Raw genomic sequence first — 135,152 nt, 5'->3', positions numbered from 1 at the left:
AAAAACCAAGAGGCTAGTGGCCTGAGGCTGTGTCCTTACCTTGAGTTCCTATGAGAGGAAGTGCAACCTAACAATACACACAGAAGCCCAATTTAACTCAGGAGTATAAGATTCTAACAGATACCTAAGTCTCAGCCATCTATAAGCCAAGGAGCGTCAGCCAATCACAGTGTACTTTGGGACTGGGCAATGCCCAAATGAGGCAAATGCCTACCTGTGACTAATCCAGATTGTCTATGCTCTACCTCGAGGCTCACTTTGCAGAATGGAGCCTCTGAACCTCTTCTGGTTCAGAATGCTGCCTGCTTCATAAATCATTCTTTGCCCAAGTAAATGCTGTTAAACTTAATTTGTTTAAAGGTTGGACAAATTTCCTATGGGATAGGAAAGAGATGAGCAGTAAGAAGAAACAGCCATCTGTGATCCACGTATTTACAAGCAGAGACTCTTTGGGGAAAGGCATGTGCTATCAGTGGTGGGGTACAGGGTGGCTGCAGGCCTCCATGGGAAGCACTGCCCTCCATGGGCCAGGTCCTACAGGGAAGGATACGGCCTGTGATTGGGAAACTGCTGTACTCCCAGCACTGAGAGAGGCTGAGGCAGGGAGATCACAAGTTTGAATCCTGTCTTGGCCAGTTAGTGAGACCCTGTCTCAAAACTAAAAAATAGGCTGGGATGTAGCTCAGTGCTAGAGTACTAGCAAACAGGAAAGAAAAGATGAAATTGCTGTATATGTACATTTTCAGTATGTTCCCAAGTTTGTTACCTGGATAGAAGTTTCAAAAGTTGATCTATAAAGTTTAAAATCCCACATCAGTTCAACATCACACTCCTGAATACCTGTATCCATCCAAAAACATAGGAAGGGGAGTGAAGTCAGTGGTCCAAGCTGCAGGAGATGGACTTTCACTGAGCTCATAAAAAAGACCTTCTCTACTCCACTGCAAATGACATAAGATGTGGAGCAGAGGCTTGGGGAAGTTGATTTAGGTCCTAGGGGAATCTGAAGGCAGCTAACGAGGTAGAAGGGACAAGGAAGACTTCTGCTGCCACCAACGCTGCGGAGGTGTCCAGACCAGACAGCACCTGTTGCTGAGAGATGGGAGAGAGGCTTGGACATTCCAGAGAGGGTGGCTGACAAAGGGTCCCATAGAAGCCCAAGGCAGACAGAAAAAGGAGGCGACTCCAGGGTCTGAGGTGGTAAGGGGGACTGGGGAAGACAAAATCCCAGAGAACCAAGGAGGCTATGAAGTCACATAGTCAAAATCAGACTCAGAATTTCCTGAAAAATATCATATATTCTAGCAGCCCTGAGTGTGGCAGCACTATTGCAAGCCGAAATGTCTGTGCCATGGCCTGTGTCTAGATGTCCCCTCCCAAAGCCTCATACAGTCATAGGCAGGGTTTTTCGGAGGTGGCTTGATCTAGGGTGTGTGATGGTAGGATTAAGTGTGTAATGCTGAGATTAAGAGTGTGTGATTACTAAGTTAGTCCACTGATTGGTTTGGCATAGTTCTGGGTGTGGATAATGACAAGGCCCACCTTGTGTATAGATGGCACCATGCACAGGGAAGGTAGCCTGGAAGGGATAAAAGGGAGAGCCAAACTGCTGCGGCTACTGCTGCTTTGCTACTTCAAAGCTCGCTGCCTTCTGCCTGCCATGGACTATTTCTCCTCTGTGATGCCCTCTGCCATACCATCCTGTCTTGGAGCCACCCAACTATGAACTGAAACCTCTACAAACTGTGAGCTAAATAAAGCTTTCTCCTTTAACTTTGGGCCTCAGGTTTTTTGTCTCAACAATGAGAAAAGTAACCAAAGCAGTCTGTAAAGTTTTATTCAAGATCCATGCTAAACCCTGTTATTGTGTAGTTTTTCCTGGATCTGTCTAATTTTGTCACATTTTATCATTTTTAAAGTGACTTGAGTTTCTAGGTAATTCTTTAAAAAATAAAATAAAAGCCCTTGCTGGCTTGTCTGTGACAAGGGAAGTGATCGTAACAGTGGGAGGTCTGTGGTGGGGGAGGTCCTCTGCCCTCTTTAGCCAAGCACCATGGTGGGTACTAGACTTTTCTGGACATCATGAAGGGCTTAACGAGAGGGGTGTAGTAGAGAGCACCACAGAGGCTGGGCGTAGGGACCCTGAATGAAGCGGCATCAAATCCCAGTTCATCACCACCTCCACGGCCCCACCCGACAGCCTTCCTTTCAGACATCTCTCTCTGTCCCGGGCTTCACTCTTGAGGCTCCAGCCACGTCCAGTCTTAGGACCTTTCCTTGCTTGTTCTTCTGCCTGAGAGACTCTCCCTACATATATCCCTGTGACCATCTCTTCTCAAGAGGGAGGAAACTCAAAGCCCAGCAGCTTCTGTGCTCCCAGATCCACCATCATCACGCAGACACTCCCAGACGAACGGCAGGAACGTGTCCTAGTAAACGCATCATATATTGAAAATAGCATAAGTGGAAATAATATTGCCGAAATGACAGAATATCGTAGTTCAGTCTTGCCTACCTTAAACCTTCTGAGAGCATTTTCATTGAGAAAAACCACTGAACACAAAGCCTATTGCATAATACAGTGGTTTATTGAACGCTGTTCTGGACATGAAAACAGAATGGCTGTATGGGAACACTCTGCACCATCATCAGTGGGACCCCTGAGAGGCAGCCGCGGGAGACTGGAAACTGACTGTACACACATTGTTACCCACTTCCCTGTGCCCACGTAGCCTCAGTCTCCTTCATGGCACTCATGGCCACCAGGAATTGTCCACTTTGTCTGTATGTGTCAAGATACATTATGTGATAATGTCTGTCTCACCTAAGCAGAGCCCTTGGTGACAAAGCCCCATTGGACTCATCACTGCAGCCCCAGCATACAATGGCATCAGGGATGTCAGCCCTCAGGAAAACACTGCTGACTGATGACTGGCATCTTCCCTGAACAGAGAGGTCGCATGCAGTCAGACAGTATGTGAAAGCATCTGTGAGTCTTCTGGACTCGTGGAGTGGGGGTCAGGCCTGTGTGGAAAGGAGCCCCAGGGCCCTGCACTGAGTGAGGGCAGAGAGGGAGGGAGGTCATGGGGAGATGGTTATCAAAGGCCTGTGATGTGCAGTGTTGCAATTCTTGAAAGCGCACAGCAAACCACTCTTTCAAGTGGCATCTGGCTCGCCTCGCAGCCTGTCACTGGGTGGTTAGTGGGAATGTGTGGGCAGAGGGAATGCTGCTGTTGGGGTCGAGTGTCAGATTTCCTGACCTCTGAGCACTTCTTTAACTCTTCACATGTCAGCTGCTGCAGTGAGAGAGGAATCCTTCTGAGCTGTCTCCATCTGGCCTCAGGACACCCAGCGTTATGCCTGGGAATTGTCTGCCTGATAATCAGTCACCCCAAGACCTCCTGATGTCCTTGGGTCCTTTCCTCAGACCTCGGCCTTTTAAGGGGCCTCAAGAATTCCCAAGTGGCCCTGGATAAAGCAGTGTATAATTGTTGTGAGGCCTGTGTGGAGAGTGATATAGGAGAAGCCCAAGGGGAATCACATTAGACTCACAAGAGGCCACGTTGGCCTCCAGGGGACTGATCCAGCTTTCTGCTGAATAACCACCTATGACTCTGAGCCTGGGCCCACAGGGGCCTGTGGAAGGAGAGGCTGTCTTTCCCCAGGCCTTGATTCTATCTGTGTGTCATTTTTTTCCCCATTCAAAATACTTTATCACCTTCCTCAGAACCGCTGCTCTACAAATGATAGCGGTTTGGCTTTCATTTCACAGATTGCCCAGCGGAACTCATCATCAGAGAGCAGGGCAGTTTTCTGGGTGGTTTGGGAACTATTTGGTTTACTGAGCCAGGCCCAAATGAGAGGTGAAAGAGGTCTGCGAGTGACGGGCACTGGGCTGTGGTGGGGTCCAGTTCTCCGGACATCTTTATGTCTTTCTGATGTTCCCATAATGGGCCCTCAGGTGATGGAAGGGCCACCATCCAGGAGTGCAGGGATCGGGAATGATCAGGGACCTAGGTCTTGGACTTTGGTACCTTTGTGACACAAGGGGCTACCACGGCCCCAGACACCAGAAAACAGGGACTCCAGGAAGGCGGCCTCCCTCTGCCCAAAATGCCATGGCTGCATAAACCAAAGTAGTGTGTTCTCATTTGCTGGGCTACAGAGTTTCCTGTAAAACTAGCAGAGGCATGCCACTGAGTCCTGAGGCCTGGAAGGTCCCCCTCTTTCCAAGCCCTACCCCAAGCCTTCTACCAGCAGGACGAACAGAAGGGAGGGGGCCCACCTGGCCCACATGACTGAAGAGAGAGCTGGCCAGGCCCAACCGAGGGTCACCCAAGGGTTACCTGGGGCAGCATACAATTAGAGGAAGTGAAGATCAGAGACCCACTGAATATGGAGACCCCAGTCCACCAGGACCCCCGATTGAATCCCAGCTGGTGTCTTATTTCTTCCAGGAGGACCCAGGAAGGATGGTGGGGTCTCTGCCCACAAGGCTCATCACACAGGCTGCACCTTCCAACCTTGCTTATAAGGAGCGTAGCTTTTATGTAATTCCAGCTATTCAGGGGGCTGAGGCAGGAGGATTGAAAGTTTGAGCCCAGCAACTTAGGGCGACTTGGTAAGACCCTTTCTCAAAAATGAAAAATCCAAATAAAAAAGGACTAAGGATGTAGCTCAGGTTCAACCCCTAGTCTCCCCTTCTCAAAAAAAATATAGCTTTTAGGAAGGAGGCATAGATATATTTGTTTGTTTTGTTTTTGTTTTTGTACTGGGGATCGAACTTGGGACCTTGCACTTGCTAGGCAGGCAACAGAACCACTGAGCTAAATCCCCGGCCCAGGGAGTATATATTTTTAATAAGGATGGGTAATTGTATTATAAATTAATTTAAAATTTTTTAATGAGTGCAGTGTTTCAGTTTTATGAAATGAAAATAGATCTGGAAATGAATGGTGGAATGGCTGTATAACATGAAGGTCTTTAAAAATACTGAGTGGTACACTAAATAATAGTTAAGATGATAAATTCTGTGTTACGTATATCTTACTGGAACAGAAAAAAATGGGAAAAAAATCAGTGGCTTCTTTTTTATGGAAGAGATCTGTCCAGTCTCTGCCACCACACTTTCTTATCATCTGCCTGTCCCTCACTCCTGTGGTGCCCTCTTTCCTGCTACATCCGGGCTGAGAACCTGAAGCAGGCTGCACATCGAAGCATTTCACTGGGTGAAAGATTTCCTGAGCTTTCCAACCCTAACTCAAGGGGCCCACTGTAGCTCGGGGGTAGGGCACTTAGCTGGATGCACGAGGCCCTGGATTCTCTCCTCAGCACTGCAAACAACAATAAAATGCCAACTCTTTTTGCTTTGATTACTGATTTTACCATTTTGGGTGACCAGTTTTTGTAGAACTCATTTTTTTTTGTTCTCAAGCCACCCTAGCATTTTGCATTTTGTGAGTCAAATAATTAAATGTTAGCATTTGTTTGTTCTTTGGCCACAAGTAAATACATGGTTAAGCAATAGCTTCCTTGAATTATGCAATCTAAAAATACCAAAGTATTTTAATTTTAGTTTTGTAGGCTGCACAATGGAAAAAAATTCAAATATAATAAAAACGTAATGCATTTTTAGTTGGCAAAATAAGATACAGAAAGCTATTTCTCATTTCATCCTCTGGAGGGCCCAGGGCCTTGGTGCCTTCTTATGCCCCTGGCTGACTCTTGCCTTTCTACAGCCAAACTTCTGAGTGCTGGTCCCACTCAGTTAGGTTGAACTTTTTCAGGTGTTCTGAGCACACGACAACAATAGACAATCACTTTTTCTTTTTTTTTTTTTTGGTACCGGGGATCAAACTCGGGACCTTGCACTTTCGAGGCAGGCACCAGAACCACTGAGCTAAATCCCCAGCCCTAAATGATCACTCATATTTAATGAGCACAGTCGACCCTGGGTATGGAGAGCAATTAGTCCTGGGACCCCCAAGCAAAGCAAGATCCACCGATACTCTTATGAAATGGTGTAGTGTTTGCAAAGAACCCGTGCAATCTACTCGTAGACTTTAACTCAGCTAGAGATGACTTATAATACCTAGTATAATGCTACACAAATAGTTGCTATATTGTATTGTTTAAGGAATAATGACCAGAAAAAAGTCTGTACGTGTTCTGTAAAGACTTTATTTTTCATCTGCACTTGGTAGAATCCGAGATTGGGAATCCATGGCTAGGGAAGGATTGTTATTCTTTGTGCCAGACAGGGCTCTAAGATTCACATATGTCAACATGTATAATTCTTCCAACCACCTTAGGAAATAGGTACTGTGTTTAACCTTTATGTTATAGATGAGGGAAGTAGGCACAGAGTAGTTAAGCACCTTTCCGGGGCCACACGACTTCACATTCATTTCATCCTCGCACCTCATCTTGACATAGTCACACCTTTGGAGAGTGGGCCCCTCACCTGAGTGACCACCACCCCTTCTTCTGCCCAGAAGGCCCTGTTCTTTCTGCAAGATCCTCTCCATCACTTGTATCGTCAAGCCTTCCCTGGGGGCTCCTTGGGCAGCCACCTATGTTGGCCTCCGAGTGTCTTCATTTCTCACTTCCTGTGGGGTCATCTACTTCCACTTCTGTCTCCCTGTTGCTGCAGCCCACTGAGGTCACGTTTGCATGTTCTGCAGTGGAAATGTCTAGCATGTATGTGCGAGATCGGAGAGAACAGGCATGGGTGAGGAGGGTGGTTAAAGGGGAGAAGTGGCCTTTATCATGAAGCCCTTTGCAGCAGTTGGGGTCCTGGTGGGTGAAGGTGGGAAGGGGCAGCTTGGTCCTTGAGAATCGGAGCCTTTGTATTCCCAGATGGTGTCACAACAGTGATGGGCAGCAGGCTCGTCCCTCTCCCGGTGAGCTGCCCGAAGTCCCCAGGGGCTGTGACTGCCTCGCTGTGCAGACCCCACCATGGTCTGCAGTGCTCCTTGGCTTTCCAGGGGCCTGCTGTCCTATAGCCTGCCATCCCATTGGTTGGCCGTGTTCCAGCACCGCACAGCCACGCTGCTTAGAGCCCCGCTCCCTTCCAGCTTTGCAAGGCTGTTTGTCACCCTGCTCAGGGCCTTCACTTGCTCAGGCTCTGCCTTGTCCTCAACTTGTAGGCTGTAGTCTGAAGCCAGTTCTCCCACCCCTCACCCTCTGTGGCCACTCTCTTTCCTGCTCCCTCCGTCTCCACTCCTCTCTCCTTCCAGGGCTCTGGCTGTGGTCCCGGGGCCTTGTGGGGAGCTCTCTCACTTCCTGAGTCCATGACTGGATACCGCAGCTATGCGATTCAGAATTATTTGTTTCGTGTGGTTGCTCCGGCCATATCACATTGCAAGCTCCCATATAATTTGCTGGCCTTTTCTCATTCCCCTGAGGTCTCTTTCAGTGTTTGTGTTTTCCAGTACTTTATCTCCTCGCCATTAATAACCGTGTTTGGGATTCTCGTCCTCCTTAGGGTAATAGCTTGCATTTTTTCCACATCGAACCTCCTTCTATTTACTGCCCTTAATTATTGCCTCTTGCTGCTTGCATCCAGGTCTCCTCTTTGCGTGGGAGGCTGATTCTGTTTCAGTTTATGGGCAGCTGCCCACCCCACCCTCTCTTCAGGGAGGAGGCTGCAAAGGGAATGAACTTTCCCATGGCCCCATTGCTGTCCACCTTCTTCTGCCTCAAATGATGAGTGCTGGTTCAGGTAGTCCAGGTTCTGCCCACCAAGGTCCATCACTAAGGCTCAGAGAAGGACTCTGAAACACGGTCTGTGATGAGAATGTAGAGCAATAGGGGCTGATGCACTGGGAAATAGACCATGGCCTCCTTGTGTGGGTGAGGCAGCAGTACATCATGGAGCAAGACTAGCTCTACTTCCCATCTCTTTTGTAGGATATAAGTAGATTAATACTAGAGTAAGAGACTGTTGCTACAGCAAAACAGCCAAGGCTGGGTGCTTTATAGCATAAAGAGGTTTGTTAAGCTCAGAGTTCTACAGCATAAGTGCATGGTGTGGGGTCCTGGTGAGGATCCCCTGCCCTGGACTGTGTCATGACACAGTAGAGAAATGGAAAGGCAAGTAGCTGCATGTAGAAGGGCTCACATGGAGAGATAGAAAGCTTCAGGGGCCAGGCTTGCTCTTTGTATAACCACTCACTCCTGGAAATGAACCAGACTCCCATGAGGGCTATTTTAATCCTTCAGAAGGTAGTGCCCCCTTGAGCCACTTTTGTCCCTCTAAGTTCCACCCTTCGATGTCCCGTCACCTCCTAGCATGGTCACACAGGGGACCATACGTCCAGTAAGTGAACTGTGAGGGAACATGTATAAAACAGTCTGGGGTGTATTCACATTTGGAAAAAAGCATCGTAACAGTTCTCTTGGGGCATGGAATGGGGGGTAAAAGAAGTTTTCCTAGGATGGAGAATTAGGGTTGTGGTGGTTTTCAGCCTGCAAGAGCTTTAGAAGGGCTTAAGTCTATGCCTGTAAAGGAGATTCTTAATACATTTCAACTCCACATCTTCTGGCCTTCACTCCAGCCCTTTGGACATTGTTCTCAGTACTTTTCTTCCCTTCTGTTGTGTGTTAGGAGTTTATCTCGGCATCTTTATTTTGGTTCAGGAGCAAATGAGCCTCCACAGGTTTCCGACAGGTGTTCCTGATCCAGGAACTGTTTGGATTCCACACATCTCATCTTCGCCTTTGAAGATGGTTTACATGCAGCTCCATCTCAGGATCTCATCCCCCCATGAAATTCACAGCTTCACAACCAGCCGTCCTGGCACTCAGGATCTGTGGGGGAAGGATCACAGCTGGAGGACAGTGGGATTCGAACCCCTACTCTGGTAGAAATCCCTGACTCCTGCACCCCAGATCCCTGACATGATGATGCCCACTGTAGGGGAGTGGGGATGCAATGCCTGAAACAGAGTCTGTGGCTGAAGAATAGGTTGATGCTTTACGGTGATGATGGAGGTAAGTTCTTTTCCCTACCTGAGTCTCAGTTTTCCCATATTGACAAATGTATATTAGGAACTTAATGATTTATAAGATCCTTTCCAATGGAGATTTACTCTGCCAGTCTAAGTTGGCGAGGTGGAATACCTAACCAACCCTCATCATGAAAAAAGCACAGAAGACTGGGTGGATTTTCAAAGAATGCAGTGGCTTTTTCAAAATCCTGTACAGGTTGATCGTCCTGCATCTACAAATCTGGAATCTAAAATGCTCCAAAATTGGAAACTTTGTGGGCACTATGTGACACCTCAAGTGGAGAATTCTACATCTCACCTCAACTGCAGTCATGACACAGGTACACTAAAACTACTGCACAAAAATACCTTCGAGGTATATGTATAAGGTGTATATGAAACATAAATGAGGGCTGGAGATGTAGTGCAGTGGTCCTGTCACCTGCCTCACAAGTGCAAGATCTGGAGTTTGATCCCTGGTACCAAAAACAAACAACAAGAAAACAAAAAACATAAATGAATCCCCAAGATATTTCAGCATATGTATGCAAATATTCCAAAATCTGAAAAAATCCAAAGTTCAAAACATTTCTAGTCTCAACCTTTCAGCTAAAGGATACTCTAATTGTACTTTCCCTATAGTACTACTTTTCCAGCCTTCTTATTTTTGCGTTTTTTTTTTTTTTTTTTTTTTTGATACTGGGGATCGAACTCGGGTCTTTGAGCTTGCGGAGCCCGCTGTGAGTTTCCACATCTTTCTTCCAATTTCTTCTACCCCAGCTGCTTCTCCAACTCCTGCCTCCCTACATGACTTCTTAGGGTTCCTTTTCTGTAAAGCACAGGAAGTAATGGCTGAACCCACTGGTCTCCAGAACTGCAGTAATCAGAAGCCTACTCACATCGAGGTAGGCTCCCCTGAGATACCTTGGACCTCAGAACTAGCCACTGCCAGTGTCTTTAGGATCTACCATCTTGAGGATCTTTCAGCCTGCAGAAAGCCATTGCCTGCTGTTTGTACCATACTCAGGAAATCATGTAGTTTCCTCCAATTAAGTAATGGCAGGAATTTTAAGGAGAGTGTTGTTCTCAGTTTCACATCACAGTGATTTGAAATTCTTTAAAATGAGTGAAAGCAGAGGGCATGGAGCCTGTAGCTGTCCTGTATCCTTCTCAGCCCGGGGTCCTAGGCTCAGGCTGGGTTTATGCTGAGGAAACTCGTGGTGAGAGAGGCAGGGAGGTTTCTGCACCTGAGCACAGGACATCCTGTATATGTCACTAGAAGAAGTCATATGTCAGGGCTGCCTCCTTGGAGATACACACTCCCCCTCTTGAGTGTACCTTTGGTGTCCCTTATCTGGACATCCCACAATCTAGGCACTCAAATGAAAGTGCAGTTTCTGCTGACCATGCTTCCACCCCACTGGGCAGGCCCAGGATCCCAGGATCCCAGGCCAGCAAGCATCTAGTTGGAGCCCAATTAGAAATGAAAATCTAGGGTCCATGTTTAAAAAAAAAAAATTACAAGTCTCAGGAGGGAGAACAGGTACCCAAAACTGAGCACAAGGCCGTAGGCAACTGCACAAGCCATGTGCCCCAAGGTCGGCTCTGACCCAAGGACATCATCAGAGGAGCTTATGTGTCCCTGGAAAGGCCAAGGCCTGTTTGTCAACACTCAGGCCTAGAGGAAACCTGGATTAAATTGCCCCCTGCCTGACAGAGTGCCACTGAGAAGTGTCCTGGCTGCCCCTCCTCTCCCCTCTGCAGGCCTGGCCTCCAGCCTCCTCTGAGGGCCTTTATTTGGATGAGGAGTCCTCAGTGCCCAGGCTGGAATGTGCTGCTGCAGGTAGTAATCTAAACTCCTGGCAGAGTGAGGGAGGAGAGGGAGCATGGGCCGCTGCTTGGAGAGACTTCACAGGAATGTGAGCCGAAACCCTCAAAGAAGCCACAACAAGGAAGAAATTCTTCCTCTTCCCCTCGTGCCTCATGCTAAGAGGACCAGGATCAGATTAATCACCCCCTTGACCTGTTGAAAAGAAAAGTACAATGCTGTGTTTAATAGCTTGCACAGGGCCAGATGGCTTTCAGGCTTCCTGAACCCAAGCAGCCTCACCTTGGGGAGTGATGAGTCCTGGCATAGGGAAAGACCCCCTGGGGCCATCGTGGCTGGGTCTCTGCTATCTCTGAGCTGGCTGCCTTGCAGTCTAGTCCCCTCCAGTAGGAGAAAGCTGTGGAAAACTGCCTCAGGAGCCCAGCTCACTAGGGTTAGTAGGCCTCTCCGCAGTCAAAATCAATGCACAGACCATGCACACAGCTTCCCTTCCCTGTAAGCATCAGGGCAGGCCTTTCTCAGGCAGCCTGACCTCTATGTAGGAACAGACCTCCAATGGGAAGTCCTCAGCCACAGGGGTGGTGTCCATTGGCCTCTGCCCTTGCCACCCCTCAGGCCAGTGTCTTCTGAGCCCTGCTTCCAAGGAGGCCACCATATTGCCCAAAACTCCTTGTCCTTTTTTGTCATGATCTTCCCTAATTTGCATTCCCAAGTCCTCTCTTACTAGAACTATGAAAAATAGATTACATGAACATTTTTCCATAGTTGCTTCAGAAGTCTCTGTGTTTGTCAACTTTTTGTGGTTATGATGAAATATCTGGAAAAAACCAACTTAAAGGAGGAGCGGTTTATTTTGGCTCATGGTTTCAGAGGATGCAGTTCATGTTCAACTGGCTCCATTTTTTCTGGACCTGTACCGAGACAGAGTGTTACGGTAGAAGGATGTGACAGTGCAGGCTTGCTCACTTCATGGTGCCTATGAAGTGGAAAGGACAAGGAAGACCAGAGAGAAGGGAAGGGACTGGGGGACACCCCTTCCCCCTAGCGACCTACTTCCTCCACCTGAATCCCACCTCCTAACAGCCCATTCAGCTATGAACTCATCAATGGCTTAATCCACAGAATCAGCACAATGGGTTAATCCACTCATGAGGCAGCACCCTCATGATGTAGTCACCTCTCTAAGCCCCACCTCTGAACATTGCTGCAATGGAGAGCAATCCCCCAGTACGTGAGTCTCTGAGGAACTCTTCATACTTACACCAGAACAGTCCTCCAACAAAATTATAGTTTCAGTTACTGCCTTCCCCAACGCCCAACTTTTTATTATACATTTTTCTTGAGAAATAAATATATCTATTACCTAGACAAAGCCACTGTTGGGTCATGTTTTCATTTACCCATGGGCTGGTTCCTGGGCTCCTCTTATTTTCTATCCGTGCTAATAGTGTGTAGTCACAATTATTTTCTCCTCATAGTGTCCTGACAGCCGATTAGTGCACCACTGGGTTTCCAAGAATGTCTTGGCTGCTCTTTGCTCTTCCAGAAAAAGCTGAAGAAGCAGCAGAGGTTCTATTGAAAAATGGTCAGGATTTTGAATGGAGTTTTATTGAACTTATTGTGAGAAGTGTGCTAAAACTTCCCACTGTGAAGACCAACTAATCAGTTTCATTGTACCATTCTGTCCATACTATATATTTTATCCATATTTTATTTTTCCACTTATTTGAGCTTGTGCCAATAGGGTTGCACATTCCTCTGTGTGTGTGCGTGGTATACAATGGCTGTCTTTACTGACTCTTATTAAGATTTTTTTTTGCCTTATAGTTCACTTGATCTGATGTTGATATAGTAATTCCAGCTTTCTTTACATTCATTTTTACCTGGATATTTTCCCTTTTTAAACATACAAAATGCCTTTTTAAACATACAAAATCTATTTTATATTTAATCTGATAGCCTTTAAATGTTTAGTTTGAGTAATTAATAAATTGTGGTGATTGAGATATTAATAATACTATTTTATGTTTTTTATTTACCATGTCTTTTCTTCCTTTGCTCTCTTATTTTTGGATTTTTCAAGTTTTCTTTATTTCAGCTATTGCTTTCTGGTGGTTTGGAAGTTTTGTGAATTATCTCTTTTCTTTTAGTATATTACATCTAAATTTTTAGATCATCTTCTTGACCTCACAGAATCTAATGTTAGTATTGTCAACTTTCTCCTTCATATTAGAAAAAATTTGGAAACAAACTTGGACCCCATTTCCCATCTTTCATGACATTATTGTTGAGAATTTTATTTCTGTTTTTCTTTTTTTAAGCAACTTTATTGATGTAATTATCAACAGTAATATTGACCTACTTACAGTGTAAAATTTCATATATTTTAAGATGTGTACACAGCTTGTCACAAGTAAAATAAATCCTTCTATCAAACAGATCTGCTGTTGTTAGCATCCAACAAGTTCATATTGATTTGTCTGGCATTTCTTTATTTCTTTATCATTGGTTCTCCTACCTTATTCTTCTATCCAAGTTACTTGCTTTTTCTTAAATAAATATCTGGTTCTTCAGGGAAGCTCTGTGAGTGGTAATTTCTTCCTGTTTTGTCAAATTGCCTGTATTTTACTCTCATTTTTAAATGAGATTTTATTTGCACGCAGAATTTTAGGCTGCCAGTTTCCTCCAGCATTTTGAAGACAGCATTCCAAAGCTGTGTGAGCTCTACTGCTGTGGAAGCCTCTGGTGCCAAGACATCTGTCATCATGTCTAGGTCACCTGCCTGATTGCTTTGAGGATAGTCTCTCTTTTGGTGTCAGTCTATAGGTTTTACTAGTGGATATTTAATACTAGTGGCCAAGGACAGGCTGTGTTGCCTTAAACAAATCCATGTGTGGGGTCCTTGGCTATAGAAACCATTTGAGTCACTAAAGTAATCACTTTCACTCTGACAGCTAATCACACATGATTCCAAGAAAGAAATTCTGCTGGATGGAAGAGGGCTGGTCCTGGTAGCCCGGGACCATTTATGGTGCAAGACCTGGTCTTCCAGAGTGTCTGTTACCCTCGTGAGCTGGACAGAGATTCTGAGTCTCATGAGGGAGACATAGTACTGTTCCCCACATGGGTTCATTCCAAGTTCTTGGGACCTGGTCATCCTTACCTGTGGACAGAGATATAGAGGTCCTCAAGAAAGGTACTCCAAAGTGTAGAGTCCTTAGGGTGCAAGGCCCAGAGCAGGGTCTTGCTTGCCTGGGTCTAAGAGTGGTAGTGTAGGTATGCACATCTAGTCTTGGAAAATGTGCTCTGCTTTCTTTTCCTCATCTCCTTTACTCGTTCCTCCTGCAATTTCCTGGTAGATGTGTATTAAACTTCCTCATCTTCTTTATTCACGCATCCCATCATGCATTTCTCCAGATTCAATTTCCATTCCATTTTTTTCAACTGTATCTCTCTTCTTTGTCATCATTTATCGAGTTTTAAATTGCAATTACAGCAGACCCTCTATATTTGATTAGACCAATAGCAGGTTGAAAATATTTGAAAAAGAAAATGCATCTGTAGTGAATATGTACAGGTATTTTCTTGTCATTATTTTCTAAATAAACCATTAATAAGGCTACTAATTACATAACATTTATATTGTATTGGGTATTAAAAGTAATCTAGAAATGATTTAAAGTCTATGGGTGACTACGCCTAAGTCAGATCCAATTCTTATCCATTTATTTATTTATTTATTTATTTATTTTTGGAAGCAGATACTTTTTATTAATTGGCCAAATCATGAAAACATCATGGTAGATACCTTAGTCCATCCTTCTAATAAGCCTGTTGATCTGGTCTTCCCTATTTCCAGCATTTCCACCTTCCACAAAGTGGGTGGTATTTTTCTTCATTCCACCTCGTGAAGATCATTTGAAGGGCCACAAGAAGTTATTTGCCTCTTTGAAGCGTTTTCCAACAGTATAGATCTCATGAATCAGATCTTCCATGCAAATGATGCCATGTTTACCAAGAGATCGAGCAATCAGTCCATTATCGGTCAAGGCAATTTGCTTCTTACTGATTTTGCCTTACCCACGCTTGTATATTAGTTCATTTACTGACTTCAGGTTGGGGTACCCCCATGCAATATATGGTTCCAAAATTCTCAGCATGTTAATTGAAGCCTTGTTAAGCTTAACAAAGGTACCATTGAAGATTCGGCGAAGGTGAAGAAGCGACAACACCCTGTGGACCTTTGGGCTCACCCACGGACCCCCCAGACCCGAATGACAAGTGCCAGTGTGGATTTTGCGGGTACATAGAAGCTGCCAGCTTTTCTTGCCCTCCTAGCCATTCGACTCTCAGTTCTGTCCATCTGTCTATACTCCTTATGATAGCGCTTGGCTTTTTCATAGATGAGCTTCCTTCTTGCCTTTTGAAATATTTTTTGAGCAAACTTCTTTCTCAGGTGCTTTATCTTCAGCTCTGGAAAATGTTTTTGCTTTTTCTTAAGGGTTTCTGGCACAACAGGAACCTTCTTTTCCTTCTCCTCGTCACCCTCCATGGTTCCAGCTGGCAAAGAGCTCCTACCCATTTTACATAAGGGACTTGAGCACCCTCCATCCCAAGGTATGACTGTACTATAATTTTCATTTTTTAGATGTTCTATTTGTTAAAGATTTTCCAGAATCTTATTCTTCTTTCCCATAGTTTTAAAACATTTTCTTCTTTTGTATGTAATCATTACTGAGCTTTTAGTCCCTCATCTCTTCCAGACCGTGGCTCTGGTATACCAAGCTCTTGGGGCTCTTGTGCTGCCTCTGCCATGTCTGCTGATCTTACTCCTGGGCTCCTTTCCTCCTGTGAGATATCATCACAGATGACAGAAGAGAAGGCTTTATGTGTATCTTCTTAGATGGCCCTGGCTGGTGCCTTTTTCCCTTGATTTCTTCCTTAATGGCTCCTCTTTTCCTGCCAGTGGTCCAGCAGGCCTGTGTGGACAGAGCCTCAGCTAGGAGAGTCTGCTACCATTGCTATCTCTGACTCTCCCGGGCATTTCCCAAGACAGGATGCATCCCAGGCATGGTACAGAGAACACACAGGTCAGGACAAACACTCAGGTACAGGTTATGCTGTCTTATTTGCAGACATCTGCCTCCCAGCTGCGGCCAGATCTATGCCTCTTCCTATAACTCTTGCTGCTTCCTCCAACCACACTGGCCTGGTATCCACAGCCTCCAAAGGCAGAGGCTTCACTGAGGCTACTTCCTTCTTATAGAGATCTGGGGAGAGCCCCCAGAAACCTCCCTCACCTCTGCCATTCTTCCTGATGGTGAAAAGCCAGGACTGCACCAACCACTGGTGGCCCTCTTACCTGCTGAGGGCCTAGAGTGGTTCCTTGCAGCAGTGTTTGGCTCATTGACTCCAATCTAGAAACCCAGTGAATTAAACACTGCCTGTGTCCCTACCCCCCTCAACCCATCCTTCCTTCCATGTTAAGGCTGAATACTATTTCATTGTATGTATGGTTCACATTTATCTTATCCTTCAACCACTGATGGGCAGAGGACATTTTGAGAGAGACAGCCTTTCAGGGACATTTTCAGCTCTCATGTTGTGAATTCTGCAAACTCTTGATAGGACCCTGGAGTTCCTGCTCTAACAGCTCCTAGAAATGGTGGCAGGGACATCACAGAAAGATCCTGTACTTTCCTGTGATAGCAGGAGGAGGAGACCCTGGGCCTCAAATAGAACATCTCCCTCAAGAAGGCACATAGTGCTGAGGAAAGTGATCACAGTAGGAACAGTGAGGAGACGCCCTGAAAGCCATGGTAGTGTCTGTAACTTGAGAGTTCACATGACACAACACAAGGGCCACAGAGATCTTGTGAAAGCTGATTTCTTATTTTATGGAGCAAGGAAAATGGGGTCTGGAGAAGTGGCAGGCGGTGGCCAGGCTCACTTAGGGAGGTGGCAGCAGAACTCAGTCTAGGATCTGAACTCTTTGCATTTTATCTTAGTGTTCATTTTCAGTAGGTCATTGCCACCTCTCTTTGACAATAGTCATTGGGGGCCTGGAAATTTAGGTGAGATAATATCAAGAAATCATTGAACATAAACTCCGGACTTTTATGCATTAAGTTCTCATTTAATTCTCAAAGCTATTGTGTGAAGTAGAGACAAGTTTTTTGTTTTGTTTTGTTTCCATTTGATAATGGAGACACCAAAGATAGCAATGCTGACAGGGTCTTGCAGAAGTTACATAGTCTGGTCAGGATTCATGTTTGGTCCACTGACTTCACAACCTAAGCTTTCAACCACTGCATTGAGTTGCCTCTGTTTAAATCCATCCCCTCTGTTGAGGAAAACTCCCCATGAGTCTGACAGGTTGCTACATCATCTTCAAATACAAACAGACATGTTGTCTAGTATGATGCCAAAGCAACTTCCAAAAATGTAGATGAAGGTCAAAAACAAATGTATCAGGAGTAGGGGGGTGTCACAGCAAGTCAATGACTCAGCCTACGAATGCCTCATCTTATTTAATCATTGGTTCAATAAATACTTGTCAAGCTTCTACTTTGTCCACGTAATACTCCTGTCTTTGGATTTGATAAGGACCAAAGTAGATAATATCTCTCCCTGTTTGGAATGTGATAATTATTTCAGGAGACATATTGTGAATAACAAACATTGTATGTTAATAAATGCTGAGCACTGTGAAGAAAGTAAATACAAGCTGATGGGTGTGTGAATGGGATGAAGTAGGCAGGGAAAGTCCCCAGAGATGGTGCAGGAATCAGCTATTACAGTCAAGAGAAGAGCAAGTGCAAGTGCCCAAGGGGAGAAGAGAAGGGAGCCAGCATGCCAGAGAGCAGCATAAGAGGATTGAGAGGTGGGCAGAGTCTGTCAGGAGTGATGCCTAGGCCAGAATAGCAGATTTTTAATTTATTCTAAGAACCATGGGATTTAAGGAATTTGAGAGCCACTCAATCATTCATTCATTAAAATAATTCATAATACCTACCTTTGCCAACCACTATTCTAGATTAGAAAATGTGTCTTAGTCCATTTTGCATTGCTATAGAAAAATGCCCAAGACTGGGTACTCTAAAGAGAAGAGGGTTATTGCTCACCATTCTGAAAGTTCAAGAGCACAATGCCAGCATCGTGGCAGACAGCACCACGTAGCAGAAGTGTGGAGGGAAAAGGATCACATGTTGAGAGAGGAAATGAGACAGCAACCTGAGAAAGCCAAAATCACTTTATCACAACATGTTGCCATGGCAACTGATCCAGTTCCCTGAGACCTAATTAGTCTGGAAAGAACTAACCAATTTCTCAAGACAAACATGACTCCATCCACTGCGGGGTAGGGGGGGATTCTTCATGACCCCAAATGCCTGTTAAAAGCCCCACTACCTCAAAGTCATTCTGTTGCGAGAATTAAACCTAAGTGTGAGTTTGGGTGGGGCTGGGATAGTAGGGTGGGCCATACTGAAACCATAGCAAAATGTAAAAATGGAAAGGCAAAATTCCTCACCCACAGCTCCGTGGGAAGAATAGACATACTGTATACCTAAACTACGATGGGATTGCTAAAATGGAAGCACTGTAGTGGAAGCTTTGGGGCACAGACTATTCTAAGCTGTGAAGAGCGTTTTGGGGAACTTCACGTAGGCATTGGCTAAGGATCCGAGACTCACAGCCTGAATTCCCCAGGGGCACAGGAGGTGGGGACAGAAGAACATGCTGTGGGTACAGCAAGGGTTACATGTAGAGATGTAAGTGAAGAGCCATAGGACCTGGGAGTGGACTGAGGGAGGCAGAGCAGGAGACAGAGAGGGATGAAGTTGGGCTGGAGAACTGGAGCCTCAGTGCGAAGGGCCTGGATTGCTATGCTGGGAGTTTAGAGGACCTTACAACTCACAGAGCCACTTCTGGGTTAGTGTGGGAGGTACATGATCACAGTCAGATGCCAGAAAGGGCCACGAGCAGTGGTGGCGTGGAATGTGGAACAGGTTGGGGCAGTGTCCGTGAGTCTCTGACCTGTCTGACTGAGGTCACGGACACAAATTGTGATTGTTATGAAGAGTGAGTCCTTTGAAGCCATTGATCTTGCAGCATAGATGGCAGTGCTTCCTCATGATCTACAGAGACAGTGACTTCCTGTCCCTCATAATTCTCTCAGACTGCACACACCTGGGCTGAGTCACAGGAGCACCCAACACATGACCTCTAGTCTGTCTGAAAACTAGGACTGCAGGATGAAATGCGGCCTCACCGGATTTGGACTCGAAAGCCCAAGGATACAGTGGAGATTCTGTAGGTCTGTGTATCTCCATTGGCAAAATGAAGAGGCTGATGATCCTTTACAGAGCAGGGACAGGATTCCTGAGTTCCCCACCCCCAGCAGTTCTCCAGTTCACTGAGGCAATCTCCTCAATATGAGAGCATAGCAGATCACCAAACCAAAACGACTAGGCCAGGTAGTCGTTAAGATTCCTTCTAGCTCTTTCCTAGAGCTGACAGGCAAAGCAAGGGATCTTTTGCTTGTTGTAGCAACCTTCTGAATTCATTCTGCACAGACACGACACCTAGGGCCTCTGGTCATGTCACTGCAACATGGAAAGTCACTTCTAACTGTGCTGAAGGCAGAAAGATTAGGCTTAGGCAGGCAGAAACTCCAGGTTCAAATCTCAGCTCTTCCAGTTACTGGTTGGAAACTTCTGAAAATATTTTTACCACATTGTCTCCCCCCTTTTCTACCATTTACTGAGTTTAGGCCTGGGGATTTCATCTCCTAGAGTTCCCATTTCCTCATCTGTAAGATGGAATTATTAACACTACTTAAAGGACAGGTGGGAAGATCAAATAAAATAATGGATATAAAAGTACTCAGTAAGACCTAAGTTGTTTTCAAATGTTACTCACTGCCATCATGGCTGAGTGTGCTGTTAGGAGGTAGATTCAGTTTTAGGAGATGAGTCCCTGGCGGCGTGCCTTTTGAAGCTATCCCCCGCCCCACACACTCTTCCTGCTTGCTCTGCTTTCTGCCATGGGTTGGGCAGATTTCTTCCACTTGGCCCTTCCGCCATGCCATTCATTGGCTGACCCCTCTGAAACCATGAGCCAAATAAACCTGTCCTTAAACTTGTTAGTGTCAGGTATTTTGCCACAGCAACAGGAAGGCTAATACATGTAGATTCATCTTTGTGGAGGAAATGTCCAGTGCACAAAATCTAGCTGTTAAGTATTGAAAGAGTTTTTGTGTTAAGAAACAAGCCTTGAATAGCCAAATAAATGTTGTGAACTTCAAAGATGCCTGTTGGCTGGGTGACTGCTTATGTTGCCGTTACTTAAAATTTATTTGAAATATATCTTTCTTTTTTTGGAGATATCTCCAAACCTGGGATATCTGTTCATTGGTTTGGATTCATTTTCGATGAAAAATGGATAATGGCTAACAATTGTGCCCATTGAGCTATGGGTTATAGCTGCAGGACAGATCAAGCTTGACAACTCAAATGTATTTAAAATAATGAAGGATACCTTCTAGGACATGAGCTTGTTTTCTTGTGTTGTAGAATTTTTCTGAATTGCTAGCTCCCAGTCTACATTATTCATTGGAAGAAATGTGAAAGTCAACAACTGGGCTGGTTTGCTTAGGAAAAAGTATGTTGACCAAGGAGTTAAATGTCCTGAGACATGCTATGATCAGGATCCCAAATCCCAAAGCTGGAAAGCTATAGGGTGCTCTTGTTTAGAATGAAAATAGGTTTTTCTCCTAAAGTGCCTTATAAGATCAAGTGAGTTGGGTTGGCTTTTCAGGAAAGGAGAAGTTATGCTTGCAGGACTTTGCTTTGAGACTTGGGGAACAAGTTCCTACTGGACTCAGGAGAAGGAGGCTTGAGAACTGCAGGAGAGAGAGGCTCTTCTTGGATTCTGCCTGAGTCACTTGGAGGCCTCAGGCTCCGTCTGGGCATCCTTCTCTTCACCACAAAGGCAGCCCATTTCCTGGACTCATGAAGAGATGGACTAACTACAAGGACTGCAGCTTTCAGCCACTGAGACCACGCACACAGGGTGTTCTGCACGGTTGACGACAGATGACAATACTACATTCTAATGCAAGGGCTCATCACAAAAGAAGCCATTTTGGCTATTCTTCCAGAATAGAAGCACCGCTTTCTTCCCCTTGTTCTCCCTGAACTAAGATCTAGTCATCATCTAGATTAGAACCAACTAGAGCAAAGCCTTTCCTCTTCATCTTCAGTGAGAGGTGAGTCCACACTGTGAACGGGAGTGGAGAAGGCTTCAAGGCAAAGAATTAGAGGGGGTGGGGATAGGACACAGGGGAAAGGGCAAAAAGCAATCTTTGTCTGAAGGCAAATGCGAGAAGTTGTAAAAGTTTCAGACCGAAGCCTGGCCTGATGGTGCAACCCTGTAATCCCAGAACTCTGAGAGGCAAAGGCCGGAGGACAAGTTTGAGTCCAGCCTGAGCAACTTAATGACTTAATAAGACCTTTCCTGGAAAATAAAAAGTAAGAAAAGGCCTGGAGATGGAGCTCAGTGTGAAGGTCCTAGGTTTAATGTCCGGTATCAAACAAAACAAAATCAGACACCAAAAAACAAAACAAAACACCAATTCAGGCTAACAGATTGCTGGGCTACTTCTAGGCTTTATGACTTGGGCTTTTAAGAAACACTTGAACTCTTGAGATTCTCCTAGTTTACCCTACAGAAAAAGCCTCCCTCATGCTGCTACACTGCACCTTTGGCCACTGGTGTCTAGCCTGGGGAATTATTGGTTGATTGATTAGTCCCTATGCTAGGTAGAGCTTTCCAGAGAAAGAGAAATGTGTGTGTATGTATGTCTATATCTCTTAATCTTCTGTCGATCTTAGCTTTCAACCTATCTATGTATCTATCCATCATCTATCTCCTCTATGTATCTATCATCTGTCTATCTATCCATCTATCTATACCATTTCCCAGAAAACAAGACCTAATCAGAAAATAATCAGTCTTGAAAAATAGAGATAAAAAATGCCAGCTCTGATCAGCGTCTTCTTGCCTTCCCTGCCTTACAGAGTTGCCACCAAGGGAGTAGTGACGGCAGATGAGGTTTCCTGGGGATGCTACTCTGCAGATGAAGAACAAACAGCACAGACAGTGGTGTTTCTGAGACAAGTTAAGGGTGAGAAAAAAAAGGTCAGGCGAGATGTTAGCCCTCAGTCAGGTAAGGATGGGTGGTTAAGACTTAGAGATGGGGCTACTCAGGAGGCTGAGGCAGAAGGATTACAAATTTGAGCCCCACCTGAGCAACTTAAGATGCTGTCTCAAAATTAAAACTAAAAAAAAAAAAAGATCTGGAGGTATAGCTCAGTGTGACAGCCCTGCTGTGTTCCACTGACAGTAACACACACACACACACACATACACACACTCATTCACACGCACAGATTTAGAGATAGGTGGACAAACACATTTGGCCCCCAAAGCTGATGCAGACCTGTAGGCAGGGCTGCCTAGCAGGTTGAGCAGGACCCTGAATCTGAGGCCCAGGGTCAGGGACCAAAGGCCAGGATGGATGCTCAGTGCTGCCATAGGCTCAGGAAGGGCCAGGCCACAAGAGTGGATGTCAGCCTGCACCTTCTCAAGGATGTGGGTGGAACGTCACTTGGTGTTGGCAGGTGCTTCAGCCAAGTCCTAACCCTGCGTTTGATGCTCAGCACTGTCCACTGGACGTTGGGCCTGGCCCAAGTGACACACATGATAGAGGGTGAGCTCAGGCTCCCATGTTCAGTAACTACCAAGCTTCTGGAAGGCTAGAGATTTCAGTTTTTATGTCACATCCTTTGCTTAACCTACAGCTACTACTGATTCATTTTAGTTTCTTATGTACTACTCCTGGGTCCTTAGGACCCATAAATTTTATTAATTTACGCTAAATTTTTATTTGTAAACACATTACACAAGTATTTGTAACATAAAAAATTAATTCTCAAAACACTTGGAACAAAGTTTCTTACAGCACTGATTACAAATTGGTATTTTACAAGTGTCACATTGGGTAGCAGTTTTTCTGTCCTTGCTGCTAGGGCATACGGTGCATCTTTTGCTTTTGTCAGTAGGTCATCTGGGTTTTTCTGTAACAGTAATCTAGTCCCAGGATTTCTACTATGAGTTTTTGTACTTTTGTGGGCACTTTTTTAGTAGTTATTCTAGAATGCAGATTTTCCTCAATTAGCTGCATCCCAAGGGTTTTAATAAAATCAAAACATTTTACAATTTCACTGCACTGTGCCAAGTGGTACAATACACAGAAGCTAATGCCTGCAACAGTTAAAATGCATAAAAAATTGCTGTGGTCAATGGTTGGTTCTTCTTGACATTGAATACAATGTACATTTTCCATTAAAAGGGTCAATTCCAGATTTTGTGTCATTATAAAAGTGAGTAATTTCAAGTTTTTTGTTTCTTTGTCAACAAAATCGCTGTGGTGCAAACTTGATATTAACATGCCACTTTTATCTTTATTTGATACATATGAAACTAATGTGCTGATAGCAGAAAATGCAAAAACTAATGACTGAACAGTTCTTTTTTTTCTACTAGGTAAAAATTCAGGTGGTATAGCCCTCTTATTTTTTTCAGAGTGCTACATCAGTCAAGTTTTTCTTTTTAAATTCATCAAGAAGTTCCACTGAGCCATACCAACTGTTGCCTGTAGTATTTCTTCGAATACCGCCAACACACTCCCCAAGCCTGAGAAGCACTGCTGGAGGATTTGGTGAGGTGAGTTTGGTTGTTTTAGCTGTCTACCTCAGCACCAGCACATATTTCTGCATTTAGCAAATAATGAGTCTTAGCCACAGGCGGAATCTGTATTTTCCTGCCATCTTTAGCTGGATTGTTAGGCATAAATGTTCTAAAACCGCATTTTCCTCGAAATGGCACTAGCATCTCATCTACGGTCATGTGAAATCCAGGAGAATGGCATGACTTTGACCTGCTGACGAATTCATCACATAAGTCGGAGACAGCAGCTGACTTATTCATCTTGACTCTCTCTCTCTCTTCTAGTTTTGACATTATCAAATCGAAGGTAACATACTAAAAATGAAAACTGAGCCAGACTCGGAGCAGTGTGCCAAAATGGGTCTTCCTGTTCCATCTGCTGCCCGCTCGAATGGCTGTCTTCAGGGCCAGACTTAAAAACCCTAAAAACCCTATAGAAACTTAGTGCTTTGACACCAGGAAAAAAAGTGATTCTGTAGTTACTACCAGGGGTCCTCAGCACCCAAAATATCCTTCCTTGTAGAATCATAGACACTGAGCATGAATCTCCTGTGTGGTGGATCAAGCACTCCCCATCCTGGGAGACTAGAAAGGCTGAGTTTGCAATGTTGACAAATTAAGGAACACAGCCCTTGTAAAGACACGTTGGGTCCTTAGGACCTGTTGCAGTAGCTGTGGGTTAAAGTTGGATCCATCCTCTGGAGGTGCTGGGCAAAGCCCTGACCAGGCTGAGGACCCTTGTCAGGCTTTAGCTGCCTCCCCTGGACCTCCTGCTCTGGCCACACACACTTCACTGCTCCTCCCTCAATCTGGGCATTGCTGCGCAGTTCCAGCTCTTTGGAGGTCTCAGCTGCCTTCAAGGCCTGGGCAGATAGCATTTCCTCTCTGCTCTGGGCTCTTTCCAACTGCCCCAGAATGCCTCACCCCTGCCACCCAAGAATTCGCACTTGCATACTTACAATTCAGACCTACTTAATAAACAGTTAAAAGGCATGTGATTCTCCCACTTCTTAGTCTCTGCTTCACCTCTGGCATTGCATTTGGAATGGCAAATGCACTGCACCATGATATAAACCTGCTGAATGACCAAATTAAGGATGGCCTAGGAAATGGTCTCTTATCTGAGTGAGCCTTTGGAGAGGAATTATGCTCGGATTCAGAACTTCCAGGGAAGCAGCTGTGTCTGATGTGCTAGGTGGGGCTGTGATGCCTGGCTGGGCGGGGGGGGGGGGGGGCAGCCTGTCTCTCCTAACCTGCCCTTAAAGGAAAGTAGGCAGGGCAGTGTTCACAGATCTTCTGTTGACTATAAATAACCAACCCAAATGGAGGGAAATCCCTGGCACAGGTAAATGCCACCCTAAATAAAACTGAGAGATACAGCTCTTTAGGTCTCACGTAGGAGTAGCTAATGCCATTAGAAATCAAGGAGAAAGAAGAAAGGAAGACAAAGACAGATGAAAAGAAATGATCCTGTCCTTATTGAGGAATAATTGAAACCTACTTCAGAAGAACACCGTGGTTCTAGAGAAAGTGGCTTTACTGGAAAGAATTTAAAAATTCAAGTCTTCTGGCAAGGTTAGTTTGAAAGCAGCCCTAAATCACACTGATTGAAATACCACTGGTGGTTTAGGAAATGACCTGGGCTTGGCCTGCTCGTCTGTGGAGTAGAAGGCTGTGACCTTCCTCTGACTCAACTATGACATAACTAATATTACTGTGAGCTGTTGATTTAATTCAACATAATTATATCCATACAATCACCTACCAGGTCTCTTTGAAATTTGTTAGATAGGGTAGAAGGTTTTGGAAATTCTCAGACCACTATTTAGTTTCAAGATGATTGATGTGATAAATTTAAGCTCTACTTACATACCTCATTGGTGCCAAATCGGTTTTTAAAAAATTAGGCAATACCTTCTCAAGTTAAAAGGAGACAAATTCATAGTACCAGGTAGCCAGCTGCAGAGATCTCAGTAATGGTAGGAATGATGAAAAATGCTGTTGACAGTACCACAGAATGCTTCAGACCTCCTGTGAGAAGCTCATGAGCTTTGAGTTAGTTTTCTCAGAGAGCTGCTGGAGTTACGGTTTATCCACAGCTCAAGCAGTCTCTGGAGGTCCCAGGAAAGTGCACAGGAACTGAGGGGGGCGGTGGGGCTGGGTGGATGTGTGGAAGGGGAAGCAACCAGCATACTTTCGAGACAGAATCCAGTGCCATGAACGGCAGAGACGGCGTGGTGTTACTGTACTTTAAAATTTAAAAAATAATTCTTTTTCCTTCCAGGGAGTTTAAATGCCTCTTTGGAAATCTAGTAATGGCCTTAAAAATTTTACTGAGGGAAAAGAAGGAAGAGGTTGAAAAAGAAGGAAGGTAGCACAAGGAAGGAAATGCTGTGTGTATGTCCTTTCCTGTCTTCCTCCCACCTTCCTTTCTCCCCTTCTTCCTCTCTTCTCTCCCCTCCCTTCCCCTCCCTCTGTTTACTCTTCAGCAGGTGGGCACTCAACTGACCTCTGAGAAGAAGGGACACAAAACTTATTGGATTTTTTTAGTTCTTTCTCTCTTTGTGTCATAAAATGAAGAAAAAACCCACTGAGATCCTGAGGTCATAATGAAATCTTGATACCAATGGGTTGTTTATTTTTGTGTGTATTAACTTGTTTTTCTTTGATACCAATGTTTCTCAAGGTAACTCAGGGCATCTTCCTGTATTTTGACATATCTAAGCAACATAATCAGATTAGTAATGATTTTATATAAGAACTGGGCTTTGTGTGACCCTCACATGGCCTCTGGCAAGAAAAAGAATACCTGCATCCACAAAATCATTTTCTTACAACATGTAAGAATAACTAGTATCAATTTTATTCACAAATAAGAAAGTGTAACAAACTACTTGTGTAGGAAAATGACAATTTACAAATTCCAGTATGCAAAAAGTTATAATGAATTCTAAATTGATACAAACTACCTCAAAGCAATGTCTTTGTTCCTTTCATTTTCCTTTCTTTTTCTTTGCCAGCACAGATGGCAGGGCTTCATCTAAGTGACAGCAACATTCACACTTTATCTAAAGTAGAAAAGTCCATATTTTAGAAATATGCTCCATATACATAAAATTTAAAAACCATGAGTTGCTGTGGTTATTCTTGAAATCCTTGTAGCTTCTGCACCGTGTGAACCAGCAAAGATGCCTGGACTGTAGATCTCTCCAAGTGGGTGTCTCCACATGAGCGCAGTAGCAGCAAAGCTTATGGTGCAGGGCAGAGGGTTCCAATAATGGGAAATGCAAATTGGATTATTTTCTCAAGTGTTCATAAAGAATGTAAAATACAATACTATTATATGTTTCTAGAGTAGGTAGTGGTAAGGTGTCTCTCCATTTGATTAAAAAAAAAAAAAGCACAAGAGTTTTCAAATGCAGTATTCAAATGAAATCACTTTTCAACCCTAAGCCCTTCTCTACTGATTAAAAGTGATGTTTCATGATTTGGGGCCAAAGTCTCAATCCCATCAGTCTGGCTTTCTTAGGAAGTATCTGTGTTTGAAGTGAATCAGGGCTGTGCATATGGAAAATATATTCAGATTACACAAGGAAATACCACCCTACCGACTTTGATCACCCCTCTTGTCATAATAGAGATGATCAGATTGCAAACAGTGACACACACATGTAAACTGTAGGGAAGCCACTCAAGGAAACTTGACTTGCATTTTCATAAATGCCTTGTAGTCAAATCCTAAATATTTTATAAGAGTTTCCTAAAGAGAGTTCTCATAAGAGTTGGTGACTACCGAAGTTTAAGAACCACTGCCTCATGCAAAAAAGAAAACGAAGAGAAAAAAAAAAGAAAACGTCAGTCAATTATGACTGGGCAGTAGGATGGTATCAAAGATTCTGGGCTTCTCATTTCCTACTTCTGGTAAAGGAATTGAAATCATCGAGACGTAATCAGACACAGGCAAACCACTATACCCACATTAGCACCTAAAATTATGTGGACAGAAATGGCCACAGGGAAGAAAGAAGGCTCACCAAGTTTTACTAATCTCTTACAAAGAGAGAAAATGTTGAGGTTGTAAGTGAGAAGATAAAAATGATGTAAGAAAAACAGATTAATTTTAATTTTCAGTTTAAATGTTCGTTAAAAGATACCTACCGATTTGGGCAGGGAAATTTGCAAACAGATACCTTAGCGGCCCTTTAACACACGGACATGTACATGTGCAGGTCTGTTTATTTTTGTAAGTGTACATGTGGCAGAGCTAAAAGCAAGCAGTTAAAAGACAAAGGCAAAATCTAATCACGTAGGTTGTAACAGGAAAATAACTGTCCTGCTCAATTAAGTCTTCTCTAGGGCATAAAGATGAAGAGCAAATGAGGCATCCCCTGCTTCATGACTGGACTGAGTTCATTTTTTTTTTTTCGCCTGAGGACAAACTGGTGCAACATGCAGAGATGGAATACTTTAACAGAAGCCTCAGACACTTATATCCAACATCATCTGACCACAATAGGAGATTATGTGTTGAAAAATTCTCCAAGATCTGAGGGAACACAGTAATGTCCTGGTCAAAATGTATTTTGCTAGTTCTCCTAAATAGCATCTACAAATTGCGCTTTTCCTTCTGGTTCTAATATCAAGTGTATTCTTGCCAAAGACTACTTCAGTAGTAGAGGAACCTGATATGCTGAAATTTCTAAAGCCTGTAGTATAAGATACAATGCAAACAAGGTCACTATGTGTATAAATGCCTCTTTTCTATAAAAGAAATCCTGGACCTTCTACACTCAGACCCAGGGGCAGATGTAACAAATGCTTTTGTGTCAACTCATTTTAACACGTCTACACTAACCTGTGCATCCACATTCTAGAATACGTGTGTGGTGTTTTTTTTTTTTTTTGGTACCGGGGATCGAACTCAGGACCTTGCACTTGCCAGGCAGGCTCGATGCCACTGAGCTAAATCCCTGGCCCTGTTAGTGGTTTTGAAATCAGGGTGAAGGGCTGCCCTTTCCAGACCACACTGCGTAACCCAGGGCCCTTTTCCTACCAGCACTAGTGGGCATCCATGAGCTAGAGTCCAAGGTCAGAAGTGTAGGTTCTGGAAAAGCGCTGTTCTCCTCCAAAACAGCTAATTCCTGGTTAGGACTCTTGATTTCATCTAATAAACCTAAGATTGAGGCAGGTGGTTCTAACCAGTTCTAACCACCTAAGCCAATTAGCCTCAGATGATGAAAACATGATCTTCCCCAAGAGTAATACTCATTTTTGAGCCCACCCTATACAAAAAACATCCTGAATCTGACATGGACTTTTAGCAGGATAACAAGCTGTATACGATTAGTTTTGGAAAGAAAATGTCAGTGACAATTTATACTCCTGGTCACCAGTCTTGTAAAATCATACCATGAAAATAGGCACAGATGTCCTGCTGTGTCTTGTTATACGTCCACAACTGCAAACTCAACTCATCAGTCTTTGAAGTCACCCTTGTATCCAAGAAGCTTTTTATTCAGGGAAGATGCCCAGGATTACCAGTCTGCCTGGGGACTTTTCTTGCTTTTCAGTGAGGTTTCAGCTTACAGCTGGTCTGGCTCAGAAACAACTGGTTGAAAGGCTGAAGGCTAAAGGCTTAAACTGCCGTCAGTTTGGTTCAGATTTATTTTTCCCCCAGAAGCCTTTGCAGGGTCCAGACTGCTCAATCCATAAGTGTAACGGGGGGTGCCCTTTATGATCCACACACATTTCTATTGCTGGAAGATGATGGCCTTTAGGCTTCCTAAAACGGCAACAGAAGGAAAGCTTCAAAAACAGTACTTTACAAGTTAAAGCTGCTACATTATAACTTGAAAAAATTATTATGCATAAGTATTATTAGTACTATCCACAAATTTAATAACAATGGGCAAAGAGCTCATTTAATGGCATCCCCATGTACTCTGAGAATAAAATGAAAGTTTCTCTAATAAATCATAATTGATCAATATTTGCCAATGTTACTTAAAAGATGATAATGTAAACTATAGCAATCACAAGGAATTAATGAACAATTCTTCTGCTGATTTTCAATCTCATTTAAAGCTTGTTTCTTCTCTACTGGGCTCCTTTAAGGCATTTGTAGGTAATGACTATAGGATTCTGTATGCCTTTCTTTCAAAGAACAAAGATGATAATAAATAGTATCTTCATCTGCCAATTTAGTCTTTACATTTAAAATTTCTACCAAATTACTGAAGGGCATTTGGAAATAGTTTGGGGATGAAATTTCTCTTATAATGATCTTCCTGGAATATTCAGAATCTTCATAGTGCAAATATCCTTAGGAAAGTAGAACTGTTTGACCTGCCCTTATTACAAAAGGTACTGACCTTACTTCAGGAAGGGACAAGCTAGAACCAACTGAACACCACTGGAAGGGAGTGTGCTATGGTTTAAATAGGCAGTGTCCCCAGTGCAGCAATATTCACAGGTGGGGCCCAAAGACATGGCAGTGCTAACCTTATCAAATGGTTAATCCAGGGATGAATTCATCAGCTGAATGGGCTGGCAGGAGGCGGGGCCTTGCTGGAGGAAATACGTCACAGAAGGCATGACTGTGAAGGGTGTATCTTTTTTCTGGTTCTTCCCTTGACCTTGCTTTCTGGCTGCCATGAGAAGACCAGGCCTTTCCAACATGATGTTTCTGTTTGGAGCCAGCCAAACATGGACTGAAACCTCTAAAACTGTGAGCCAAGTAAACCTTTCTTCTTTTAAGTTGTGTATGCCAGGTATTTTGTACCAGCAAAGAAAGGTGATTAATACAGAGTAAAAGCTTAATTTCATGCATTAACCATCCACTAATTTATTCACTGCTAACTGGCACCAATGGCATAGATATATTTATGGAAAAAAATCTTTCTAGGTCTAAAGGTCTTCTCTAGGAATAAAAGCTTCTGAAGTCCTTTCAGAATGATAGGAGGTGGTTTTTATCAAATATGTTGATCAACTGATGTAATAATAACCACATTAACCCCTATAATGAAAGGCAAATTAACCTCACTTTGCCAACATGAAAAAAATAGAGGTTTTAACAGATTGGAAAACTAGAACCCAGTTCTCTATCTTTGTTAAAATTCTTTCTATTTCTTTATGTTAATATTTAAAATAATGGTTAGAAAAATAATGTCAAGAAACACTTTTTCTCTGAACAGGCTGCCTTCATTCTCCCAAATATCACCACAAATAGTGCCGCAGAGACCTCAGCTCTGCCCCTACTGGTAAGATATGTAGAGGTAAAATTTGATTATATTCAGTTATGCAGACTAAAGAAGGGTCTCACAGCTATTTGCTTCATCCTGGACTGTAACTATCACAATCGGATTCTGGGTGGTCTTGAGCCAACCACAGGAAAGTTTGGTGTAAAAGTAGTTTTTGGAAACAAACACATCACGCATTCAAAATCATGGCCTTACACCAAGTAAAGACAAGTGCCATTTTGGGTATAGCTGTCCCTTATAATTCCCAAACAGAAATACAACATCCTGAATTCTGAATGAGCCCTTGTCACAGTTAAACCTGGATTCAAGGAATGGATAGAATTAATGAGAAGCCCTTGTTGCTGAGGTCTAATTCTTTATAAGAAGTAAATGTGCTCTCTACCTTGAAAATGAGTCTGTTAGGGGGAAATATAAATTGCTTTTTAGAGTTTAGTAGTCTGAAATACCAAAAACTAGTTAAGTTAAGCACTTGGCTGACCCTTGAAATAAAGAAAAGGCCCAAGCTCCCAGAGGTTTGGAGCTGTTACTGCCTCCTACTTTCCTTTGAAGATTAAGGTTCATTTATTACATTTTACAGGTTCAGTAGATCCAATGAAGAGAGAGTGCTTTTCAGAATCTGGGAAAGATTATCTCTGAAAATGGGCTCAGGGTTGGGGATGTAGCTCAGTGGTAGAGCACTCATGAGGTCCTGGGTTCCAACCCCAGGAACACACACATACACACACACACACACACACACACACACACACGACTCAAAAAAGTACTTAGTGTTTTTCACTGTAAGGGAAAAATTGAAATGGTTTACAGTTTAACAATTCCCTTTCCAGATTCAGAATTTGAACCTTAAATTTACTTGAATCACCTAATAATTATATGATAACACATCTTGAAAAGTTAATTAAACTGTCAATAAATTATATTGTGCAAACTGAATTCAACATTTTCTCATTAGATGCATTTTAAATGTAATTACAACTTTTTTTCATAATGATTTGTGTTGAAAATATCTTTACATAGATCATGACAATTATTATAGGTTGTCTTTGAAGAGGAATTAATATGTCATATAATGCCAATCTTAGGTACTAAATCCCTATAATAATACAAACAGATAAAGGTGGACAAAGAGCTAGTGCTGATATGTTTTGCTGTTCGGATATTTCACCCCTTCATCTCAGCAATTTATATCACACACTTAGGGACAAGCTGCAAATCTGAGGTGAACAGTAATTCTCTTTCCTGACAAAATTCTGAAAAGCTGTCGCTCGTCATCTGGTAACACAATCACCTTTGTTACTCAGACTTTCCCTGACAATGGATGTACCGAGGATGCAGCAGGTCCGGATGAAGCTGACTCACTTCGGGGAGCTGGAAAGGCATTCGGTTCCTTGGCTGCTGAAGGGGTGGACTCCTGTGCCCTCTTTCCAGCACGCTCTTGGCTGGTACACAGGAACCGTCACCTGCTTGTGGGTGCCGGGCCTTCCTGGCCCCTAAGTTTTGTGAGGCACAGTCCGTTCTTGAGACTTACACCTAGCTGGGAAAATTCCTAAGTTTTTTCTTACTTGTGATCATGAAAATTATACATTATTATACAAAATTAGAATGCCTCAAAAGGATAAAATCAGTAAACAATCTTTCTTAGCCACAAGCAGAACTCAGATGTATGTAGTTTAAGTTTTTTACCCTGCCCAATTAGTTTTACTTCCCTTCATTTACCTCTTTGTATTTCCCCCATTTTGAGACCAAAACCAGTTTTTCTTTTCCTCCAAAGCCAACAAAGGTTTTTTTTTTCTGTAGAGTTTTCTATGAATCCTATAGAAAATTTCTTTGTAGTTAAAGAAAGGATGGCAGATTTGGATCAACATGTAACCCAGGTACTGACTATAAAAAGTCGACCTCTGCATCACCCCAAAGTGTGACTTTGGCCTGTTTGTGATATACTACAGTGGACCCTTGACTTATGAACTCAATTCGTTCGTGAGGACTGGTTGTAATTCAAGTCGGTCAATTGAAGGCTCAGACTCCTCTACACAGCCTTCAAAGTCTCTCTCCTGTATAATTTTAGGCCACACTTTCCTCCAGGCAGCTCTCAGTGTCCTTGGAGAAACACTGGCCCAGGGTTTCTCAGTTAACCCCACACAGGAAAGGACGTGGTAATGCTCCTTCCAGAGCTCATTAAGGATTAAATCTGTATGAGATCATCTGGAAGCACAAGTGGCTGGCATTCAGGTCGTAACTTTGGTCATAAATTAAAACTAAAATTCTGGTCGTAACCCACGTTGTTTGTATGTCCGGCTGGTCGTAACTCAGGGGTCCACTGTAATTGGGTGAGGCCACAGTCTGAGCATGCACAGGGTGTTTTCAGAGCTTGCTCATCATCTGGGGTCCGGACACAGGGCAGGAAGGCCCGAGCAGTCACAGCCATGCTGTCTGTGCAGGGCAAGGTCTTGCGGGCCCTGGGTGCTGATCCTACACATGCGACTCTGCCCTTTTCTTCTCAAGGCTGACCTCACTGCAGAACTTACACTAACAGCATATACACTTTGATTTACGGAACTGCTCCCAAGCACTTACACTGAATTCAGCAAAGGCCACATCCTCACTGGAGAGAAAACAGAGGCAATACCGGGTCCTGCCTGTCTCCAGCTTTGACAGGAAGCCCCCCTCTCTCTGCACCCCCCACCTTCCCGATCTTACCCTACTCCACCCAATTTTCAACTCTCCTTTCTGGGAGGATCTTGGGATGGATTTGGTCCCAGATCACAACTACCAATTTCCAACCAAATTGATCAATCAGTCAAAGCAGATCATTCCAGAAAAGAACAGTACAAGAGGAAAGAGGGAAAGGAGAGGCTTTAGGAGACCTAAATTCTGATTAACTTGACAGTGGATGAAGTTTTGGGCATAAGAATATTACACACAAAAAAAGATCAGGATTATTTTTAAGATGCTCCTATATCTAACTCATGTCTCTCAATCAGGGAAGGGGACTACACCAAGTAGTCACACTTACAGAGAAGAACGGAAGAATGCAGCCAACTTTTAGGGCCTTTTAGATTAGCTCTGTTAGTTTAAAAAAATCTTAAAATTTATATTACAACATATTTTTCTAACGAGTGCAAGTGAAAAAGCCTCCCCCCCACCCCCCCGCCCCTCACCCTGCTTTGTGGTGGTGGGGACAGAAGCCCGGGCTTTGCATGCTAGTCAAGCACTCTACCACGGAGCTTCACCCCAGCCACATTCCCTAAATTCACAGTGGGATCAGAGCTCCAGTCCCCTGAGTACCAGAAGTCAGTGCATTGCTTGTGCTGAAGTGAGGCTTGGCCTTACCTGGAGGGATATGGCTAGGCCCACAGGCTCACTGCCCTCTGGATCCAGCTGGCTTCTAGTAGGCAGTGCATCCTGAACCAGTGTAGGCTCTGTCACTGTGCTGCTGTGTCTAAGTAAGTCAGCAGTGTCTGTGAAGTCTGCAGAGAGAGCTTGAACTGAAACAGCTCCACAGACCAAATCCTGACTACTGTTTGAATCCAAAGATGTTGAGCTTTCGTTTTCTGGATCGAGAGAATGAACCTCTTCTCCAGTGAGTTCAGGATAAGAGTCACAAAAAGAGATGTCATCACCACCCGTGGGATTTTGCATCAGAGGACAGGCGTCGGAAAACTTGCCACAGACGGAGCGTGACAGGGATGCAAAGAACATCGGCATCGTCTCCCCGACTGGAGCTGCGTTTCTGAGCACACGTTCAAAGAGTGTTTTATTCTACAGTGAGAAATAACCCTACTCCCAAGCAGCACTTCAGCTACAATTTTAAGTCTTCTACAGGAAATAGCAATTTGTGAAGTCAGAATTCTAGTGGTTCCTGCAGTTATAAACTTGCCTCAATATGGTGAGTCCAATTACTACATTTGCTGTAAGACTGACTTCTATACTTATTTCTCATTAATATTCTTCATCCAATGTCTGACCCATGGACACCTCCAGTTTCTTAGGCCTTAGCTGAGCTTTTTTCATTGTTGTTCTAAAATGTGAGAATAGTATGTCACCAGTACATGTATGTTAAACACTATTTACAGATGACAGAGGTGTCATGGATGTAAGACAAAATCAGTGGAAAGAAAAGTATAAAGAATGTCGCACTGGATGTCCATGTCCTTGAGAGACCCATCTAATTCTTGCTCCCAGAACTGCCCCCATCCAACATATAGAATATCATGAATGATACTTAAAAAGAGGTGTCCCCGTAGTTTCACATGAAAATTGGTATCTGAGTACAAGGAGATGCAGAAGGGAGGAGATGAAATTGTGAGTAGAAGTGCCCAGTTACCTCTCCTGAAGGGTGGCCACAGAATGCACCCCACAGCCCAGCACCGTCCGGTCAGTGCCACAGGTCCCCTCACAGCACAAGGACGGGATCAGATGGACGGGCCCTGTGGAGCCAGCAGAGTGTGAGGCCCAGTGCTCTTCTTCGGGAACTTTCTCCTTAATGCCAGTTTGAAACTGCTCTTCTGGGAAGGGTGGCTACTTACCGTAGGCCTGGGCCAAGTCCTGGTAGCACTGGCAACATGCCCTGTGAGCATATTCGCTGAGGTGGGGTCTGTCAAAGCACGACAGCTCAGAGCCATTGTACTGGATGTCCTGTGATCTCAGAGACCCTGGAGGAGAGGTAAGAGTCCTGTCAGGGCACCCGATTTCCTGTCTAAGGCGCCCACATTGACACCATAAGGCAGCCTGGGCCTAGTCTAGCTTTTCCTTTTTTAAACAAAAAGTCAGCCATCATTATAAGTTTTGGTTATAGATGTTCCTTGAGTTACAGGAGAATTGCGTCCCACTAAACGTGTAGTAGGTCACAGGTATCGCTTTTAATCTGCCTAACCCAGGGAACAGCCCTGCTTCCCTTCAACGTGCTCACAACTTCCTATGAGGCGGCAGCTGGGCAAAATTGCCCAACACAAAGCCTATTTTATAACACCCTGTTGGAAATCTCACGTAATTTTTGGAAAACTGTGCTGCAAATGAGAACCAGAGTGGCTGTATGAAGTTTTATTCAAATAAGCATGAAGTGAAAGATTGTTCAGCTGAACCTCGGTAAGTTGGGCACTGGCTGAAATTCTCCTTGTTGGAGGCCCAAATGGGAAATAATGGTTAAGAAAGCCCTGAATGCAGGGTATTTTATTACCAGAGCTTAGAATGATTTTTATTTTTGCCTTGTGGCAAGGGGAGGTTACAGCCTCGTCCATGTCCCCATGCAGCCTGCCTTCTCTAGTGAGGTGTTTCCGTGGCCTCTACTCTTGCACAGCTGCTGATACCTGTCCAAGTCTCCCATCAAACACTTGAATGATGATAATAATAAGTGCACTTCACCCAAACCAGGAGAAACTAAGTGGAACTGGAAACTCACAGCTGGGTTTTTTCTCCATGAACTGTCTCTTACAGTAGATGACGCAGAGGATGAGGAGGGCCAGCAGCACGGTAGCCAGAGCACTGCAGATGACTGCAGCCAGGGCTGTGTCCCGAGGGCTGGAGGCTGTGGATGCGATCTTCACAAGGTTGACCTTGCTGGTACCTAGAAACCACAGGAATGGGATCAGCATGGGCCGAATGACCCGGGATATGCAGTGCGAACACCAGCATCCACAGGCCTCTAGCAACAGCCTTCATGGGATGGAGATAAAACCAAGGTGGGAGATTAGAACATGCCCAAACATGCCTTCCTCTTAGAAGATTTTTTTAACATCACATCTCTGTCCTGCACCCCAAAATATGTTGGCAGTATCTCCCCTAAACTTCCACAGTGACACAGATACACAGCGCTCAAGTCATTTTGCTGCAGAAATCTGCCTTTAGTCCTCTAGATGAGAAAGCAGGGCTCTGTGATCTTGACCTTTGTGTCCCCACACCTTGGCAGTGTTGGGCGCAAAGTAGTTTTGGGGTGAAGGAAATTATCCCCCCATCCTCTGAAGACTCACATGACAATAGACTAAGAGGAGGAAACAGGCACATTCATTCATTTATTCATTTTCTATATCCTTTTATTGGTACATTTTAGGTACACAATATAATGACATTCATCATTGGAAATTTGCACCTTTACATAGTCTCTCTTGGTTCTTATTTTTCCCCCTCCCCCTGCCCTCCCTTCAACCCCTCCATCCCTCCCTATTTACGGAGACTTTGTTTCCATTTTTCCATTTTCTCATATTAATTCCATTCCCTTCTTTCTTTTCCCCTACCCCTCCCACTTCCCCTTCCCCTTTGACCCTTTTCTTCCTATTTCACATTATCTATTGCACCTTTTAGTCCTTATTTACACTTTCAGTTTCTCACAGTGGAGAAACTATTTGGTATTTACACATGTGTGTCCTATTTATTTCACTTAAGAGTATCACCTCACTGTGCATCCATTTAGCAATAAATGTCTCTAATTTCTCATTTTTGATGGCTGAGTAATAATCCATTTTATTAAAAAACCACATTTTCTTTATCCAGTCTCCAGTTGATGGGTATTTGGGTTGTTTCCAAGTTTTAGCTATTACAAATTGTGCTGCTGTGAACATGGGTGCACATATATCACTGCGGTATGATTCTTTTAATTCTTCGGGGCAGATCCCCAGCAGGGGTCAAATGGGACTTCCAGTCCTAGTTCTTTGAGGTATCTCCACACTGATTTCCACAGTGGTTGCACCAGTCTACACTCCCACCAGCAGTGGAGCAGGGTTCCTCTTTCCCCAGGCACATTTATTTTTGCACATGGGGGCAAGTGCCCAATAACCCTACTGGTTCAGACGCTTATGTGCCTTTCTCCATCGGGAAGAGGGAGATGGGGATATCGGACACTGTGTGGGGGGGCACTGTGGTAAATGATTATTAGGGGTAGGCCAGGAACTGAATGGGATCAAAAAGCAGAACAATTCTCTTGACAAAGACTATCCAGGCATAGGGACGTTTCTCAGTCTCCATTTCTGCAACAGGAGTTTAATCTTTTCTGCTTAATAAAATCTCGGGCAGGGGATCTAAGTTCATTGTGCTCCCAAGGTGGATGGGTCTGTAAGTGGATAAGGGAACTTCAGAGAAGAGCTGTCCTATCCTAACACAGGATGACTCCTAGGTGCCTGAAAGTTAAAATAATCAGCATGCCAGGGTGCTGCATTTTGGGGGCCATTTTCTGGGCTCCCTCAGTAGGCATTTAATATTTCTTATTTCCTTGGAATTGGGCTCTTTTTAGGAAGATGTAACAAATATACTCACCTGTAACAGTAAATTGTCCAGAAACATTTTTAAAAGGCAAAATTAATTTTATATTTTACTTGACCAATATCTCTTAGCATTTCAACATGTATTCAACAAAAATTGTTACTGACATCTTTTGAATTCTTTATTTTCTACAAAAATCTCAAAATCTGGTGATTTTACGAGGCAGCCCGTCTCACTGCAAGGGCTCGGTAGGCATGTGTGGCTGATGGCCACCACCCGAGCCACACCTGTGCAGCATGGCACCTAAGGGCATGCAGCTTGTCATCCAGTGCCTTTCCTCATCCCAGCCACACATCCCCCAATCAACAAGGCTGGTCTCCACTGGATGGCACGAGTTAGAACTGCAGAGAAACATGAGGGTTGACATTATTGAATTATGAAAGCAGGACAGCTGGAACTATCATTTTGGGGTATGAGTCCTGGTATTTTCAGTCTCAACAATTCTGGGCCACACAGATAAAAGTTTCCTCACATGAGCTGCATGCCTTAGGCTTGGATGAATGGGTGTCATAATTCAATCATACATTTTAAAGGACATTTATTTGTAACCATGTTTAATATTCATTTTTGTGGGGCTGGAAAATTGAACCCAGGGCCTTTGCACAAGCTCTATCCCTAGGAAACCCACCAGACTGATCTTGAACCTGTGATCCCCCTGCCTCAGCCTCCTGGAGTGCTGGGATTATAGGTATGTGCCACCAACCTGGATCATAAAATATTCTTAATCACTTATAACAGTATAGAAATACTATAATAATCAAATAAAACATACTAAATGCTCATCATACAGCAAGTTAAATAAATCACACCCCTGACCTGATAGAGATTAAATCTAAATTTCAAACGGCTTTTATCAGTGGACAGAGTCACAAAAGGATGTGTGGACACAGGGCCAGTTGTACAAACACTGACAAATAAATAACTGAGTAGAAACTTACGTCCCGTGCAAGTTAAAATACCAAGTCACATTGAAGGGAAAGTGACTCAGAAATGGAAGCGCTGTGTCTTCAGGCAAAAAGATGAAGTTGTGGAAAGCCATCATCCCATCATAGTTGTGCACTTCAGAGTGAGGACAGGTCCCTTAGCTTAAACTGCTGGTCAGATAACTCAATCCTGCACAGCAACAGCTGCCGTCAAAATGAGGCACAAGGCATGATGTGAGCAGATCGCAAAGTTCTTACACTCTAACTGTTAAGGTCATCCACTGGTCAGCATTGGCTATTCAGAAAAATCCTTGCAAGAATAGAGATTTCAGGTAAAGCAGTACCCTTTGAAAGTTCTTTAAGTCTTCACTCTTCAAAATCCTTCCAGAATATATTAGTCAACTCGTCTTAACACAAAAGGCATTGCTTCTAACTTACAAATGGGTTAAAATGTCCTCAAAGTGGGGATTTCATTTTTAATTTGGTAGTTTACAACTCAGTATTTATTTTCTCAAAATAGAAAAGTCTTAATAGCACACATCTTTCCAACATAGGCCACTAATACTGTAGTTTCAATAAAATCAAGTTGCCATAATCTCAGTTAAAAAAACCCCAAAACACACCAATATCTCCTTTCTCTATTGATTGTTCCAGGCAGTGGCATCTAAAGAAGAACAAGAAAAACACATGGGTTTTATATCTCAGTTCTTGACCTCTAGATAAGAAAATCCCCTTGGTTAATTCCAGTACTCTCCAAGAGTCCTCCTATGAGGCTGATGGTCTTGAAAGCCACATTGTTTATGTGTAAGAGCAAACCATTTTTTTCACTGGAAATGGGCTGGTTCACCCTTTCCAGTTTTGTAGCTTTAACTGCCGTATGTAATGATACAGATGAAAATATGGAGGCTGTGTGGACAAGGCTGAGAGCATACGAGTTTTAGGATAGCTCTAAAAACTCATTCATATAAGTTCCTGGTTTAAAAAGCCCATTTTCTTATAATTCTATCTGATTTGAGCAATGAAAAAAAGGGTAAGAGGGGAGGTTTGTATTAGACAGGTGAAGTGGCTTCCGTGCTGTTGCATTTTGGCTAAGCGAGATACTCCTGAGAGCTCTTCAGGAAAGGGCTTTTCTACTACAAACTAGAAAGTATTATCTCGCTGACCTGGGGTTATGGCAATGTATTGACATTGAAGACTCATTCCATCCCTATGCACTGCCTAAATTCCCTACGTATAGCTTACAAAGCATATGGAATTTTCACAATAAATCTTGCACACAACTCCCTAGCATTCTGAAGAAGCAGAGATAAGGACATTCACATTCTTTGGAAACTTCTCACTTTTCCTGAATACAAAGGCATCGCTTAGTCAAGTTATCAGATTCCACCGTACCCTTAGCACTGCCCTTCCAAGTGACACTGTTTTCTTAGCTTAAATTTTATAGACATCATATGACATATATACATGGGAATGATTTTATACTATACATGTCCATAGGAGTTCCACATTGCTGAGCAATCATGCACTGAGTGTTTGAGATGAAAATGACACCCTACAAGGCATTAGATAAGCTGAAGGAACCAGGAGAGACAACAGAAGTCACCAGCAAAATTTAACAGGTGTTTTTCCAAAATCCAAGCTGACCCTCTGTGGAGTATAAGCAAGGTACAAACCTGGATCTCACTCCTAAAGGAGCTCCTGAATGTAGCTAAAGCAACATGGGAAACATATATGTTACAGAGAGTTGTCTCACTGGGTAAAGACAAGAGGAACATCCGAGGTGCTGCTAATCAGGAACCCATCTGCATGCCAGGGTGGCGACAGGAGAGGAATACTCACGTCCATGGCTGTGTGCACTTTCACACGCCTGTACTTTGGTAACACACTTCAGTGATTTCATCCTCCTAACTAGATAAGGTTGTAACTGTTCACTGATGATCTCCATTTGACTCATAAGTAGACATGAGCTGGAATCACCTGCTCAAGGTTACACAGCAGAGTGAGATCACTTCAGAGCTGGAATCAGGCCTCTAACCTGATCCAGTAGATTGTATTGCTCCATGGATGTGTGTAGCTTCTGAGAGAGTAAAACACTATGCCAAGTACTTATGAGCAAAAGGTAGCTCATGTCTGTTTACATAAAGACCATGATTGCCTCTATAGAGAGAAACAGCCAGGCCACAGAGCCATCCTAGGACTGTGCCGGGGCAAACTGTTCAGGTAGGCAGGGCAGCTGGTCCCTCATGAGCCCACAGGAGGGCTCAGTGCCTCAGACTCACAGGGAACCTTGACTGGCTGTGGCAGCTGGACACACTGAGCAATGCCTGGGTGTCACTGGTGCCAGAAGAGAGAGTATTCTTGGGCAGACAGGAGGGGGCGTGAGTCTGGAAGGGATCAGTCAGAAAGAGAAATGGAAAAGGATGTGCAAAGATGGTTTCTGGAAGGGCATGGCCACCTCCCACCCTTGCCAAGCTTTCCAAGCTCTATATTCTGTTTTCCATTGATTGCACCACGTGTTTAACCTCTCCAACTTCCTAGGACCTGATGTTTAAAAACTTGCCAAACAAAAGATCCTTCTTCACAGAGAATATTCTTACAAAGGGCTCCATTCAGACAGGCCAGGCTAAGAAAGGAAAAAAATATTCCCCAAAGTCTGGCTTTTGCCACTTTCTACCCTGGCTGTGAACCAGACTTTCACTTCTCTGAGTCTCAGTTTTTCTCCCAAAGAAGATGAAACAGTGGCTCAAAGACACAAAGGTCCCTGATGGGGTGAAGGCCAAGCTTTCCCCTCAGGGTGAGTTCACTGGGAACCAGCGGCCACTTGGTTGACCCGCTGTCAGCTCTGGAAACGTCGTGACTGACTGTTCTCTCCCAGCCGGTGGTATCTCCCGACAGAAAGGAGCATGGCCTCATGCTAATGACTAAGATTGAGCAGGATGCCGTATTTTTCCTTCTCTGTGATTCCTGCTTCCAATGTGCACTGCTTTCCTGAGTCGGGAATCATCCATCTGACAGCCTACTGGCCACCTCCACTTGAGTGAGCCATGTCCTAAATTTGACAGGTCCAAAAAACGAGCTGTTCATCACCACCATGGCCACCTCCCCTCACAAAACTGCTGCTCCTCTGCTGAATTGTAGCTACCTCTCATTGCCACTAATCTCCAACCCTCTTCCTGCAGGACTGCGGCAGGGATCACCCCCTCAGCTGTGCTAGGCCCTTTCTCAGATGTCACCTTCTGGATGAGGCTTCTCTACTAAACTAAAGTTACAACCTCTCGCACTTCCTCCCCTTTTCTCTGCTTCCCTCTCCTCCATGGCACACGCTGCCACCTGACATTTCTATATACTACTTATTGGTTTGTGTTGTCATTCTCACCCCAGGTGGGAGGCACAGAACCCATTCTCCTACTGCAAGCTCACCCAGCTGGCTGTGGTTTGGCTGGCCCAGCAAGAGCCATGCTTTCCAGTCTGTGGGGAGAAGGGTACGACATGGGGGCACGTGGCTTGCCCGGACTTCCTTTTTGCTGTAAGTTGGATTCTGGGTGCAGCAGCCCATGGAGATCTGAGAGGTGAGGCAACAAGGCAGGACACCAGCCCCTGAGTACATCCAGGAGAGCTGCTCGCCATGCTGAGACTGCTCCACTGTCGCAACAGAGAAAGACTTCTGTTTTACTTAGGCCACAGTATTCTGGGGTCTCTTAATTACAGTAGCTCGTCCTTTACTCTAACCCACTTTATGTCCTAGCAAAACTGAGGTGCCACAGGGCAGGAACTTTTGTTGCTTTTGTTCACTACTGTGTTTATAATGCCTCTACAGGATCCTGGCACATATATGGTTGCCAATAAATAAATAATAGAATGAGTGAATGTTTATGAAAGAAACTGAAGCACCCTATATGGTCCAAAAAGTTTACTTAATAGGAACTGGTCCAAGTGATCAGAAAAGACTATGCCAATGCTGTGTGGCCCCACCCCGGCAATGAAGCTATTGATAGTGTATCTGGGAACAGCCTGGAGCAAAGGACAGTTCTGTTTTCATGCATAGCTCATGTCATATTAGCTGACTATGGACAAAGAGCAACGGCTGCTTGGATCGATCAGTTCATGAGCCATGAAGATTAGGGACTGCCTCCTTAGAATGACTATCAAACAAAAACTTAGGCTTCTCTAGGCAAGTTTAATTAGAGCTCCATAGATTCATCACAAAGTGATCTTACTTCAGTCATTAGCTGCCAAAGGTAATCTTAATGAGCAACACTTATAAAATGATGGCTAACTTACCACGAGGGCCCAAAGAAGCTAAAAAAGGGAGGACATTTGGGAGGTCAGCCGCTTACATTTATAGATATTTTCTTATGTCAAATGATGATTAGGTGATTAGGTCTAGATTTGAGCCCAGGTTTTAGAGTCTGACTCTAACACTTATACTCTTTTTTCTTTTTAAATTATACTATATTCTTTACAACCGTTTGTATTATTGGCTCAAATTTGTATAGGCAAGTAAATTCTCGTTAATCTGCTAGCATACACAACATGGTTCGACCTGATTTAAAACACAACAGTGGCTTCACAAATTTAACTGGTTTTATCTCTAAGATTAAAGAGGCTACTGAATTTTATTACAGTGAAATACAACATATGACTTTTAAACTTTATTTCTAAAATGTTATTTTTAAAGTCTATATGGTATAATTACATGAGCGTTCAATAAATATAGTAGGAAAGAACAAATCATAGACTAAACTTTCTTTTGGGGTTTCCACTTCTGAGGTTTAACTAATGCCTGCTTTTTCACCAGAGCATTTAGCACAGGAAAACAATACATCTGGTTCCCTGCTGCGTAACATGTCACTTTGGAAACTCCAACCTAATCAGAAATGCAGGCATTTTTTATTTGTTGATGACTACGTTTTGGCACATGCAATTCAATTAACAGTTCTGGAATATAAGCATATAATTTAGACATTTAAAAATATTTCTCGGTAAAATATTTTATCTTTGACTTTAAACTATAATTCAATAAGCCATTGCTTTTTGTACTCTTCCACAACCACCAACAAAAGCCCAAATTGAATAAGAATTTAACAAAATCAAAGCCCGATGACATATCTATTTCTAGCCATACGCTTTAATAAAAAGAATTATTAACAAAGAGCTCTTTGCCATCTTAACTGAGGCAAGGACATAGTTCTGGTGTAGGCTTTATCTTGTTAATCTAAACTGGTTAAATGAAAATATCTATGGTAACATTCAACATATGAATTCCAGATGCACCACAAAAGAGTCTGCCAATAACAAAACAGTTGGATTTTGTATTCAGTTTATACCAAGCACTCTAACACTGGATAAATGTAAAAGAGTAAGTCTTCAGCACTTAGGTTTTCTTCATTTCAGACTTGGATCTTAATGTTTTCTTTCTCAATAACTGATAGAAATATTATTTCAAAATGAGATTTTTCTGGGTTTTCTTCCATCTATATCTATATATCTCTTTTTAAAAACTTGACTAATTTTCTTATTGTGATAAAATATGCATAAGATTTACCATTAGAGACATTGAGTGGATTCACAGTATTGTACAACCATCAAACTTGATCCCAGAACATTTTCACCAGGCCCCAGAAAAGACCACAAAGTTCTATGCAGCCTGTCCGCTGCTCCATCTTCTTTCCCCCGGAAAGCATTAATTTGTCTCTGTGGATTTGCCTATTCTGCAGATTTCATATAAGTGGAATCATATAATACTATGTGGCTTTTTTCGTCTGGCTTCTACCACTTAGCACAGTGTTTTCAACGTTCATCCATTGCGTAGAATGCATCAGAACTTCATTTCTTCTGAATACTATTCTATTATAAAGATATGTTACATTTTGTTTATCCATTTTCAGATGATAGATATTTGATTTCCCCCCACATTTTGGTTATTGTGAAGAATGTTACCATGGACATTCATGTACAACCTTTTTTCTATATATTTAAAAACTTTCCACAAAGATACCTTCTAATTGTTCTACTTCTATCAAAAGATTTGTCATTGCGATTACATTAAAGCATAAGGTAATTAATAAGCCAGTCAAAAATAGTTCCAAGCAAGAGCCAGGAGAAGAGGTGAAGGAGATGATGCCAGAGGATCTAGGCAGGGTCAGTTCATGTAGGGATTTACAAACCGCAGTGGAGATTGATTCCATCCTGAGAATTACAGGAAGTATGAGACATCAGAGCAGACGTTCTTCTCAAGTGCACATGGAAGGAACATTCTCCAGGACAGACCATATGAAAAGTCACAAAATAAGTTTCAATAAGTCTGACAAGATTGAAACATACAAAGTACCTTTTCCAATCACAGTGGAATAAAACCAGAAATCAGGAAGAGAAAGAAAATTGGAAAATTTACAAATATTTGGAAATCAAACGACACCCTCCTAAATAACCAATGGGTCAAATAAAAACATCAGAAAAGAAATTGGAAAATACTTTGAGATGAATGAAAATTAGAACACAATATGCTAAAACTTCGGAGATATAGCAAAAGCAATCATTTCTTAGCAAGAAATTTACAGCAGCAAATGCTTACACTGAAAAGGAAGATCTAAAGTTAATAACCTAGTTTTCTACTTTAAAACACTAGGCAAAATGAGAAAACTAAACCAAAAAAATAGCAGATGGTAGGAAATAAACATTAGAGGAGAGATTAATGAAATAGAAAAATAGAAAAAATAATAGAATCAATCAAACCAAAAGTTGGTTCTTTGAAAAAATTAACAAAAACAAGAAAACCTTGACTAGGAAAACAGAGAAGGCTCAAATGACTAAAATCAGAAATGCAAGAGAGAATATAACTACTCATGATTTATGAGAACACTATGAGCGACTCTATGTCAACAAATTATATGAAATGGACAAATTCCTAGAAACGTATGAACTAACAAAAATGACATAAGAAGTAGTAGAAAAGCTAAGGAATAGAGAGGTTCACTGGTGAATTCTACCAAATGTTTGAAGAACAGTTAAAACCAATCCTTCTGAAATTTTTCTCAAAAAAGTGCAGAAAGAACATCTCTTAAATCATTCTACAAGGTCAGCATTACCTTATACCAATGTCAGGCAAAAACATGACAAGGGAAAAGATATCTAAAGATCAAAATCCCTTATAAAAATAGAGGCAAAAATCCTTCACAAACCAAGTGTAGCAGCATATTAAAGGATTATACCCATGACCGAGAGGGACTTAATAGTGGTTAACCCTATAAAAATCAATCAATAGGGCCGGAGATTTAGCTCAGTGGTTCCGCTGCCTGGCTCACAAGCACAAGGTCCTGAGTTTCATCACCAGTACCAAAAAAAAAAAAAAAAAAAAAAAAAACAATCAATAAACTATATAATAATAAAATGAAAGAGAAACACTACATGATCATCTCAAATATGCTTAAAAACTCATTTGACAAAATCTAGCACTTTTTATGATAAAAATACTCAAACTAGAAAGAAAAGTGAGTTTCTCAGCATGACAGAAGCTGCATATGTAAAACTCAAAGGTAATATCATATTCATGGGTGAAAGCCTGAACATTTTCCCCTAAAGCCAAAAGGACAAGAGCGCCTTTTTTTTTTAACCATTTCTATCCACCACAGTACTAGAAATCCTATAGTCAAGCAAAAGAAATGAAAGTTTCCAAATTGGAAATGAAGAGTAAAACTATTTCTGTTTGCAGTTTATAGATCTGCAGATTATAGGTAGAAGACCTTAAGGATGTCACCAAAACCAAAATAAAACAAAACAATAAAACCTATTAGAAATAATAAGTTAATTCAACAAAGTTTCAGGATACAAAAAAACAAACAAGATCAGTGACATATTTATATACTAGCAATGAATCCAAAAAGAAAATAATTCTAACCTACAAAATCACCAAAAGACTAAAATACCTAGGAATCAATTTAAACTAAGAAGGTACAATACTTATATACTGGCAGCTATAAAACATTGTTAAAAGAAAATTTTAAAAGACCAAAATAAATGCAAAGACTTCCAGTGTTCATAGATTGGAAGACTTAATATTGTTCAGATACCAGCACTGCTCAGATTTAATGCAATCCCTATTAAATTCAATAGTGTTCTTTGCAGAGATGAAAGAACCCTTCCTAAAATTCTTATGGCATTTCCAGTAATCCTGAGGTAGCCAAAGCAATCTTTGAGAAACACTTCTGGAGGACAGGCCCTTCCTTGTGTTTACTACAAAAGGTACAGCAATTAAAAAAGTATTGACGAGAATAGAAAAGCTACATGGACTGTGAAACAGAAGAGACAGGACAGGAATAAACCCATACATTTATGGTCAAATGCATTTTGACAAAAGAGTTGTCAAAATGGTGTCAGGAAAACTGGATATGCATCTGCAAAAGGATGAAAGTGGGTACTACCTCATACCACATTTAAAAATTAACAAAAATGGATCAGACACCTAAATTTAGGAGCTAGAAATAAAATCTTTAGATATAAGGGAAAACTCTTCATAAGCTTGGTTTGGAATGATTCCTAAATATATACCAAAAGGACAGGCAACAAAAGAAAAAATAGATACATTAGCTTTTAATAAAACTAAAATTTTTGTGCTTGAAAGAACACCATTAAAGATGTAGAGTAACAACCCACAGAATAGGAATGGAAGAAGTCATTTGTGTGTCACATACTGGTAAGGGTTTAATGCTCAGAATATTTATAAAGAATTCCTACAACTAAACAAGAAAACTACAGAAACAACCCAGTTAAAAATTGGCAAAATACTCAGGCATTTCTCCAAAGAAGTTATACAAATGGTGAATAAACATAGGAAAAAATGTTCAGCCATTATTCATTAGAGAAATTCAAAACCACAATAAATAGCACTATGAGATGACAATGATTAAAACAAAAGTGTTGATGGAGATGTAGAGAAACTGGCATTCTCATATACTGCTGGTGGAAATCCAAAATGGTGCTGTGTTGTCAGATAAGAGTTTAGGAGTTCCTAAAAAAATTAAACATAGTCATCATACGAGCCAACAATTTCATGCATAGGTATATCCTCCAAAGAATGGAAAATGGACTTAGAGAAATACCAGTAAAAATACTCATAGCACACAATAGCCAAAGGTAGAAGAAATCTAATTACTGCCAATCAACAGATGACCAGATAACCAAAATGTGGGATATACCTACAATGGAACACTATTCAGGCTTAAAAATGAAGGAAAACTTAATACATGCTACAACATGGGTACCCTTTCTGGACACTATGCTAAGAGAAATGACAGTCAAAAAAGCCTAAATATTTCATGATTCCACTTATATGAAACAGATAGAATAGGCAAATTCACACAGACAGGAAGTGGATTAGAAGATACCGAAGGTGGGCATGGGAGGACACTGAGTCACTCTGGGTACATTTTCTGTTTTGAGTGATAAACGTGTCATAAACCTAGGCTAGTAGTGAGGGGTGCACACCATTGTGAATGCATTTAATGCCATGGATTCCAAGGTGAAAAAAGGTTACTAGGAAGTGCCCAGAGGGTTCCAAGGGTGGAGAACAATGTGCTTTAGAAACCTGTACTTTAGAAAGATGCTGCCAGCAGAATGGAGCATAAGACAGGTACAGCAGGTGGGAGGGAGCTGCGCTGCTCCAGGTGGCCATGACAATGTTGAGGGTCAAGACCACAACCACGGAGAGGCTGTCCAGGGGCTCAACTGGAGCAATGTTGGCAGAGCCACTGGTACACCAATGGGCTGACGTGAGGCAGGTGCAGAGAATGGATAAAGAAAATGCGGTGTTTCTGCACAATGGAGTGCCACTCTGTCATAAAGAAGGACAGACTTGAGTCCTTTGTGGGACAATAGAAGCACCTTGTGACCATAATGTTAGGTGAAATAAATCAGACACACAAACTTAAATATCACTTGGTTTCTCTTCTATGAGAAACCGAAAGTATAAACAAATTCAAGAGCAAAATAAAAGACAGATAATAGGAAACAGGGAGATAGATCTTTTGTAAAAGGGAAGGAGACCAAGAGATGAAGGAAGGAAAGGGAATGAAGAAATAATTAAGATGTTTTATGTACATATGCCAACTCCCAGTGAGGAATGTTATCACTCCGCACCATAAACATGAATGAATACCAAGAAAAATGAACTTTAGAAAAGAACAATAGAATCAAGAGTAGCATGTTGGTTTGGGAGCCACCAAGTAAACTATGGTGCTGTTTATTAATTTGCAGATATGGTGACAATTTGAGTGACACTGGATTGGGTGGGGGTAGAGAAAGAGATAAGAAGTTTTGTTTGGAAATCCTGAGTTTGAGATACCTCTACTCATCTGTGCAGATGCATGAACCAGGCCTGGGAAGGTCCTGTAACTGAAGACACACATTTGAAAAGCAGGAATGCATAAATAACATCCAAAGCCAGAGGGCTGATAAAACCACCTACAGGTATAGCATAGATAAAATAACCCAGGACAGAACCCAGGTGTGCTTTGAAATTGGAAAATCAGATAGAAGAGAAGCCAGTGTTTAAGATAAGCAGAAAATAAACAGGTATCAAAGAAGTTTGAAAACACATTTCTAAAAAGAAGTAACTCAAAGCTTAATTGAATGAATTCTTCTGATTCTTAAATAACTGGAATGAATCAGGGTGTTTTATTTTAGAGATTTGTTACAGAAAGCAAATTGCAACTTTGTGGAAAACAGATTTACGATTTTATAAAAATCAGTGACCTTGCACACTGGGCTGCTTACAAATTAAATATTAATCTAATAAAATGAAACCAGAAGGTGCTTGGAAACATGGTGTCACAGAGTGAAACAAGAAGGGAAAAGCTCAGGAGAAATTTATAACAAACAGTAATCACAGTCCATCTGTACACAAGATTATTTAAAGTAAGAAAACATTACTTTTCAAATGAATGATAATGAAGAATTATCCAGAACTTTACATCTTTTTTCAAAGGAATTATTCTTCGTTTCTTTTGAAGTTCCCCCCAAATATGTGTATGCATGCTTCTGGCTTGTTTCTGCTCGTCTGCACCTGACGCCATTGAGCCCGTCTTCTGACATCTATTCCTAGACAAGCAGCCATGTGCATAAAGTAGAAGCAAGGTCATCCTGTGAGACCATGCTTGGAGGGCTGAGTTTCCAAATTAGCACCTGCTCCTGTTTCTACTGATTTTCCTTTCTGAACTGAACACACATCACAAACAGCACAGCCATGCGAGTGTTGTCCACCCTGTACTGAGCAAGCTTATAACATCTGTTCATAAACACAAAATCTGAGTTTGATTCTCTTTTTCAGTCCCTTGGTAGGCACTGCTGTAATCACTAGCCCTTTCATGCTTTCAGTGCAAGCGAACCAAGGCAAACCCCAGGGTGGCCCCACACTGTCTTTGTTCTACTGCTAACACCAATGACTCATCAATACACTTTTTTTTTTTGGTACTGGGGATTGAACTGCAGTCCTTGCGCTTTTGGGGCAGGTGGCAGAACCACTGAGCTCAATCCCCAGCCCTATCAATACACTTTTTTTTTGGTAGGGTGGGGGGGGGGGATCGAACTCGGGTCTTTGAGCTTGTTCACCAGGAGGCAAAACCACTGAGCTAAATCCCCGGCCCCTCAATACACTTTTAATATGAGCAGAGCCCATCCCTAAGAAGTGAAGTTTTGTATCCTTGTTTCTATTTGATTACATGCTAAGCTGTGTCTAAGGGCACAGCGCCAGTGTAAGTAATGTGAAAGGTAAAAGCTGACAGGATAGTCTGGCACAAAAGGAATCCACTGGATAGTGCAATGGCGCAATTAGCTCTTGACTGTGGCATGATGAAATGGGGTTATTTTTTTATTAAAGTTTTATTTCTGACTCACAAAAAGTAATTACACATATTATGGGATACAAGGGGATGTTCAAATACATTTTTTTAGTCAGCTTTTCATAGCTGTGACAAAATAAGTGAAAAAAACAACTTACAGGAAGAATCTTGTATTTTGGCTCATGGTTACAGAAGTTTCAGTCCATAGTCTGGTGGCTCCATTCTTTTGAGCTCTGGTGAGACAGAAACACCATGGCAAAAGAAGCAAAGCCGTTCACTTCATGGTATCCAGGAACCAGAGAGGAAGGGTCCAGAGACCAGACATAGCCCACAAAGGCATGTCCCCAGTGACCTCCTTCCTCTAGCTAGGACCTACCTTTTAGTACCATTCACCTAGGAGTGAATCCAGCTGTCTTCCTGAGTGTCTCTTAATCCAGTCAAGTTGACAGTCAATATTAACCATCACATACATTTGCACTGTATAATTACCAAGTCCGTTAACATATCCTTCCCCTCAAACACCTGTCCTTTCTTTGCAGTATTCTTTTGTCTAAGTATTTTATAAACTAAAAATAGAACTACCATATGATTCAGCAATCCCTTTACTGGGTAATGTATCTGAAGGAAAGGAAATAAGTGTGTTGAAGAGACATCTACACTCTATGTTCATTTAAGCACAACAGAAAGACATGGAATCATTCTAAGTGTTCAAGAGATGAATGGATAAAGAAACTGTGGTATTTATACATGAGGAAATATTATTCAGCCCAAATAAAGACAGAAATCCTGTCATTTGTGACAATGTGGATGAAGTTAGAAGACATTATGTTAAGTGAAATAAGTGAGGCACAAAAATTCAAGAACTGCATGATCTAACTCATGTAGAATCCAAAAAAGTTGCTGTCAAAGAAGTAGAGAATAGAAAGGTGGTCAGCAGAGGCTGGGCACGGGATAGAAGAAGAAAAGGGAGATGGTCCAAGGGAAGTGTTACACTTGGATCAGAGGAATAGTTCCAGGGTTCTGTTGCACACTGGGGTGACTACAGTAAGTAATAATAATAATAATAACAATAATAATAATAATAATAATATATTTTAGGTAGTTACTTCAAATGTTACAGAAGGGGAAGACATGACCCTAAAGGCCCCACAGAACTCACCATCAATCTTAATTTATTCATTTCCATTTTCCTCTGAGGCTCCAGCCCATCACTTGACAATCTGTATCACACATGCTGAAAGGAAACCACGATAAAACTACAAACCTTCCTTCTTCAGACTGGGAAATTATGTATATATCTGTTCTTAAGTCTAAAGCACATAATAGTGCTCTTCATTTATGTTTATTCTCAAGTTCTTCGAGTCATTTAAAAAGTTTCCTTTAGATTATTAATAACATTTACTCTCTGCCGCAAGAAATTTGTTTTTATTCTTTTATTGGTACATTTTAGGTATACAATATGTTTACATTGATCATTGGGTGCCTGTACCTGTACATGATGCATCTTAGTTCTTATTTTTTTCCCCATTGCCTGTGCGCCCTTCACCCCCTCCACCCTTCCCTATTTACATAAATTTTGTTTCCATTTTTATTTTCTTTTCTCATAACTTTTCCTTTCCCTTCTCCCCTTTCCCCTTGGCCTCCCACCACCCCTACGCCTTTGGACATTTTCCTATTTCAAATTATCAATTATTCATTTTAATCCTTATTTATACTTTCAGTTTCTCACACTAGAGAAACTATTCGGTATTTACATATGTGTGTGCTATTTATTTCACTTAAGAGTATGGCCTCAATATGCATCCATTTAGCTCTAAATGTCTCTAGTTTCTCGTTCTTTATGGCTGAGTAGTGCTCCATTTTATAAAAAAGCAACCCCACATCTTTTTTATCCAGTTTTCAGTTTGCCACAAGAAATATTAAAAAATATCTTTATAGCCAGTGTTCTAAGACAGTTTCTATTATCACATTTTTATCTTTTGAATTACAAGAGGAAAGGTCCAAATCTTATAATTACATGAATCAAAGCCATCGAATGCATCTTGGAAAGCTTTCATCAAAATATGTTGCTGATTTTACTATAATAGAAAAGGTATGTTATTAGAAAATAGATTTTTAAAAAAATAATAGCTGCTCACGCTATCAGTTCTTAGCCATGACTTTGTCTCTCCTCTTGAAAAATCTTAACTAAAGCCAGTGGCTTAAGATCACCTCTGAGTGGGGGAATAAGGTACACAACTGATCGCTCATAATTTAGTAATGACAACACTACTCTTAACCAAAGGGTTATAAAATGCACTATCAATGTTTTAATTCTAAAGAACAGTTGCTTTTAATTAGATCTACTGATGAAGTAGAAATGACAGTAATGACTTTCTAGATAAATTAATAAACATAACAAACTGAATTAGTAGATTCAGTGTAGTAAACATTTCACATGTGTGCGAACTCACATAAAAGCTGTGTTTATGACAACCTGATTTTACTATGTGAGAAGAAAACTAGCAGACACACATACTCTGAAGCCCCGAAACCGTGCTTTTGCTGCCACGCTGGTGGAAGCAGATGCTGCCAATGCTGGAAGTGTGGCTTGTAGATCAACTTGGGCACTTTGCTTCTGAGGGATCACAGATGAAATTTCCACAGGATTCGGAAGCCCAAATTACACGTGAATGAACACATCCCACTGCATCTCATAATTATGTACTACGATGTACCAATCAAAAATAAACAGGATTTACATGGAAATCCACTGGCCTGCATATGACACATGCACATGAGCAGGCCATCAGTCCTTTCCCCTTTTCCCTTCCCTCTTTACCTGGCTCCAGAACTTACCAAAATATGCTACACACTCTGATGGTGAAGAGTTTTGGAGTCAATAGTCTGGATTCAGATCTTGGCTTTGCCACTGACCAGCTGGGTTACCACTAGCATATGACAACCTCTTGCTTTTGTTTCCTTAGCAGTAAAACCAAGAATTATCACTACCTATCGTAGGATTTTGGTGAGAACCTAATCAATATTGCACACAGAAGGTTAGCAAGTAAAAGTTCCTTAAGGGCTGGCCACACATTCTATTATTACTCAGAGTCAGCCATTGTAATTATGACGTCAGGATCTAGGGTGTCACTTAGTTGAAACCACCTACATATTGGTAGACTGTCAAATAAACTGAGGGAATGAGCCACTTGCAAATGAGAGTTCACACATGTGTCCTCACAGCCCTAAAATGCTGAAAAGTGAAGGAGCAAAACTAATGACAGAACAAACCAAAATAGTTTTCTCTGGAAATTTAGGCTTGTTTTCTATGAAGGACATAAATGCTACACTTTTATCTAAGACTCGAAAAGGACTTTACAAAAACGATCTCTTCATTAGTAATATCAAGCAATACTATGTAACAATAGCAGTGAGCAAAATAATTAATCTTCAAGGAATAATGAGAATGAAAATGGTAAGCTATTCCTAAGAAAAGCTTTTAGAGCTTTTGCACAGCAAAAGAAATCACCAACAGAGTGAAAAGACAACCCATAGAATGGAAAAAAATTTTAGCCAGTGGTTCCTCAGACAAAGGACTAATATCTAGAACACATAAAGAATTGAAAAAAATCACCCACCCCAAATTTAAAGATCCAATCCAAAAATGGGCATCAGAGATGAATATATACTTCTTAGATGAAGAAGTAGTAATGGCAAATAAATATATCAAAAAGTGTTCAACATCATTGGTCATTCATGAGATGAAAATGAAAACAATGCTGACATTCTGTCTCACTCCAGAAAGAATGGCTAGAATCAAGAAATCAACCAACAACAAATGCTGGCGGGGCTGTGGGGAAAGAGGAACCCTGCTCCACTGCTGGTGGGAGTGTAGACTGGTGCAACTGCTGTGGAAATCAATGTGGAGATTCCTCAAAGAACTAGGATTAGAAGTCCCATTTGACCCCGCTATTCCCCTTCTTGGTATCTTCCCAAAGAATTAAAAGCATCATACCACAGTGATATATGTGCACCCATGTTTATACTGGCACAGTTTGTAACAGCTAAATCTTAGAAACAACCCAAATGCCCATCAATTGATGAATGGATAAAAAAAGATGTTTTTCTTTTACATAATGGAGGACTATTCAGCCATAAAGATGGAAAACTGGAGACATTTCTAGGTAAAAGGATGCATCTTGAGAGCTGGGGATTTAGCTCAGTGGTTTTGCCACCTGCTGTGCAAGCACAAGGACCCCAGTTTGATCCCCAGTACCAAAAAAAAAAAAAAAAGGATGAGGATGCATCTTGAAACCTTACTCTTAAGTGAAATAAATCAGACACACATGTGTAAATATTGCATTGTCTCTCTGGTGTGAGAAACTGCAAGTGTAAATAAGGACCAAAATGTATAAGAGACACTGTGAAATAGGAAGAAATTGTTCAAAATTATACTGAGTTTGAGATACTTTGTTAATAATTAAAATATTTTATGCAAAAAAGGTATATTATTAGGAAATGAGCTGAGACATAGATTAGCAAATGAAAATACATTCTAAGATCATGATACACAGGGTATTTACTATTATTATTCTCTAATTATTTTGTTATGAAAAATTATGTTTTCATAGAACTGTTTTTATATTTTCTTAATTAATGTCTACTTGTATTATATGAAAATAAAAAAAAATTAAAGAAGAAAAGCTTTTAGAAAAAATCTTTGATAGGCAAGACAAATTTTAATTTCTTTTCAGTTGCAGAGAGAGCTCTTGGAATGCTTAGCTGAGGCACACCCTGACAAATTCTGAAAAGAATCCCTACGATTCACATTCTCAAAGGATATGGAAGACAGGCAATGGGATCTGTACTTACATTTCCTGAAGTACAGTGTTACCAAACTCTGCATGATTTAAGATGCAAGCTGATAGTACCATAACTGAGTATATATTTTTTGTACAATATTTCTAAATCTTTCCCAAAGGCTTTTATTAAGTATTGTAGATATGTGTATTTAGACAGATTAAACTAAAACAATATGACTTTTTCTTCCCTAGTTGCTTGAGCACTTTGGTTGAAGCCTCGCCTCACCCCTAACATATTTTAAATTTGGCCTAAAGATTCCTCCATTCATAGTGAACTGCAACCTAATTTGATATGTAAATAGACCATAATTTACTCTTATAACAAGCAGCAGTCTTAGCCAATCACAATGGTCAACTGCCCTTTAAAGAAGACAGACATGCTCTATAGCCAATCAAGATGTCTCAAGCTTTCTTTCTACCTTTCTTTTTTGTATGCCACGTTCTTTTCTCTGGCTGTAAATATAAGCTGCCCATGTGGTGGAGTAGATTATTATTTTTTTGGCCCTGATTCCAATTACAGAGTCACAAATAAAGCCAATTATGAGCTGCAAAGCTAGATTTGTTATAATTTTGTCTTTTAACAATTTGGACTCTTTAACTACAAATAAATAAACACTAAGCAAAAATTACATACTTAAGTATGCATACAAAAAAGGGAATGGAAGGAAAAGATAGGATAGAAATGAGTCCGAAAGGTAGAAAAAAAAAAATCTGTATTTTCTTGTACATGTACATACCCAGTTCAACCATCAACAGTCAAATGATCTCCCCCCTTACTAAGAAATCATGGCAGTAAAAAGGAGGAGTTTCAAAGGCCTATGATAATTCTCTTTGTGGACAAGTCAGTTTGACAAGCGGGAGTGGTGACACTCAGGAAGAGGAAGAGGAGAAACACAGGAGAAAGATCAAAGCCCAGCACAGCATTTCTAACCCCAAGGATGAAGTGGTCCATAAAAATTACAAAATGATATTTTACCAATGCCTCTCTTCTCTCCTTGACTTTACCCTTCCAACCCCACCCCCTAGGGACTCAAACACTCAATCAAAACTGGGTACATTTTAGTAGTCAAAAAAGTTTACGGTAGTTTAATTGTCAGTAAGCTGGTAGTAAAAAGTCAAGTAGAAAGGTTGCAGTTCTAGTTACGTATTCTCTATGTTGTCTGTACTAGCTATGTTGTCTGACTTGTACTAGTAACTTGTTTGGTCGCTAAAACTGATTTAAAAAAATAAAGCAGAAGTCGCCAGGTCTCTACTTGGTGTGCACAGACGTGGGCTTGGTTCCCTGTGCAATTGAGACCATTATTTTTCCGTGCAAACCTCTTCCAACTAAACTGCTTCCCACAACATGTTTTAACAGTCTCTCAGACAGCCAAACTCCTTTCTTTTTCTATACAGCACCACCCAGAATTCTCCTCATTGCTCTGTTCATCAGCACCTAAGTGTATTAACTGAGTGTAAACACTAAGACTATAAAGTAAGTTGATGGTACTTAACAACCCAACTACAAAGCACTGTGCTCGTGCCAATATAGTTTTGTTTTATTCCTAAGCTATAAAACCACAGTATCATCATTCATTCTGACGGCAATAATAAGTACTTTGTATTTTAATTGCTAGAAAAATAAAGATTTTAGCATATCCTTTCCAATCCAGCAGTGCAGACTGCTTTAGAAATCACCTTTCCAAACCTGGAGCTCTTGCCTGCCCTGCTTTCCTCCCCCACTGCTTTGTTCTGGCTGGACCCCTCCTCTCTAAAGGCATGGCTGTGACCTCCTAACTGACCTGTGTCCTAGCAGCCCAGGGCACACACACCACTGTCCTGCAGTCCAGATTGGCCTAGGCACCTGCTTAGTTTATACCATACTTGATTGTCTGAGAAGCTACCTAGGGAATAAGCAGAAAGCATGGATTTTTAGAGCCAAAATCTTTCATGGTTTGTTCTGGACACCGGCGGATAGACACCAGGGGGCAGGGGGTGGGTCCTGGGAGGAGAGGAACAGAGGGAGCAGTGAGGCAAACCAGCATCCTGGTGATACCTGTTGTCACCCATAGAGCACCCAGTGCGTGGTGGTGACGGAGTTACTGTTGGCTGTTAGCAACAGTAGTGGTAAAAATCTGGAGAAATGTCTTTGCATTTGACTTTGGGCTTTATTTATTCATATAAAATTTTTAAACCCAGAAAATGAAAATTAATCATACTTAGAAAGAGCAGAGCCTAACAACTCTTAATCTCAACAGGACAAAATAAAATTATATAAGAACAAGAGGACAGAAAGAGTTTTCTACTAAGATGCGTACATTATCCAATGGACTGGCAGAAATGCTAGTGGGATCCTGAGAAAAACTACAGGGTGGATGGGCCCTCAGCAGCCCATGGGCAGGGCAGGGCAGGGCAAGAGTGAAAGCTGGTGTGGGTAGAAGTCAGAAGCGTTGTTCAGAGTGCTGGGGGCCAGGGCTGGCCACCTCCAGGAAGGCCTGAGCGGCAGTGGAGGAGTCCTGGGATCCCGAGTGTGACCCGAGACAGAGGCATCGCTGCATGGGAGGTCACTGCGGTAGGCGCCCCCTTTCTGGAAAACTGACGGTCACGGGAGTTGACACTTAATGTAAATCACAAATGTAAATCACTTAATGCAACCTGGGTTTTGCTGTTCTCGATCTTGCTTCCAGATCATTTGGCCTAGGGTTCTGTTTCCCACCAGGACTTTCTAGACCAAATATTATCTTGTATGTCTTTAAGGGGAGAAGAAGAAAGAACAGACAGAAAAGTAATTACTATATCATAGGAGAGCAGCCGGCAAGGCAGGAGGCGAATGAGGCCTCAATTGCCTATAGCTCTGACCACAAGACTGACGAAGACTCTACCACCCCATGTGCTGCTCAAAGAGAGCTTGTTACGACAGGAGGAAGCACATTGCTCTACATTCCTCTTTGGTGCTTGGTGGATTATAATTGTTTTGTACTTTAATTTTCATAAATACCATAATTAACACTGAAAAAATTATAAGCCACAAAATGGCAGCAGATTCTCTACAGAATTTCTCTGCAAATACAACAGAGTTAGAAGAATTCTGCCCGCTTTCAAGGATGTTTTTCTTCTTTTCATCATCCCACCAAGATCTAAGGTCTTGCAGTGTTTATTTGGTGAAACAATGAAGCTTTCAAAGTTTTACAGGAAAAAACAGAAAAGATGACATAAAAGAAACACATTATTATAGCTTTGAACATCTGGGCTGAGGGAGCTCAAGCTCAAAAATAGATGTGCTTCGGTTGGGAGTGAGGCAGGATGGCCATCTGGAAACTACAACAAAGACCTGCAACTGGGGCCCTTCCCCTCTGTTCTGAGCACGGACTCTCCTCAACTCTTGAGTGCCAGCTCCGTTTAGAGCCTTGGGCTCTGTGCCCTAGGTGTCCACTTCACCCTGGCTTTGCGACGGCCGTGCTGCAGCAGGTGTGCTTTACACTCCAGACCTGGCATCCTGTCATACCCAGGTTCCCTGTCAGTAAAGTGGATCATTCTTACTCACCTCACAGCAGTATTTAAAAAGAAATCATTTGTGAAATTATCCTCAGATGTTGAAACTCAGATTATTCCTACTCATTAACATTGAACTAAAAAAAAAGTGTATGTGTGCACCATTTAATCCGACCAATTTGGTCTCGCTAAAAAGAAAAATGTAAGGTAGACAGTATTTCTTGCCCCTCCTATTTTAGTAGAATTGTTGCTATTAATTATTCATAATTCTGAAACTGGCACTACAAATGGAACTTTAAAAGTTAAGATTCCTCTCACCTCTTTGGAGATATGTGGCATTTCCAAACTTTCTCAGGCCTAATGCATAAACAGTGACCTCAACTTCTCCTCAGAAATATGCAGGTGCATCAAGAGGTCCAGCCCAATTTCATTTCCTTAGGTGGGGAAGGGAAAGGTCTGGGCCCAGGAAAGGTGGGCACAAGCCTGAACACATATTCCGTCCAGCTGCATTCGTTGCTAGAAAAGACTACCACACCTGGACACCAGGAGATGGTGATTTGAGGCAAACGAGCCCCTCCACCTCCTTAGAGGTAGCTCTGAAAAAATCCCTTTTCTTTTTTACCAGAATAAATGGCTTCCTTTGATTTGGTGAGTTGTGAGCAAAAGAAGCTGAGTGTGGGCCAGGGATTTGGCTCAGTGGTTCTGGCGCCTGCCGTGCAAGTGCAAGGTCCCGAATTCAATCCCTGGTACCAAAAAAAAAGAAGCTGAGTGTGTGAACCTAAGTAGCTGGTAACAATTTTACAATTACTAGGACTTAGAGGAAAGAGCAAAAAACTCTGGCTTAGGTTGGAAAGGGTACACTTTTGTTGAAGTTGGAACATGAAGCAGGTTCAGGAATCAATCCAATCGCTGTTCCCTCTTGTATAATTATTGGAATCTTCATTTGGTACATAAAGAAATGGAGACAAAAAATTAAGTTATCTGTCTGAAAGTTATATGTTAGGACCAAGACTCAAAATGAAGCCTTTTTCACAGTGAAGACTAAATGAGCCAATTCATGAAGACATTAGATAGATATTGGTTTGCATTAGTCTTGGGATGATCAAATGAGGCTGTGGTGGGAAACCATCAATTTAGCACCAAGTAGTAGTAGAGATTAAAGAGAATTTCCCCTGGTGTTTGTTTGCAGGACCAGAATTGAACTCAGGGCCTCTGAGCTATTATCTTTAGCTGTTTTTAAAATTTTCCTTGAGAGGAAGACGAAAAAAGACTTAAGATGTCAACTCCCGCTGATGAATTAATCATTATGTACTGCAAACATGTACTAATAAAAACAAAACTTTAAAAAAAATTTCTTTGAGACAGTTGGTCACTAAGTCACTAAGTTGCCCAGGCTGGGGTGGAATTTGCAATCCTCTTGGCTCAGCCTCCCAGAGTTCTGGGATTATAGTGTGTGACACCATACCCAGCTCTCTGATTTTAATTGCAGAACTCTGTGTCCCCAGGAACTAAAGTAGTAGAAAACATTTATCATGTAAAATCTTGTTAACCTCTTCAAAATATGTGTTTTGCCTGAGTTTAGAAAAAATCAACCAAATGCTACTCTGTAATTTTCATTGATATCACAGGGAGAAAAACAAAATATACTCATCACTCAGTCAGTACACTTGGGGGATCAGTTCCAAGTTACCACCCTCCATCCTATCCTTCAGATTCCAGAATTTAAGAATGTTCAAGTCCCTTCCATAAAATGGTACAGACTTTTCATAGACCCTATGAACATTTTCCTGGTATACATGAGTCATCTTTAGATGACCTTATACAATAGAAATGCCATGTAAATAGTTCTGCTGTAATGTGTAAGGAATAATGATCATAAAAAAGAAAAAAAAAGTTCTGTTCATGTTCAGTGGAAACACATTTCTTTTAAATATTTTGCATCCATGCTTGGTTGAGTCAGCAGATATGGAACCCACAGATACAGAGGACCAACAGTATGATCAACATCACTGTTAATAAGATAATAATCTAATAATCTAATGAAAGTTATTTAAGTTAAATTAAGTTGCATTAATTAAATTAAACAAATAATGAAGTCTTGAGACAGAGAGGAGAGCCTGTTCTTCAAAGTATATTCATTGATTGTGTCAGCTGAAAACATTCTGCATAACAGAAACATTAAGTTTCTGCTTCCTCCTTCTCACCTCACGAGTCCATTCTGAGCAGCAGCTTCCCTGTGGCTAAAATTTCTGAGCTCACAGGAGACTCTTCGATGGCCTTTGCTAAGGGGTGATGCTTCCTGTCTTCCTTCAGGGCCCTGTCCCAGGTTCACCTTATTTATGTCTTTTCTCAACAACTTACTCTAACAAACACCCTGCCATAGAGCATTAGGATGTCAACTGCCTGAGGATGGGAACTCAGGATGTGGTTTTCACCTGGTGTCCCTCCTGCCCGCATCTGATCTGGGGATATTATCACTATGCATGAGGGCAAGCCCATCCGCCCAATCCAGGAGAGATGTCTCTGTGAAACACTCTGCATTCTGGCCGTCAAAAGGTACTCCTGGACATGTTTCTTGAGTTAAGCAGCCAAATAACTAAGAATTCCAATTTCTCATTTTAAAAAAATCAGGCCTCCTATGGTCACTGGCAAGCTTTGCAGGAATTAATAATTTTTCATGTTTAATACTGGGAAGTTTGCAGAAAATCTTGTAGAGGGAAAATTTCAGACCATAACTGCTTGGTCTTTTGATGGAAAATAACACATGGATTGTACATGATAATAAATTTGCATGTGAATTTTGAAATAGGAAGGCAGTAAAAGGATGCATGGACCGCATGCTCAAGTCAGTTCAAAAAGTGGACATTTCCGAGACCTATCCAGTGAAACCACTGCTTTCAAGGAATCTTCCCCTTCTGGAGAAGACAGAAGTGCTCTGTACCTTCACCAGCAACATGATTACTGAACTATATACACATCTACCCAAACTCACCAAGGTATATACTTCAAATATTTGGTGCATTCTCTAGTATATAAGTTAAGTTTCAATAACATTGAAAATTTGTGTTCAGACAGTTAAAAAATCATTTCCTTCCTTTTAAAATTACCACTGTGTATTAAGAAAAAAATGCTTCTTGAATATTTAAGAAAATGGTTACATGAATCATAATATAGATAAACTCTCATGAATACTTAAAATGTCTTTTCTGAGATGGTCAAAATAAAAAAAAACACCTAAAATAATGTTTTAAAGACCCAAAGTAGTGTGATATTATTTTTAAAAACTAATTGTTGTTTGAAATTAAACTTTCTAATGCCTTTTCAAACTCTTGAGTTATTTTAGCTTATTTTTTCAAGTAGGATGACTCTTACACTTCATTTATAGTTTCAAACTTTTTAATTTTAAAATTACAGCATTTGAAAAAATGCATCTATGTTGAACATGTGTAGACTTTCCCCCTTGCTATTATTCTCTAAATAGTAATTTCCATAACATTTACATTATATTAAGTATTATAAGTAACCTAGAGATGATTTAAAGTGTATAGGCAGTATAACAGGTTCTATACAAAAGCTACGTATTTTTAGACGAGACTGTGCATCCTTATATTTTGGACCTCTTGGGATGGATGGATGGCCCTGGGACTAATCCTCTGCAGTACTGAGAGATGACTACATTTTTATTGTTATTTTCATGATTCAAGGAATTGAACTCAGGGCCTGGTATATTCTAGGCAAGTGCTCTACCACTGAACCACACCGAGCCTGACTATATTTTTAAACTCGGTTAATTCTGGTCCCTGCTACTTCACCTGAAGAGGCAGTTTTGAACTTAGTCTGTCCAGGCTGCCAGGAGGACGTCTCCTCTTTCACATCCTCAGCTGTGAAGTGAAGGGTCAAATGAAAGGGACAGAATGGAGAATTCCTTCAAGGCGGGCTGAGAGGTGCAGCCGAGGTGTCCTGCAGCTTTCTGAATTCCAAGTAGCTGCAGTCTCCTGGAGCTTTCTCTTTTCCATTCTCAAATGATGCTTTCAAGTTAAACCTTTTGGGAGTTGACACAGAAGTAGCCAGACACTTACCCAGGCTTAAGGACTGGCTGGGGCCCCACAACCTAGCACTCTCTGGAATATGAGCACAAGGGCGACAAAGACTGTCCCCTGCACACACCAGCTCATGAGAATGAATGCTCGCTTGTGAGAAGGACTAATCTCTGAGTCTAAGTACTGTGTCCCCAGTGCAGGGCTGGCATCAGCTGTTAGACTATTTTTCCCCATGAGCTCACATTTACTGAGTACACACACAAATCACTGATCCATTTGTAAAAGTCCAGAACTTAGTGAAATAGACCTGTTCGACTTCTTTTTTTTTTTTTTGGTACTGGGGATCGAACTCGGGTCCTTGCGCTTGCGCAGCAGGCGGCGAAACCACTGAGCTAAATTAAATCCCCAGCCAAGTTCGACTTTTTTTTTTTTGATAAACTGTACTTGATCTAAAATTCATTTAATTTAGTGATGCCCTTTAACAACCATAACCTGTTCCTTTGTGAGTAAATATTTAAACCAGCTCACTGGCTTTAAATCTCTAAACGCTACTGAAGATAAAAGCCAGAGAACTTAGATTTATTCCTGACTGGGTAATAATCAACTGCTCTTGTTCTCCAAGGGCCTGATCCAAGTCCCTGGTCTCCTGAGCCTCCAGCCACCCAGACAGTCTGTGGCACACAGGGACACTCAAAAGCACCAGATTCAAGAGTTGCTGTGAATTTAGTCCAGGCATTTAATTTTTCTTCTTTTTTTCTCCACTAGTAACAGATAAAATGAATGGCTTGCAAATATTTAGTAATATTTAGCAATATTTGCTATGAGAAAAGAATGAATGTAGAGTACGAGAAGCTTTTCAAAGAATTGTCTGATTCCTGTAACCTTAGGGCTAAGATGAAACACAGGAGGATACGGGTTGGAAACAGCTAAACAATCACTGATGATGCAATTCTTCTCTCAAGAGCCCAGGACATTTAAACTGTCTAGCCCTTGTTTTCAGTATTCTCAGAATATAAGAAGTTTTCCCTAATAAATTTTCAGAAAACAATTGTTGACCATGATAGTCAAATAAGCTTTAAAAAGAGATGGATCGTTTTTGTTGAAATCATTCTGAAATGAATTGCAATGGTTTCTGGCTTTCTTAATAAGATAACTCAGTGGTATAGCACCTTGCGTAGAATCCCCAGTAGCACCAAACAAAAAAACCACAACAGACGTCCACAAACCTAACTTGATCATTCTCCCCACCCTTTGCAGGGTCCAGGATAATAATGAGAACTATCATTATCATATTGAGTAGCATTAGAAAGAAAACCTCAGCAATCAGTTATTAGGATGAGCAGGTCTGTTTGTTCTACACTAAATGTCACAGAATTACAGTGTGCTCCGAGTTCCTGTGGCTGCTTTTGGGGGATTTCTGTCCCTCCCTATGCAACTACCCTTTCGCTTCCTGCACCCTGGCTTAGGCTCTTCCCTCTCTTCCAATTCCCTCTGCCCTGGCTGGTTTGGTTTGGGACAGCAAGGTTTACACCCCCCACCTCCCCCAAAAAAGTGGATTCCAAAGGAAGGCTTAAAAGGCATCATGGATGGTCATAGTACTGGGATTTTCTGGACGGACCTGGTTGACTTTTGGGCTGTCAGCTCTGATTACTGTTTCCATGTCAGCAACCATTGGCTCTCACTGTTTCAGATTATTTTTCAATACAATGATAAAATCTGTAATACTGACAAAAAGAAAGAGACATACCAGAGACAAGCCAGGAGTCACAGACAGTGGGGGAGAGGGGGAAGGAGCCGCCATCCCTTCCCGTGAATGAGCAAGTGTTGGAGAGCATCTCTGCTTTCGTGTCAGAGGGGAGAACTGGCTTTGAAATTGGTCTTGCATGAGCTAGTGGCTGCTTCGCCTGTCCTGAATTTCTTTTGACCTCACTGTCTTTATCTTCGCTACCCTAAAATTTTTGTTAGCAGGAATGAGGTGAGTTTTTCAGACTTTCCTAAAAGGAGCTCCCCTTCTCTATTGCAGTAGGTCTTTACTGAAAATGGAGGGTACTCATCATCTGCTTCCCCAGCAACACCCACAGCCAGGCTCCACGGCAGCACCCCTGCCAGGAGTCTTGGTCTCAGGGCTCTGACTACTTTGAAACCCTCAGTAACCGGATCCCTCCATTAGGACATACTGGCTTTAGAGACCCATAATGCAGAGGCCCTTGGAAGCATTCCGGAAAATCAGGCCATAAAGTATAAGCAACCTCATCAGAAAAATTGCTGCAGAAACAAAAAAATCATAAACACAACATAATAAAATCACATGTTCCCAGAAAGTGTGAAATGCTTTGGGATTATAAGTTTCTCCTCTGCATCCCAATATATAGTCATTTTCTTGAATCAGGTTCAGCAGGCACTGAGTTCCTGAGGATGGTGAGCATTAGGTGCAGGGACACCAAAAACTGGATTTGAACCTCAGGGACAGCTGGGTACGGTGTTCAGGAAAAAGCTGAGGACAACTCAGGACTCTCTCCCGGGGACTTGCTTCTCCTTCTCCTCCCGTGCCCCTCCTTCACTTCCCTTCTACTTAAAAGAAAATCTGAAGTCCATATTGGTATTGACTTCAAATAACTCCCAGTTTATTTCATTTTAAATTTTTTTTTTCTTTAAAAGAGGTATTTGCCAGCCACTCTTACTATAAAGTAACTGAGCACTGCATGTCAAGAGAGAAAAACGGAATCTTTGGACACACACACCATGGATGTGGGAATGGAGATACCTCAGAGGTCCCACCGAGTCCAGGAACCTGCGACTCATTGCCCAAGAAAGCCTTTACAGCCAGGCTTATAAGTCACATAGGGAATAAATCATATCTAAAGTGGGAAAAGGATACAAATAGTATGCACGGTACATCATTTTTTTCAATGCTGGAGATTTGACCCAGGTCCACATGCTATACACAGGCTCTACCACTGAACTATATACCCTGATTCCCTGTATCTGCTTTTTTTAAACAGAAAAAAGATAAAATAGAAAAAAGAGTAGAAAGAGAAACCTCAAAATGCTGCATTTTATTTGCTGTACTTTATAATTCTAATGCTCAAAATGTTGTGGTTAGGGGACTACTGACATCCTTCATGCCTTTTTTTTCTATTAAACTTTTACAGTTATCTTTGATGAACAAATATCTCTTTTAATAACTCATTTTGAAATTACTTGTATCTGTTATATGAGACATTTTAAATTTCCTTTGTAAATAAGGAACTGCTGGCTGTCTTCTGAGTAGGACTGAGCCATGTACAATTCCTAAATGGCTGCAGGTCAACATAGCCGCTGCTTTTTCTTCTCCCACGCAGTGATTTATCTGATTTCTATCTCCTTAGCATCACATGGCTTGTTTTTCAAAGCCCCCATGAACAAAGCAAACATCTAGGTTAAACACACTTAAATAAAGTTGCATTATGGTGAAAACTGCTTTGAATTTTTTCAAAACCATTTGTTCCAACCACAGCATTTGTTCCAAAATAAGTAAACACTGCTCAAAGAAATTGCATAAAATCTGCATTTCTTATCAGACTCAAAGCAGGATATAGTTCTAAAATTTCTTGTGTGTTTTTCTCTCTTTCTTCTGAATGCTCTAAATGGCCGTACATTATTAGGTACAGAAGTTACAATAAGAGCAAAGGCTGCATCTGAGATTTCCATTTTTAAAGAAAATTTATCTACAATTTATGGTAATATCATCAATCAGCCCCATGCTCCATGCCCAACCAGTCATTATTACCCATGAATGTTATTAGTGATCTGACACAGAGGTTATGGGTGGACTATCATCACAAATGCATCATTATTTTCGGAGCAGGGGCTTAGCACTCATGTAGTCAAGCAGAGGCCTGGGAACAGGATAGAGAGTGAAGAACCAGCACAGTTGGGTTTCCTCAGCCAGGCAGCCTGGCCATGGCAGCTCATCAAACCCAAAACCCAACAACACCCTTTCCAGTGTCCTTCACTGCTCACTTGTCAGTAAAGGGAAAGTCGTGGCCAGCCAACCAGCAAAGCCAAGAGATCCTCCAGGAAGAGAAAGTCCCCTCCATCCTCAGAAAGCCACCTAGGATGGGGCACAGGGGCAGGGTGGAGGGCAAGGGAGGCACCGTCCTGATCCTAACAAGCCAGGCCAACATCTAGATGGTGTTCCTAAAATGACACCCTGGCAGGTATTATGCTACTAGATATTAGTGTACTGAGTTCTCATTATCCTCATTTTCCAGGGAGTAAACAGGTTCAAAGAAGGGAAATGATTTGTTCGAGGGTTCACCACCAATATAGGGCCCGGCCAGAGTAGGGATCCTGCAGTTTTGGCAAGGGGTCCAAGCTGTGTCCACTCTACTCTATCAGCTCTTGTACAGGCCACATTTTCTAGGACTTCATAAGGCTCCACCAATATGAACAGTCATGAGGGATAAAGACTATTTTCTTGTTTTTGAAATCACTGGCTAGGGAACACAGACATACCCTACAAAGAGGGAGAACATTGATACATAGACAGTCTTCTGTTCTTTGTGATGCTGGAGCTGGAACCAAGCCCTTGTCTTGCTAAACAAGTGCTCTCTTCCTGAGTCACATTGCAGACCTTTTAGAGATGAGGTCCATGTTGCCCAGGCTGGTGTGGAAGTCCTAGGCTCAAGCAATCCTCCATCCCTGTGGCTGTGTTCCCAAGTATCTGCGTCTACAGGCAGGTGCCCCAGTGCCTGGCTTTAGACATTCCTGATCATACATTTAGGCACTGTGTCCTATGCAGAGAATGTGTGTCTGATGGCTGAATGTTCCTCAATCTCTGTTTGTCATTTCCTACTGAGTGGAGCAGCACACACAATGCTCAGGGCGTTGCCTTCCTTTGAAAAATTGGCCCTGCTAAGTACTGAGCCCCCTGCTTCCTCCTCAAGACAGCAGTTTCCCAAAAACACTAGCAGAGGAGAGCTAAGCATCTGAGGAGAGTTACAGGCCAGAAGGAGCAAAGAGGGAAGTCAACAGATTTGAAAGCCTGCTGCTGCCAGGCTCTGCACCAGGCAGCTCACCTATGTGACCTCAGTCATTTGGGACAAGAACCTAACTGGTCAGGTTATTCCATCCTGCAGGGGAAGAAATCTCACCCGAGGGGGTTGCATCACTTGTCACAAACAAATACGGAATGAGTGTGGCCCCTTGGGCAGTTGACAGAAACAGGAAGTTTTCAACCTCATATTTTCTATCAGATTGGTAGTTGTTATGCTTCAAGTATACCATAAATAAAAGAAAATGTACTTTCATTAAAGTAATACTAGTGTTATTAACACTTAGAGGAGCACCTTCTTTAAAGATTTGCTTGTAGATTCTACACACTTAGGGAGTAACCTGCGTATGTCCTGTGGCGGCCTCAGAGGTGGCCCGAGCCCTCTCTGCAGCAGAGGCCCGTAGAGACGTCATATGAGAAGCAAATCAATGTCATTCTTTTACCACCAACTTTAGCTCGGCTCTTGGTATCTCAGGAAACCCACTCTTTTCTCAAACCATCCTCCCGCCTCTGGAATGTGAACATCAAACCCTTGTGCTCATCAAGCCTCTGAGCTCCTCAGCATCTGTCTCCCTCTGGGTGCCTCTGACCTCACAGATACAGAACCTCATGCTCCTGTCCCAGAACGAAGAAGCCCTGGTCCCTCCTCTGCCCCATGTTTCTGGCCTCTGACTGCAGCTAAGAGAGCTCCCTCACTCCAGATCAGGCCAACGCCTACCAGTGCTTGGAGCCTCCCCAACCGTCTGAACACTTTTGTCTGCTCATTAAAATGGTCAATCTCTCTCAACTGGATCCTCCTCTCCGATGTGCAAAGATGTATCTTTCACATAAAAAAAGGAAAGACAGTCACACACTGCATAACCATGTTTTGCCCAGTGACGGGCAGCTTATACAATGGTGGTCCACCAGATTATGTTGCTTAGTGACAAGGTAGCATTTTGGTTCCTCTAAGTCCATCAATGATGTTGGCACCTCAGTCACCTGATGGCACATTTCTCAAAATGGGTCCCTGTTGCGCAGTGACATATGACTATAAAACAAAGCAGTCCTCTGGTGCCCACACAGCACCCTCCAGCCATCATCCTGGTGCTTTTTCACATGCAAATATTCAGAGTGACTTGTCTCTGGCCACTGTCTCCATTCCTCCCTTTACCATAGCTCCTCATTTTATCATGATCTGGCTTCCATTCCCACCAAAGTGTAGTATCGCCACAGAGCTCCAGGGTGCCAAGGTCAAAGGATGTTTCCATTGTGGAATGATTTGGCCTGTGCACAGAATCCAGAGCTGCAGGACCTGCTTTGCTCCTCCTCCTGGGCCTGTTTACTCTCCTGCTCAGGTGTACCCTCCTCCAGCTGATGGTGCAGGTCATACATAGCTCACCAGCTGCCATCCAGGAAGGCCACCCCTGGCTCAGCATGTCACCTCTCACTGCACATTCCTACAGCACTGTGGCACCTGCCAGGCACAGAACTAATCACCGGCACATTTTGGGTCAGTGTATGCTGTTTAATTTGTGCAAGCTGTTTAATTCAGAATTGGTATGTGACAACTCCCTCACTAGAGTGTGAGCCCTAGAAGTCTCTCTGTACATTATGTATGCCCAGCACTTCCTGGGCACCCTGGAGCTGTCACTGCACTGCTTAACATCAGAGACATATTCTGAGAAGTGCATTGTTAGGTGACTTTGTCACAGTGCAAACATCATAGTATCCTACACCCAGGAGGGTCACCGAGCAGGGCTTCCAGCACCCCAGCTGCAAACAGTGCAGCATGAGACTAAGCTGGATACTGTGGGCAGCTGTAAGACAATGATAACTATCTGTGTGTCTAAATATTGAAAAGGTGCAGTAAAAAACAACCAGGCCACAGGAATTTTTCAGGTCCATTATAATCCTATGGAACCACTGCTATACATGGGCTCTGTCATTGACTGAAATGTCCTTATGTGGTACATGACCATACTTTTCAGGAGGCCAGTGAGAAAGGTCCTGCCTCAGAGGATGATGGTATTTAACTGGACCGAGTCCAGATAAATAGAGTCCAGATTTGCCCTGGAAGGAGGTGAACAGGCAAGTTCAGAGTGGAGTGGCCTGTGGGGAAGATGAGGGGCAGATAAATGATGGTGCTGAGTGCAGAGCCCAGGTTCGAAGGGCCCCTGCTGCAGAGCTGCCCTGGCCCTCAGGAGGAATCCAGGAGGCTACTGCTGCATTCTGGGAAGTCCTACCCGCTCCCACTACCCGGAAAATCCTTCAAACACAAGCCTCAAACACATGAGAGGCACCTCTTTCAAATAGCCAAGATTCTCAGTGGTACAGGAACTCCTCAGGGGGAAATCACGAAGAAGCAGCTCTTTGTGGATGAATGGAAAAGCCCAAAGTAGGAGAAATGAAAACAGAAGGAGTCTTGCATAATTTCCCCCAAAGACTTCAAGATCTCCTTTGAGGAGATTCGTTGGGTTCTGGAATTCTTCCCAAGAATGGAGCCAAAGGCAGCAAACTTTCTTTAACAGAGATAAGGAATAACATTCACTGGAGACCACCAGACTTCTTGTTTTATGATTTTGAATGCTATTAGCTATGCAGGCTGCAATTTTTTTACTTGACAATTCATTTTCCTTTGCTTCTTAAAAAGTTTCACACATGTGTGTATGTGTATGTGCATATACATATATGTATATTAAATAAATTAATTTTCATTTCAAAATTTTAACTAAGGACTTTCACAAAACATGGAAGGTTGCATGGGAGACCTATATTCAAAGGCAAATTTGTGATGTCTAGGCTTAACCAGACCCTGAAGGCAAAACCTTCCAAAGCCTCAAACTTTTGACTAGAGTATATTAAATTGAAACTCAATAAATTAAAGGGGGGAAAACCCCTTCATACTTTACTACTGTAAACTGGGCAATATTGATTTCTTTACTAAGTCTTTGTATGGTGGTTTGGAATGAATTGCAATAATTTTAACTTTCTTTCCAAACAATGACTGAGCTGACCCCCAGGCAAGACAAGGTCACTGCATTTTAATTGGCAAGAGACATCCTTTAATGGGGTGTGCAGCTGCATAAAGAGGATCTTTCTTTTCTGGTAGATTTTCGGAGTTTAGGTAAACTATGAACAATAAAGCAAGCAAGCAAAGAGAAAATCAACCTGCAGCCCAGATCAGATAGTTTGGTTATTTGTAGCGAGATGGGAGAATGTGGTAGAAGAACACAACATTGGGCGTTAGGCAGGCTTATATTTGAGTACTGTCTTTGCTATTTTCCAGCCAGCAATGGAGTGTTATTAAATTCTCTGGACGGGTGTTCTCATTGACAAATCTGGGCTGATGATAGAATCATTGAGAAAAGCAAGTCAAACTAATAAGTAAAGCAGGTATTTTGAGACATACATAACAGGCATTCAATACTTCATTTGTCAACTGCAATAAATCATTTGGTGCATGCTTACATAGTATGAAAATAAGGATAAACATATATTTTCCATAAAAGTTAGAAAAAGCCTTCCAATTCTTTTTGCTTTTCTATCATTTCAAATGAAGAATAGAAAATAATGCATTTTGGTAAAGGACATAATAATATGGACTGTAAAATTCCATGGCATCCTTAGAAAGAGAAGTAGTACTACGTGACCTTATGAAATGATGCAATAACTGTTAATTTGTTTGGAGGGAACCTTTGTTAAAGAATAAAGCAAGAGGACAGAGCCCATGTATTGGGAGTTATGTCAAAACAATGCTCATAGGAAAGGCTGGATCATCCTATGCATGGGATAGAACACGGTCCCCCACTGCCATCTGGACCCACCCATCTCCCTGTGGTGTGAAGCTCAGCTTCCCAAAGCCCTGGGCCCTCGGGGGAGCCCACTTGCTGACTGCTTCCCCTCCCACCTTCTATGGGTTTTTATTGGCCATGTTTCTACTTAGGCTTAAGAAGAGTGAGCAACCACTCTTCTTCCTGTTCAAAATCCATGCAGGTAGATAATCTGTAACAAATACCTTTTATATCTAAGGAAAATACATGATCAAGAGGATTAACTAGTGTTAACACATCTACCATTGTATGCACAGCCCACAATGAGTCCTCTCTTCCCTTTTATTTGTTCAAGGAGAAAAGTGAAGGCACAAATGATGGGAACTAGGATTCCATCTATGATACGTTAATGAAGGTAGGAGATTCATGCAGAGAAACTTCTTTGGGAAGGTAGACTCCACCCTACGATCCAGTCTGAGGACTGTGGAAGGAAGCTGAGAATACATGTACATGCACAGAGCCATATACATCAGGATCTGGACCACCTAGTTGACTGGAGTTCCCACATAATGTACCTTGAATGGACGGTAAGGACTGAATGGCCGACAGCAGCAGCAAAGGGTTTGTGTTTCACTGGGAGTCTCAAACCAGTGGGTAGTTGGCTGACTGAAGTACATGACAAAGGGCTTTCCATCCCGTGAGGGCTTGATAAAGAGTGTACACCATGAGCTCCACAGCAGAGGCTGATTTTGCTCCACTTGCCAACAGAAGAAAGGTTTCAAAGAAAAACGTAAAGGCCTGTTGCCCCCTTCTGCTCTGCAGTGCATTTACTCACAGTGGGGTTCATAGGGAGGAGGAGGGTCTCCACAGGGCACACACTCCATGTCTTGAAAACCGACAAGTTTAGTCTTCCTGTAAAACCTAGAAGAGGAAAGAAAATGAGCCTGGTTAGCTCTGCTATCCAAGCTTAACAGTTATAGCAAATAAGATCTTCATCATAAATTACCAGCAGTCTCAATTATAATTCTACATTTAAATAAAAGTACCCAAAGGTTTAAGTACAACAGTGTCTTAGATAGGCACTGCCTAGGAGAGCCTTTCTGGAAGGCAGAGAACACTTCAGAAATATCAATTTCACCACACGTAACAACAGAGCCTTCTCAGTCCACTCTTTCTCTATACTGGGGTGGGATGCTTGAGACAGAATATGAAATCCTATGTCTTGGGTGATTCTGTTGTAATTTAAACTACAAAGCACCTTATAGATAAACTGCAAGGTTTTTATGTTTGAAATTTGGGACCAAAAAGCCAAGCAAACCATAAAAGCAGTGGAAAAGTGTAGAGACTCACACAATCTTGACATTAGATTTTCTTTCTAGGCATAACAAGAAACGCAGGAGCCAGAGTAGAAGAGACTGACAGCTTTGACAAAAATTTTTTTTCATAAAGATATCTCAAGAGCAAAAATAAAGCATTATTAACATAGTTAATGGACTACCAAAATTTGAGAAAAAATTATTCTGGTTATAGTATTGTGTATAACTTAAGTTTGTAAGGAAAAACAAAAATCATTACAGCAAAAGTGAATGCTACAATTGAAAACAGGCAAAGAACATTCAATCCCCCAAAAAGAACATTTTGTAACTATAAAATTTCATAATTAAACTAAAATAGATGACAGAATTAAAAATCTTAAAAACAATATCAAAATGCTTAGCTTCATTGCTAATCAAATAAATGCAAGTTGAAGAGAAAATATATCATTTTACTTAGAGAACTGGAAAAGGGTTGCTATAAGCATAGGCAAAAATATAAAAGGCCAACTTTAAGAAGGCAATTTCACAATATGTCATCAGAGTGCAATAAAATACTTTATACTCTTTATCTACTACTTTCATTTTTAGAAATTTATCCTAAAGAAATAATCACCTGGGTAAAATTGTATGTGTATGAATACAATCACAGCATTGTTTACAACAGAAAATACAGCCAATTAGACACAATCCCAATGTCTAATACTAGAAATTTAATACGAGATTATATTAGATTCTAAAACGTTTGTGCATCAGAGGACAATTCGACAAAGTGAAAAGACAAACTATGAAATGGGAAAAAATATTTGCAAATCATGTATCTGATAAAGGGCTAAAACCCCAAATCTATGAAGAGCTATAACTCAAGAAAAATCAAATAGCTTGGTTAAAAATGGGCAAAGGACTTAAATGGACATTTCAGCAAAGATGATATCCACATGGCCAATAAGTGTATGAAAAGATGCAACATAACTAATCATCAGGGAACTGCAAATTAAAACTACACTGAGATACATCACTTCACATGGATTAGGGTAGCTACTATCAGAAAGCAAAACAAAATAACAGTAAGAATTAGGGAAACAAATGTTGGAGAGGGTGCAGGGACTGGAATTCTGTACACTGTTGCTGGAACTGTAAAATGGTGGAGCTACTATGGAAAACATGGCATTTCCTCCAAATATGAAAAGTAAACTATCACATAATTCAGCAATCCCACTTCTGGGTATACATCGAAAAAATCCAAAGCAGAATCTTGGAGAGATATTTGTAGACCCCTGTTCATTACAGCACTATTCACAACAGCCAAGAGAGGAAAGAAATCTAAATGTCCATTGATAAATAAGTGGTTAAACAAAATTCAGTAGGTAGATACCAAGGAATATTATTAAACTTTAAAAAGGAAGTTAATCCTATCACATGCTACAACATAGATGAACCTTGAGGTGACTGGAATAAGCCAGTCACAAATGGACAGATACTGTATAGTTTCATTTGTCTGAGGTATTTAGAGTGTCCAATTCACAGAAAGAGCCAGGGGCTGGCCAGAAGGAAAAAGGGAGGAAGTGGTTCAAGCTGCAGTTTGGGAAGTTGAAAAAGTTTGGAGGTCTGTTGCACGATAATGTAAATGTATTTAACACTACTGAAGTACATGCTTAAAAATGGTTAAGCGGCTCGATTTTATGTATTTTTTAACCACAATAGAAAAATGCATATGAAACTTTAAAGTAAAAATAACAGAACAATATGTCTCGGTAAGCCTTGTAACATTAGCAGATGATTATTTTTTATCCTTTCAGCCAGAAAACTTACCAGATTATAATTGATAAAATATTGGTAAAGTCCAGAGTTATTTTTTATACATAAAAACTCATTTTATGTCAAATAGTGAAAAATATAATGACCTTTTACAAAAGCAAATATTGAAGATATAGAAATACATCCTATAAAGTTGTTTTAAATGTTAGGTAAATGAGAGGTGTTGGAAATCAAATATAGGTTTCATTTAACATTTTAAAATAGTGAATTTTCCTTGATGTGAAATAAGGGCTGCACTTTCCATCATAAACAATCAATTTGCCAAAAACTGTTTATTAAAATATAAGGTGAGTTTGAGGACCCTCACACAAACGAGTCTAGAAGACATGCAAGTCAGGTCATAGTTTGAACGGCCATTAGATACTTAGTAGAAAGGAGGCTGAGTGAGCACAACAATTCCCAGGGTTCCACACAGCTCCTGGGCACAAGGACAGGGTTGCCCAGGGTGACACTCAGAGAGCATCAGAGGCCCTACAGCGGTTACACACACAGTCCGTGACACGGTGAGGATGGGCTGCCTTCCAGTGGCTTACGGGTAGAATCTAAGACTTTTTAAAATTGCTATAGAATCTTCAAAACTGTCAATTGACTTACTTTTTAAATCAGTACAAAGTGAAATTAAGAGTCAGAATTATAAAGCACAGGATAATTGCTAAAATACTAAGTGCTTATGATACAAAATATTTTTAATTTTTGAAAGCCCACATATAATTAGACTCTAACGTGAAGATGAGTATTCAGACATTCGAACTTTAAAATACGACTTAGAATCAGTCTGTAGATTTTGAACAATTATTCTATTTCCCTCCCTTCCTTTATCTTCTCCCTCTCCTTCCTCCCTCCCTCCCTCTCTCCCTTCCCCTTGCTTTTCCTTCCCATCCCTTCTCTCTTCTTTTTCCTCCTTCTTCTCCTTTCTTCCACTTCTCTTGTTTTTTGATGCTGGGGATTAAACCCAGGGCCCCTTGAAAGCTAAACACATACAGTCTTACCACTGAGCTCCAGCCCTGACTCCTTACTTTCTCTTTGCTTTGTTTAGAGTGCCATGGTTTGGGGACATAGAAACATTTGCAACTCCATTTCCTGTCGAACTGTGATAAGTCACAAATTTTAAAAAAGAAATAAAATAAAAGGGGACAGGGAAATTATACAAAATGTCTGGCTAAACTGGTTTCTAAAGTTTAATGTCAAATTTTACTCCTGGCTTTCAGACAGTGCAAAAAGACAAAAGAAAACCACAGTTGATGTTTCTTAATCATTATTTGATGAAAGACAGCACAAAAATACATATAGACACAAAATTTTCCAGGACAACGTATATAAAGAGAATTTTTGAACTGAACTGAATCCAAGTAACACTGCTTAGCCTACTGAATACTGTTTGAACACTGCTATTTCAAGAAACCCTACTGTGGACCATTAATTCCTCAATGAAAGCATTTCTACCAGGAGATGCCATACCACAGTCCAGCTCTGGTTTATAATGACCTCACTTAACACAGTGTTGGATGCAGATACTCTGTCCTGGGTCTTACGGTCAAGGCATGGTGGATGTGCTGCAGTGGATATGTTAGATAAAGGATGACTGGGTTTTGTTCTCTGATACTCTTGGCTTCATAGTGGCTCTCGTTCATCCTCCTCAGCAACCCCCAGCAATGGCACTTTATTGGGAATTGAACAAATGCAAACCAGATGAATCCTTAGGGTATGAGCCCAGACCTTTCCCTGATAGGGGTGACAGCAGGAGGGTGGAGTGAGCGAGGAGCACAGAACCCTGGTGAAATCTCCAGGTGGAATCAGAAGTGTGTGGAAGCTCCCTGTTTCAGGGACTTCAAGCTGGGGGAACCTGCACAAGGCATTAATCTATTCTAAGGATCAATTTTCTCCATTGTAAGGAGGGATGACAGTCACTCATACTTTACACAGTGGTTCTGATAATTGGGTAAACTCATCTGCAGGAAATGCTTAGCATATAGCAAGTGTTCAAGTGCTACCTCAGCTGCTGGAAGCAGTGAAGAGCTGGCAGGGTCAGGCTATGCTCTGTTCCCTTAGCAGAGAAGGCATGGGGATGGGGTCCACCTGCCACACTATGAGGTCACACAGAGCTTTGAATGGCCCCACCGCCATGAGTGGGCAGTCATGTACAATATCAACTCAGTGCTTACTCTGGACCAGGTACTCTGCTAGGTACCTCAGATGCTTTATACTGTGAATCCTAACAAGTCTGCAGCTTGTTGTGATTATCAGAAGACCGTTTTATTGGTGAGCAGAAGGGGTGTCAGAGAAGGTAAGTTCCTGGCCTGAAGTCCTTGAATGTTTCTGGGAACCAGAGGACTGACCTTCTCTCAACCCTCAGACCATGGGCCTTGCGGACAATTTCCACACCTGCTGCCTACAGGGGAAGCAGCTGGTGTCCTGCAGGGCTGGGCCCCCGGGCAGGAGCAGGACAAAGGCTGAGGCTGCGGGAGCAGGGATGGTTCTGGGGACAACACTGCCTCCCATCCCCATGTCTGACCTTGACATCATTTTCCTGGAAGCAACAGGCATTTTGCTTACTTTCTGCTTCAGTTTTCCTGTCTGCAAAATGGGTTTTGATGTTTTGCTTTCTTTACAGAAATGGTCAAACTGGAAGAGTATTTTTTAAATGCTCTGAAAAGACCTAGGTACATTTTACTATGTAATTATAACCTGTCTCATATGTTAAAGCAGCTTACAAAGGATGTAATTTCAAACTAATCATATAAACTGTGAAACATCATTCAAACGTCTTTTTATTTACAGCTTTCCTGCATCTCAGTATTTACTTTAAGAATGAACTAGCTCTGTAGAAACTAAAGCTTGGCTCAGCAGACAAGGACTGGGGCAAACCAGCAGTCACCTGTGGGCTCTCTTGTCAAACCCATGAGGTTGCTCTGATAAACCAAGTTCTTGGGTCTTGGCACGGCCTACCTCTCAGCTGGTGTGTGCCCTGGGGACAATCTCTCTTCCCATTCCCCAGACGAAGAGCAGACAGGCACAGACATGCTTTTATCAGAGAACTGTAGAACCTGAACAACGGAGACGCATCAGATGTTCTGGTCACGTTTCTTGATTAGATTTCACAAGATCAGAACTTTGGGCAATGCTATCTGTAGACAGCTTATTGGTATGAGAGTATGGGCCATTACTTTTTTTCATGACAGACTCAATTGAGATTTCATTCATACTCCATACAATTCACTCACTAACAGTATACACATCAATAGTTCTTCCTGTATTCACAAACTTGAATACATATAACCACAACCAGTTTTAGAACATTTTTCAGCACCTCAAAAAGAAACCTTGGAACTTTTCCTAGTCGCACTGTTTTTCCCATCCCTACCCAACCCCAAGCCCCAGGCAACCCTAACTTGCTTTCTTTCTCCAAAGATTTGCTCAATCTGGACACTGCACACAGATGGAATGATATACCATGCAGTCTTTGTGACCGGCTTCCTGCATTTAGCATGATGCTGTTTAGGTTCACCCATGTGGTAACATGTGTCTGGCTTTTCTTCCTTTTTATTGCTGAATGATGTTCCATCTCTTGAATATACTCCACTTGGTTCATTCATCAGCTGATGGACATTTGGGTTTGTCTTAGTCTGTTTTGTGCTACTGTAAGAGAATGCTATGGACTGGGGCATCTATAGAAGAGAAACCGCTCACAGCTCTGGAGTCAGAAAGTCCCAAGTGACAGTGCCAGCCTTTGGGATCTGGTGAGGCCTTCTCGCTGCATCTTCAAGAGGGGAGAAGTAGCAGATGACACAAGCCAGAAGCCAAAAAGGGAAACACCCTCTGTCAATCCCTCATAAATCCCACTCATGAGGGGATGCATACTTGTTTACCTCATTACTTTTTTTTTTTCGGTAGTACTAGGGATTGAACCCTAGGGCTGCACACTGAGCAACATCCCTAGCCCTTTATTTTATTTTTTTATGTTGTCACAGGATCTCACTAAGTTACCCAGGATGGGCTTGATCTTTCAGTCCTCCTTCCTCAGCCTCCTTGAGTGCTTGGATTACAGGCATGAGCCACTTCGCCCAGCTCTAAAGACTTCTTGAATCATTACCTTTAACCATCATGTTGGTAATGGCTGAATTTTGGAGTGGACACATTCCAACCAAGGCAGAGTTATTTCAGCTTTTTGGCTGTGTGTATGATGTTGCTATGAATATTAGTCGTACACAAACTCTGGTATGGAGATAGATTTTCAGTTCTATTGATAATATATCTAGGAGTAGAACTGCTGGGCCACATGGTAATTATACATTTAGCTTTTTGAGAAGATGTCAGAGTGTTTTCCAATGTGGCCATGACATTTTATATGGTTTTCTCACCCATAGTGTATGAAGGTTCCCATTTTCCACATTCTCACCAACACATTACTGTCTGTCTTTCTGGCTACAGAGCTAAAGGGTGTGAGGTGGTATCTCACTTTGGTTTTGATTTGCATTTCTTCGATGGGTAATGGTGTTGAACATTTTTTAATGTGTTTTGGCCAGTTGTTCATATTTTTTGGAGGGATGTCTATTTAAACCCTTACTTTTTATCTTAATTGGATTATTTATCTTTTTTATTATTGAGTTGTAAGGGTTTTTCTTATATTCTAGGCAAGATAGTCCTTATCAGATATATGATTTACCAATATTTTCTTCCTTTCTCTGTTGCCATTTCACTTCCTTGATGATGTCCTCTGAAGTGCAAATTTGAATTTTGATAGTGTTTTACATAGCTATTTTTCCCTCTTGTTGCATTTTTTAAATGTTAGATGCCTTCTTTTTGCAGCTACTTAGGTGTTGTGTCCCTGCAGGAGGCCATACGCAATCTATTAGGCTATCACTGTACCCAGCTCTCCCTGCCGGTTCCTAACATACCAGGTTCATGGCCACCTTGGGGGCTCTCCTTAGGTGCTCGCCATCTGCACTGTTTTCCTCCCAAATACCTGGTTGGCTAATTGCCTCAACTACTTGGTATCTTTGATTAGCTCTCACATTTGCAGTCCAGCCTGCCCTGAACTCCAGTTTAACATTATAACTGTGGGCATGCCTAATCACCAGTATCTGCTTTCGGGTGTGTTTTTCCATAGAAATCTTCATCTATCTTTCTGCACACTTTACTTCTTCATTATTTTCTAGCAGGTTCTTTTTTTTAAAAGCCTGTTAGGATATGAGCTCCACATGGGATCTCTGCCACTTTATCCTGTGAGCTTTCCCAAGAATCTAGAGCAGTGCTTTATAGCTGCTTGGCAAGTATCTGCTGAAATGGGTGAGTGGTGGTGACTGCTAATGAGGACAGACATCTTCATGGGACCACTGGTCAGTCTGTCTCCTCTTTCAACAGTTGCATGTCTGTTCCTTTCTCCCTCTACCCGAGGTTTTTGCTCCACTGGTTTGCAGAGACTCTTGATTCTCCTGGAGCTGCTCCTTTGTTAGAATTTTCATAGCGTGATTTTGGGAAATGTATAACCAGCCCCCATTACGATGCATGGCATAGGGTGTGCACAGAGAATCCAGGGTTGCCTGCTGAGATGAGAAGTCACAAGTGCTCCGCAAGTCTCTGGGTTAGTATCAGTGCACATTCAAGTTTGGAAGGGGACAAGAGAAATGTCGCTGAAAATGGGAGAGGAAGGAATCACTGACTCACCCCGGCAAGCAGTCCCCACAGACGGCATCGCTGGTGACCGAGCAGTTGGCCTTCTGGAAGCGGTTCAGCAGAGCACAGTCCAGGCATGCCTTGCACTTCTGGAAGCCCCAGTCCTCCTTGAACCGGTGCGGCCGGCATGTCACACACTGTGCATCCTCCCCATAGCCGAAGCCACATTCCTGCAGGGATTAATGGGTGACAGAAAGCTATTCAGACTTCACAAGCGTGAAAAAGCAAAGACTGCTAGGATAAGACGAAGACCTGGCCTAATAATGACCGAGTGTCAGCCTTCTTCCACACAAAGGCAGCCTTTTCAGCAAGTTCAAATGTGTCTTCTACTGCTAATAATCTCTCTTACTGCAGTAAGTAGACTTAGTCATCTACTTTATTCAAGAAGCCATGAGCATGTGAATAAGAAAAGGCTTCCTGGACTCCCACTGCAGCATTATTGTTAGCTTACGGCAGAATTATGGCACTTTCTTCTTTTCTAATTAAAGCAGTCATGTGAATGTTCAGAAGCTGAAGCCAGCACACATTCAGGCACTCATTCACTGATCAAGGCAGAAAATAAGCACAGGGGTAGCAAGGGGAGTATTGTGGAAAAGAAGGATAGCTGTATTAGAGACTTTCTAAACTTACTGAGAGCAGAGAGGGCTCCTTGAAATGTTGAGGAACTCAGTATCTTCTGAAAGTAGACAGATTTCTATGTATTTGTTGAAGGAATGCTAAATTCTTGTTTAGACAAAACTCTCTGGGGCTAATGGTCTCAAGCATCTCCAGATGTGAACATGGAAACATAGCACACTTTTCGAGGACAGGCAAAAGAAATGGTCTTTGACCCGAAGATGATCATCTCCTTGGGTTCAAGATAGAAAAACTTACAGCACATCATATAACATGATTATGATGTAGTCCTAAAAGTGATGTCACATGTTTACGATGGCTTAAAAAATAAGTTATAACAGAAGTATGATCCCACTGATTACAAACAGATTAATAATCCTATTCCCATGTTCTTTTTAGGGGAATTGTTTCCTTAAGAAAGCCACGTCGTGGGCCGGGGATTTAGCTCAGTGGTTCTGCTGCCTGCCTCTCAAGAGAAAGGACCCAAGTTCGATCCCCGATACCAAAAAAAAAAAAAAAAGAAAGAAAGCCACTTTGTTGTAGGTGCCCGGTTCAGATTGTGTACACTCTAACATCCTTAGTATGGTAATCCAATTTTCCTAATACTTGTGCCAGTGGGCTGTGAAAGACTGAAAACCAGAGGATGTACTATATATGGTATTAAATTGTGAATTGGTGGGATTCATGTCAATGCTTCTCAACTATTTGAAGATATTGGTCCTTGATAATTTCTTAAGGAAAATTTGCCTCCCAATTTGAAAGCTGGAAAATCAGTGGAATAACAGTTTAAAAAAGAATCTAAAAAAATAACTTTTAGGTTCTCAGTATGTACTTTAAAAACTGTGTACAAATTGAAATAGCTGTGTATGGATTCTCATTACAACAAATGAAATCTCAGTTATGGAGACTAGGGATGTAGCTCAGTGATAGAGAACTTGCCTAGCACATGAGGTCCTGGTTGTCAATCCTTCAAACCCTAGAACTCAAACAAACTCTCAATTATGAAGAAAATGTTCTAACATTAGTGGGTGTTAACTACTTGTTCAGATTTTTTATACACATGATCTCAATCAGTTACACTCCTTCTTAACAAGGGAAACATTCACTGTTCCCACTGCATTGATGGGTGATGGAGCTTGGAGAGGTGATTTACCTTAAGCAAGGTGACACAGGTAATGTTTGAACCAGGACTCAAACCTATACTGTTCAATTCTAGAGTCAGAGTTTATAACCAGGCTTTATAACCACTGTGCTAGAATGCCTGCCAAGTACTTGTGCACACACAATTACATATACCTAAGATGATGTCTACAGATTGCACACTGCTAACACTGGTTATCTGTGCTTTATCATGCCCACAACATAAACAGAAACGGACATAAGTCTAAGAGCTGCAAGAAGAGCACCAGCAAACCCACAAATACAGGCTCGGTGTGGCACAGAAAGCAGGACTTGCATGCAGTCTCTTAAAGCCTCCACATTTTCACCCTAGATGCCAGGATGCAAGTTCCAGACAGCTCAAAATTTCCATTTTTCTAAATTGATGTATTTTAATTTCCCCATTCATATTTACATTCAAAATCAACAAAGCAGTCCTTATTAGGGAAAAATTAAATTAAAACCAACACAAAGGATAGTACTGCCTGTACTCGTGAACTACTCAATAAAGGATACGGAGTAATCCTTTCAGCCTAGATATCTCACTAATTAACTCATTCACATTGTGGATGAGGGGTGCCTTCTCCCTCCTCCCAGTTACTATGCCTGTCTTTCAAAGGCACATCTTGAACAAGCCTCACAAAGATTCAAGGAGAAAAAACATATAAGGTCACCACCCTTTCAATCCGAAGTGCTCCAGCTACACAATGTTCCACGCCAAAGGCACAGACGAGAGAGAGAGAGAGAGAGAGAGAGAGAACTGAAAAATTAATTCACAAATTAGTATTTCTTTAAAATTGTTAACAGAGATGACTTCTTGATCGTTAGTGGAATTATGAATTATTTTTAATTTTTTTATAATTCTGTAACAATTTAATTTTTGCAAAAAGCATCCATTACTCTTATAATTAAGAAAACAATATAGACTCCTATTCTAGAAGAACTTCTTTGGACCTGTGTGCAGTCTCTGCGGGGAGGTCAGAGTCACTGCTTTCATGCTCTGTGCACGGTCATTGTGGCTGCATAGGGACAGATGTGTGCTTTTGCTGAGCACTTTTGTTGCTGAGTGAGCTGTGAGCATGCAAAAAGCCTTTCTGGGAGCACAGAAGAGCGCCTCCCACACACAGTCTCCTGGGATCAAAGTGCAGGCGCAGGACGTTCAGGGGTGGGCGCAGCGTTGTTCCCTTGCTAAGCATCCCCAGCAAAGGCTCCGGCAGGAGCAGTGTTTCAAAACCTTGCTTTGATCCAGGCAGCCTGGATTGTAAGAGACTCATGTACAAGTTGAAACACAACAAAGAAGGAAAGGAGAAAAGGAAGAGAAGCAGAAGACAGGAAAACAAAGGGACGGGAAAAGAGGGACACACAAAAAGAGGTGCATTAACTGGAAATAAACGTGGTTTGAATTCTTTTCAAGCTAGGTTAATATTGCTGCGGGAGTTGGATTTTCCTATATGGGATCCAAAGGTGTGTGAGCCTGCATGCCAGCTATCCCACGTGTTCACTGATTTGTTTTGGGAACTCTAACCCTCAGTCTCTTCGTCAGTGAGGTGGGTATAAAATAATGCCTGCCCTATAGGGTTGTTTTGAAGAAAAAAAATGGGTAAACATATAAACTCTAACTCAAGCACAGAGTGGGCATTCATTAACTAAATTATACCTGAAACTGTTATTATTTTGGACTTTCTACAAACTAATAAATCAACTTTCCTGATTCAAGCGTAAGAAGGCTTCGTTAGGGAACCTGGGGATCCTCTGGCTCCAGTCTTTTCTAAGGTAGGTTACTTAAAACACACCAGTGTCCAGATAAAATGTTTTTATTGAATTAAAAGCACTCTACAATGAACTGCAATGCTTTAATTTAAAAGATTTTTAAATCGCACCCGGAGTGTAATTGAACACGACCTCTTTGAACCACCTGCTACACTGTGCTGTCACACACACACCCTGGGACCCCGCATCTACACAGGAAGCTCTGCTGGTTTGCGGCCCCAGTCAGGAAGTCTACACTCACTCCTGGTGCCCGGCTGAGTCCTTCCGTCCCCAACTTCCGCTTTCTCCCTCCATGGAGATACTAGGTAAGTGATTTAACCAGACACAAACTTTCAATAAATATCAACAGGACTGTGATGGCTTCCTTTCTTTGCTACAACTAGACATGAACTTATAATAAGTATCAACAGTTTGATGGTCTTACTTTTAAAAAAACACATACAGTTTAGGGGAGGGGAGGTTTTGTGCTTGTTTTCTGATTTCTGCCTGCATTCTAGAGTTTGTATTGTGTGTCAACCATGTGGACCAATGTGCTTTTACCATCTCATATTCTGCACATCATCTTATTTTGTAGAATGAGCATCTCATAAAACTTGATTTGTTCATCTTACACTGGACTAAATCACATATAGAAAGCAAATAAAGCCAGGCTGTAAATGCCTCATTTTTGCTGTTATCTGGATATCAATTTCCTATGTCTGCTTAGTTTATATGTTTTTGCGGAAGCAATAGTAATTTTTGCTGAGGAGGGTTTAGGAGAGATAAAGTTTGCAATTAACACTATTTACAAAATAATAAAATTTACTGAGCATGTATTATACACTCTCCTGGGAGCCTTTTTTTTTTTGGTACAGAGAATCAAACTCAGGGCCTTGAGCTTGCCAGGAAGGTGCTGCGCTGCTGAGCTACATCCCTGGCCCTCTCCTGGGAACTTTTCTAGAGACTGCTTATTTGGGAGAACTTTTTTAAAATATATTTTTCCTAAAGTATTTGTCATTTTCAAAAAGATAGTACTAGAAAACCACCCTAATATTATTTTTAAGCTTATAAAAATAGCTTGCAGTTCATGATAGTCTATGAAATTATTGAAGTGACCGTTCTACATGTTGAATTAACTAGCAACCTTGAATTAACTAGAAATTCAGAGAAGTCAATTCCAAGGACTTAAATTACAGGACAGCGTCTATGGCAACAACCACTTTTTGAGTTGATTGTCTCCCATCCAAGTACTAACCAGGCCCAACCCTGCTTAGCTTCCGAGATCAGAAGAGATCGGGCACGTTCAGGGTGGTATGGCCGTAGAGTTGAGTTGACTGTCTTACTTCCAAAGCATCATAAACATAGAGGATCTGTAATTATTTGTAAGCCGGGCTATAAACTAAACAGCATAAATATTAAATTACTCCCAATATAAATGTCTGCTTTGATGTTTTCACTTCATTCAGTAAAACCAGGTGGCTTAAATGCCTTGACATCTTCCCCATTATGTTCAGTAAGGAAGTACCAAGAGAAAGGAGACATTTTGCCTGAAAAGGGACAGCTATGGCCATGGCCATACTGGCTGGGGTTAGCAGAGACTGACAGGGGGACTTTGCAAATTCACCCTACCTCTCTGGCTACAGGTCATTTCTTTTTTCTTTTTAGCACTTTGTATTTTGAAAACTATTATACACATAAGATTTTTTTAAAATTATAAAATGTACCAATAAAATTAATTAAAATTAAAAAAAAAAAATTAAACAGTACATCTTTTCTTGCCCTTCTCGGTTCCTTTCGTATTCCTTCCACACAAGTAAATACTGTACCAGGTTTTGGGGTAGCCTGCCAGAAATATCCAAGTGCATGTGCCACTGTGTGTGTGCTGGGCACTGTTCAAAGCACTGTTCTGCAGCCTTTTTCATTTTTCCCACTCAGTGCATCATAAGAAGTGTTCCTGTCAGTGAATGCAGTGTTCTCCTATAGAGATGCAGCTGAGTTTGACTACCACTGTCTGCTCATCATGGCCCGGGTGTGGGATAGACAGGGAATCCACATGATTGGGCAACTGCATTTGCAAAGATCTTATGATCTCATTGTTCATCTAATGAAAACAGTTTCAAATCCATTCAACTCCCCTGCCCCCACACACAGGTTTTAGATAGAAAGGGATAATTTCTCTAGGTATGTTATTTTCTGCAGCAGGTAGACAAGTAAACAAGCATGGGAATGAGCTATGTTTGGGCTTAGACTCCTTGGCCAAACTCTAAACAGACTTCAGAGTCTGAGTGCCCTACAAGCCTACAAAGCTGATTTAGCCGGAACCCTCATCCTCTGTATCTGGTCATCCTCCCTACATGACCAGAACCTTCCCCCTCCACATCTCCCAGGAGATGTCTAGTCACCCTGCCTGTCTCAGGAGGAATACTGTTCGACCAGGTTAGCCTACTGCAACAATCCTAAGTCACTTTACTGTACAGCTCTGGGTTTTCTTTGACATCTTCCAGGTTGCCCTAGAGTTCTTCATATTTTATCTGAAGAATATGTGCAAAGAAGGGAGAGGAGAAGGGGGAAAGAACTGTCCATCCTTGGCCTGGGCTTTGGAATTAGACACCAATGTTTCATATTTCGGGAGCGTGGTCTCTCATTAATAACAGTGATAGGAATACATTTGGGCTTTAAAATACCCTGAAGTCTTCTCCACTCCCCTGCCCTAAAGTCTGTTTCCTACCTGGTTCACATTGAGTCAGTGAGGAAGAAATAGTGCTTGCTGGACAACAAAATGGATGGACAAGTATCATTTAAGGCAATATTTTGTAGAGACTTTTTTAATTCCAGGGAGCAAAAGCTTGGAAAATCTGCAGCAATGGCTCCCCCTGGGTCAGGCCAAATGGTCTTCCTGGCTGCTGGGCAGTAGGTAGGGTGGGGATCTGGTTGGGATGGGATGAGCAGTCTTCCTTATCTTGGTTTTGGATCCAGCTGCACTGCTTCTGCCACAGCTGACCATAGCAATAGCTCTGTTGCTCTGCCCAAAATTTTGAAGCCACATTTGGTGGCTGTCCAATAACAAAATGGCTCAAAGTCAACAGTCCCCAAATCCCCTCTCTACCTCTGCAAATCCAACATGCAACAAAAACACAGGCCACTCCCAGCAACATGGCGGAGGATCAGCTCTCCAGAACACTGGGAAGAGACTCACAGACCTTTAAACTCCAGGAGTCCCATGCTGGGGCCTCAGGCCTAATGTGCTATTTATTGGTACAGCCAGTAAGTTATTAAATTTGGTTCTTTGAACTTTAAAAGTTAAATTCCATCTTTGGGCAGGGAAGAAGTTACTTGTGGAGGAAATCTAGAGCATACAAATGGAAATGACAAATTAGATTTATGTGACCAGTGCTTAGAAATCAACTTTTTAATTTCCTTTAATAAAACACCGCCAAGGAGCTATTTTTCCCCAACTTTCAGTTTATAAAAATCTGTAGCGGAGTTTTGTGAAAAGAAAAATGACAAGTGAGAGCTTGTTCATATCTGCCAAGCATCCCTGGGCACAATCAGGTGTAATTAAACATAAATAAAGTGAATAGCACTATAATTAAGTGGCAGAAATGAATCTTTTTTTATGCTTGCAAATTATATATTTTTTGGTAACTTTCTTCATAAGGATGAAAAGTTTTCAAAAATTAGATGATTTTAAAAATAGACACGTACCCTGGTGAGAAAAGTTTGTTGTTTACAAAAGTTAATTTTTTCATATTAACTAATGTCATCCTAATAATTGGTTAGAAAAGCTTACTTTGAAAACCATGCCAAAAGCCTGAAACCTGTTTCAAGTGGTTCATACACAAACTAGTTTCCTGATTTACTGCTGTGAGGCGATCATGTTAAAAGCATATTGTTGGCATTAATACTTGGTGAGGAGGAGGGGCTGGGGCGGAGCGAATTTTAGGCAGTGAGAATTAAGTCTAATGTGGTTCCTTGGAGAAAATAAGAATCATCTTCTCCCACACATCCCAAAGCTGGGGTTATTTTCATGAGCTAAGAGGAGACCCAAAGGCAGACACACTCTTAGCACACATTTATGGCTTAAAATGTCCAGTGGGCACTATTCATGGGACAATATGAACAAGATTTTATATTTCTTGATCCTGAGATAGGAAAACATTCTTGATCATTTTTCTTATAAACTTTCAAAAGCAAAATCTCATGGTACAAGAGAGATAAAGTAAACATGGCTCAATAGGATAAAATCCTCCAAACAGACTCCAAATGACTCAGTGACCTGTGTTGAATTTTTCCAAAAATACAGAAAAATTAACTATTTATGAAGCTGAATGGCTGAAAGGAATGTCCATGAGAAGAGCAAAGCACGAGGCTTTCAGGACGGGAGACTGGGAAACAACAGAGCTGATGAGAAGAGACAACTCAGTTAGCCACGGCAGGGACGCCATCTGGATGAGGAGCATGGGGAGGTGGGAACCGATGGATGCTCACTTCTGGGAATGGCTGGCCAGGACAAAGGCATCTGGGGAGAAGGAAGAGCGGAGGAAGAGTGGCCAGACAACCAGCTCCGCTGACATGTGTGTTAGGTCAATGTGATGTGGCTGTATCTGTTTTAGAAGTAGGTCCTAAGCCAAGGTTTCTGGAAGGAGGGACCTCATTTTAGAGCTGCACCACCCAGTATAAGAGCCATCACCTCACACAGCTTCATTTAAATTTAATCAATTAAAATGAAATAAAGTTAAATGTCCAGTTTCTCAGGGACGCTGGCTAGCTAGCCACATTCAAGCGTTAGAACCACAATGGCCAGCGGGTCCCATTTGGGTGGGAAAGGCACAGACCATGATTGTACATGGTTCTGCCAGATAGCAATGTACTAGAGCAGCATCAAACTGAGAAAGGTCAGCATCCCGAGGTGGCTCTGCCCCCTCCAACCCCCAGCACTGCTACTGCTACAGCGACAATGGACAGATCAATTAACTCCTGGGTGTCTGTTTCCCATCAATAAAATGGGAGTAATTATGATCCCTATTCAAGACATGTGGTACAAGGATTCTGTTATTTAATACACTTAGAAGTGCCCAAACTGTTGGCTTGTCTGGGACACACTATGTGAAGAGGAACTGTCTTGGGCAGCATATAAAATATACAATATGATTCATGTATATAAGTTACAAAACTTCCTTCACCTTGAAAATATTTTTTGTTATAATATTAAAAAAAAAAATTCAAGCAGCCCACAGCCCGCAGGTTGGATACATCCATTGGTTGGCTCATTATAATAAAAATTAGCGCATGTCACCTATTTTGGTTGCATGATATGTATTCTGTAATAACATTAAAGACAGATGTAACAGTTCATATTTTATAAAAATGTCCTTTAGATGAATAAAGCATCCAAGTTTCATGAAAGATTCAAATAATCTTTAAAAAGTGGCCAAAGAGGGCCGGGGATTTAGCTCAGTGTTTTCACCGCCTGGTACTCAAGTGCAAAGACCCAAGTTCGATCCTCGGTACCAAAAAAAAACAAGAACAAAAAGTGGCCAAAGAAGGAAAGGGTTTCCATCTAAATAACCACTGGTACTATCAGTTCAGGAGCTGCTACACAGACCTCTTACTGTTCAGTGAATAAAGGCAGTGCAACGCAGCCAGACACACACACTGTCCATCTGACCAGCACACAGGAGCTCCACTCAGTGGCTCCCAGCAAGCCCCAAACTGCTCCTTCCAGGTGGTGGAAGTCTAATGACAAAGGCAAGTAAGCCTAGACACCTTGAGAGAAAACAGGACTGAATGTCTTCCAGTGAAAATAATAATTAGGAGTAATGAAACCACAGATGGAAGTGTAACTATGCCTGCTCACCCAAAGCCTTTCCAAGCTTTAGTCTTAAGACACAGATTCTAGTGTACAATTGAAAGATCTCATGACCTTAGCATATGCCATTTTAGACAGAGATATCTGATACTAGGAAACAGTTTTAGGTTGTTCAGTATAGTGAAAAAAGGGAAAGTAATAACATTAGAATAAAGGTTATTTAAAGGCTTTTAAGTCTGCTGAAAATGCACTTCTTTTACCCTTAAGAAAAAGAAAACTTAATTGTGCGTATCAATAACGATCCAACTTTTCGTTTTCATTACTGACTCTAAAAGTTTTTGTTTACTGTGTTTTCAAAATTTCAAACACCACAAATATGCAGAACTATAAGCCTCAGATTCAGTGCTTCATTGTAAATTAAAAACTATATCCTTAGTATTCCAAGTTAAAATGTATATACTATTTATATAATTCTTAAAATTTTAAAAACAAGCTTAATCTTAGCCAAAAGGACATATCTTTCCCCTCATTGTCTAAAGCTTAGAAATTATAGTTAGCTAGCTGAATATAACTATTAATTTAATAAGTTATTAGATTTAAATAAATTTGTAACTTTTCTTTCTTCTAAAAGATACGTGCTATTGCTAATCAGTTAAAGGAATCCTGGAAAAGACAGTAAAATTAATGAATGGACAGTTTAAAATGTTCTAATACCTAAGAAATTGCTTATAAAAAGTTGAAGCCCTTTGCTTCCATTAACTGAGAAATAGAAAACTAAATATATTTTGTATTTATATGTCAGACACTTTTTCCTTTGAGTACAAGCAAGCTCACGTGCTAATTTTATTCACTCTGAGCTAAAACCAAGAATAAAGACTCTGAAAATATATTACTTAGAATATATATGAATTAATTTTTATACTAGATTTGTGTCCCTTTTTTTCCTCCAAAACTACCCAAGGTTGAGTGATTCACTCTCTCCTTGCGGAAATGTCCTTTGTGTCTCTCAGAAGCCAGGCACTCTGACAGTAGCGACGGGTGACATGGTGGCCTGCTCCAGGCGGAACCCACAGAGCAGGTGCCAACACAGGGTAGCTCTGTGCCGCGCAGGCGCAACAGCGGAACTGCGAGATGCTCCCCTCGCTTGTCCCCAGTGCAGTCGGGCTGGTTAGCTACTTCAATACTCAGAAAAGCGGCTGCATGGGAGGAAAAGCAGCTGCATAGGGATATCTTCTGGATATCCTCGGGGCTATGAAATACAGGAATTTTTATCAAATAATGTTCTCAGATGATGGATTTTTTTTTCCATTTTACATAGATTTCATTTTTTGTTATTTTGTTTTTGAGACGGGGGTTTTTGCTACAGTGGCCAGGTTGGCCTCTAACTCGCAATCTTCCTGCCTCAGCATTCTGAGAAGCTGGGATTACAGGCACATGCCACATGTCCGAGACTTTATATTTTTAAAAGCAATTTTAGATTCACAGCAAAACTGAGAGGAAGGGACAGAGAGAGTTCCTGTATTCCCCACCTGCGTAATCTTGGTGCTGTATACTTTATGGGTTTGAACAAATGTACACCGACATGTAGCCACCATTATAACTCATGTGGTGTTTTCATTGCCCTAAACATCCCGTGCTTTTCCTATTCCATCCCTCATCTTCCCTCTTATATCTGACAAACATTGATCTTTTTACTGCCTTCATTGTTTTGCCTGTTCCAGAATGTCATATGCAGGCCTTTCAGATGTCAGTTAGTACCATACATTTAATATTAAGGCTACTGTATCTTTTCTTGGCTTGATAATTCTGTGCATTTCTTTTTTAGTGCTGAAGACAATCCATTATCTGGATGTACTTGTTTATCTATATACATGCTGAGTGACGTCTGAGTTGCTTTAAAGGCTTGGTATTTATGAATTAAGCTGCTATAAATATCCATATATAGAAATTTGTGTAGACATAAGTTTTCAAATCCACAATTGCTGGACTGAATAGTAAGGTATGTTCAGTTTCGTGAGAAGCCATCAACTGTCCTCCAAAGTGGCTGTCCTATTTTGCATCCCACCAGCAGTGCCCAGGAGTTCCTACTGCTCCACATCTCCGCAGCCCGGTGCTCTGGATTCCAGCTGTCCTGGAAGGTATGCAGTGCTATCTCATTGTTTTCTTAATTTGTACTTCACTGATGAGATATGCTACTGTAGCTTCTTTTTTATATGCTTATATGACTTCTTCATGAGGCATCTGTTAAGAGCTTTGATACATTTTTTTTTTAATTGGGTTGTTATTGTTGAGTTTTAACAGCTGTTTTTTGTATTTTAGATAATAGTGTTTTGCTGGGTATCTTTGTGCATATTTTTCTCCAGTCTGTGATTTGCTTTTCATTTCTTGACAGTGTCTTTTCTAATAACCCAAATTTTTAATTTTAGTGAAGACCTGGTCATTAGTTTTTTCTTTCATAGATTGTGCCTTTGGTGTCATAACTAAAAAGTCAAGAGTGAAATCCAAGCTCACCTAGATTTCTTCTTATGTTATCTTCTAGCAGTTTTACAGTATTGCTGCTTTTTACACTAGGTCTGTGATCCATTTTGAATCAGTTTTTGTGAAGAGTGTAAGTTTTTTTATCTAGATTCATTTGTTTGTACGTGGCTGTCCAGTTTCCATACTATTTGTTGGAAAGACTATCTTTTCCCTATTATGTTGTGTTTGCACCTTTGTCAAACTGACTGTATTTATGTAGGTCTATTTCTTTGTGCTGTTCCATCAGTCTATTTGTCTACTCTCTTGCTAATATACTGTCTTGATTATTGTCACTTTATGTTAAGTCTTGACATCAGAAAGAGTTAATTCTCTAATTTTTCCTTCTCCTACACGACTATATTGGCTATTCTGAGTTTTTTTGTTTTTGGGGGTTTTTTGCCTCTTAACATAAACTTCAGAGTCAGTTTATCAATATCTGTAAAATAAATTTCTGAGATTTTGACTGAGATTGTGCTGAACCCTGATACATTAGTAGATCAAGATGGATCAAGTAGAAAAGAACTGACATCTCCAATCTTCCTGTCCATGAACATGTAATGTCTCCATTTATTTAGTTATTCTTTGATTTTTGTTTTCATCAGGGCTTTGTGATTTTCCTCCTATAGATATTGTATATATTTTATTAGATGTATACTTAACTATTGCATTTTTATAAATGGTACTTTTTAATTGTAAGTTCTACTTGTTCATTCCCGCACAAGGAATGACTTTGTATATTAACCTAAATCCTACAATATTACTGTAATTGTTTATTAGTTTCAGGAGGTTTTTTTGTCATTTCTTCTTGATTTTCTACATGGATGATGAGATCATATGCAAAAATAGAACTTTTATTCTTCCCTTATAATCAGAGTACCTTTTACTTCTTTTTCTTGTCTTAGTGCATTAACTAGGATGACTAGTACGATGCTGAAAAAGAATATTCCTGATCTTAATGAGAAAAATTCTAGTTTCTCACCATTAAGTGTGTTGTTAACTATAGTTTTTTTTTTGATAATTATAGTTTTTTTGATAGATATTTTTTATCAAATTGAGGAAGTTCCCCTGAATCCCTAATTTATGATAGTTTATTATGAATGCACATTAAATTGTTTAAAATGCCTCTTCTGCAGATATTGATATGATCGTGATTTTTATTCTTTAGTGTATGATGTGATGGATTAAACTAATTTTCAAATGTTGAACCAGCCTAACATAACCAGGATAAATCCCACATGGTCACAGTACACACACACACACACACACACACACACACACACACACACACACGGAGCTGCCTTCAATTTGCTAATATTTTACTGAAGCTTTTTGTCTCTATGATCATGAGAGATATTGCTCTGTAGTTTTCTTATAATGTTTTTGTCTTTGCTATTAGGGTGATGCTGGCCTAATATTCACTGAATGAGTTAGAGTTTTCTCTGCTTCCATATTCTGGAAGAAATTCTGAAGAACTGATATAATTTATTCTTAACTGGTAGAATTCACCAATAAACTCATCTTGGCCTATTGCTCTCGTTTTGGAAAGTTGTTAATTATTGTTTCAATTACTTTGATAGAGATGGGTCTATAAAAATTGTATATTTTTTTCTTGTGTAGGTTTCTTTCGTGAAATTGGTCCATTTTACCTAGGTTATCAATCTGGTGGCACGGAGTTGTTCATAGTATTCCATTATCCTCTTAATATCCTTGGGCTATGGATGTGGTTTAATATCCTTCGATGGAGTGGTTTTTCTCTGATATTTACTTCAAGAATCTGTTTAATCCTCTAAAGATGAAACAAAGGTGTGGCAACCACTCTATGCTCAGGTTCTCTAGAGTTGCAGACTTTCGGATATTTCCATCCCCAGGCTGCGGAGATTTGTCAACGCCAGGTCCTATGTTCCTGCACAGTGTGGGTGCCCAAGGAGATTTCAGCTGAAGTGTGATTCTCTGTGTCTGCACACTTGGGAACACTAGTATTTCCTGTGACCCTGCTTCTCTTACAGATCTAAGAAGTTGATGACTGTTTAGTTTATTCAGCTTTTTTACAAGCTCTTTACATGTGGACCCAAAACTGGAAAACAATTTTTTTTTCATTAAAGAAATGAGAGCTGACTGGACCTTTATCTTCAGGTTTGATTCTCCAGAAACTATTTTAAGGTTATATTCTCTAGATTGAAAAGATAAAGGAAAGAGAATAATTTTTTAGAAATAATTTACTCGTCTCTCAGAATTTATAAAGTTTCATTTAGACTTTCACAGAGATTTTGGTAGAGAAGGACTTTTGAAAGACAGAACTTCATCATATGTTTTCTTCTTGGGTCCAAAGGCATTTTAAACGTCTTTTGTACTGATGCTAGATAAGTAGATCTGCTACAAATTAATCTTTTTTCACTCAACGTGGTGAAACCTATGTCTGAAAATGCATGTTACTATAATCAAGAGGGATTGGAAAATATCTGTTGAGATACTATAATTAACTAGCTGTCACACACAGCTCTAAGGTCAGTCAGTTTCAAGCAAAAGTAAAGCCCAGGACCCTGAAGGTGCCACTATTTTACATGACAACCAGGGAGAAAAGCCACCCTCCAGGGTCTACTTGTGGAATGCATTATTCTTTGTTTCCTGCTGTTTGTAGATCATTGATTAAAAAAAAAATCTATGAATGACACGTCTCAAACTTAAATAATAGTAATCTGTAGGGGAAAAAAGACTTCTCTTTTAAAAGTCAATTTAAATAAAAAGAACAATGAATTGTCAATTTTCTAACAGGATGGCTTTGATGCTTTATTTAGAACAAAATATTACATCAGTTCTCCACAAATAGTAAGATCTTTAAAAGATCATAAAATAGGGCAAATAGATGTATAGCACGTCTGTGAAAGAAGCTATGTTATAACTCACTATTTCTTAATAAACAACAGTTAAACTTAAAGCACTCCTGAGAGTAACACATCCTCAAAGGGCTGAGATTAATAATACTCATGTTACCAAAGGAATTTCAAAATCCTAATTTGAAAAAGAAGTTCTACCTTGAAGCAACTTTACTGAGAATCCTAAATATACTATATTTATTTACTAGCAAGGGTAATATTCATTTTTTTTAAAAAAGATGGCTCAGTAAATGATAGCATTAACCATTTCCATTATCAATATTTTAAGTTTTTAATCCAAATTAAACTTAAAGATTCTATGCTTTCAATAAAATATAAAATAATACAAACCTTAAATTATATAAACTAATGACATTTGTTGAATTCTGGTTTTGAGAACCTAGTTATCTCCTTAAAGCCCATGAATCAGAAGTACTGAAAGGGGAATTGGATAATGTTTGGCTAAAGTGACATAATGAGCCAAGAATTCCCATCATGGTATCCAAAGCTTCATTAATAATTAACTACAAGAACTTAGCTAAAAAGAATGCATTTTACAAACACAGATATACAATTCACCATGCACCAAATGCGTACCTTAGACAACTCCATGCCTGGCCCGCATGGTTTGCAGAGAATGCAATTCCCAGCCCCATCTTTGAATTCTTGTTGTCTGCAGTCTCCGGTCTCACAAATCACTTTACATGACTGGAAAAAAAAAAGTTTCACCAACTATTATCTTCAAGTACTTTCACTTTATTGTTTGCAAGAAAGGCATCATATCTTCAGTGTTTGTCACATAATCACTGATGTAAATATGGATTCAGAATTAGGTTGATGACATTTTCATTTCTGGAAGAAAAACCACTTTCTCAATGAATCAGTGGACCAAACAAATCAATAAAGCCTAATTCTTCTCTGTATTCAGAGACTGCTCATCCATTCCATAACCAGAGTCTCCCTTTTTCCTGAAGTTAAATACCATCTTCCTCTGAGACTCTTCTGCATACTCAGGGCAAAAGTGACCTTGTTGCTGTTATCTTTTCTAAGATGATTTACGAAAGAACAGTCCTGCAGAAATCCAAGGTCCCTTTGCTACCTGAAAAATTCTGAATTAACAAAAGAAAACAAAACACAAAACCTTTTTTGATCTTGAAGAAATATAAACATATTCAAATGTAATAAACTGAATAACTAAATTGATATAATAGCTTCATATAGCTACAAGAATTTGCAATTACCCTTTAGACATAAAGATTTAAATGGTTTTGACGGAGATTTTCAACCTTTTCCATTTAGAGGTTATCTTTCAAAAAATATTATTTGATAATCACGATATCAATGAAACTTTTGATGATGGCAGTGGTGGTGGTGACAGCAGTAGTGACAGTGGTGAGGATGACAATCACGGCCAAAGACTGCAAAACTCTTCCAAGCAAAAGTGCTATGTAAATGTGAACTTACACCCTAACTAATGACCACCTGGCTATTTCCTGGACCTAGCAATCAATACACTTTGGCTCACAGTGTAGAACTTAGAAAAATTATACTTTGGCAAAAACAAAGTTTGTTAAGTCATTTTCCAAAATAAGTTTTATTCTCTTATTTTAACTAAAAACAAGATTGCCTTATCACTATTATCCTTCGAAAATGTGTTTACCTGCTTCTTTTTTTCTTTTTTTTTTTTTTGGTACTGGGGATCGAACTCAGGTCCTTGTGCTTGCGCAGCAGGAGGTGAAACCACTGAGTCAAATCCCCGGCCCTACCTGCTTCTTAATGGATGATATTTCATTTAAAATGATGATATTAAGGGCATGCCAGATTTGGTGAAGAAGACATTCAGTTCAAACTCTTACTTTAAATGCCCTTGGTGACATTACCGATCATAACTGTTCTCCTGAATGAAAGCTGAGAAAACTGGAGATCCTGTAGGGACAGTCTGCTGTGTGTAATGCCTCTTGTACACTGCACAAGGGAAATTATTTTTGATGCTCATAGTAACAAGCAACAAGAAATTACTTCCACCTTGAAGCAGGAATATGTGTAATGATATCTACAAACATCCTTAAATACAGTTAAAGCCTGAACCCCTAGGGCAAATGGGAGGGAGAATTCAAGATGCGGATTGGGACTAGAGAATTCTTTGGGGCTAAAAGTCTAATATTCTCTTTCTGTCTCTATTAGCGGCCCCTGATTCGGAGGAGTTTGATTTTATTGAGGATATGAGTTTCCCTTCTACCACAAAGAGACTGTTATCTGTTTGATAAGAAATTCCACAACCTCCTCTTTAGGTCATCTATTCAATGTTTAACAACTTTAATTAACCGAATGGAAGTTTTCCTTATACTGTATATACCTGGATCTCAGACTCCAATGTAACCCCATTTCCTCTTACCTTGGCTTCCAAGGGTTTAGGCACAGTCTTTAGTGTAAATAATTCTCTATAAATGTAGGTCTTTCTTATATCTCTAGATTAAATAAACTTCAATTCTTTTGGACACTTTCATAGATCTTTGGTCATACTTTCAAACATTAATACTCTTCATCTGCCTTTAATATTTTTGGAAACCAAGATGGATATAAATAGCTATCAAACTAATAACTCTTAAACATCTATTCTAAATTCTTTATTAAACTTGAAGAGGCTCCAAATTAGAACCTATGGTCATGTTAGAGTCTAGATGTGTTATGAGAGATATGTGCCTATAAATCCAAGATAATATCATTATCTTAATGGTATAAGTAACAAGGAAATTTTATGACTTCATCTAGATTCAAATAAAGTGATTTCAACACTTGTTAAAAATACCACAGCTTAGCAGCTTAGCTTATTAAACACAAAAATTATTAAATGCAACTTGGAATGAAAAATAATACAGGATCAAACTTTCACCACATTCTTATGAAATGAAAGAGTTTACTTACCAGATAGCCTAGTAAAAGGACAATGGTGAAAAATGTTTTCTCTTGTTCTTGTAGTGCTTTGAAAGCCATTGCACTTATCAAATATATTCCCGTAGGGTTCTAAATCAGAGAAAAGAAGGAAGACATAGTTAAATCTAAAACCTTTAGTAATTTTGTGCGGTATTTCCTATCTAATGTCTGCCATTTGCTGGCCACATTAGGAACTAAATATTATTCATGTTTAAAGGAACCACTGTATAAAAAGATACAACAGGCATATAACACATAACTCTTTTAGACCTTAGGCAATGAGAATTGATGCTTAGGTTACCTACACATTACAAGCAAAACTCCTACTAGTTCTGAATTCTCAGGTTATACCTGCCTTTATTTTCTACCCAAGTCCTCAGTATCCAATCCACTTCACCCAGAAGGGAATCCCATTCAAGCAGTGACTTATAAATCTTTCATTAAGCACTGCCAACAGGATAATAGCAGAAATTTTAAAAAAAAACACTTCCTAAGAACCCTGAATCAAGTACTGTTTTTAGCATGCTAAGCCTCACAAGTACTCTAAAATGTCAATACTATCATTCTCTCCATTTTAGAGATGAGGAAACTGAGGCTGTGAGAGGCGGAATAACCTGCCAAGGTCACCCTGCTGGTAAGAAGCAGAGCTCTATTCAAACCCAGGCAGGATGGCCCCAGGGTCACTGTGCCTACATTTACTGTGCCATATACACTCTGCCACCCAATGTGGTCTGCTGTAGACAAACACCATGCTTGTACCCAGGCAGGGTGGTGCACATCTGTGATCCCAGCACTCTGGGAGGCTGAGGCAGGAGGATCCCAAGTTCCAGCCTAGACTGGGCAATTTAGCAATTTAGCAAGACCTTGTCTCAAAATGAAAAAAAATTAAAAATAAAGATGGGCTGGGGAAGAAGTTCAGTGTGAAGGCCCTGGGTTCAATCCTCAGTACAAAACCAACCAACCAACCAAACAAAAAGTACTACGCTTGCATTTGGGGACCTTCATCTCCACCAAGAAGCAGACAGCTAAGATTTGGCCTGTGTGAATTCTATTCCAAAGCAGCACAATGAAAAGTATGCATTGCTGGAAAAGTAATTGTTCATTTAAAACATCTAAGTGTTACAAGGGACACAATTGGAGGCACTGACCCATCATAATTAAAGATAAACCCAGTTCCTTGATTGTCACCAAGAATGGTCTAAAAGGTAAAAACAAATCTGGCTATTTTTATAGAAACACACAAGGTCAAGCAAGGAGATTTTTAAAAAATGGCTCCATCTATCAGGAACAACAGTTTGGTTTCCTTTAAAGTAGAATCTTCCAAAATTAACACAGGCTCCAAACAGCTAGATCAGCTGACTACTTAGAAAGAAATCAAAGTAGAGAACAAGAACAGTGGGCCAAAGGGCCCAAGAAAAACAATAATAGCAGCAGGCAAAGGAGCCGAGCTGGGCAGTCTGCTGCAGTAGCTGGCCAGGGGAGCAGGGAGCCAGGGCAAAGCCAGAGGTGACTGTCACAGGCAGATGGTCCTGAAGGCCCCTGACCAGAGGGGTCACTTTGGCTGCCTCTGCAGGTCCCACCAGCAGGACAGCAGGCCATCGCTTGTTGAATGAATGGCCCATTTTGAGTAAATTCAGACTTTTTCCGCCAGCATATCTCAGTCATCCAGAAACTGTCCAACGTACTCCTTGTGTAGACAAAGGGTTGGGGGTGAGTGGAAAGACAAAACGCATTTCCTGAAACACACGCTCCAGGGTATCTCTTTCTTGACATGGTCCTCAATTTTGAAAAATGTGTTCATTTCTAAAAAGTTAAAAATGCACAATTTGTATCTAATGGAGAAAGGAATATCCAGGTTAAATATCACTTATTTGAAATGACTGAAATCAGAATGGCTTCAGATTTCAGATTTTCTTGGATTTGGGAATATCTCTCTCTATATAATGAAATATATTTAGAATGGGACCCAAATCTAAACACAAAATTCACTTATGTTCCACGTATGCCTTATTGCCCGAAGGTAATTTTATACAGCATTTTGAAATAATTTTGTACATGAAAGAAAGTCTCATGCTGTGGAATTTTCCACTTGTGGCATCATATTGATACTAAAAAGTTCACATTTTGGAGCATTTTAGATTTTGGATTAGAGATTTTCAACCTGTGATACCAACCCATTTATACCAAATAAGAGAAAAAGGGACTGGTAGAGTCAGTAAAAACTGCAAAGGTGTGACTAGTTTGGACAGAACGCTCTCCTGGGACCACACTAACTTCTGAGGAAGACAGACAAACAGGAAGCATCTCTTAGCAGTGTCACATTCAGACTATGCTTTTATAAAGCGATAAAAATAGAACCTATCTCATAGTTAGAATTAACTATCCCAGTGCCCAAATAAGAATAAATCTTCAGGGCCAGGGATTTAACTCAGTGGCCCAACGCCTGCCTCACAAGCACAAGGTCCTGAGTTCGATCCTCAGTACTGGAAAAAAATAAATAAATCTTCATCAGGGATGGCAGCCGATGTTTGTCCTGCTATTGTCACGGAGAATATCACTGATCTGTGTGTAAGCCCAGACAAACTACTCAGCCTGTAATCCCAGTCTCCTCACATGAGCATCAGGCAGGGTGGCAGCTCTGTAACTGTTAGCGACGCATTCCTTCCTGTTACAATATTACTATTGAGAATCAAATGACCCAATAGGTGTGAGCATCCGCGAAGACTGTACTTGACAGCTGGGGATTTAGATTTGGCTCAGTGGTTCTGCTGCCTGCCTTGCAGACACAAGGACCCGAGTTCAATCCCTGGTATTAAAAAAAAAGGACTGTAGTTGACAGACAAATATGAGACATTTATTCAGCCATGATCAAGAGGTAGAACTGATAATCAGTACCCAACAAAGTTACAGAGTTTACAATTCCTCGACTTATTCAACCAACTGTAAGCAAACAACTACCAAGTTCCCGAGAGGAGGAGCGAAAGACTGGGGAGGTTACTGCCACGGTGGCTCTGAGGAGCCTACAGCATGACAGAGGTGCCGGTCCGTCTTCCAAACACCTTTTAATACAGCCTGAGCGAGGAGCACTTCAGAAGTAAACAATTTAGCTGCTGGAATGTTACGTGTATGACCTTGAATTTTCTGGAATAAAATGAAATTACGAATTTTTTTGGCATTCATAAAAAGAAGAAAAATTTAATGAAATAACTCATGTTTAAGTAACAATATTTAAAATGAAAATAAGGCAATAAAAAGGTTATTTGTTGAAATTGCTTTTAAATTCTGGGCATTTTAGGGTCTTGTCCAAAGACAAAAAAATACTTTTACATGTCTCAGGGTTCTGTTTTTGGGGGGACTATTAAGCATGAGACATACAAGTTATGTGATTATGTACAATGGGTCCACCTACTGGGGTTTTTATAGTTTGCCAAAATATCTAGATTAGACAACATCTAGCAATCCAGCATCTACTTTTGCTGAAGACATGCTGAGAAACTGGCACCAGCTAAGTACTAAAGAGAAAGCTAGTACCGCCTGGCTTACTGCATTCTAGAAGCATGGAACTGCTATCTACATGCCATTCAGCAATGATAAGCAGGTTGGTGAGATCAGAATTCGGAAAGCACAAAAAACGGACATGAACCAAGAGCACAGAGCTGGCAAACACCCTGTTGAAGTGTCCCACAAGCGGCTCCTTATCAGATAAAGCTTCACAGCCTGCTCAGTGGAGGCTATGGTAACTAAGGGGAATGTGTCCTAATTGGCCCTCCTTAATTTTTTTTTTTTTTTGTACTGGGGATCGAACTCAGGACCTTGTGCTTGCGAGGCAGATGGCGGCACCACTCAGCTAAATACCCTGCCTGGCCTTCTTCATATAAGGGACAGAATCCAGTAGGTTCTATCCATGCACAGCTCTTGCACTCCCTTGTTCCAAAGTACGAACCCCTGTGCAGGTGTGTCTGCAGGCAAAGGGCGGGGGTCTCAGGTGTAGCCTAAGGAGCCGTGCTGGGGAGAAGCAGATCAGGCTCTCTTTCAGGTTGTCAAAGCACCGAATCAGATCAGCTACCACATCAACAATTCTGTCTGCAATGCCTGGCCCTACGCTGCCAGTCAAAAGTCTTCTGGGTTTCCCTGAACCTATGCCAAGGGTGTCTCGCCATACCACCCTGGACTTCACATCACAGCATCATTGTCTGACTGCTCCTCTTTCTGGCTCTTGTGTTGCATTTAGCCAGCATTCATTTCCTTTCTCCATTGCAGCGTTAAACATTTAAAGTTAATTTTCAATATTTAAAATGAAGCATTTCCTGGAAATAGTAGACAATCTGGTAAGTACAGGATGCCACTTGAAGGCCACATTTGCCAGGGCTGAGCAATGGTTGTCTCTTATGCAGAAGAACATACCTTCAGGTGTTCGGGGCTCCTCCAGTCCCAATTGCCCTGCTGGGCTCCCTTCTTCATTTTATTGCTCACCCATCCCATTGAGTTTTGAGAATGTCACAACAATACCTGATTTCACTCCAGAAGTATAATTCACCCAGGATATGCCTGGTGCATGTTAAATGAATGAAGAAATTCATTCATCAGAGATAATATTTTCTCTCTTAGATTTGTAAGGGATGAAACAATACATGTGAAAAATATGTGTGAATATTACCTAAAATTAAAATGTAAGTTACAGTGGGACCCTCCTTCTTAGATAGAGTGCTCTAATTCAGGGAGAGTATCTTTTATCCAAAATGCATGGGACCAGAAATGGTTTGGATTTTGGACTTTTTCAGATTTTGGAATTTGTGCATATACATAAGGAGATATCTTGGGGATGAGACTCAGGTCTACACATGAAACACATTCATGTTTCATATGTACCTTGTCCACAGAGCCTGGAGGTAATGTTACACAACATTTTAAATAAATTTGTGCATGAAATGGAATTTTCCACTTGTGATGTCATTCAGCAGTCTTTGGAGTGTTTCCGAGTTTTAATTTTTGAATCAGGGATGCTCAACCTTTATTGACAAATACATACCATTTTGTAAGATCTGATACTTATCCTTCTAATTTTAATAGTAAATAATCTTTATTTTGATCTTGTGAATGAGCAGAAGATAGGAAGCTGGGTATAATTTGAATTACCTGAATAGTTTTTTTCAGAATAAGCTATTTAGTTTTCTTTACATTTCCATATCTTAGAAGCTGTTTATTATCCCATGGATGCAGTGTAATAGGTAAATTTTCATTTAGTAAACCATATTAACATTATGTAATGAAGTTTCCTACACTTAACTCATACAATTTTCCAATATGCAATAAGCTGAAATGTTAAAGAAATGTATCAACATTAAAGTAAACTGGCAGGCTTACAATTTATAAAATCAGCATTGAAATAAAGCCAGTGCTATAAATACACACTTTTCCATTTTAATGGTGGAGCATAATCATAAATGACTTAGAAATAGTCAAACCTACATGAATGAAAAATTAATTACAAATTTAGGATACTACTATTTTCAAATACAACAAGCATCCCCAGCCTCCATCTATTTGGCATCTTACTCTTTAATTTCACTATATCCTGAAAGTCATTCTTTCTACATAATAGAGTTGGTAGAACTTTAGCAGCCAGTTAAGCTCCCCAAGGTGTGCTGTAATAAGAATACACATACTGCCGCTGGCTAAAGAAGGGGAATGGTTTCCCCTTTTATAAACCATGAAATATTTTCTGCTAAAATCCCTACAAGCTTTCAAACTGCTGCCAAATACAATATTGCCAGTCCTTCCAATGTTCAAAAATATTAAGGCCCACTGTCAGGCTCCTATTTTATTTTTTTAATAGACCTTCACCTAGGGTTTTCTGAGACTGATTTTTTTTATGTATATCTTTGAGTTGTAGATTCTATCATCTTTGCCCTAAAGAACCATTATCAGAATTCTCAAAGTGTTCAATCAACAAGCATATTGTAAAGTGTTTCTCTATCCTAAAATACAAATAGGACAATTGTAGCATCAGGGATCAAGGGGACCTCAAAGGCCCTCATAGTCAATTTTATCTCTAAAACACAGCTGCTAATTGTTTATTTTAGAAGGAAGTCTAGATTCCAAAACCACTCTTTATCCTCAGAAAGTTCTCCAGTATTTGTGGATGCTATTCTTTTAGAATTGCCTCATATTTGACCCATCCAAGCTGACTGAAGATTGGCTAAATGACAGTGGTTGGACATCCAATTCTTTGTCTCTTAGGTGATTCTTTTTAAACCTTATGTTGTAAAACATCACTTCAAAAGGTACACATTTAATGGAATGTACACTAGAAGATAATCCAATTCTGTTTAAATGTCTTACTTCTAAATGCAGATATTTTTAACAGATAAAATATGATGAATGAAATCACTGCTGGACCAGTAAATCATGAAAAGAAATTTTGCTTACACTGCTTTGTTTTTCTTTTTCTTCAGGTAGAAGTTTTCTTTACAAAACTTATGAACTTTTAATAATTAGATGCCAGGGAATAAATGTATTTAACAGTTTCATGACTTTCCTGTCACATAAGCAGTGGTCGGCTTATTTATTTGGAATGTACATTTACTCAAGGTGGGCTTTCTTGTTTAGCCCGAGGTCAACACAGAGAGAGCATGCTGGCTTTCCAGATTTCTAAATGTTTGACTTTAAATATTGATTCATCAGATTTGAAAGGTTTTGGCTTTGGGAGATTAAAGATGTGTGGAGCTTTCTCACTGTGTCAGGTTAAATTTTGAGGGTAGAAATGGAGCAGGTGGGTTGAGCTAAGCTAAATGTGGGTCCTAAGCTTTCAATAAGTGAAAAAGAAAGACTCAAATCCTCTTTGTGCATGTCAGCAGGATTTCTCAGAGTTATAACTAGTAAATTAAGTTAGTATATTAAGAATAGGATGTGACAATATGTCTCAATTATTTTCCATTCTAATATATATATGTAAATCAAAGCTAGAATCTGATTAATCATCTGAAGTTGTCTTTTTTTTCTAGAAGCTTCTTTAATAGCTACTTATATGTCAGCAATTACTCATATTCACGTCTTTTGATAGGAAAGACACTTTATACTGCAATTTCCAGCATGTAAGAGTCTTCACGAATCCCTCAGACCCCACCTAGACTCAGTCATAAGACACTCTGACCAAAGAAAGAAGGAACAGGGCTGGGGATTTAGCTCAGTGGTTTTGCCGCCTGAGGCGTGAGGACCCAGTAAAAAAAAAAAAAAAGAAAGAAGGAACTTCCACAGTTGTCCCAGAAAAAGCTAACACAATATACCAGCTTTAACACCTACTGTGGGAAAAACAATTCTAAGGTCAATAAAGCCATGTGGCCAGGGTAATAAAGTAGATATCCTAAGGCATTTTCATTGATTACAAAGAACTGACAGAGCTCCTGATACCACTCCATGTATGGATGTCAAGGCAATATTTTCAAAATGCATTCCGGTGTTTATTATTTTCAGAACAATTTGGTAAAAAATACAGAAAGAAAAATCCTTTTTAAGTTTCTCACATCTCTGAACAGGTCAAAAACTATTTTCATGCAAAGGCTCAATTCTCAACTCTCTAGTTATCCATCTTTAAATTAGATAAACAGTTCTGGAAATAAAAATACACTTTAAAACTGCACGAAAGTGGGGTTGGCAAAAATGCCGAAAGTGAAATTCCTCCACAGAAAACACACTGAGTAAATCCTGAACTAATGCAATGTAATCCTCCCTTTTGTATCTAAGTATCTAATGAAATAGCCACACTAAAATAAATGCTTCTGTTTACATAAGTCATGTTTAACAATACCCATTTCCTGTTTACATAAAGAAATTGTTTTCTACTTAAAGAAACTGTCATTGGAATAAAAACTACACCCTCATAAATATATTGAGTTAAACTGTTTCATTTAAAGAAATACTGAACAATGTTCATTGTTTTGTTTGCAAACCAAGTCTTATTAAAATGCATAAAAAAGGTGACAAGACTTTGTTTTGCAATGCTAAACGAAGGCTTGCGCTCAGTTTATTACCATCAAAACAGATCATGGGCCGGGCGTGGTGGGACACGTCTGTAATTCCAGTACTCTGGGAGGCTGATGCAGGAGGATGGCAGTTTGAACTCATCCTTGGCAATTTAGCAAGATCCAGTCTCCAAAACAAAAAGGCTGGAGATGTAGCTCTGTGCTAATGCCTTTTACTTACCAAAAAAATAAAAACAAAACAAACCCCACAATTTTGACCCCCCCGCCCCAAACTTGATCTCCACATACCGTGAACCGGCATAGGAACACCGAGGGCTGAGAAAGCTGACTTCCTGTCTCTCCAAATCTATTACCTGCTCTGCTCTACGTTTCACTGTGTTAGTAAAGGCCACTGACTTATTTAAGTCTTTCTGTCCTCCGGGGCGTCCGATCCCGGGTTCTGACAGATCCAAGCGCGCTCCTGTGGCCTCCCGGGCTGCAGTTCCGCAGGGCGGCCTGTGCGCCGGGAACGCGCGCTGCGGGGCTGGGGCCTCGGCAGGGAGCGGGCGGCGTGGAGGCCGGGCCAGGCGGAGCCGCTCCGTGCACGCCCTCGCACTCACACTGTGGCTCACCGCAGCCCTCTATTTCCAGGACCTTGGATAGGAAGTCCTATCAGAGCGCCGAGACACCGGCGGCCAGCAGGGACCGGGAGGCAATGGCACCTCTTGTCCCTGCCTTCCGCGACGGAGGCCACAGCTCGGCATCCCAGTGCCTCCTCCGGCCTGTCACCCCTTCCCGGGACAGAGTCCCCGCCTCTACCCGAGAGTCAGCCGGGGTGCCCCAGGGGCGCAGCCCGAAGGACCCGGCACCTACCTCTCCAGCACCCGGGCTGCGCCCGCTGGGAGATCAGTCCTGCGCCACGGGTCCGAGCGGGGACGGAGGCTCCGGGCGCGCGGGCGGCCTGGGAGCGGGCGCGGGGCGCGGAGCCGGCTGGGGTCCCTCGGCTCGCACGCCCGAAAGTTCCCCGCGCCCCCGGCTCCGCGCTCTCTCGTAGCCCGGCAACGACCGCCGCCCCTGTCCCGCCCACCGCCGGTGCCCCGCCCCCGGGCTCCACGAAGCTCCGCCCCCGGCTTTCAGCCACCTCTGGCGCGCCGGAATCCAGCCTTGGGGGGCTGCAGGAGCCGGTGAATGCGGGATGGCGAGCGGCACTGGGGATGGAGAAATCGCACCACCAAGAGCTTGGCTGTGCTGGGGTGGGTGTCCCTCAGAGAAGGGGGGAAGCCTGCCTTTCCTCCCTGAGCCATTCCCCCAGGACCTGTGTGGGAGCCCGTGCCAAGTCACATTCTACCCGGAGCCGGCTTCTGCACAGCAGCAAAGACCCTGAGAAACGAAGGCCAGATCTTTGGCTCTGGCGTCTGAGCTCCTGTGGTCTGGACAGTGACGACCCAGCTCACTAATAGCCGCCTTACAGATGCATTGATGGAGTTCTTCAACAGACACTCTGCAGGATTCTTCCCTCACCGTCCGAGAACTCCCAGCCTACGCGAGTTCGCCTCCTAACTGCCCAGGGCCAGCTGCATTGCAGAGCAGGGTCTGGGCTTTGTTGGCTTTGCTAGTACCGCGCCAGATTATTAATATTTCTGAGCTTCAGTTTGTGCGTTTATGAAGTGGAGCTAATAGTGCGTACTTTACCACTTGTTACAATGGCATATGGCACATATATTAGAAAGTTACAGAAATGTAAGCAATTACGGTTGCATCTTTCCAGTAAGTGGCTGTTTTCTTCAAACCCCAACGGATGTACCCAACACTGATACGACATTTCTCATGCTGCTTTTGCCTTCCTGAGTCACCTGCACTTCTCTCTGGGTGGAACCTGTATTTCTTTTCTATATCCCGAGGCCCATTGTAGGCCCTAAATAAATATTTGTTGAAAAATAAATAAATAAATATTTTTGAGTGAATGAATGGATAAATAAGTTATCATTAATTGATCCCACACTGCGGATACTGTAGTGTGATACTAGCTACCTGTGAAAAACACCAGAAAATTATCATCATTCCTAAGTCATACCTCGAGGTATACCTCAAATTCAACACATCCAGAACATAAATCACAGCAATGGCTTATTCGGAGATGACTTACAAATAGCATACACCCTCATGTTTGAACCTCAAGGCAAGTACCTGTATGTGTTTCCCTATTCCATTTGCCTCAGAGAGTCCACAACGCACATTTCTCACAAACTCATTCCCAGATTATGCTGAAGGGTTCCCTTCCCCAAGCAGATGTCCCTCTCCTGAGGATGCATCTTACTTCCTTAATGGCCCAGAGCCTAGCACATAGGAGAGGGATACTCAGCTTATCTTTAACAAATTCAACTGCTGCCTCTTCTTTTTTCATTGTTTTGTTTTTGTTTTTTGTACCAGGGATAGAACTTGGGACCTTGTGCTTGCGAGGCAGGCAGCGGAATCACTGAGCTAAATCCCTGGCCCAACTGCTGCCTCTTCTTTTGCAAGGTCTCAGCCATTCCATGATCTTCCTGTTTTCTCTTGGTGCCAACCCCACCACCCCAAGATATTGCTGCAACCCTCTACCCTGCTGCCTGCCTTTCCTACTTGCCACTGTCCGTTGGGCTAAAATACTTATAGGAGGTTCCTCCTTGTAAAAATGGCTTCCATACTCCTTGGATTAGCATTCAAAGCTTTCTGTGTTTGGACTCCACCCACATTTTCAACCTTATCTTTCTCTCTGCTGGACCTCATGCTTTATATTCTTACCAAACTGGTCTGCTTGCCTTGCCTCAAATGTGCCCTGAATTTGGCCCTCCTTGGGTCGAAAAGCTTCCTCTGTATGCTCCCACCACTCCCTTACCTCTCTGACTCCTTACTCCTATTTCAGGACCAGCTCAAAATCTGCAACTCCCGTGAATTTCCCCCTGATTTGGGACTATAATTCCTTTCTCCAAGGTTTGTGGTAATTTGGCACTTGCCACATTCTACCTTGTGTCACGATCATGTATGGACTTAGCTTTTCTTTCTAGCAGTTAAAAACACTTTCATGGAAGGGGGATATTTTGTTTCACTTGTATCTCTGATAGTTATCAACCATTCAAACAAATGTTCATTAAACCTTTTCTTCGTGGAACTCAATCTACCAACTCAGAACCACCTTCTCTGACTTCAGCCAAGCACTCTTTCCCTTTCTGGCCTCTTTTTGCACTTGGGGACAGTAATACTTTACTTGATTCATCAGTTCTTTAATCACTGTGTGTGAATCTGGTTGATCTTTCCAGTTAGTCTGTTAGCTCACTGTAGAGAGAGACCCTGTTGTGAACACACACAGGCTTTGGGATCAGACAATCTGGTCTTCATGCCAACTTGGCATTCACTAGTTGTATGACCTTGAAAACGTTAGTCAATCTCCCCAGGTTTCCAGTTCTTCATCTATAAATGAGTTGCTTCTTTGATCATTGTTAAATAACATAAGGTACCTAAAAGCACTTAGGCTAACAGTCAGCATAAAGTGGGTATTCACTAAATAGCACCACTCTTTTGTAGGGGACATGATGGTCAGCATCAGTCAATAAGTGATCATCAAAATGATACCTGACTGCGGAGAAAAGATCATAGAACCTCTGTCCTTTAGCTTCTTATCCTGTGGAGAAGAGACTCCATTAGGTTAGGTAAATACTCTCCACTCCACCTCACTTTGGTTGTTTATATGATCTGGGCAGTTCTAAGAGAATGCATGATTCCTAGGCTCGTTTAGAATGAAACTGATGCTTAGAATCAGGGCTTGGATCATTTCCTTCTTTTAAAGACCTGGGTGTTATTAATGAATTGAATTTCTACTGGAAAAGCCAGCTTGGCATAAGGATCTTTACTCTGTGTGTGTGTGCACACGCGTGTGCGCATAAGCACGCATGTGTGCGTGCATGCATGGGGTGGGGTGTAGAACCCAGGGCCTTATGCATGCTATGCAAGAGTTCTGCCACCTGTTATGTCTGCAACTCTGGCTATGAGGATCTTGGGAGAGGTGTTTGTTTCTAAGATTATGTTTAAGGTTGGTTTTTTGACAGCATCTGATTAATATAAAATGTTTAGGATATTTTTCTCCCCAAAGTTGAATTAATGAAGTAACATATTTCCTGAAAGAGTTTCATTGATAAACTAGTGTACTGGAATCACAAGTGGGAAATTGCCTGATTTCCAGTAATTTCTACTGTAAATCATGATTTCTTGGGAAAATGGAATAGAATGCAATTTACATGAAAATATGGACTTTTCTGGGTTCAGTTTGCAGTGCTTGGCACGTAGTAAGTACTCGTTAAAATTTGTTGAACGAATTAATAATTAAGGGTGATATATTTTAAAGGTAATAATGCTTACCAAAGAGTTAAGAAAATAAAGGAAAAGTCTCTAGACCCAGCTCTTTCAGTAGTTCCCAACACCTGCTCTGCCAATCACAGACTGTCAGTAAAAGGCTAGAGAGGAGCTTGGGGCCAAAGACCAAGTGACATGTTCAAAGTCACCCAGCAAGCAGTAACCAGGCTGGAATCAAAACGGCGGCTCCCTGACCTTAATATAGTCTTCAGCATACCGTGGGTGCCTAAGACAATGTCCTGTACACAGGAGAGCCAAAGAGAATCTTTAGTCTACATAATGTCAAACTCACGGCACTGATGGAGAAAAGGTGAAAAGTATAGCCCTTGCACTGATCTTTGCCAGTTCGTGACATGCTGGCTCGAGGGTCTCTGTGGTCAGACGGTTTTCATAAGTTTAATGACCAAACAGACCACCTTTGACCTGTTGCTCTCTCTCCTTTGCCATCAAGATGGTGGACCATTCCACGCAGAGCTAAGGAAGGAGTGGGCTGGCTGGGCGGCAGCCCATGTTGTCAGGCTGCTGAAGAACTGTGGACACTGAACAGGATGGAGAAAAGCACACTTATCAGAAAGCGTCTCAAAGATGGTGGTTTATGTTGGAGGGAATGGTTCTACAAAGTCACTTTATGCTCACCTGACCTCTCTTGCCCTTATCAAAGAACAGACTGAAGTAACCATGGATGGCATTAAACTACCTTCTCCATCCAAGCTGTGAGTCTTGATTTCAGCAAGTGAGGGGATGTGCTGGGACAACTTCAGAGGCAGAGCTGGAGGGTCTGTGCAGCGCAGGAGACAGGACACACAGCCAGCAGGCCGCTCCTCACCCTCTTCACAGATCACAGCGGTCCTCTCAATCAGGCTGACACAATGGTACAGAATCAATTGTATTTTTCCTACCAATACTGGGAATTGAATCCAACACCTCTGCAATGAGTTCCATCCCAGGCCTTTTAAATTTTTTAAAATTTGAGATAGGCTTTGGGTAAGTCACTAAGTTGCCCAGGCTGGGTTGGAACTTTGGATCCTCTTGCCTCAGCCTCCCTGAAAATACAGGCATGCACCACACTCCTTAAAGGACAGCAAACCATTAGGTTTCCTGGGGTGACTTGGACTGATGCCACCCTCACAGGGACAGATCTCTGACCCCCTCAATGGCAGGTGCCTGGGTTCAGTCCAGTGCTAAGGCAGAGGATTCATGTGTTCTGTTTTGAGGTCCTTTCTGGCATAAGATTCTAGGCCACCAAAAATGTCTGATCATTCTTATAAAATATACCAAATGAAGGAAAGATACAAAATCCATTTGGCAAAATTTGGTTATGGTTGCTGACAGTCCAATTCAGCTCTATATAGTTCTTATAATAGACAAAATAAACTGCTTCACCTTAGAGAAAGAAGCTAAGATTAGAGATCAGACTCCAGCACTGCCAAATGGGGCCTGTGATACTGCACAGGTTCAACTTCCCCATCTATATGTGAGGTTCACATTTCCCATCTATATCATGGGGTGTGACAAGCTTATTAGCTGTGAATTTTAAGTAACAGTATTTAAAAATATATTGTTAGCATATCTGATAGAGAAGTACTAATGCATATTAAATTAACTAATAATTATTGAATTAAATAGTGAATTAATAAATATTAGTGAATGTTAATAATATGCAAAGATTTATATGAAACTTTATGGGTGATAAGAGAAATTGTGAGGGACAGCTATTTGGCTTTCAAAACAGCATAGAGGTGCAAATTTTAATCAATAACTAAATTAAAAATTTTTCAAATGAAATATTTTTCCAAGAAAGAGAGTTAATGAAAATGCATTCAAGAGTTCTTAATATAATCAAATATGGCATTGTAATACATGTCATGGATGAGACCATATCAAAATTACAAACTGAAATTTCACAAAATCCCACTGTAAATCTCCATTGAGAAGGAATAATAACTTCTAATCAACAATTTAACTTTTCATGGTTCTCACTGGCACCTCCTAAGAAAATATCATTTCTTGAAAAATACACAAAGATGTGCTTATATAATGCTAACTCCTGTATATACATACAGAGACATGCACACATACAATTTCACAAGGCATTGATACATTCAATGTTTTATGAAAAAAATTTTAAATGTCATAGTAAATTATGTGTGGCAGTAATTACATTTAGACAGCTTAAAAATATAAACACAAAGGAATAGTTGGGACATAATGAGACACATTCAGTTGACTGACATATCTATCCTGGAAACAGAAGAAGAGACAGAAATAGGAAATGGCTATCTTTACCTTTCAAACCAGTACTGTTCTCTGACCCGCCCTCAGGGCATTTGTCTTAGTGATTGTTAGAAAACAGACTGTATGGCAGATTGGAAAGAACACTGGGCAAGTGCTCAGCAAATCAGCCGTGTGACCTTGATTAGTGGAGCCAAGTTATTGTTCTATCCTCTCAGTTTCCACATCTGTGCAATGGCTATAAAAATTCCAGTCATGCTTATTTCATGAAAATGATCTGGTCAGCCCCTCAAGTTACACATAAGAAAGCTGAGTAGTGAAGTGACTTCCTTAAGGTCACATAGCTAATCAGTGACAGAATCAGGACTAGAAACGAGTCCTTTGAAGAGATGGCCTTTCTGCCATAACAAAGCTGCCATTGAAGCAATAGATAGGGAAGTGCTTTGAAAAAACGTAATACAAGCATTTTGTTCAGTAGAAGTATTATGGGGTATAATCTACTAAATCACAATCAGGGTCATCTTGTGGCAATTAATTAAGAAATGCCTTTGAGACTGTACCTATCCCTTTAGCTATAGTCATCTTTCTCTTAAAATCAAAGGCACCCAGTTTCATTTCTCAACAAAGGCACAAGAAGTAAACAATTAACTGAATTAATTCAGACACTGAAGTGGATTTTCAAGGACTTGACTTGCCCAAGCTAGTTTTCTGCAAAGCCTAAATTAATCAAATAATTGCTAATTCTCTCCTTTGTTTTGTGCTCCTTAGAGTCTATTTGTTAAAATGAACCTAGTAGCAGAATAAACAGTCATTTAAAAAATGCAAAATACTGAATCTGTATTAAATGAACAAGTTCCAAACATGTTGTTTTTTAGGCATCATTTCTGGATATTACTTCAAAAGCTAATTTTTCTTCTCTGAATGTGAACATTAATGCTGCTTTTCTGATTGGAAGAGGACCTTTTAGACAAATTTTCAAACATCAGGATATTAGAAACAAGATTTGTTGCATTATCAATAGAAAAAAAATATGCTCTCACTGAAAACAACTTAAATCTTTTAGATTAAATTCTTACTGACACTTGAAAAATACAGTCAATCTAGCATGGTCCTAAATAATCTTAACTGAACAACTATCAGACATTAAAACTAAACAAACATTGCTAATTACCCTCCTAATATCGAGAAGAAAGTTTAGAAAGTAATTTAATTAATTGGCTCTGGAAAAATTAATTACATATGAAATGAAACTCATTGTATGTTTCCTGTTTCATTAGAATTTCAGAGTCAGGCACAACTGGTCTTATCATTTATCATTTCTCTGTGGTTCAGCTAGCATAAAACAAGACTATTGTGATGATAATTAAATATTTTGCTCAAATAAACTTAGGACTAAAAACATTAAATCAGCGTGAGCACAAAGTGCACCCTTTCCACTGTATTGTGTTCTTGCATTTCAATGTAATGTTTTTTACTGTGTGTGTATCTGATCTGTGTGTGTGTGTGTGTGTGTGTGTGTGTGTGTGTGTTTGTAGGTGGGAACTATCACTGAACTGACAAAGAAATAACAGTTAACTTTCAAATTCAGTGCCACAATATTAATTTGGTTTTAAGGGCATTGACTACAGTGAAAATGTGAGTAAATTACTTTCTGTAACATAATAACTGTTGATTACTCAGATAGTTTTCATAAACAGTTGGCAAATCGTAACTTTCAACAGCTGTCACTACAAATTGAAAGTAAATGTTAATTTAGGAATATTAACCATGCGAACTTTTCTGTAAACAAGGCTTGTGTGACCAAAAGTTACAGAAAACCGCTAGGTATTTTTAGCTAAACCTACTGCAACTTCACTCAGTTCTCAAATTCTTCAGTTTTACACATAAAGGCGGTAATCATACTCAAATGGCTTTTCAGAGGTTCCCCTGTGTATACAAACTACATGAGGAAATGTATTTAATAGATTTATGTCTTGGAGGTGAGAGAATAAACAAACTGTAGAAATGGGGTTACCAGAGATGCATTTTGCTTTTTTACACTGAGAAGTCAGGGAAAGCATTCTCGACAAGCACAGTTCCAGTGACTGTGTACTAAATAAAGTAGCCTGTGAATACTTTGAGCAATTATAGTGCTCAGATCTGAGGCTGAAACACTGGTTGTATGTTAAAGTTAGCACTGTTTCTTTTTATCCTGTTTCAACAACTTATTTCCAAGTAAAACTTGCATGACAGATTGCAATCCCTTTTGTACAAACTACTAAAAAATTGCACCAAGTATTAAATTTACTCTGATCCATACATGCTGTATAGTGTAGTATTCAGCTACAGAAATGTCTGCCCTTAAATGACTAAAACCATTTTTTTCTCAGGACACACGTGAAAAACACAGTGAAACCTACAACAAAACATAAAATGCAGTACCTGCAACTGCCAGTTCTTCCCAGAACTCACCCTCGGCAGCTTAGTCTCTCCTTGGCAGCACTTCTGTGCCAAATGCTTCCACCTCCCAAAAAATGTGTGTCAGCACAAGCCCAGACAAAACTTCAAATCCAAGAAAATGAAATTAACCATGCAGATCAAAGACAGACGAGCAGGGAGATGAAATGCCTGTAATCTGATCAGTGATCGGTTGCTGAACATCAAAGGCAGAGCTGAGCTTATATATATGCAGGGATATCCAGAAAGTTCTCTTTCAGCAGGTAGGTAGCTGCCCTCTTGCCTCCCAGGCCACACATTCTTTTGTTAAATGTAGATCACCTTGTTTTCCTCTGTTTTTTTTCACAGGGCACTGCCGGTGGCTCCTCCACGCTGGGACTGAGCGGCTGGATCCGAAGCTCTCCTGGTTCCCAAGCTGTGCTGTGGATTGTGTGCTGGAAGCTTTTCCTAGTGCCAGCGGGCTCTGCTTTATCCCTTTCATCTTGCTGAACTGCAGATCCCATGACATCATTCAGCACCCTGGGACTTAGGAGAGCTATAATTCAGCTCAAAAGAAACCAGAGTTTGCCTGATTTCTAATCACATTAGTCTATTGTGCCCCACACAGGACAGTTTCTGTTATCTGTCCCCAGCTGGAAGGGACAGCCCTGCTGTGGACGTTCCTTGGGTGATAAGATCCCTGATGGACAGAAGTTGGGCCAAATGACAGCCTTTAATTCCCTTTTGGTTGATACAAATCAGAATTTCCTACAGGGTGGGTATCAAATATTCACAATAGCTAAACACCCATATTAAATTATTAGAACATTCCCCCAAAACACCTAGGTTAACCAAAGGGGCAACATAATATTTTAAATTCTTGTTTTTGTTTTCAGTGAAACAAATCTTTAAGGATTTTAAGTAAGCTATTTTCCTTGAAATGTAAATTATTACCATTTGACTGGCCATCAAATAGTGGTGTTTTCAATAAATTAGGGAGGAGAAAACCAGCCGTTCATCAGGAGACAGATATCTGCCACCTTCTCCCTGAATACCTTGGGCCGAGGATTAATCTTAGTTTTGATCTAAACTGGGGACTCTAAAAATACAACCTTAAGATGTCTAGTTCTTGGCATAATTCTCGAATACTTCTTGAGCATTTTAGAATTCACAGAAGAAAACAACTATATAGAGGAAAGCACATGCCTTGTGATTACTCCACAGCTGTGTTCCTCGTCTTTCCAGCTTCTCCCAAAGCCAGTTTGGACTTTTAACAAAAAATTCACCACTTTAGCCTAATTCTCCATATTTTAAAATTAAATCTATTGCACATTGTTTAGAATTTTCTTACTATTTTTTCTTAACAATGTCAGATTCAAAACAGTAAAATTATTTTATTTTCAGTATCATATATATAAAAGAGAAGTATAAGTTTCATCTTCACTGAAATCCAGAATATGTGCATCCCAGACAGTTCTTTCGTAGAATAAAAGGAAAAAATTTCTGTTTTATAACGGAAACTCATCAACTCTTAAAAGGTCAGTGAAAAATATCTTTGCAAAACTCAGAGGACAGTAGAATTTAATGTTTCTTTTTTTTGTAAGTTCCTTCTCTAATTGGTTTCATTTAATTTTTCCTGATGTAATATTTGAAAATGTAGTTTATGATATGCTTCTTCCCAGGCTTCTATGATTCTTGAACAAATTTTAATAGCAAAATATTTGGTTTGAGCAGTGTATGAGTTCAGTTTAACATTTGAAAAGTCCTGTTTATTTTTTAATGTTTTCTTGGGGTGGGTAATGCCAGAGATTGAGTACACTGGGCAAGTGCTCTACCACTGAGCTACACCCCAAGCCCTAGTGTTTCTCTCATAATTTTTCTACTTGGTACATCATTTCTCAAAGATACACAGAGCTGAAATGGTACTTGAACTCATGGGTGTGATATTTTATGGCTCCCTTGAACAAGAAAATTCCTGTAACACCTGGGCTTTACACACTTCCTGAGCTCCTTGAATTCATAAATACAAAGAAAATGTTTCTAAGAATAAAATATCTCCACAAGAACATGTATTCATTTCTTTTTGAAGTAGTCCAACCCTTCCATTTACATGGAATCTGTATTCCGTCAGCCTTCACTCAGAAAGAAAGTTTCGAGATAGGCTGATGCACCAAATGATAACTCTCGGAGGTTGAGTAAGCAAGTAGACTTGATGTCTTTCCAGAGTTTAACACTAAGAGAAATGGGTGAGGACCTGGATCAGGATTCTCATAGTTTTCCAGGAAGTTTACAGGAGACATTTGGAAGCAAGGACACACACCAGTCAAATTATCCTTAATTTAGATATGTCTTATCAAGAAAGATTGGTTTTTTCCTGGGGATCATCTTAGCATCCAAGAATCACAAAGAGTCCTCAGGCCTCTTCCTTCCCATGCCAGTAATTGTACAGGGGACAGAGGTCCTGAGTCGCAAGGAAGACACCGAATCAGCCTGCTGCAGACAGGCAGGTCTGTGCATGCCCTACCGAGGTCCCGAGTCGCACGGAAGACGCTCAAGAAAGATTGGTTGTTTAAGATACTCTAAAAATGTAATATCACCACCAACGGAAGAGAGTATTCACCAAGTCACTGAAAATTATTTTGAATTAGTCCTTTTGTGGCCAAGAACTCCCCACATGTGAGATGAAAGGACACAGAGGGCAGGGCCCCATCTCTCCCCAGCTACAGAGGGTGGCTAAAGGCTGGCCTCCAATGAACAGCAACCTCGACCTGCTGCTCCTTAGCACTGTGCTCAGCTCCCTGAGCTCCTTCATTGTGAGGTGTGGGCTGGGTCATTGTTGTTTCTGCACAGCACCATGAAGGGGAACCACTGTAAAACTTTTCTCTTTCTCTTCCAAGTAGGCTAGATTACAGGTGAGGCTCTGGAGATAAGAAATATGTCACTATGGTCCACATACAATCAACGCCACTTAGCAGGATGTTTTCCAAGAAACATGTTATGCAAACATCACAGAGCACACCTACATAAACCTGGATGCAACATTACTACACATCTGGGCATCTGAGATAGACACAAGACATGATAGCAGGACAACTAAGGATTAGATTGAGCACAGAAGGAATGGACCCAATCAGGAGAGAAGATAAGCCCCAGGGCTGAAACTTTTTTTCCTAATTTTATCTTTTCTAAACTATCTGTTTAGAGGATACATTCTGGATTATATCATATAAGCACAGCTTCATTGCATAAAATGAAAAAGACAGGGCTACTGCTCAGATAACACACACACACACACCCACACACACACACACACACACACTGTTCATTTTTAAGAACAGTTTTAGAACAATTGAGTGGTTAAGACAGAGATTTCCTATATGTTCCCTGTGCCCCACACACGGTCTCCCCTGTTATTAGTAACTTGTATTATTATGGTATATTTGTAACAATTAATTAATTGGCATTCAACTAAAGTCCATACTTTACACTAAAATTCCCTCTCTATACAAAGTTCTATGGAATTTGGAAAATGTGTAGTGTCATGTGTCTTCCACTATAGTGTCATATAGAAGAGTTTCTTTGTCCAAAACATCCCCTGTGCTTCACAGATTTGTTCCACATCCCTCCCCAGAGCCCCTGGAAATCACTGAACTTTCTACTATCTCCAGAGCTTTATCTTCTCCAGAATGTTCAGAGTTAGTAGTACAAAATGTACAGCCTTTTCCTGTGGCTTCTTTCCTTAGCAGTATGCTTTTAAGGTTCTTCCATGGCTTTTGGGGGCTTGATAGCTAATTTCGTCTTATCATTGAATAATATCCCACTTTCCAGACTACCACAGTTTCTTTATCCATTCACCTTTTGCAGGACATTGTGGCTATTTCCAGTTTTTGTGACTATTAAGGTTTTTGTGTGAACGCAAGTTTTTAACTCAAAGGCAATTCATACCTAGGAGCAGGATTTCCGGTTCATATGACTAAACTATAGCTAACTTTATAGGAAACTGCCATACTGTCTTCTAAAACAACGGCGCTGCTGGGGGTGGTGGCGTACACCCATAGTTCTAGCTCTTGGAGGCTGAGGGAGGAGCCAGTGTGGGGTTCGTCTTTTCATTGTCTTAACAGAACAGTTATAGATTTTTATGAAGTCCGCTTATCCATTTTTTATGGATTGTAGACTTAAAGTTGTACCTAAAATGTTATTATCAAACCCAGGATAATCTAGATTTTCTCCTATGTTTTCTTCTGAAAGCTTTACAGTTTCTCATTTTACTTTTAGGCCTGTGACCCAGACTTAAGTAATTGTTGAGAATGGTATGAAATCCTTGCCTAGACTCATCTGCTTTTTTTTCTTTAGCATGTGAATGTCTACTTGTTCCAGAACCATGTACTGTAAAGGCCATGTTTTGTCTGTCAAATTTCTTTTCTCTCTTTGTCAAAGATCAGATGATTATACTTTTGTAGATCTATTTTTAGACTCTGTAATCTATTCCATTGATATTTTTGCCTATTCTTTTGATAATATGATTTCATTACTATAGCTTTTTTTCTTTTTTCAGGTACTGGGGATTGAACCAGGACCTTGCGCTCGAAAGGCAGGCGTGATGCCACTGAGCTAACTCCCCAGCCCCTCATTACTGTAGCTTTATAAAAAGTTTTAAAATTGGTTAGTATTAGTCTACTCACTTTGATGTAGTTCTTCAGGATTGTGTTTGTCTTTTGACTTTCAATGCAAAATCTGGTGATATCCACAAAATTACTTGCTGGGATTTCGATTGAAATTAAATTGAATTTGCACACAGCACTGGGAAGAAATGACATCTTAGTGCCAGGGCCTGTGTGCCTGAAGGGTCCTCGGAGTGAGAAATGGTGGGAGATTAAGAAAAGGTAAAGAAAGAAAGATACAAAAGAACAGAGAGAAGCAAAGGTGGGGCCAGGTGGGGCTGTAACTCCTGATGGGGGGAAAAGACCCCAGGCAAATGCAGAGCACTTATTTATAGTGGTGGAGACAAGGGAAGTGCAAGGGGAGGTAAAAGGGCCTGGTCTGTAATCAGAGCTAGGAGAGTAGCTAAGGTCTGCAGGACCTCATGATTGATGGTTTTCTGGCTAATGTGTGGGGAGGAAGACAGCCCTCTTCTGGCCAGGCCTTGCTCCACAATGCCCTCTAGTCACCTGTTCTCCTCCCACAGGGCCCTGTCTTGTCAGCGGGAGGAAGAGAACAAGATATGTGTTCCTTGTTCCACCAGGGCCCTGCCTCATCCACGGGAGGAGGTGAGTTAGGCCTGGCCATAGTGATCTACAGCACAGGGCTCCCAGCATCTTAGCAATAATGAGTCTTCTCATCCACAAATATGGAGTCTGTTCCATTTATTTAGGTCTTCTTTGATTTCCTTCATCAGAGTTTTGTAGTGCTGTTCAAACAGATGTATATTTTGGTTTTTGTTTTTGGGTTTTTTTTTTTTTTTTTTTGGTACCAGGGATTGAACTCGGGTCCTTGCACTTGCACAGCAGGTGGCGAAACCACTGAGCTAAATCCCCGGCCCCATAGATGTATATTTTTTAGAGTGAGCTTTTTGGTGTCCATATAAATGATATTGTGTTTATAATTTCAGATTTCAATTGTTCAGTGCTTGTTCACAGTAAAGCAATTGATTTTTTAAAAATTAACCTTATATCCTACAACCTTGCTGTGATCACTTATTAGTTTCAAGAATGTTTTTGGTCAAATCTTTAGGGTTTTCTATGTAATGGTCATGTCATCTGCAAACAGTTAAATTTCTTCCTTTCCAGTTATTGACTAGTTATAAATATATTGAAAATTCTAAGGCAACCGTTAAAAACTAATATAAGTCCCCTTTCACTTAACATTATACCACTTTGTGAGTGGTGTTAGTCTACATCACTACCATTTATTTCACTAATCCGTGTGCTATAATCAACCAACACATCATTGCTATTATTATTTTGAGCAGTTATCTATTAGATCACTTAATGATTAGAAAAATTAGAGATTTAATTTCACCTTCATTTGTTCACTTTTCCTCTCTTTCTGTAAGAGTTCTTGACCCATTGCATTCACTTTCCTTTTCTCTGAAGGACTTATTTTAGATTATTCCTTTCTCTCCCTTTGTCCCTCTTTCTTCCCCCTCCTCCTTTCTTCCTTTCCCTCCCTCCCTCCTTCTTATTCCTCCTCCCTTGCCTCTCCTCTTCCCTCCTCCTTCTTCTTTCTCTCTTTCTCTGTTTCTGGCTCTGTCTCTGTCTCTGTCTCCTGGAAATTCAACCCAGGACCTTTGCACTAAGCTACATACCTAGCCCTTTTTAAAATTATTTTTTATTTTCAGACAGGGTCATGCTAAGTCACTAAGGTATCCAGTCTTGGCTGCAACTCGGAATCCTCCTGCTTCAGCCTCCCAGATTGCTGGGGTTACAGGCATTTGTCACCACAACATTTCTTGCAAGGCAAGTTTATTACCAACAAATTCCTTCAGCTTTCTTCTGCCTGAGAAAATCTTTAATTCTTTTGCACTCTTAAGGATAATTTTATTAGATACACAATTTCAGGTTAGCATTGCATTTATTTTTCTTTTAACACTCGGTTTTTCATTCCACTCTCTTTTCCTGATTGCATTTTTTCTCATGAGATTTCTGAAGCAGTTCTTATCGTTGCTCCTCAGAAAGGAAATTGATCCTTCCCTTCAGTTTTCTTTTCTCTTTAGCTTTGTTTTTCTGCAATCTCAATGTGCTATGCATAGGTGTAGATGTTTTGGTGTGCAGTCCTGGTTGGCATTCCCTGAGCTTCCCAGGTAGAAGATTAGGGCTGGGGCAGAGGAGGCAACCAGCTGGGCAGAATGTGTTGAAGGTCATGAAAAACCCCTGCTAACGTGTTGAGGGAGACGGTTCTTAAAAACAGAGGACATGTGCAGAGCACAGGACCCAAAATGATGTCAGGCGTATGTCCCTGAGCACTGTGGACCAATCAAGAAAGTGCTATTTTCAATCATTCAGTTGAATCTGCTTCTGTTTCTGGGACCAATCAGAAGGTGCTTTTCTCAGTCATTCATTTGTATGTGGGCCCAGCCAACATGCTTACCTATCCTTTATTTACATCTGGCAAGAGGCCAAGAGAGTTTTTGGTAGGACAGATGTCTCAATGTCTTATTTACATGAGCAGGAGACATGTTGATACCAGGTACGCTGATACTAACGATCCCTTCTGGTTTCTCCCGGTCTCGCCTATACAGCATACTTCTTTTCCACCTTCCTTGACATCTATACCCTGGCTGCCCTTTCTGTGTCTTGCTCAACTCTCTGTTCAGGATCCAAAGGACCTGTAGAGAAGCCTTCAGAGCTCGCCGTCAGTAACACTTCCTGGATCTGTGGTTTGGAGGCTGTGTTGATTTTGGAAAACCCTCAACCATTACCCTTGTAAATATTTTTTCTGCTTTTTTCTCGTTTCTCCTTTTAGTATTTGTGCCACAAGTTTGGCAATTATCCCACAGGTTTCACAAGGATTCTTTTTTTCTTTTTGCATTTCAGTTTTGGAAATCTCTAGTCACATCTCCTCAAGTCTCGATTCTTCCCTTCACTGGTCTTCTAATGAGTCGCCAAAGGCTTCTTCATTTGTTATCTTGCTTTTGCTTTATGGCATTTAGTTTAGATTTTCACCATGTTTCCTCTGCTTACACTACCTACCATATTTGCATGTTGTTTACTTTTCCCATTCGGGTCCTTAGCCTATTACTCATAGCTCTTTCAAATTCCTTATCTGATAGCTATAAAACTTGTATCATATCTGAGTCCAGTTCAGATGCTCGCTTGTCTCTTCAGACTGTGGTTTCTTTTAGCATATCTTGTAATTTTTCGGTTGAAAGCCAGACATAGTGCATGAGGTTGTAAGATTGACTTTTGGTGTGAGGCTTCATATCAGTCTTGGCTAGGATCTGAACTAAGTACTGTAACTGCATTCGCCAGAGATTGCAGTTTCCTCTATTTTCCTATTTTGTTTTTCCTCCCCTGTTGTGTTGGGTTTCCCTATGAACTTCTCCTTAGAGTCTGTTTTGTAGTTTTCTCATTATAATCCAGTCATTTTACTTACACTCTTTTGATGTAGCAGCTAGTTTATTATGATTTCATAAACTAATGATTAAAATTCAGTTTTCTATTGGGTTCCAGTCCTTGGATTGTGAATGTCATAAGTATTTCTTAGCTTTTATTTTTCTATTTATTTTTATATGAGACAGGAATGCAAGGGGTGGAGTTGACTTGTAGCTCTTCCTCTAGGTCAGGCAAGGTTTTGATAATGTCACTTCCTCTAGAAAATAGGCTTTTGTTATGGAAAACATTCAGTGCATATTTAAAATGGCTACTTTCCCTCTCCCTCTATCCAAAACACATGGGCTTTTTTTTTTTTTTTTTTTTTTCCTCTCTAATCATCACTCTAATAACTCTGTGGAGTTTCTGGAGGTAAAACTCCAAGAAAATGCAGTGGTCTCCCTAAGACTGGTCCCTAGGATTCTTAATTCTCACATAAGCCTACGCTCAGCCTGCAGTACATCACCAAAAATGACTTAAATGCTCCAAACAGGTATCGGCACCAGTGGCTTCTGCTTTCTGTTAGTGGATCTGTGCTGTGATGCTTTGTATTGGACTCAGCTCTCCAGCCTGTGAACTTACTCACTCTTTGATGGGCCTGGAAAAGTCATGATTTTTAGTTCATTCTTTTTTCTTCCTGTTGTGAGGCTGGAGTGATAACTTCCAAGTGATTTACACACAGAAGCTAAAACCAGAAGGCCTTTAAACTCCATAATATTTTATAATCACCACTACTGACTAGACATTCAATAATTTGCATTTTGATTCATCTGAACCATATATGGCTCAAGAAAAAGTTTACTTCCAAGTAGTCGTCATTCATTTTGATTCTATTTGTATTAAAAGTGTATGGTGAAATAGTGTGAATTGTGTTATTTCAATTTTTGTTAATTTAGTGTGACTTTGTGACATTAATAAAATATCATTGTATTGTGAAGATTGTACGTTCTTCATGATCAGAATAATAAAGTTTATTTTGCTGATTTCTGGTGCTAGTATTTAAATGTCTTTGTTTTGAGAGAAGTTCTTGTTATGTTGCGTATGTTGGCCTTGAACCCCTAGGCTCAAGCAATTCACCTGCCTCAGTCTTCCAAGTAGCTTGGACTACAGGCACATTGCATCACGCCCTGCTACAGTACTTTAATTTTTAAAGTCTTACAGTAATTTCACATTGGTTGCTACAGCACTACTTGTTTCAATTCTTAAATGTCCCTCATGTACAATTAGAAACTAGAATTAATTAACTATATTTACAAAACAATAGAGCAACTAGTGATTTAAATAACATGTGAAATTCAGAAGGCTCTAAGGTAGCAGCCTGTTGAGAGTGAATCAAGGAAAACATTCTGTAATCTAGCAGTTCTGATCCTGCCAAAGCAGCAAGGAGTTACTGCAGCAGACATGTACAGCAAACATATACATGTAGTCTGTTTCTTCTGTTGCTATAACAAAGTACTCAAGGCTGAGTATTTATAAAGGAAAGAGGTTTCTTTGACTCATAGTTCTGCTCAAGAGCATGGTGCTGGCTTTGTCTCAGCTCTTAAGAGGACATCATGACAGATGGCATCACAACAGTGGGAACACATGCAGAAATCACATGGCAAGACAGAATCAAGAAACTAAAGCACCAAGCTGGCACTTTTGTAACAATGCAGTCTCACAGGGGCTAACTGGGGACCACCAGGAACTATACTAATCTCTTCTGAGGCACACTCCACCCCCAATAACCTAACCACCTTCCATTAAGCCCCACCTCTTAAAGGTTCCCTTTTCAACACTGTCACCCTCAGAACCAAGTTTCTAGCACACTTGTGTGCATGCACACACATACACACACAGTGATCAAAAGCACACAATCAAGTTGGTTCAAACCATCTGACTGCAGCCCTGCTACCTTCTGCTCTCTAAATATGCCTATGAGATTCCAAAAACATTCTTATCACCATATTGCTCTCCAATACTTTCCTGAGCCCAGACTGACTTCCAAATAAACCATTAAAGTTATATTTAAATTGATGAAACCCTTCCCATTTCCTTTTCTGCCTGTTCAGCGTTTATCCTGATTAACATGCTAGACTCATTATGAATCTTAGTTTTCAGTAGAATTTGATGAGACTAACAAAACTGCTAATGGAATAACAATAAAATACACTAGGCCAATCCCAGTGCCCAGGAGGAGGATCCAGGGCCCCCATAGCACCACTTGCAGTGCAGAGGAGGTGAGCCAATCCCAGCGCCCAGGAGGAGGCTTCTGGGCCACCGTAGCACCATTCCCAGTGCAGATGAGGTGAGCCACATGGGGGCACCAGTACTGACCCCCCTCAAAATGAGAAGACACATAAACAAGTCTCAAAACCAGACTTCCAGATCACCTACAGCAACCCCAAAGGGAAAGGAGATGGTACAATCTGATACTCAACCATCTGGACTCCCTGAACTGGCAACAAAAGAAGATCTGGAAAAAATGAAATCAGAAATAATTTCTCAGATAACAGCAGAGATTATGCCCATAGTGCAAGACATGATTAATAAATCTAGAGAGGATACAGGTAAAAAAAATAGAGGATCTGAGGAACATGATGGAATCCCAACATAGGAAACAAATGGAATCCATAAACCAGATGCAAACAGATTTCCAGGAGATTAAAAACTCCATTGAAAGCTTACACAGCAGAATGAGCCAATGTGAGGACAGAATTTCAGATATAGGAGATAAGATTGCAATTAGTGAGGAGGAAAAGAAAAATTTCTTTAAAATTGTAAGGAACTATGAGAAATCAATCCAGCAGCTGCTAGATGATGCAAAGAAGAATAACGTAAGACTGATCAGAGTTAATGAAGAAACAGGAGAGAGTGCAGATGACATAAAAAAACTTTTCACAGGAGTAATAGCAGAAAACTTCCCAAGGAGGGGAAAAGAGCTGGACATACAGATAAGTGAGGCATATAGGACTCCAACTAGCCTAGATCAAAAAAATCTACACATAGGCATATAATAGTTAGGATTCCAGAAATCCAACAGAAGAACAGAATTCTACAAGCAGTGAGAGAAAAGAAACAAATCACATACAAAGGAAAGCCCATCAGAATCACAGCAGACTTCTCAATGCAAATCCTCAAGGCAAGAAGAGCTTGGAGTGATGTATTCCAAGCCCTAAAGGAAAACAGCCTCCAACCCAGACTGATGTACCCTGCAAAATTATCTTTAAAATTTGATGGAGAAATAAGATACTTTCATGACAAAGAGCACCTCAGGAACTTCATGAATACCAAACCGGCACTCCAAAAAAATTTAAACACTATCCTAGGAAAAGACAATGAAGATCAAAACCCCAGGAAGCCAAGCAGAATGAATCCATCGGGCACTACAAGAAATTAAATCCATACGGGGAGAATCCAACAAAAAGAAAAAGTCTTGACAATGATAAGTCAATATGTACCAGTTATAACCATCAATGTTAATGGTCTCCATTCACCTTTCAAAAGAAATAGACTAGCAGAACCCATTCTGCTAGTCAAGGAGCAAGATCCAACAATATGCTGCATATAAGAAACACACTTAATTCAAAATGAAACTCATAGACTGAAAGTTAAAGGGTGGAAAACAATACTCCATGTGGCAGGAACCCCCCCCAAAAGCAGGAGTAGCTATCCTCTTTGCAGATCAAGTGGATTTCAAACTAGAAGCTGAAACACTTCTGGTCCTAAGAATTTCAGATAAGGGATAGTCAACTTGTATGTACAAATCTATTGTGAATATATGTTTTCATTCCTCTTATGTGAAAACTTAAGAACAGAACTGTTGGTTCTTAAGTATTATAAGTAATTTCTATATTCTTTTCCAAAATGGTTTTATCATCTTACATTCACATTAGCGTATTTGAAAGTTCTAACTGATTCACACCTAAGCTGACATCTGTTCTTTTAAAATTTTGAACTTCATCTCCCTAATGAGTGTATAATATGATCTTGTTATTGTACTGATTAGTATTTTTCTGATTCTAGTGTTGCACACCTTTCCTTGTGCTGTCCTAGCTATTTATCATCTTCTTGTGTTTACTTTTTGATTGGGTTGTCTATTAATGAGCTGTAAGAATTCTTTATCTATTCTGGCCATAAGTTATATGTATTATAAATATGGTCTGTTGAAGGACTACTTTTCATTTTCTTAACAATGTCATTTAAAGTTCTAAATTTTGATGGAATCTCATCTATCAATTTCTTTCTTTTGTACATCATGTTTTTCGTATTCTAGGAAATTCTTGCCTACCCTAAATTCATGAACATTTTTGTTTATAATTTCTTCTTAAAGTTTTATAATTTTAGACTTTCATATTTAGGTTCATAGATCCTTTCAAGTTATCTTTATGTATGGAAATAAAGGGTTGAGGTTAATTTTTTACATACAGATAACAGGTGTTCTAGTACCATTTGCTGAAAGCACTATCTTTTCCTCTGCTCTTGAGTTGAGTTTATGTTCTATAAAATTTTAATGTTAAATAATCTTTCAAAACTTAGTGGTCCAAATATGTTTGGTTCTATTTCCCATATTTTCTGTTTTATTCCAATTATCTATATGTCTTTCCTTATGCCAACACTGCATAAGTACTGTAAGTACAGTACTGATTACTGTAGCTTTAGAGGAAGTCTTAAAATTAAGTAATAAGGGTCAGGGATTTAGCTCAGTAGTTCTGCCGCCTGCCTCGCAAGAGCAAGGTCCTGAGTTCGATCCCCGGTACAAAAAAAAGTAGGTAATAAATGTCTTCCAACACTGTTTTTTTTTCTTTTTTTCTTTTTACTTTCCTAGGTCTTTTGTACTCCTACATATCTTTTAAATTTCAATATCCAATTCTTCATTTATAACAAGTACATAGACCTGAATTTTTATATATACCTTGTGTTTTCTAATCCTGCTAAATTCAAATATAAGTTCTAGGGGCTCCTAGAGATTTCTTAGTATTTTCTCTGTAGATGATCATTTCATCTACATATAAAAATTGTACTTATATCTTGCTAATCCTATGCTAATAGTTTCTTTTTATTGCCATACTATTTTGGTTTGGGCCTATGTTTCAAAGTTTAATGGACAGATGAAGAGTATGCATATCTGCCCTTGTTCCCCACCTTAGGGAGAAAGCATTGTATCTTTTCCATTCATATAAGGCATTTTTGCTGAAGTGTGGAGTACATGTCTTATCTGTTGAGAAGGTTCTGTTCTACTTCTAGTCTCCTGATAGCTTTTACCATGAACAGCTGTAGAATTTAGTCCAATACTTTTTCTCCAACTAGTGACAGGATCGTATGGCTTTTTCCTTTCCTCTGTTAAAATGATGACTTTTGGGGGTGGATCTTCCAATGCTGAACCAACACTGCCATCCCTATAACAAAACCACTTTCTACATCCTGCCAGATCTGACTTCTAATTTGTTTTGTTAAACAAATTTCTATCTATGTTCATACATTTTTCTTCTATTATCTTTATCCAGTTTTAGGATTAGCACAATGTTGATTTCCTAAAATGAGGGGAGAAGTGTTCCTTCTTTTTCCTGCTTTAGTTGTTTGATATAATTCATCAGTTAAAATGTTTATGAGCCTGTTGTTGTCATATGAGTAGGTTTTCAAGCTAGGAATATACTTCCTTAATAGGTGCTATTCAAATTTTATATTTCCTCCAGAGTTAGTTTCATTAAATTTCTTCCAAGGTACTTCTTAGAAGTTGTCAAATTTATTTAAAAAAGGATTTTTGTAATATGCTTTCTCTATCCTTTTAAGTTCTGTAAAATCCATCATAATGTCCTCTAAATTTTGATATTGTAATTTAAAAAATGTATAATTGATGTTGTGTAATAGGAAGAAAAGGTCTAAAGGAGCAGGGGAAGTGGGAGGAGTAGGGAAAAGGAAAGAAGGGAAAAGAAAAAATATGAGAAAAGGAAAAAAAGGGAAACAAGGTCTTTGGAAATAGGGAAGGGTGGAGGGGGTGAAGGGAGGGCAGGGGAAGGGGAAAAAAATAAGAACCAAGATACTCATGTAAAGGTACAAGATCCCAATGATGAATGCAACTGTATTTTATACCGAAAATGTACCAATAAACTTAATGGGAAAAAACAATCAAATACACTAATACACATTGTCATAATAATACCATCCCCTATAAAGATTTTGGTTCCATTAGGAAGTAAAATATTAGATAAAATTAGACCTGCTGTCAAAACTCTACTTTAAGAAATACTGATCTAAAGTCAAAATACTTAACAGTGCAACCATATATGCAGTTGAAAGAACATGTAGTACATAGCTGGAGGCATAAAACACACGGAATGATTAAAACTTCTGATTTAAATCAGGAAAATACAAAATGTACTTTTTTGGGGGAAAGTATAATAATGTAGTCCTGCTAAATAAAACCGGATTACAAAGTAAGGTGGTAGAGAATCCTTTTCTTTCAGATAATGAGAAATATTCTAAGATAATGTTTAGAATTTCAGATTGTAGTATATTTTTCAAACAAAATTTCTAAGGCCAGATTAGAGTTTTCTCTTTTAATACATACAGCAGAAAATAAAGACAGTTTCATTGTATGAAAGTTCTAACTGGCACACCCATACTTAATTTATCCTTAAAAATAACACTGAAAAAACAAAATTTTTGTTTTGTGATAATTTTAAATTTATAAAAGAATTGAAATTATTGCAAAATCTCCTTATATATCCTGCAATGAGCTTCTTCATATATGAATATCTTATAAAACCATAAAGCTTTTGGGGCCGGGGATTTAGCTCAGTGGTTTCAACGCCTGCTACGTAAGCACAAGGACCCGAGTTTGATCCCAGGTAACAACAACAACAAAAAAAACCATAAAGCTTTTCTCAAAATTAAAATACTAATCTTGGTTTGATACTGTTAACTAAACTACAGACTTTATTTATAAAATTCACTCTACAGTAGTAAGACACATGCATAAATTCATGTATTCATCACTACCACGCCTTACAGAACAGTTCTCTTATACCTCAAATCTCCTCATACTGTCTCTTTATATTCAATCTCTGCCCTGAATTCTTAATTTCCGGCAACCAGCAATCACTTTTCTCCTTCATTTTGGTCTCCCTGGCTGGGATTGCTAAACTGTTTTCCAAAGTGGCTATACCACTTTGCATTCCTCCTAGCAATGTAAGATACTATTTCTTTCCTAGATATAAAATTTCCTTTGTATACATATACCTACCATGGCGCAATTGTTATTTCTCACTAGTAGAAGTTGATCATCTGGGGCTGGGGATTTAGCTCAGTCGTTCCACCGCCTGCCTGGAAAGGGCAGGTCCTGAGTTCGATTCCGGGTACCAAAAAAAAAAAAAGAAAAAGAAAAGAAAAGAAATTGATCATTTTGCAGAGTACTCAGTTTATCAAGGTTACAGAATTTCGTTTCTCTTTATTTTCCAGCTTTATAGACAACTGTAAAGCAACTGAGAGATATAGACAGAGTTGGAAATAGATACACAAAATTTTGAGGAAGGAAACTGTTCTAGTCAGCTTTCACTCTCTAATGTCCTAGCTAGAGCCACACTCGGACAGCGGTTCTTGCACCAGGCTGCCTGGGCTGGAATTCCAGGACTTTCATGAGAAAGTCTGTGGGTGAATACGTCAAAGTAAACTTCAGCTTCCTGATTTCTAAACTGGAGACATAAGATTGTGTTAGTCAGCTTTCCACTACTGTGGCAAATGCCTGAGATAAATCAGCTTGAAAGGAGGCAAGGATTATTGTGGCTCACTGTTTCAGTCCATAGTCACCTGGCCCTGTGGCCTTGAGTCTGCAGTGGGACAGGACATCACAGCAGGGGTGCATGGTGGAGGAGGGTGCTCACCTCCTGGTAGCTGAGGTACAGAGAGAGAGGGGGAGGGGCTAGGCTACTCCGCATTCAAGGGCTCACTGCTGATGACCTAACTCCCTGCCATATGCCTCTTCCTCCTGAAGTTGCACAACCTCCCAACAGTGCCATAGCTAGGAACAAAGCCTTTAACATATGGGACTTTGGGGCTATTTAAGATCCAAAGAGTATTTACCTCATAGGGTTCTTTGACCCTTAGGATAGAAGACAGCAAAATGATTGTATGGCTGATTGTGGCTCAATAAGGAGAGTATTTACTGGACAGCTGTGATCTCTAGCACAGTGTGAAGAAAAAGCATTGCTAACAGCAATGACAATGACAACAGCAATAGCAACAACAACAACAACAACAGCAACAAAACCCTTTATTTTTTATTAGAGTAGGTGAGAAAAAACTTGCTTCTCTTTGGAAAAAGAAGTCACTCTGTATTATTTTTTCTAAGTGTTTCTTACAATGAAGCCCAAAGATAGCTTCTTTTTGGCAAATTGTACATTTATAGGAATTTGAGAGTGGAATTTTACTTTCAAATTAAAAGCTTGATTTTTTAAAAAAAGAAACATTGATTTTAAAAAAAGTTGAAACTTTGATTTTAAAAAATTTTGGCTGAGATACATAGTACTGATTAGTTAAGGAATTCAAAGTGAGTTATGATATTTTTCCAAAAGGGTATGTCTTTCATGTTGAAATTCAAGGCTGAGTGTGTACCATTCTTTGAAGAACATAGGAAATCATAGATGAGATTCTCTCAGAATAAGAAATGAAATGTGGTGTGCGTGTACAGGTGTGTAAACGTCAATGACTGCCAAGGACTTTCATATGTAGGGTTAGCCAGAGAAAGTGAGCAAGTGTTCCACTGTCACAAGGGCAGAGAGCCCCAAAATACAGATGATGCTTGGCCCTTCAAGAGCACCCAAGCAAAACGTATGGTGAAGAGCCAGAGTTTCTATGGAGATTAGAGGAATATTTGCATCACAGAGATGGGCTGTGTACATAGGGGTTGAAGGCCATGGGGTTGGGGATAGCATTTCATGACCTTTCTATCCTGGACACTTTGGGCTTCCTAAAAACAAGGGCAGAGACCTGAAGGTAGAGGGAAGGCACAGGACTTCTTATGCCAAGTCTAAGATGCGCTCTCTAAGGGCGGCTTGGGACATGGGTGGATGACAAAGCTGTCAGTTGGTAGAAGGTGAAGGAAGTGTGACTGGTAGAAAGGAGATGAATCAGGAGACAGAGCCCTGGGGGTGATTTTGCATTGATGCTGCCGGAGTTGCTCCACCAGCACAGGCAGGGACACGTCTAGCCCTTGACCCTTGTCAGCTCATGTGGTGGCCCAAGAGGCTAGCAACACTGTGGAACTCCTCATTTTCCTATGCTTTTGGCAGAGCATTCTGTTCCCTGTTAACTAGCTCTGCCCCCACCTAATATAGTGTACTGGATCCTTTTATTTATTTGCTTATTTATCTTTGGCGGTGCTAGGCTTTGAACCAGGGCCTCATACATGCCAGGCAAATAAGTGCTCTACAGCTGAGCTGCAACCCCCAGCTCCTCAGCCCTCCTCTGCTAGGTTCTTAATCAACTTCTCTAAGTTCATAGGCAAGGAAACTCAAGATTACAAAGGCTAAGTCAACTTCTAAGGCCACGTGGCTAAAATCCGCCACAGGAGTCTAAGACTAAAAATCGCCCTGTTTCATTATTGTCTTTTGTGAATTAAATATCTTTCTAAAATGTGGTTTTGGTTTTCACAAGTAGGGAGCCTTGCCAACTGGAGTGTTAATAGCTTCTGTAAATTAACCAGGCTTCTTGGACCACAGGAATCTCCAGCTGGATGCCTAGGCGTCTTCTTTTTTAAAATGTTGTTTCCACCTGCATGTTTATCAGAACATATTTTTACACTGCATTGTTTGTTAACTATTTTGTTCCCATAATAGGTGATAATTTTCCAATGTGGCTATTCTTTTACATCATTTTAATATTGGCACACTTGTGCCTTATTCCACAATGCATTTTCCTTTTCAGCATTTATATTTTTTCCTATAATAAATAATGACATAAAAAGTATTTATATTTCCATAAAATGTGAAATTCCCAGCTCTGCTTCCTTTTTCCAGTTAAAAGCACAACATATATTTATTATAGAAAATGGGTCATTATAGAAAAACAGGGCTAAAATATCACCCATGTCACCTGTAATTCTAATTTATTTGTCTTTTTAAAATTTGCTAGATATAAACGATTAAATCAGGAAGCAGAAGCCTTGCCCCGGCCCCAGAGTTGACCCTCCAGTCTGGCCCAGCTCTCCAGACAGTGGTCCTCTGATGTGAGAGCCACCAACTGACAGGGCCACCACCCCTGCTGCTTCCCCCTTCCTTCTGGCAAATTCTGAATAGAGACGGTCACTCCACGCCGTGGTGCTGCCCAAAATTCTTCCTCTCCTGTTTGTTTAACCTTCCCCTTCTGTCTGAAGTGCTCCTTCACGGGCTGTTTAATGCGGGATTCTACTGGGCATCTCTGTCTCACCGTGACATCTACAGTCTTCAAAGGAGATCCTTAAGAAAAAGATCTCTTGTGTTGGGATTAGGAGAGAAACTGCACCATTTCCTCTGAGAAGGCCCTGCGTGGACAGTGGAACGTGACACAGAGGATAGAGCACAGCACGGTGACTGTGGCGAAATCTCAAGGGACACTGCGCCCGGAGGAGAAACACCTGCCTCGCCCTCTACTCCACACATTGTGCGGGCACTTGCCTACCCATCACACACACACACACACACCGTACACATACGACACCCCCACACACCTCACACATGCACACCACACACGCCTCAGACAGACACGTCTCACACCCACACAGACACTTCACAAAGAAACTTGCAGACATCCCTCATGGCCCTCTCACATCTGCACCTCACACTGACACACAAGCTACACACACTACATGCCCTGTAAACATGCCTCACACCTCCACATACCTGACACACATACACGTCTCATACAAACACACCTCAAATCACACACATTGTACTGCCACACACACCTCACATAGACACAGATAAACACTCTACACACATATGACATCCCCTCTAAACACCCCCCCACAGCACACACTTTGCATACACACCATACATGTCACACACTCCCCCACACGTCACACAGACACACCCTCACACACTTCCCTCATACAGCCCTCTCACAGACACACACACACTACACACACCTCACACATAGTACACACTCTCCTCACATACAGTGCACATGCCTCAACATGCACCATACACATACCTCACACACACATCACATGCACACATACACACAATATAGACCCGCCCCATACCTCACATAAAAAACATGCGCAGTGCATAACATACCACCCCCACAGCTACACACACACTTCTCACAGACATGCACTCCAAGGCAGTACACTAATACAGACAACAGGGGCACACCTCACACAGACACCCATACCATACACACATGCAAGCATAGATCCACATTTTATTTTTTTAAACAAAAGATGGCTACATTATTCTCTGCTATATTACTTTACAACTTACTTTTGTACACTAAATTTTCTTGGTAGATATAGTTATCTCCTACCATTTAGTTGTTGTGACGATATCATAGTTAACACTTTTGCCCGTGTGTGCTATTTCTTTCTTATAAAAATAAGCTGATTAATCAAAAGTTCCCTTTTGATAACATTAAATTT

The 135,152-nt window shown here is 40.8% G+C and overlaps 1 protein-coding gene and 1 pseudogene across 7 annotated transcripts; both read right to left on the bottom strand.

The window, feature by feature from the left end:
• Positions 1-14,549: 14,549 nt before the first annotated feature.
• On the bottom strand, positions 14,550-16,274 carry LOC101697148 (large ribosomal subunit protein uL30 pseudogene; annotated as a pseudogene).
• A 10,177-nt stretch (positions 16,275-26,451) lies between these two features.
• On the bottom strand, positions 26,452-115,989 carry Tnfrsf19 (TNF receptor superfamily member 19). Of its 7 annotated transcripts, none has more exons than XM_021236356.2 (10): positions 115,509-115,989; positions 98,470-98,568; positions 96,142-96,252; positions 80,815-80,993; positions 72,855-72,940; positions 36,268-36,432; positions 35,396-35,521; positions 35,194-35,296; positions 34,200-34,599; positions 26,452-29,392 (listed from the first exon to the last, which is right to left on the bottom strand). In XM_021236356.2, exons 2-10 carry the CDS (start codon positions 98,536-98,538, stop codon positions 29,384-29,386), a joined length of 1,248 nt encoding a protein of 415 aa, XP_021092015.1. In that variant the 5' UTR covers positions 98,539-98,568; positions 115,509-115,989; the 3' UTR covers positions 26,452-29,383. The 7 variants fall into 7 exon arrangements, with proteins under 7 accessions (XP_021092015.1, XP_021092017.1, XP_021092016.1 ...); XM_021236358.2 differs by having other exon boundaries at positions 115,815-115,989; XM_021236357.2 differs by having other exon boundaries at positions 115,479-115,800.
• Between the last annotated feature and the right edge of the window lie 19,163 nt (positions 115,990-135,152).

This window comes from Heterocephalus glaber, unplaced genomic scaffold (genome assembly GCF_053883595.1).
Source record: "Heterocephalus glaber isolate CG9 unplaced genomic scaffold, H.glaber_assembly_v1.0 deba00001719, whole genome shotgun sequence".
In the NCBI taxonomy this organism is placed as follows: Eukaryota; Metazoa; Chordata; class Mammalia; order Rodentia; family Bathyergidae; genus Heterocephalus; species Heterocephalus glaber.
This window is presented reverse-complemented; position numbering and strand designations above follow the sequence as displayed.

Bases quoted from the DNA above. Each gene is read 5' to 3' on its own strand.
- Tnfrsf19 (XM_021236356.2), bottom strand. From the start codon at position 98,538: ATGGCTTTCAAAGCACTACAAGAACAAGAGAAAACATTTTTCACCATT. The intron at 36,433-72,854 runs GTGAGTAAATGC...TGTGGTTTCTAG, and splicing joins TCCTCCCTATGAACCCCACT to GTACCAGCAAGGTCAACCTT. The intron at 34,600-35,193 runs GTAACTGGGCAC...ACGTGTGCTCAG, and splicing joins GTGGCCACCCTTCAGGAGAG to AAACGCAGCTCCAGTCGGGG.